General features: G+C 45.3%; 2 protein-coding genes across 17 annotated transcripts; one reads left to right on the plus strand and one right to left on the minus strand.

Moving 5' to 3' along the window:
• The first annotated feature begins 16,632 nt into the window (after window positions 1–16,632).
• On the plus strand, window positions 16,633–36,964 carry CCDC83 (coiled-coil domain containing 83). Of its 2 annotated transcripts, none has more exons than XM_072134037.1 (11): window positions 16,633–16,731; window positions 23,277–23,395; window positions 23,687–23,771; window positions 25,003–25,174; window positions 26,067–26,234; window positions 28,638–28,729; window positions 29,422–29,490; window positions 29,938–30,059; window positions 34,337–34,431; window positions 34,677–34,777; window positions 35,808–36,964. In XM_072134037.1, exons 2-11 carry the CDS (start codon window positions 23,289–23,291, stop codon window positions 35,967–35,969), a joined length of 1,173 nt encoding a protein of 390 aa, XP_071990138.1. In that variant the 5' UTR covers window positions 16,633–16,731; window positions 23,277–23,288; the 3' UTR covers window positions 35,970–36,964. The 2 variants fall into 2 exon arrangements, with proteins under 2 accessions (XP_071990138.1, XP_071990139.1); XM_072134038.1 differs by having other exon boundaries at window positions 25,003–25,171; window positions 35,808–36,500.
• A 3,283-nt stretch (window positions 36,965–40,247) lies between these two features.
• PICALM (phosphatidylinositol binding clathrin assembly protein) lies at window positions 40,248–100,291 on the minus strand. Of its 15 annotated transcripts, none has more exons than XM_072134040.1 (24): window positions 99,864–100,291; window positions 83,799–83,941; window positions 75,670–75,745; window positions 75,475–75,577; window positions 73,352–73,445; window positions 70,364–70,475; window positions 70,034–70,140; window positions 65,236–65,277; window positions 62,525–62,610; window positions 60,327–60,450; window positions 60,000–60,136; window positions 56,995–57,092; window positions 55,890–56,036; window positions 55,637–55,708; window positions 54,086–54,166; window positions 51,672–51,782; window positions 50,592–50,723; window positions 50,475–50,505; window positions 50,288–50,387; window positions 49,435–49,458; window positions 47,514–47,573; window positions 44,906–45,010; window positions 43,082–43,184; window positions 40,248–40,391 (listed from the first exon to the last, which is right to left on the minus strand). In XM_072134040.1, exons 1-23 carry the CDS (start codon window positions 99,991–99,993, stop codon window positions 43,092–43,094), a joined length of 2,208 nt encoding a protein of 735 aa, XP_071990141.1. In that variant the 5' UTR covers window positions 99,994–100,291; the 3' UTR covers window positions 40,248–40,391; window positions 43,082–43,091. The 15 variants fall into 15 exon arrangements, with proteins under 15 accessions (XP_071990141.1, XP_071990142.1, XP_071990140.1 ...); XM_072134041.1 differs by having other exon boundaries at window positions 56,995–57,095; window positions 60,000–60,130; window positions 99,864–100,289; XM_072134039.1 differs by having other exon boundaries at window positions 56,995–57,095; window positions 99,864–100,289.
• Between the last annotated feature and the right edge of the window lie 43,888 nt (window positions 100,292–144,179).

Here is a 144,179-nt window from a genome sequence, read left to right on the forward strand (position 1 = left end):
AGCAGGAGGAGGGGATTGTTGGGAGAAGCGGTTCAGGATGACAGGTTTCAGGAGGGAGACATGGAAGGAGTTCGGTATGCGCATAGAAGGAGGGAGGCGGAGTTTGTAGACCACTTGATTGATGCGCTTGATTACCTCGAAAGGACCAAGGAACCGGGGACCGAGCTTGTAGCTAGGTATCTTGAGTCGGACGTATCTGGAAGATAACCATACTTTTTCACCAGGAGAAAAGACGGGAGGAGCCCGACGCCTCTTATCAGCCTGGGTCTTGATACAGTCTGTAGCTCGCAGAAGAGACTGGCGGGTCTGGTCCCAAATAGAGTTGAGGTCCAACAGCAGATCCTCAACCGCAGGGACATCAGAGGGAGTAGACAGCGGAAGAGGAGGGCGAGGAATACGTCCATAGACCACGAAGAATGGAGACAAGCCAGTAGACCCAGAGTCCAGGGAATTATATGAGAACTCAGCCCAGGGTAGGAGGTCAGCCCAGTTGTCCTGACGGGCTGAGACGAAGTGACGGAGATAGCAGCCCAAAGTCTGGTTCACCCTCTCCACTTGACCATTAGACTGAGGGTGGTAGGCAGAAGAAAAGTCAAGGTTGACCTGCAGTTGGTTACACAAGGAACGCCAGAATTTTGACACAAACTGGACTCCACGATCGGACACGATGTGCAGCGGAAGACCATGCAGCCGGAAGATATGTCTGAAGAAAAGGCTGGCAAGCTGTGGAGAAGACGGAAGACCTGGAAGAGGAACAAAATGTGACATCTTCGAAAACCGGTCCGTCACCACCCAGATGACAGTACAGCCCGAGGAGACAGGCAGATCAGTGACAAAATCCATTGCCACGTGGGACCACGGGCGACTGGGTATCGGTAACGGTAATAACAGTCCAGCTGGCTTGAGACGAGAGGCTTTGTTGCGGGCACAGGAGGAGCAGGATCCCACAAACTCCCGAACATCTTTGACCAGGTCAGGCCACCAGTAGTAGCGGGAGATGAGGGCCACGGTGCATTGCACCCCAGGGTGCCCAGCCACACGTGTCCCCAAGACAAAATCCTCTTCCGAAGAGCAGGTCTAACATATGTCTTGCCAGGAGGTAGCTGCCGAAGATCAACAGGAGCTGCAACAACAAGCTGGTCCGGAGAAATTATATGCCGAGGAGCTCGTTCCTCTCCAATCACATCAGAGGCACGGGATAGAGCATCAGCCTTGACGTTCTTGTCAGCCGGACGAAAATGGATTAGCAGGTTGAAACGGGAAAAGAACAATGACCACCGGGCTTGCCTGGGATTCAGGCGCTGGGCTGACTGGAGGTATGACAAGTTCTTGTGGTCAGTGTACACACATACAGGATGAAGAGCACCCTCCAGAAGATACCGCCATTCCTCCAGAGCAAGTTTAATGGCCAAGAGCTCTCGGTCACCAATCGAATAATTTCTTTCAGCTGGGGAAAATGTTTTTGAAAAGAAGCCGCAAGTGGAAGTTCGGCCCCTGGGCCCTTTTTGGGTGAGGACCGCTCCAGCTCCCACGGAGGACGCATCCACCTCAAGAAAGAAAGGTTTATCGGTATCAGGCCTAGAGAGTACTGGAGCTGAGGCAAAAGCAGACTTTAACTTGGAGAAGGCCTCTTCAGCTGTAGGAGACCAGGAACGTGGATTGGCACCCTTCTTAGTGAGGGCCACGATGGGAGACACCACAGTGGAAAAATGGGGAATGAGGTTCCTGGGGTTGATAATAATTTGCAAACCCCAGGAACCTCTGCATGGCTCGGAGGCCCTCTGGGCGAGGCCACTGAAGAACTGCAGACAGTTTTGCGGGATCCATCTGGAGGCCTTTGTCGGAAATTATATAACCAAGAAATGGAAGACTGTGCTGGTGAAACTGGCATTTCTCCAGTTTGGCGTAGAGATGGTTGGCACGAAGTCGATCAAGAACTTGGCGTACGTGTCTCTGGTGGGATTCAAGGTCCGGAGAGTACACCAGGATGTCATCCAGGTAGACCACGACACATGTATAGAGGAGGTCCCGGAAAATGTCATTAACAAATCCTTGAAAGACAGCAGGGGAATTACACAGTCCAAAGGGCATTACTAAATATTCAAAATGCCCATTCCGGGTATTAAACGCCGTCTTCCACTCGTCACCTTTGCGGATCCGGATGAGATTGTAAGCACCCCGAAGATCCAGTTTGGAGAACACCTTGGCGCCGCGCAGGCGATCAAAGAGTTCCGTGATCAACGGCAAGGGGTATCGGTTTTTAACCGTGATCTTATTCAGCCCACGATAGTCTATACAGGGACGTAAGGAGCCGTCTTTCTTGGTGACAAAGAAGAATCCTGCACCAGCCGGAGAGGAGGACTTGCGTATGAAACCCCTCTTAAGATTCTCCTTGATGTATTCAGACATAGCAGCCATCTCAGGAACAGAAAGCGGATAGACCCTATCTCTGGGGAGAGTGGCACCCGGAAGGAGATCCACAGGGCAATGATAGGAAAGATGTGGAGGTAGTGTCTCAGCTTGTCTCTTGGAAAACACATCTGCGAAGTCCATATACGGATCGGGAAGTCTCTGCAGGGATTTGTGAGACAACGTAGAAGTCCTGACAGGCAGTGGATGAAGGACCCGCATGCAATGTGAGGAACAATCCGGACCCCAACGGAGAATCTCTCCAGAAGACCAGTCCAGAACAGGGGCATGAAGCTGCAGCCAGGGGAGACCCAGCAGTAGAGCAGATGTGCTTTGGGGCAGCACAAAAAAAGAAAGTCTCTCTTGATGTAGGGCACCAACTTGCAGAAGCAGGGGTTCCGTGCGAAACCAGATGGGCACGGAGAAAATCTGACCATTGACCGAGGCAATGGACAATGGCTTCTCGAGACGAACCACCGGGAAGTGATGCTGAGAGACCAAGGCTGCATCCACAAAGTTCGCTGTAGAGCCTGAATCCAGGAAGGCAGAAACCTGGATCTGGGTACCGGTGCCAGCGCTGAGGAGCACGGGAAGAGTCAGACGTGGAGAAACTGTACTTACACCTAGGGATGCCTCTCCCAAGAAGCCTAGGTGCTGGCGTTTCCCGGACGTTGAGGACGGACAGGACAGGAACTGATGAAGTGCTCTGGGCTGGCACAGTACAGACAGAGGTTCTCCTGTCGTCGTCTTGAACGCTCCTGTAGGGAGAGCCGAATTCTGTCCACCTGCATAGGTTCCTCAGCAGACAATTCAGGCGAAGGCTGAAGAGGCCTTTGAAAGGCAGGAGCAAGGCGAGGAAAACTTTTTACCCGGGCTTGAGGGTGCTCGGTGCGGAGTTCCTCGGCGCGTTCCTTGAACCGAACATCAATCCGAGTGGCCAGAGTGATAAGACCACTCAGAGTTGACGGCAGGTCCCGAGCAGCCAGAGCGTCCTTAACCTGCGCAGAGAGTCCCTTCTTAAAGGTAGCGATGAGGGCTGCATCGTTCCAGGCAAGTTCAGAGGCCAGGGTGCGGAACTGAACCACATACTCTCCCACAGACGAGCTGCCTTGGTGCAAGTTCAGTAAAGCAGTCTCGGCATAAGTGGCCCGTGCAGGTTCCTCAAATACGGCCCGGAACTCTGCCAGAAAAGCCGTGAGAGTAGTCGTGACTGGGTCGCCTCTATCCCAAAGAGGGGTAGCCCAGGCCAGAGCTTTCCCGGAGAGGAGACTGACGAAGAATGCCACCTTAGACCGCTCCGAGACAAATTGCGAAGGCATGAGCTCTATTTGCAGAGAGCACTGAGTTATAAAGCCCCGGCAATCCTTGGGGTCTCCGTCAAACTTGCGGGGCATAGACAGCCGAAGTCGGGGTTCAGCGGCAGGAGGACAGACCGGAACGGCAGGGGTCGCTGGAGCGGGCACAGGATCCTGTTGCTGTTGCTGGGTGGCTAGCAGCTGTTGCAGCATGGTGGTGACTTGATCCAGCTGTTCACGCTGAGCGGCAATCTCCCGGGATTGCTGGACCACAATGGCGGCAAAGTTGGGACGAGTAGGAAGCGGAACCTCGGCGGGATCCATGGCCGGATCTTACTGTCAGGATCAGTGGATCCTCTGGACCACCGCGGGAGATGTAACTAGCCAACACCCGCAACCGGAGCCTAGCGGCACCTGGTATTCACCAGAGCCCGCCGCAAAGCGGGTTGGACTTGCTGCGGCAGGATACCACTAGGTCGTTCCCAGGTGTGACTAGCCCACGGTGGCAGCCGAGGTCGAGGTACCTTAGCGGATGACAATCTCGTAGACAGGTCCAGGCACAGGGTCAGGGCAGGCGGCAGAGATGCAACGTCAGGTCCAAGTCCGGGGTCAGCAACAGGAGGTCCAGGCAGAAGGGGACGGGAACACAGGCACAGGAACACAGCAACACGGAGGAACACGGGAAACACAGGACTTGGGAGCGGAGACACACAGGAACGCAGGAATACACAGGAACGCAGGAATACACAGGAACGCAGGAATACACAGGAACGCAGGAAAACTCGCTTGGAAGCTTTCTCTAAGGCTATGAGGCACAAAGATCCGGCAAGGGTCACAGGAAGGGGAAGAAACTTATAGCGGGCCAGCGCCAATTATTGGCGTGCTGGCCCTTTAAATCTAAGAGTGACGGTGTGCGCCGAGCTGCGGGAGCCAGGGAGGACATCGCGGGAGCCAGGGAAGGTGAGCGGGACCCGGGACCGGGGGCAGCAGCAGGAACACGGGTGCGCCCGCGATCCGAGACAGCGATCGCGGGAGCACCCGTGACAGTAGGACACAGTGACTTGCTACTGTGAGGGTATATATGACTATTGGCTACTGTTGAGGGCTCTGTGACTTGGATATTATGGGGGACACTGTGACTTGCTACTGTGAGGGTGAATATGACTATAGGCTACTGTGGAGGGCTCTGTGATTTGGATATTATAGAGGACACTGACTTGTTACTTTGAGGGAATATGTGACTATTGGCTACTCTGGGGGGCTGTTACTTGGATAGTATTCGTGACTTGCTACAGTGAGGGAAAATGTGACTATAGGCTACTGTGGAGGATTCTGGGACTTGGGTACTATGAGGGACACTGTGACTTGCTACTGTGAGGGGAAATGTGATTATTGGCTACTGTGGAGGGCTCTGTGACCTGGATACTATGGGGGACACTGTGACTTGCTACTGTTAGGGGAAATGTGACTATTGGCTACTGTGGGGGCCTTGTGACTTGGATACTTTTGGGGACACTGTGACCTGTAATTGTTAGGGGAAATGTGACTATTGGCTACTGTGGGGGGCTCTGTGACTTGGCTATGTACCAACAATGTTACACTGAACACCGTTACTATACTGGCTACTGTATCAGTATCCACATTTGACACTACTACATCACGTGGCAAACATAAGATGGGAAACTAATCTGCAGTGTGAAGTGGGGGAGGACACAAAATTTGACAGTCAGGGGCCTTGAAATTCCTAGTGGCGGCCCTGCAGGGCAGATGAGGTTTATTATTGAGTAGAAGTAAGGTAACGCCCAGTTGTCAATATTTTCAGAAGGATGGAACAAGACAGGGTTATTAATACAAGTATTTACCGTATTTTTCGGCCTATAAGGCGCACCAGAGTATAAGGCGCACCTCCAATAAATGCCTGCTAAGACATCTAGGTTCATATATAAGGCGCACTGGAGTATAAGGCGCAGGATCAAATGCAGTACCTAAAAATGACCAGCAGATGGCAGACCTGTGCACAGTTCAAGCCAGCTACACTTCCCGGGAAACTTGTCTTCAGCGTGTCAGAGAGCTCCGATCTCAGAGGTATGGCTGCTGGGGGTTAATGCAGGGTGATGCAGCAGGGGTTAAGCGGTCTCCCTCTGCTCCTTCTCCTTCCCTCCTCAGCCAGGGTGTTATTCCTGTGGGGTTCCCTGTGGCTCCTTCTTGTTTACTGATGATTGCCTCGTGGTCGGCACTATGGCAGCTCCGATCTCTCCATGCTAGGGGAGGGCAGGATGGGCACAATGTTAGTTGTGGTGCCAGGGCACTTCAGGAGCTAGGGACCCTGTATACTGTGTGGGAAGGTGCAGGACATTTCTGGGGATGGAGCTATTAAACACTGGTAAAGTACAGTACATCTTGTCTGTAGTACATTTCTGTATAAGTTCATATATAAGGCGCACCTATGATTTTTGAGAAAATTAAAGAATTTTTGGTGCGCCTTATAGGCCGAAAAATACGGTACTATAATAGGCAGGACAGGTACCAGATCTTCTTTAAAGGCGGCGTGTCCCTTTAAACGTCCCGTCTCCTGCAGCTACAGGTTGATAAACACACTAGCGCTAGATTTGCAGCAGGGTGGGGCCACCTGGAAGGAATGTCACCTTTTACATATTCTACATTTGTAGGTTAGAAAAGGAATGAGACAATATTGTAGGTAACAACAGTGTCCTGATTACAGGTGAGTTATGGCTGAGCCGCCATTAACCAAGTTCTTAGAAATCCTGTGCTGGAAGGTGATGGATGAGGAGAGCGTCACGCCTGAGAGTCACCGAGGTGTAGACACTAAGGGCGAGGAGAAGGGATCTCCTGACAAGTGGACTGTACTAGAGGATTAAAGGGGTTTACCCCTGAAAGAAAATTCGCAAAATTCAACCCCCTAGTGATGTTTACTCAATAAAGATCATTTTTAACCCCTTACTTTACAATTTTACTCAGTTTTATTGCTGTTTTATCTCCTGAGTGATGGTCAGTGTAAGATTCCAGTGTAGACGGGGACTTTCTAAGCAGACACTTCATGATTCCAATGTTCTGTGAGATGCTGTGCGCTGACAATGTGCTTAGATTATGAGGGTGCAGGGTTTATATACACTTTCATTTACCTTCTGAACATTCTATAGTATCTGACACATAAGAAAGAGAGATGAGACAGATCAGAGTCATGAGATGGATATAAAACACTATGGTGGCAGGGATAGGACCACTGGTTTAATGAAAGGAAAGATGAATGTGGCCAAGTACACTTTGTCCTTTTGGAGTTTTCTCTGTAGTGCCTGAGTGCACAATGATTGCTGTTGGGATGCTGATGCAACAGAGCCGATGCGGCTCCATAGGAGACTCCTCCCAGCAAAGCTGACCACTGGTCCACACTGACGTTCCTGCAAACAGCTGGCACTCACTATCACATCAGCTAATCTACAGCCCGGCTAGCCTCAAAATGAAGGAATTTTGCTGCCGTTCTAAGTCTGCCAATAAAAGAATCTAAGAATCTCCACTTCTCTCTGTGCGTCCTCGCCTGCCACTAACATCACGGGCCTCCCACATAAAATCTGCCAATGAGATAAACACCTATACTGGGAAAAAACCCTCTGTACATATAGCCTCCACTCATAGCCGACCACTCCAGGTTCTAGTTCCTGCTGCCCCCGCATGCTGTCGGCCACGGTGGGAATGTTGCACTAATAACAACACACACTAAGGTCTGATTCCACAGAACTCCAGGGATAATACTTATATACGGAATATACACATTCATGTATTTCCTCCTCTTTGTCTGCAGACCCTCTTCTCTCTTACCCTCCATGAGGTCCGTGGCCTCATATCTCTGCTCTGCCACAAACCACTGATCGGTGACCGGCCTCTAGTTTTTCAAGGACAGGTTCAGGTTGTGCTACACTGTACAGGTACAATAGGAAGGTACCCGCAAGGGGGAACCTGCATTTTGCTCAAAAACTGGTTAATCGCCCTGTGAAACTAACATCAGAAGAGCGCCCGGGGCCTCGCCAGGGGAAAGAAGGGAGTCTGCCCGAAAAACTGGTTTATAGTTTACGAAGAGAAAAATCTCAACCAGTGACCTGGAAGTCAATGAATTACATAAACTTATCAAGAACATGGCTGACTTTACACTGAATATTGGTACCGCTACCCAACTTTTCTTAAAATACACAAATTCTGTGGGCTGGGCATATCCCCTCACACTGCTGTGCTCTTAGCTCTCTGCATTGAACAGTTTTTATTCCTTCTCCCCCTCTAGCCAAACATATCTGAGTACAGTTCTACCAGTTTCTGGACAAACATTAGAACTAGCATTACACTGACTATTGGTATTGCTACACAACCTGTGGACTTTCCATGTGTCCTCACACTGCTGTGCTCTTAGCTCTCTGCATTGAACTGTTTTACCAGTAATATCAGTATTATCAGTTTCTGGACAAACATTATAACTACAATTAAACTGACTAATAGTATTACTGCACAACCTTTCTTAAATTGAGCTGTAGCTTCTGTAGACTGGACATGTGCCCTCACACTGCTGTGCTCTTAGCTCTCTGCATTGAAGTGCTGAATTGACACACACTGCTACCCAAACACATGTGTGCAGCTGAGAATAAGCTGATTATAGTATGTATAGGTCATTTATGTTGCAACCCAGCATAGAATAAAAAAGAGCTTTAGCTTCTATTGTAGCTTCAGCAGGGGGTTATGTACTCACACAGCTGTGCTCTAAGCTCTGTGCACTGAGCTGCAATACAGTCCCTCCCCTCTGGGTTCATAATAAAAAGCAGTAGCAGGCTTCTGGTTGGATACTAAAGCAGTGACACAGAGGGGAGGGGCTGCGGAGCTCTTCAGCTCAACTCAAAGGGGACAGCAGTGTGAGGAATCGCCATCAGAGAACTTAATAGACTAATCTGAGCTCATTATAATGGATATATACTAATGGCTCATGTGCCATTCAAGGTCGTGGTAAAGCTGTGTGATCATTCCAGAAGTGGCCGAAAATATTTATTTTCATATTGAGAAATTTGGAAATGGCTTCTAATTCTTAAATCTAAGTTTCAACCCAAATAATTTCTCGGTACAATAAGACACAAATCTGTGCATAGTATTCCAGGAGTTTTCTGTGTGTACATATGTATTTTTCCACACATCACATGATTCTGTTTGCCTTGGCAGCAGCCGCCTGGCACTGGTTACTACCATCCACTTCACAGTCTAATACTAACCCAAGTGTATCTCTATAATCTGCAGGGAGCAACTTCTGTAATAAGGGTAGTCACACAAGCCAAGGATCAGTAACAGGCGATGTAGCAGAGCTGGGTATGTGATATGGTAGGGTTAGGTAGTCTACAATCTGAGGTTAATGAAGGTTCATGTAGCAGAGACAGATATGTGATACAGAAGTAAAGGTTGCGTACAAGCCAAAGTTTTAGTAAAGGTGAAATAACAAAGTTGTATATGTTGTACAGGAGCATAGTCAGATAACCAGCGATGAGCTGTCTATGTGGTATAGTAGTGGGTACGTTTAGGAAGGTAGTCTACAAGTTGAGATTTATGTAGCAGAAGTAAATGTTTCAGGATGGTGGTTGTACAAGCCAAGATTTAGTTATGGTGATGTAGAAAAATACCTGTATATGTTTTTTCAGGAGCGTAGTCAGGTAAACCAAGATCTGGTAGCAGCGATGAGCAGGGTATGTGGTCTAGTATAAGGTATGTTTAGGAAGGTAGTCTACAAGTTTCAAAAGTAAATGTTTCAGGACGGTGGTTGTACGAACCAAGATTTAGTTATGGTGATGTAGTAACGAACTGTATATGCTATTCAGGAGCGCAGTCAGGTAAACCAAGATCTGCTAGCAGCGATGAGCTGGGTATGTGGTCTAGTATTAGATATGTTTAGGAAGGTAGTCTACAAGTTGAGATTTATGTAGCAGAAGTAAATGTTTTAGGACGTTGGTTGTACAAGCCAAGATTTAGTTATGGTGATGTAGAAAAATACCTGTATATGTTTTTCAGGAGCGTAGTCAGGTAAACCAAGATCTGGTAGCAGCGATAAGCTGGGTATGTGGTCTAGTATTAGATATGTTTAGGAAGGTAGTCTACGAGTTGAGATTTATGTAGCAGAAGTAAATGTTTCAGGATGGTGGTTATACAAGCAAAGGTTTAGTAATGGTGATGCAGCAAAGAACATGTATATGTTTTTCAGGAGCGTAGTCACATAAACCAAGATCTGGTAGCTGTAATACAGCTGACTTTGTAGTACAGTAGTGGATAGTTTAGGAAGTAAGTAGTTGGTACCAGAATACCTGGCACCGGCTCAATCATCTTTGCTTGGATGAAAGGCTGTAGAGAGGGCGCAGTATCTCAGGTGTAGGTGGTTTTCCTTGGCAACGCTCATCATACAAGAAGTGATCTCATGTTATTCTCTGACACATGGTTAATCCTATCAGTGTCCACGCTCACACACCTGCTTAGTACATACATCCAATGATAAGACATTCCTGGCTCCGCTGGTGGGACCTGTTACTAGGCTGAATACTTAGGAGCACGGTCACTGGGACCTCAGTGTCAGGAGGAGGCCTACAGCTCAACAATAGGGTAGATTTTTACTAATCGGTAAATATGGCACTTTAAAGATCAGAGGGAGGGATAGCACATGGCTGTGTTATCTTATACATCACATCTAGAATATATTTATATACAGCTACATGATAAGCGCTCAGTACTAGGATCTCCTTAGCGAGGCTCCACATCATCAATAATATCTGGCACTGAATTTCTTCCTACACTGCATCAATGTCCATTATGTATAAAGGAGAATCAAGTAGTGTCTGCAGGGGTGAGCCAATAGAGGTGATCTATAAAAAGATGCCCCCTCACCTCAAAGCCAGTCCCCAGTTCATCTTTGTACCCCCTTTCCTCAGTCAGTCCCCCCTCACCTTACAGTTTCCATAGGCTGGACACGTTTGTGTGCAGATCAGATCCAATGGACTAAGCACAATGCACAGGATGGGAGTCCATGCATCATTGTGATATATGATGCAGCACTGACACTTTAACTGTTGTTACATCATACTTCTCCATGATGCAAGGACTCCCGTCCTGTGAACTGTGCATAGTCCATGGGATCTGACCTGCACACAGGTCCGTTACCTGTGCAGGAGAGCTTCCTCCCTACATATTTGACCCCTCTTCTCCATACACCACCCCCTTCATATTTGCCACCTGGACAATGCATCATCCCTACAGATCATGTGCTCATGACTTCATCACAGCCAGGTCCTTGAGAATGTAGCAAATGTATGAACGATTCCAGGTCCTGCTGTGAGCTTCCTACACACATTTTTCATTGAACTGACACCAAACCCCAAAATGCCGACCCACTGTCATCTAGCAGGGGGCACCGCCCGAGGCACAGGTGTCTTAATTAGCCTCATGACAGATGCACCTTACCGTGACATCAGCAGAATAGTTTGTGTCGCATAGAGACCAGCGCAGCTGCGCCACAAAAGGGTCGTGTGTGACACAATTGAAGCGCAGACGGTTCTTAAATACCTGTACAAGCCGCTTCAGCCATCAAAAACTTACACAGTCCGACTAAAGTGCAGCATGCAACCCATAGTAAATGTGCTCCAGTGACTGCACCAGCAGCAGAATAGTGAGTGCAGCTCTGGGGTATAATACAGAATGTAACTCAGGATCAGTACAGGATAAGTAATGTCATGTATGTACACAGTGACTGCACCAGCAGCAGAATAGTGAGTGCAGCTCTGGGGTATAATACAGGATGTAACTCAGGATCAGTAAAGGATAAGTAATATCATGTATGTACACAGTGACTGCACCAGCAGCAGAATAGTGAGTGCAGCTCTGGAGTATAATACAGGATGTAACTCAGGATCAGTACAGGATAAGTAATGTCATGTATGTACACAGTGACTGCACCAGCAGCAGAATAGTGAGTGCAGCTCTGGAGTATAATACAGGATGTAACTCAGGATCAGTACAGGATAAGTAATGTCATGTATGTACACAGTGACTGCACCAGCAGCAGAATAGTGAGTGCAGCTCTGGTGTATAATACAGGATGTAACTCAGGATCAGTACAGGATAAGTAATGTCATGTATGTACACAGTGACTGCACCAGCAGCAGAATAGTGAGTGCAGCTCTGGAGTATAATACAGGATGTAACTCAGGATCAGTACAGGATAAGTAATGTCATGTATGTACACAGTGACTGCACCAGCAGCAGAATTGTGAGTGCAGCTCTGGAGCATAAGATGACTTTGCATTGTACGTAGATTATTTCTACATTATTAGACATTTTAGGTAACTGAAATACAAAGTATTCTATGAAGTTGTAGAACTTCTTTCATCATCCTGATTATGTTTATCGACAGACGTACTGACAGCAGATTATTCTTCTATTACTAGAAACTACTTTGTGAAACATTCAACAAAGAAACACGAGACCCGTTCTCTCTCTCTCTCTCTCTCGTCTTTTCGTAAAAATCCACAGTTTAATCCCAACCACTGAGTGTAATGGAAATGATACAAGTTACATTCTCATAACGGCCCCAAAGGGATTTACTTCCTTTAAAGGGCTTAGAGGAATTCTCCACATTCTTTACATCTCTGGACCATGGACTTTTTGTCTGCTTGAAGGTTTCCTGGGATTCATTATTGACCTGGGAGGTGACATTTGGTGACACAGATAGTTCTATGGATGTAATAGAGAATGAAGCTGATGATGTGGATGGTCATGGGGACTAAATTCACCCTATAAAAAATGATATACATTAGGGTTTATGGAAACTATCAATCCCAAATATATCTCCACCCAGAAGAGCTACACATAGATAAGAAAACAGCGCCACCATCGCCCAGTGCTGGAGTCTGGTATTACAAATCAGCCCTATTCTGATACTAAGCTGCAGTACTCTACTCAGCCCAGGGACATGGGTGGCGCTGTTTGATTAAAGGTAATCTGACATCTTTTTCCTATCTCAGTATACTTAAGTGAAATGGGAAGTTTAAAGAAAAACTTAAAATAACATATATTTTGTTTTGGCATTTTAACCAAAAAATGATTCCTGGGCATAAATCTCGCTATGTCATTATATCACCAGTTGCTCTTCAGGTTCGGAGGCTGAACTATTGGATAATTAGAGTTGGAAGCTAAACCACTAGACTGGTAATCTAGAGGCTAAGATAGTGGTTTGCAAGGGTTGATGGGTAAACTCCTACATCACCAGGATTGGAGGCTAAACCATTGGGTAACCAGAGTCGATGGCAAAATTATTGGATCAACAGGGATAAAGTCTAAACTGCTGGGTCACTATGGTTGGAGGCGAAGCCATTGTGTCAACAGGGTTGGAGGCTAAACCACAAGACTGGTAATCTAAAGCCTAAGATAGGGGTTTGCCAGGTTTGATGGGTAAACTCTTATATCACCAGGGTTGAAGGCTATACTAATGGATCAACAGGGCTGAAGTCTAAACTATTGGGTCACTAGAGTTGGAGGCTAAATGATTGGGCCACTAGGGTTGGAGGCTAAAAAACTAGACTGGTAATCTAGAGGCTAATCTAGTGGTTTACCAGGGTTGGAGGCTAATTTAGTGGATCAACAGAGTTGAAGTCTTGAACTATTGGGTCACTAGGGTTGGAGGCTAAACTGTTGGGTCACTAGGGTTGGAGGCTAAGCCATTGTGTCACCAGGGTTGGAGGCTAAACTATTGGGTCACCAGGCTTAGAGGCTAAGCCATTGTGTCACCAGGGTTGGTGGTTAAACTATTGTGTTACCAGGGTTGGAGGTTGTAGGCTAAGATTCTAGATCACCAGGTTTGGAGTCTAAATGTTTGGGTCACCAGGGCTGGAGGATACATTTTTGGTTCACTAGGGTCTGAGGTGATGATTGGGCCACTAGGGTTGGAGGCTTAACTATTGGGTCAGCAGAGTTGGAGGCTATAAATCTAGACTGGTAATCTAGAGGCTAAACTAGTGGTTTACCAGGGTTGGAGGCTAAACTATTGGGTCACTACAATGGAAGGCTAACCATCTAGATCACCATGCTTGGAGTGTAAACTTTTGGGTCACCAGGGCTGGAGGCTAAACTATTGGGTCACTAGGGTTGGAGGCTAAACTATTGGTTCGGCAGGGTTGGAGGTTAAACTATTGGGTCTCCAGGATTGGAGGCCAAACTATTGGGTCACTAGGGTTGGAGGCTAACCTTCTAGATCACCAGGCTTGGACGCTAAACTTTTGGGTCACCAGGGCTGGAGGCTAAACTATTGGGTCACTATGGTTGGAGGCTAAACTATTGGGCCCCCAGGGTTGGAGGTTAAACTATTGGGTCACCAGGGTTGGAGGCTAAACTATTGGGTCTGCAGGGTTGGAGGCTAAACTATTGGGTCCCCAGGGTTGGAGGTTAAACTTTTGGGTCACCAGGGCTGGAGGCCAAACTATTGGGTCACTAGTGTTGGAGGCTACATCACTAAATTACAAGGGCTGGAGGTTGCTGTAGAGATGGGAAGTCTGGCTCTTCTTAGTAAGCTGACTCATTAGGCTTCACTCACTAAGAAGAGCCAGCTCTTCTGGCTCCTGAATGGCTCTCTATTACCTATATAATGGAGAGGTTTAGTCCAATCACTCCACACCACTCCACTTTTAACCCGATTTTATCAGGTTAAAGGGGGCGTGGTGAGCCATTTAGGGGTGGGGTTTAGTGATCCATTGGCTCACTGAGGGGAGCCGATTCTCGTCGTTCACGCGAATCGGCTCTTTGTGCCAGCTCATTCACGAACAATCCATCACTAGGTTGCTGAGATTTACAAGTTTTTCAAGTAATTAATAAGGCAATGGACTTATCGGACAGCAATGGCTGCGCAGTAGAATGTGCATAGCGCCCCCTGTGTGTGGGTCGGTCTGATGACGTCCATGTAATTGTCCCGGTGGGGCACAGGGCTTGTATAGCGCTGGGTGATGCCAGTGCCATGTAGATAACGGGCAGTATAATATTACATGACATACATGTTATTACAATGCCGCTGTTTATTGTATTATATTACAATGTATTTGCTTTTCCCACCGGACTGTGACTCAGTCGTGTGAATTGTGGAATCAAGTTTTTTCTGAAGATTTTAATGTCAAACCCGTTTGTGAGATATCAACCATGACAAGTATTTGGCTTGGGAAAGTTCTTACCATACCTGAGCAGTTACTAAGAAGACGCCAAAGGATTTGTACAGCTCCTGGTATCTGCTGCAGGAGGGAAGGCACAGGGTACAACAGGGCCCCCCGCTGGTCACTGCGAGTAGGACACCTCGGACCAGTCATTAGTACAGCTCTAGACTACTAGACGGGGTTATAACTCGAGTCCTGGTGCTACAGGAGTCCTAAGGGCTCAGACTGCCTTAATAATGACAAAACTATGAAGAGAAGTAAGAACCAGAAAACCAGCACACGCCTGATATCACAATGTACCAGCCATAGATTTCATCTATCAGTAATAGTAATATAACATTACATGGAATGTAACAGAGAATATCCCCAGCCCATCTGTGCCCCCCACATTGTATACTTACCCTCCCTTTTTGTTGCCCCTCATGGTATCGGGCCTTTCAATGCCCAACCCCAAACTTGAATGAAACACCTTCTTGAGGTCAACCACATAGAACTGTCCCTCCAATGTGGCCCTCAACTCATACTACCCCATCTGTTACAGAACTTGATGATGCCCCCAAATGTCTTCAGCTCCTCATCTCCACACTCAGCCTCTTACAATATTGGGGCACATTTACTTACCCATCCCTGTGCGATCCCCGAGGAGAACGCACAGCTGCCGCGATTCACTTACAGCGTGTGCCTGACGGAAATGCGGTCTGTGGACCCTTAGTAAACTATGACCCCCACTGCGCTCCTTAAAGTGAATCTACCATCAAAATCCATCCTGATAAACCAGGGACACTTACTCATAGATCCAAGCACTATGACTGTGGTCATCTTCTTATATTCCCTTCCTTCTAATATCAACTTTTATAATTATGCTAATGAGCCAGAAGGGGTCTGGGGGGCGTTAGCAGAGCCCCTCCTTGCTGTAGCTTCACAGGCTTTTACACTGTCTCCCCTTCCCGTCTTCTTTCTCAGCACTTCCCCCTCCCTTTGCCTAATGTAATCTCATACAAAAAAAGGAAGAAGTGCTCCTAGATAGTGTAACAGCCTGTGAAGCTACAGCATGGAGGAGCTATGGAAACATCCCTAGTCTTGAAGCTCATTAGCATCATTCTATAACTTTCCTGGATCTTTGAGTAAGTATTCCTGGTTTATCATGCTTGACCTTGATCGTAGATTTCATTTAACATTATAAACCCCTCATAACACAACAATGTCATTCCCATATATATCATACGTCTCCTACATATATCATGTATACCCCTCACACCCCAACTGACCCCATCTTTTTAAGGAAAATACACTGCAACCCCATCAATGTATTATGATGTATAATAAGCTCATGATAAATACTAAACTATATATATATAATTATAATACATACGGGGCCACAATGATCATCAATTTTTGCTGGTTTTAGGTGCTGGTTTAGAGGCTGCCATCTGTGAGGGTGACTGCCACGTGTAGAGTTTCGGACACCCCCTGCAGATCCAATCTTCCATTAGTATCCAGATCTTTACGACGCAGATACAACACATTTTCCATCTCCCACTTTTGCCATTTTTTCTGGCCACATCAAGTACTTTGCCCAGCAGGTGCAGGAGGGTAAAGGAACCTCTGTGGCTCTTATATCAGTGTCACAGGGATGGCAAAGTGCAGATCTATTTGCTGTGTCCAGCAGATGTCGCTATTGCACTACAGGCAGCACAGATACAATGTAACCAGCTGTTGCTATGGTAACAGAATGTTGTGGAGGGAAGTGCTGCTGCTACATGGAGTTATAAGATACAGGAAAATTCCTTCTCATCTACAGGGAACAGGTGGGTGACCGGACCCCGTAATATCATATACAACACAAGAGCTGACACTCAGTGTGACGCTTCTGCTGATTACAGTATTATATTACCCAGCACATTTCTATATACTGTATATGTTCTGCATTCAAGCACAGTTTTTAGAGGTAGCAAAATCCATGGCCTTAGGGACCCAACTTGTGTTATATTATGCAACAACTATATGATGGTATTATTTAGTTTTTTTTAAAGATTATTAATCTGATTTTGCTTATTTGGACATAATAATGTGGTGTTGTAGTAGTCTTACATGTAAAGCTTTTTGCCCAGAGACCCTTTTTTAGTAAGAGCAGTAGTATGAACCTGTGCAGCTTCTGATCTTTGTAGATAGATGTTACATCTACAGTATATACTATACTAAAATATGTATTTTAGAGCACCAGCACTTGAGAAGACAGGTAAACAATAATATAACTACTATAATACTGCCCCCTATGTACAGGAATATAACTACTATAATACTGCCCCCTATGTACAAGAATATAACTACTATAATACTGCCCCTTATGTACAAGAATATAACTACTATAATACTGCCCCCTATGTACAAGAATATAACTACTATAATACTGCCCCTTATGTACAAGAATATAACTACTATAACACTGCCCCTATGTACAAGAATATAACTACTATAATACTGCCCCCTATGTACAAGAATATAACTACTATAATACTGCCCCTTATGTACAAGAATATAACTACTATAACACTGCCCCTATGTACAAGAATATAACTACTATAATACTGCCCCCTATGTACAAGAATATAACTACTATAATACTGCCCCCTATGTACAAGAATATAACTACTATAATACTGCCCCCTATGTACAAGAATATAACTACTATAATACTGCCCCTATGTACAAGAATATAACTACTATAATACTGTCCCCTATGTACAAGAATATAACTACTATAATACTGCCCCTTTGTACAAGAATATAACTACTATAATACTGTCCCCTATGTACAAGAATATAACTACTATAATACTGCCCCCTATGTACAAGAATATAACTACTATAATACTGTCCCCTATGTACAAGAATATAACTACTATAATACTGTCCCCTATGTACAAGAATATAACTACTATAATACTGCCCCTATGTACAACAATATAACTACTATAATACTGCCCCCTATGTACAAGAATATAACTACTATAATACTGCTCCCTATATAGAAGAATATAACTACTGTAATACCGCCCCCTATGTACAAGAATATAATTACTATAATACCGCCCCCTATGTTCAAGAATATAACTAGTATAATACTGTTCCCTATGTACAAGAATATAATTAATATAATACTGCCCCCTATGTACAAGAATATAACTACTATAATACTGCCCCTATGTACAAGAATATAACTACTATAATACTGCCTCCTATGTACAAGAATATAACTACTATAATACTGCCCCCTATGTACAAGAATATAACTACTATAATACTGCCCCCTATGTACAAGAATATAACTACTATAATACTGCCCCCTATGTACAAGAATATAACTACTATAATACTGCCCCCTATGTACAAGAATATAACTACTATAATACTGCCCCCTATGTACAAGAATATAACTACTATAATACTGCCCCTATGTACAAGAATATAACTACTATAATACTGTCCCCTATGTACAAGAATATAACTACTATAATACTGCCCCTTTGTACAAGAATATAACTACTATAATACTGTCCCCTATGTACAAGAATATAACTACTATAATACTGCCCCTATGTACAAGAATATAACTACTATAACACTGCCCCTATGTACAAGAATATAACTACTATAATACTGCCCCCTATGTACAAGAATATAACTACTATAATACTGCCCCCTATGTACAAGAATATAACTACTATAATACTGCCCCCTATGTACAAGAATATAACTACTATAATACTGCCCCTATGTACAAGAATATAACTACTATAATACTGTCCCCTATGTACAAGAATATAACTACTATAATACTGCCCCTTTGTACAAGAATATAACTACTATAATACTGTCCCCTATGTACAAGAATATAACTACTATAATACTGCCCCCTATGTACAAGAATATAACTACTATAATACTGTCCCCTATGTACAAGAATATAACTACTATAATACTGTCCCCTATGTACAAGAATATAACTACTATAATACTGCCCCTATGTACAACAATATAACTACTATAATACTGCCCCCTATGTACAAGAATATAACTACTATAATACTGCTCCCTATATAGAAGAATATAACTACTGTAATACTGCCCCCTATGTACAAGAATATAATTACTATAATACCGCCCCCTATGTTCAAGAATATAACTAGTATAATACTGTTCCCTATGTACAAGAATATAATTAATATAATACTGCCCCCTATGTACAAGAATATAACTACTATAATACTGCCCCTATGTACAAGAATATAACTACTATAATACTGCCCCCTATGTACAAGAATATAACTACTATAATACTGCCCCCTATGTACAAGAATATAACTACTATAATACTGCCTCCTATGTACAAGAATATAACTACTATAATACTGCCCGCTATGTACAAGACTATAATTACTATAATACTGTCCCCTATGTACAAGAATATAACTACTATAATACTGCCCCCTATGTACAAGAATATAACTACTATAATACTGCCCCCTATGTACAAGAATATAACTACTATAATACTGCCCCCTATGTACAGGAATATAACTACTATAATACTACTCCTATGTACAAGAATATACCTACTATAATGCTGCCCCCTATGTACAAGAATATAACTACTATAATACTGCTTCCTATGTACAAGAATGTAACTACTATAATACTGCCCCCTATGTACAAGAATATAACTACTATAATACTGCCCCCTATGTACAAGAATATAACTACTATAATACTGCCCCCTATGTACAAGAATATAACTACTATAATACTGCCCCTTAGGTACAAGAATATAACTACTATAATACTGCCCCTATGTACAAGAATATAACTACTATAATACTGCCCCCTATGTACAAGAATATAACTACTATAATACTGCTCCCTATGTACAGGAATATAACTACTATAATACTGCCTCCTATGTACAAGAATATAACTACTATAATACTGCCCCCTATGTACAAGAATGTAACTACTATAATACTGCTCCCTGTGTACAAGAATATAACTACTATAATACTGCGCCCTATATACAGGAATATAACTACTATAATACTACCCCCTATGTACAAGAATATAACTACTATAATACTGCCCCCTATGTACAGGAATATAACTACTATAATACTGCCCCGTATGTACAAGGATATAACTACTATAATACTGTCCCCTATGTACAAGAGTATAACTACTATAATGCTGCCCCCTATGTACAAGAATATAACTACTATAATACTGCCCCCTATGTACAGGAATATAACTACTATAATACTGCCCCCTATGTACAAGAATATAACTACTATAATACTGATCCCTATGTACAAGAATATAACTACTATAATACTGCCCCCTATGTACAGGAATATAACTACTATAATACTGCCCCCTATGTACAAGAATATAACTACTATAATACTGCCCCCTATGTACAAGAATATAACTACTATAATACTGCCCCCTATGTACAGGAATATAACTACTATAATACTGCCCCCTATGTACAAGAATATAACTACTATAATACTGCCCCCTATGTACAAGAATATAACTACTATAATACTGATCCCTATGTACAAGAATATAACTACTATAATACTGCCCCCTATGTACAGGAATATAACTACTATAATACTGCCCCCTATGTACAAGAATATAACTACTATAATACTGCCCCCCATGTACAAGAATATAACTACTATAATACTGCCCCCTATGTACAAGAATATAACTACTATAATACTGCCCCTATGTACAGGAATATAACTACTATAATACTGCCCCCTATGTACAGGAATATAACTACTATAATACTGCCCCCTATGTACAAGAATATAACTACTATAATACTGCCCCCTATGTACAAGAATATAACTACTATAATGCTGTCCCCTATGTACAGGAATATAACTACTGTAATACTGCCCCCTATGTACAAGAATATAACTACTATAATCACACCCCTGTACATAGGATATGTATGTACGCTGGATGTGATGATGTATGTATGCTCAAGGCGGTGGAGTACACATGTGCGGTATATAATTTTGCAGGTGATTATACATCTCCGCTCAGTTGATGGATGTCGCAGTGAGTTGCACTTTCTTCCTTTCATCCTATGAATGAGGCCGTTTGATGGGGAGTTTCCCGTATAACATATTATAGGCGCAGTATTTCGGGGGAGGGTTACAAGGCTTCGCTTTCAGGACGAGTCTGAGGATAATGAATTATTTTTGGCTTGGATCTTCCCTTCCTGTCGACTCAGCTGTTCCTCATCCTGAACAGGAATCGGAACACAGAGCCCGGTCCTATCCCAGCTCATAAATGAGGCGATTCTTCCCCGGATTACCACACATTTTCCTCCGGGGCCGGGAGCCAGGAGAACCTGTCCCTCCTGTCATCCCTACATCAAGACCCACATCCCGCTCCTTACTGTATCTGTAGTCCCGGCCAAGACACCGAATTCTGGAATTTTATTTTTTTTTACCTTTCTTGTTGTTACATTATATAATTTACATCCATATTATTTCGATTATTAATATCCGATGCAGCAGGTAAACTTTGGCTGATTTCAGGTGCTGATCACTCATACAGCCATACAAGTATGTCATGGCAATCCCACTACAGTCCTGGGGGTGGCGCCACTGTCCACAGTGGTTACTGCCTGTAAATCCACTGTATCTACGCTATTTTGTTATTAAATGGTTAACAAAACTTTTGTATATGTTAGTAGCAGCAGGACTGTGAAATATGGATCAATATTCCTGGTTTGTAGCTTCTCCAAATGCATTGGGGACATGTCCTCACACTGCTGTGCTCTTTGCAGCCAGTATTAGGTATTGTCGCTGGAGAAATCTGTATACATACTTTTGCGTGCTTTGTTAGTAGCAGCAGGACTGTGAAATATGTATTTATATTTCAAGGTTGTCGCTCCACCAAGTGCATAGGGGATTAAATGGTTAACAAAACCTTTGTGTATGTTGTTAGTAGCAGCAGGACTGTGAAATATGGATCAATATTCCAGGATTGTAGCTTCTCCAAGTCTATTAGGGGCATGTTCTCACACTGCTATGCTCCCTGCAGCCAGTGTTAAGTATTGTCCCTGGAGAGATGTGTACACATACCTATGTGTATGTTGTTAGTAGCAGCAGGACTGTAAAATATGGATTTATATTACAGGAGGATTGTAGATTATCCAAGTGCTTGGGGGTCCTAATGACGCTGTGCTCCTTCCTCTCTGTATTGAATTTTTCCAAAGCCCCTTTGCTTTTTAAGAAACCATTTGATTTCATGCATTACGAACCAAACATACCTTGCTGTAGCTACACTGATGCAGAGTTGAGTGGTTTTGTTGAAAAAACAATTATAAAATTCAGGACCTTTGGAAAGCTGGGTGCGGACTGGCTGAGTACATAAACACATTACACAGAGCTTTCTGAACTGAGCAGACAGGACTAATCAACCTGAGCTGGATGACTCATGCACAGCAGCTGGGGGATGGTGCAGCAATTGATTATTCTGCCTGGCAGCTACAACACAGTGATTACATCATTCTCTGGTGCAGTGCATAACTAATGTACAACGAAATGGGCGGAGCCTAGGCAAGTGAGGAGTGACAGAGCTTCATTATCATAATTTTATAATAGTTTTTTTTTAGCAAAACCACTCAGCTCAGGGAATAAACAAGATATGTTTCTGCATCAGTGTAGCTACAGCATTCTCAATGTATTTTTACTTCAAATCAATTGTTAATGACTTATGTAGTAGTTACCTTGAAGCCTGCTACAGCTTTGACTCGAGGCAGATGGATGGAGCTGTAAAGTGGCTTGCTGCACAGAACTAAGAGAACAGCAGTGTGATGACATGCCCCCAGTGCTGTTACTAAAAAACATACACAAAAGGTCTGATAACACATCTGGCCAGGAACAATACCTAACACAGCCTGCAGAAAGCACAGAGCACAGCAGTGTGAGGACATGTTCCCGCGGACTTTGAGTGTGTTGTTTGCAACAGCAGGAATGTAAAATATGGATTTATGTTCAGGATTGTAGCTTCTCTAAGTTATGTTAACACTTCTAACCAGGGACAATACCTGAGAGCACAGCAGTGTGAGGACATAGTGTGAGCACTACAATACTGGAATATTAATCCATATAGCACAGTCCTGCTGCTACTAACAACATAAACAAAGATCTGATTACACATCCCCCTGGGGGCAATAACTAACACTAGCATATGTTTACATTATACTTACATTATATTTTTACATGATGAGATTGTGTATTCCATTATTTCTTTTTTCTATATCACTTTCCAGTTATTTGCCAACATGGGGAAGGGTGAGAAGAAGGGAAAGAAAGGAACCAAGAAAAAGAAGGAAAGTAAAAAGTCTCAGGAGGATAAGATGACGTTCGCAGAGGCTCTTCTAGCTTATCAGTATGTAACTCCTAAAACTAAAAATCCCATTGATCTCCATGGTAAAATGTGTAATACTTCATTTCTCCTTTGGGGGAGCTGCAGGGATTTGGAGCAGCTGCTCAGATCATACTTATTGTACATTATTACTAAAATATCTTTTATATGATTGAAATGAGTCACAAAAAGGAGCGTCCAATGGAGTAGGCTACTGATTGGCACCGTAAGGGGCAGCTAAGTTGGCACAGTCAAAATCCCCTACCCTATTGGCCACAATGTTTCATCTAAATGTACAATATTTCCAAATTCCAGAATTCAGATGAAGGAGAGTCAGATTGAAGAACTAATGTCTGAGCTCAAACAAGTTGAAGAGAAGAATGTGAGATACAAAGACAGGGTAAGTTCACTTGCCCCTAAAAGTCGCCCCACCCCCACCCCACCCACCTAGGGTAACAGTGGCTCCTGCACAATTGGGCTAAACCAGGACCAATTTAAGTGATTTAAAAGGATTTAAATTCTGATAATGTAATGGATGCCATAATGTGATGGTATTGCTATCAACTTATGGGAGAAGCATTGAATCCTTAGTCACATGACTAATTTTAATTTTACAATAGTACAAAATTAATTTCTAGGGCATGAGCAAGGGTTTGAGGAAATTCTAAAATGCAAAAATCTAGAGCAAACTTTGGCAATTAATATTAAAATTCTCCTGTTTTTTGTGTCTTTAGTTCCTATTCAAACCTATTTTTCTCCATAGTAACAGACTACAAACAAGCTCTATGTAGTCTGTTCCTCCCTATCAGTCGTATTCTTGGTAATACAAATTGGGTAGATTAGGCCCTCATTGAATATCATGTAACCAGTTACATTGTGTCCTGCCAGGAAGAAGCGGCTAAAAGCTGAGCAGTCGGTGCACATCAAGGAGCTGCTGAGCTGTTGAATCCTGGTCACATTACTAATCAATTATACAATATTACAATATTAATTTCTAGTGCATGAACCTGTAACATCTTTTCTAAGAGATTATGAGCTTCTAAAACCGAAACTTCTTGAGCAAATTTTGGCAATGACCATTAAAATTATCCTGTTATTTTGTGTCTTTAGCTGCTATTTAAACCTAATTTTCTCCATAGTAACAGACTACAAACAAGCTCTATGTAGTCTGTTTCTCCCTATCTTCTTAGTTCAAATTGGGCAGATGAGGCCCTCATTGAATATCATGTAACCAGTTACATTGTGTTCTGCCAGGAAGGAGCGGCTAAAAGCTGAGCAGTTAATGCACATCAAGGAGCTGCTGAGCTGTTGAATCCTGGTCACATTACTAATCAATTATACAATATTACAATATTAATTTCTAGTGCATTTAGCTGTAACATATTTTCTAAGAGATTATGAGCTTCTAAAACCGAAACTTCTTGAGCAAACTTTGGCAATGACCATTAAAATTCTCCTGTTATTTTGTGTCTTTCGCTCCTATTCAAACCTAATTTTCTCCATAGTAACAGACTACAAACAAGCTCTATGTAGTCTGTTCCTCCCCTCAGTCTTCTTCATAGTAATACAAATTGGGTAGATTAGTCTCCTCATTGAATATTATGTAACCAGTTACATTGTTCCCTGCCTAGAACGAGCGCCTAAAAGCCGAGCAGTCGGTGCACATCAAGGAGCTGCTGAGCGAGGCGAAGGCCCAGGAGAAAGAAGTGGAAAAGAAAGAAGTCGTCAACAGAGAACAAGTGGATGAGGCGATAAAAGAGAAGTGGGAGTATATCCGCCAGAAGGAGATTCTGTTAGAAGGTGGTATGACGTTGATATAATATGATATTTAGGTGGATTTGTGTCCTGCCTCTAGCACCACCTCCAAACCTTATGAGATTACCCTAGAACAGCCTAACTTAAAGGGATTGTTCCTAAAAAAAATTAGGAAGTTTTGAACAAGTTTCAAGATCTTGAACCTAACGTCTGTTCTAGATTCCGATATTTTCCCTTGTATATTTCCAGCTGAGTTCTCCCAGGGATGAGGCTATTTTTAAATTTCTGCTCAGAGTTACAGCAATACTTAACATTTATCTCCCCAGAGCCTAAATCTTCTACCCCCACCCCCTCCTCCATCACCGCAAGACTATTAGTTTAAGAGCAATTAAGTATCACGGGCCGCCTTAAAGTGGAGCTCAAAAGCCAAAGTCTAATGAGAGGAGAATAAGGGAATTCAACGAATAACAAGGAGCTTATATAAGAGGCTGAAGATTCCTCGTGAGAATCCTCCACGGGGATGTTCTTGCTCCGAACAACCTTGTAACTAGAGAGGCAAATCAAAAAATTTCTCTTCCAATATTTGCAGTAATGGAAATCTACCATCAAAATCAAGCATGCTAAACCAGGGGCACTTACTCATAGATCCAGTACAGCTACAGAATGGAAGGGCTCTAGAAACACCCCCAGGAGCCCTTCATTTTAGGATCAGACTACACAAGGTTTATGTAGTCTGCTCAAATGTAAGAATTTTTGGAAAGTCTCAACATCTTTCGAAATGTCCGAATAGATACTTCGCCACCTTCTGTAGAAGTTCCATGTCTTTACAGTTGTCTTGTGGTATTGACCATACTTGGTGAGAACGTTACCACCGGCACGTGTCTACATGGAAAAAGGGAAAACACAGCAGCGTCTTTCATTCCTGACTTTTTGTTTTTAGAGCTTGGCGGTGAGATAAATGGTCTGGAGCAGCAGATGATGTTAGCAGAAGCTGAGAAGGATTACTGGCTGCAGTATAAGAATGTGGGAAGCTGGGACCACGCCAAGCAGATCCATCACTTACAGGAAGAAGTCAGCGACATTAAGCAGAACTTCATTGAACTAGACGGTCAGTTCAGCAGGAATTAGTGCAGCAGTAGATGGCGCACGCTCCACCGCTCACTGTTTGGTGTACTTTTCTAGAAATACTTGGTTTAAAAAGTTCTGCTATGAGAAGAGAGGTGGTCCCTTGGGAAACATATGAACTTTTCAAATATATGAATAACTCCCCACACTCGGGATTGGCTGTAGAGGAGAGGGGGGCGTCGCTAAGCCAAGTGATGGGTGTTTTCATATATTCGAAAAGGTCACATGGAGAAGCTGTTTCCCAAGGGTGGGGGGGAACTGCTCCTTTCCAGCCCCTCCCAATAGGCAACTGCCTAGTTACACAGCAGATGCTAATGAAAGGTACAATATAACATATCTTTTTTTCTGTAAAACCAATTTTTTATACAAAAACACTTTGGCAGCGTATGTACTATGCTCTGTGGGGACTGGGGGAGTGCTAAAAATGGGTCTCCTGGTGACAGGTTCCCTTTAAGACGTAGAAGTTACTCTTCAGGTTTTACCATGGACATTGGAGGAATGAACACCACATCATTTATGATGGCCATGATTGATGTTCTTCTAGATACTGCTTGGTGTCCATTAGTCACTAGTCTCAATAAGCCATGATTGGTTTTTGTAGGAGGCACTTTTTTTTTAGAAAAATTATAAAACCCAGGGCTTTGGTCTATAGCACTTTGGCCCTTCTGATTGTCCATAGTATCTAATGGCTTGCTGCGCCATACTTCCTGTTGTAGAATGGTGGTTGTAGAATGGTGGTTGTAGAATGGTGGTTGTAGAATGGTGGTTGTAGAATGGTGGTTGTAGAATGGTGTCGCGACAGTCCATGACTTGCATGTTTGGTATTATAGACAACCCATGATGTCCATTACTCTGATGTACCTAATAGTCCTTTCTGCTCAATAGTGAAGACAACCCATAGTGTCCAATAGTTTGGTGCTTTAGAGGCCAGAAGAAGTATTTCGATATTTGAAATACTAGGTGACAACTCTTGATGTGTTATAGTTTGATGCTTGAGAGTTCCTTTGTCTCTGGTAGTTGGATGCCTCATGCAGTCCTTGGTCTCCAGAAATTTCACTTCCGACACACTCCTTGGTCTTCAGTTGAGGTGGATAGGCAGTTTTCACCTGGTTATTTTATAGTTTAGTGCCTAGGCCAACTCTTTTGTATTGATGTGGTTATTGTATTGGTTACCACTAGTGGTGGACTCTAGTAGCGGTGCTTCATGGAGTCCAGGCGGTTTCAGTAGTAGTTTGGTGGTTCACAAAGTCTATTCTTGGTTACTTAGTAGTTTTGCGCTTTAGAAAGTCCTTGATTTTCACTGGTCACGTTTCAGGCAGTTTGGTGTTTTTGGCAAATCCTTGGCATAAAGTAGTCTGTTTCACCAGTAAGTCCTTGGTCTTCATTAGTGGTGTTTCAGAAAGTTCATGATTGGTTCTGTTATAGTTTAGTGCTTTGTGCCTTACCTGGTATCTAGTAATCTTGTATCAGGCAGTCCTTGGTTGTTTTTTTAGTGGATAGGTGTTTCAGGAATACCTTGGTTTTCAGTCATGGTACTTTAGGCAGTTCTTGGATAGATCCAAAGTATGGTGCCTCATACAGCCCTTAATTTCGAGGAGTGTTGTTTTCAGTAGTCCTTGGTTGATTCTCTAGCAGTTTGGCGTTTAGTACATTCCCTGGTGTTCAGTAGGGGTTCAGTCCTTGGTCTCCAGTAAAGGTGTTTTAGGCATTTCTAGGACGATTCTCTAGTAATTTACTGACTCATACAGCGCTTGATCTCAAGTAGTAATGTTTTTGGTAAACCTAGTTTGGTTCTCTAGTTGTTGGGTGATTTTGGCAGTCTGTGGTCTCCAGTAATGGTGGTTCTGGCAGTCCTTGGTCCTCACAAGTGTGTTTCATGGAGTCCTTGGTTTGTTATTCCGTAGTTCGATGCCTCATGGACTTCTTGGTCTTCAGTAGTGGTGCATCTGGAAGTCCATGGTCTCCAGTAGTATTGTTTCTGGCAGTTCACGGTTGGGTTCCTATTAGTTTGGTGCATCTGGTCTTCCCTTTTGATCCTTCAGACAGTCTTTGGTTCATTCCCTGGTAGTTTTGTGCCTCATACAGTCCTTGGTTCTCCAGTAGGTGATGCAATCATTGATCCTTGATGTCCAGTGATTGTCTACACTGTTGATTTCTTTACCCTTGTCCTCATATAACTTCCCATCACTGCAGGAATCTAAATGACATAAAGTGTCTTCTTCTTCCCAGTCCAGTTCTCTATGAGATCCATGAGCTCAAAAGATCTCCATCTGGTGACTCCCCCACCCCCTGATTAATGAACCCCCCTCAGTGATGAAACTTTCATTGTTCTGATATCTCATTGGTGGAGTTCTCCTTTAATTTCTTTATATTTTTCATCTCAAAGAATATTTTAAAAGAAGCCTGGAGAAGACAAGACATGAGATAGACAAAGAAACGGAGAAGAAAATCGATCAAACCAGAGAGATGGCAACACAGGTAACATATATAAAACAATACATTGGAATATTCCTAGAACCTGAACTCTCTGCCGCCTGAGGAGAGCTATAAAGCGGCGCCCCCTCTGCTCCATCCAGTAGTAATATATCAGGTTATTTTTTTTTAATAAGTGGGTTCTCCATGCAGGGTCTTACACCCGTGATGACATCATGTGTGAAGAGACACTATTTCTAAGTGGCAGGTCCTGCTTTGTAGTAGGTGACCGTTCTCCTGAAGCTGCCTCCCATCTTGCTTCAGGTGGCGCCGCCTGAGGCAAGAGGCTCAACTCGCCTCATGGCTGGTGCACCCCTGCACCTGATTATCCACTATTCATAGGTTTCAAAAAGGACTTCAAGGACAAGAAAAATGATCAGAGAGAGACACCTCTTCTTAAAGGGGTTGTCCAGGACAAACATTGTTGTTATCTTCCAGAAACAGCGCCACATCTGTCTTCAGGTTATATGCAGTATTGCAAATTATCACCACTCATTTCAGTCCGGCCCAAAATGTAGATCCAGACAGAAACTGTGGGCCATGGTGCTGCTATTTTTTGGAAGGAAAAAACCCATATCTTTCCAATCTTGTATAACTCCTTAGAAAAAAAAAATCTGCAGATTATTATCTCTACCTTATTGAAGAGGAATTTTTGTTGACAATGATTTGTAAATATATATATTTTTTTAAATTTTTAGTTCGCAGTGATGAACATAGATGATGAGAGTCGGAGGGAGATGAAAGAAAACGAATGGTTAAAACGCGAGGTAATCCTGATAAGGATAGCATTAGTTTTATGACTATGCAGGGGATATGGGGCTCTGTATTAGATATACTAAGACTTAAAGGGGTTATCCAAGACTAGTAATTAAATTATTTACATTCACCTCCTGCCAAACACAGCGCCGTTCACAGTATAGTGGCTATGCTTGGCATTGCAGCTAAACGCCAATCCCTTGAGTAGGACTGTGATGTACAACCCCTTTAATACGGTAGCACAGAGAGTTAGGCCTGTGAGTAAAGTAGGAGGCTTCTGATTACAGATTAGTTGACCTGAAGGTCGGGTTCAGCTGCCTGACCCCAATATATTGCCTCGGAGTTCCCCTGGTTAATCATAGCCATGGCTAGTCGCTAGGGGTGCCAATATGCTGGATCGGCCGACCCGAACCATTGGGTCCGCTCAGATCCCATTACCCATCTCTCATCCTCTGCAGGTCGAAATCTACAGGAAAGACGTTCATCGTCTGGAGGTGTCTGTCTGTAGAATTGAGCAAGAAAATTTGCAATTAATAAATCATCTTTTTGATTGCCGACTCCAAGATCTAAAAATATCGAGGTAATAATTACAGCAGTAACCGGTGTCGCAGCGATTATCCTCTGCGGGGGCGGGCGGTGTGCGGAACATTGCACCAAAACTGAGGCTGTATGATGTTTTCTCAGAGATTTTGTGTTTCCTTTCATTAAAGGGCTTGTCGGAATACCAAAACCTGGAACTTTTTCTCCAAAACCAGCACCACTGCTGTCCACAGATTGTTTCTGGTGCTGTAGCTTTACCCTATTTCCTTCAATAAAGTTGCGCTGCATTACCAGACATAACCCATGGACAGGTGTGGCTCTGGTTCTGAAAGGAAATACTTAAGTCTCTATGGTTCTAAACAATTCCTTTAAGCAGTTTTCCATGATTTGAAAAAGATGCGCCACGTCTCTATGTTCAGGTTATGTGCGATATTACAACTGTAACCCATTTCCTTCAGCAAAGTTGCGCTGAGTAAGCCATGGACAGATATGGCTCCATTTTTGAAGTAAAGAGCAATGGTTTTTTGGTTCTCAATTATTCCTTAAAGGGGTTGTCCAACATTTTAAATACACGGCTGTTTTCTTCCAAATATAGCGCCATACATGTCTATCTGTGGTATTGCAACTGAGCCTCTTTCACTTCAATGGAGCCAAATTGCTGTATCACACACGTACACAGGCAGACGTTGTATTGTCTTTCCCGATCTGTGTTTTCCTTTAAAACGATCTGATCACTGGGACCTTCACAGTCACGAGAACTTTGATGGTGGGGCAGGTTGAGCGTTTGTACTGCCACTTCTGAGAGATTGAATGGAGTGACAGTACACACACTCGACTTGGCGCACCATCCCTGCAGAAACAATTCTTGTGATCCCAATGGTTCATAAGGGAAAAAAATTTTTTATACTTGGAACTAAACTGCAGTACCACACACAGCCTGTTGACTATGTGTGGCACAGTTTTTTTTAATTTTTTCCTAATTCTGGACAGCCCCTTTAAGGTTTTTTTTTTGTATCTTGACTCTAAGAGTTGAGATCTATGTGCGGTAATAATTTATAGGGAACATTGTGTGGCAGTGCATGACCCTGCAGAGACATCCATTATAATACGATGATTAGATTAATATTATTGTTAATATTCTGATCCCGGATTACATCTCCAGCCCACGCGGCAATGAGTGACTCACAGGACTGTATGAACTTTTACTCCCTGGGTGACTCTGTATAGATGTGTGATCGCTGCTGGTTATCTGGTAACATCTTCACCCCACAAGATGGGTGGAAAGGAGAATATTTTAGCCACTAGGATCACAAAAATAATAAATATGACAGCAGCGGAGGAGGAGTGTGCGGATTTTGTGGGGAGCAGTGACCTGTCTTCTTATATTTACAGCGTATAACTAGAACAGGGTCATGGCAAGAGGAGATAGATGCAAAAGGACAAGCGATAGGAGCTGGATGTTCCCAGCAACAGAGAGTATCTCAGAAGTCAAACGTGAATGGGAGTCCTTGCATCATAGAGCAATATGCCAGCTGGCCCTCAGCCGCAACCGTGTTGGCTGGCAAACAGGGAGTCCTTGTATCATATTTGTCCATTATACAAGGACTCCCCATCCACTGCACTGTGCTCAGTCTGCAGGACAGGACCAAGAAGGGTCTATTTTAGAACATTGTTATATTCCGGGAGGCAAGGATCCAGAGGTGTAACCGAGAAAGATTGGGGCCCATAGCAGCTTTCTTCATTGCTTCTTCCCCTCCAGTAGGGAGTAGCATATAGCACATCTTCCTGCACTCCTCCCCCTCCCTCCATCCAGTCTAAGCAGCATTAGGCACAGAGTAGGGAGAAGTATAGAGCACATCTTCCTGCACTCCTTCCCCTCCCTCCATACAGTGTAAGCAGCAGGAGGCACACAGTAGGGAGAAGTATAGAGCACATCTTCCTGCACTCCTCCCCCTCCCTCCATCCAGTCTAAGCAGCATTAGGCACACAGTAGGGAGAAGTATAGAGCACATCTTCCTGCACTCCTCCCCCTCCCTCCATCCAGTCTAAGCAGCATTAGGCACAGAGTAGGGAGAAGTATAGAGCACATCTTCCTGCACTCCTTCCCCTCCCTCCATACAGTGTAAGCAGCAGGAGGGAGAAGTATAGAGCACATCTTCCTGCACTCCTTCCCCTCCCTCCATACAGTGTAAGCAGCATTAGGCACACAGTAGGGAGAAGTATAGAGCACATCTTCCTGCACTCCTCCCCCTCCCTCCATCCAGTCTAAGCAGCATTAGGCACAGAGTAGGGAGAAGTATAGAGCATATCTTCCTGCACTCCTTCCCCTCCCTCCATACAGTGTAAGCAGCAGGAGGCACACAGTAGGGAGAAGTATAGAGCACATCTTCCAGCACTCCTTCCCCTCCCTCCATACAGTGTAAGCAGCAGGAGGGAGAAGTATAGAGCACATCTTCCTGCACTCCTTCCCCTCCCTCCATACAGTGTAAGCAGCAGGAGGCACACAGTAGGGAGAAGTATAGAGCACATCTTCCAGCACTCCTTCCCCTCCCTCCATACAGTGTAAGCAGCAGGAGGCACACAGTAGGGAGAAGTATAGAGCACATCTTCCTGCACTCCTCCCCCTCCCTCCATCCAGTCTAAGCAGCATTAGGCACAGAGTAGGGAGAAGTATAGAGCATATCTTCCTGCACTCCTTCCCCTCCCTCCATACAGTGTAAGCAGCAGGAGGCACGCAGTAGGGAGAAGTATAGAGCACACCTTCCTGCACTCCTCCCCTTCCCTCCATCCAGTGTAAGCAGCAGGAGGCACAGAGTAGGGAGAAGTATAGAGCACATCTTCCTGCACTCCTTCCCCTCCCTCCATACAGTGTAAGCAGCAGGAGGCACGCAGTAGGGAGAAGTATAGAGCACATCTTCCTGCACTCCTCCCCTCCCTCCATACAGTGTAAGCAGCAGGAGGCACACAGTAGGGAGAAGTATAGAGCACACCTTCCTGCACTCCTCCCCTTCCTCCATACAGTGTAAGCAGCAGGAGGGAGAAGTATAGAGCACATCTTCCTGCACTCCTCCCCCTCCCTCCATACAGTGTAAGCAGCAGGAGGCACAGAGTAGGGAGAAGTATAGAGCACATCTTCCTGCACTCCTCCTCCCCTTCCCTCCATACAGTGTAAGCAGCAGGTGGCACACAGTAGGGAGAAGTATAGAGCACATCTTCCTGCACTCCTCCCCCTCCCTCCATACAGTGTAAGCAGCAGGAGGGAGAAGTATAGAGCACATCTTCCTGCACTCCTCCCCCTCCCTCCATACAGTGTAAGCAGCATTAGACACACAGTAGGGAGAAGTATAGAGCACATCTTCCTGCACTCCTCCCCCTCCCTCCATCCAGTCTAAGCAGCAGGAGGCACACAGTAGGGAGAAGTATAGAGCACATCTTCCTGCACTCCTCCCCCTCCCTCCATACAGTCTAAGCAGCAGGAGGCACACAGTAGGGAGAAGTATAGAGCACATCTTCCTGCACTCCTCCCCCTCCCTCCATCCAGTCTAAGCAGCAGGAGGCACACAGTAGGGAGAAGTATAGAGCACATCTTCCTGCACTCCTCCCCCTCCCTCCATACAGTGTAAGCAGCAGGAGGCACACAGTAGGGAGAAGTATAGAGCACATCTTCCTGCACTCCTCCCCCTCCCTCCATACAGTCTAAGCAGCAGGAGGCACACAGTAGGGAGAAGTATAGAGCACATCTTCCTGCACTCCTCCCCCTCCCTCCATCCAGTCTAAGCAGCAGGAGGCACACAGTAGGGAGAAGTATAGAGCACATCTTCCTGCACTCCTCCCCCTCCCTCCATACAGTCTAAGCAGCAGGAGGCACACAGTAGGGAGAAGTATAGAGCACATCTTCCTGCACTCCTCCCCCTCACTTTCATCTATCAGTCATTTACTTGTGGAGGAACTTAAGGGCACATTCACATGGCCGTCTGCGGGGCCGCATGTATGTCCCCATAGACGGCAATAGCGCCGCAGCGCAGATACCGTGCCACACGTGTGTGGCACCGATCCGGGTTGCACACCGCAAAAAGATAGAGCATGCTCGGCGCTATTCTCTATGGAGGGAGGAGGGGTCACCTCCTCCTCCTCTCCAGCACACGGTGGTATGCCCGCACGGCAGGCATACCACGTGTGAATGGCCCCTAGGTAGTGAATAGAGTGTGAGGTTAGAGACAGAATTTGGATGGGTTCTGGACCCCCGGCAGCACAGGTACTAGAGCTCCTACCAGAGAGATGAAGGTAAATTCTCCCGTGTTGTATCTTCCATCACAGGAACACGTTCCTGACGCAGGTTTCCAGCCTGGACCTCCCCGCAGATGGATTACTGGGAGAAGACTTGGCCAATCTCCACCTGGACATCACCGCAGGTCCTATCTCCTAATCTACCTTGTGATACTCCACCTCCAGTACTGAGGCCCAGCTCTATATACACCCTGCAGGGGCTCAGGAAACCCCTCGGAATGTTGTAGATGTTATTCATGTCTGGATGTAAAGATCAGACCTTGACAGACCCCTGTTCATAGCCAACACCTCCTATATAGTATATAGTGAAGCCATCTCATGGTGACCCTTCTATAAGGACAGAGGATGAATGTCGTATGTTTATCTTTAGGTGAAGATCAAGGACTTATGAGCGAGACCCTCACAGCTGAGGGAGGTAACAGGACCCTCACACTGGACAATCTACTACATGAGGAGGAGAAGGAAGCCAAGGTGAGGGAACCGGGACAATGTATACAGATCATATACGAGGGTTATATACTTCACCACCTACAAGGGCACGTCCCCCAGTCACACACGTCCCCCTCAGTCACACACGTCCCCCTCAGTCACACACGTCCCCCTCAGTCACACACGTCCCCCTCAGTCACACACGTCCCCCTCAGTCACACAGATATCACGCTTGCTCTGGGGTTGCCAATGAAACATCTGCATCATGTGACCTCAAGTCATAACACAGTCCCAAGAGAAGACATCACATGACCATTTGATGAGTTGATACATTGTCTGTTGTTATGGCAACCCCAGAGCAAGCACAATACTGACATTGTTTGGCTGTTTTTTAAGAAATAAAGCCTGCACTTGTGGTCCAGCCTAAAATTTTAGAGGGGATCCTATAAGTTGGAGCTAGAAAATTATACTATGAAGGACATATAGGACAATGTTCTTTATTTCTATTCACTTCAGTTTTTTTTTTAATGCCGTTTTTAAAGCAGTAAACAAGAACCTTAAAAAACCCTAAAAAAAGAGGATGCAACTGTAGCAAAACTGCATCAGTGAAAAGCTATTTTAGAAGTACAACTTAACAGACCCCCCTTATAATCCATTAAGGTTCACCAGGCACTGGTGTTATCAGTCAGGTGATGTCAACACAGTCTTGGATCTGAAAGGGTTCTTCGCATGGTGTCATTCACTGACAGCAAACAGATATTGAATTGTTGAGAACGGGGGGGGGATGGGACATTTCCAAATTTCCATTTTGAATTTAGAGCTTTTAATCAAATGTGTCATTAACTAATCCTTAGTGGGATTCATTGATCTTAAGATCTCTGCTTGCTGTCACAAAGAGGAAGCTTAATCATTATGTTCCTGTCTAACAATCACATGACCAGTCCTCTGCGTGTAGCAAACAAACACCAGCTCCATTCAGTGACTGCTAGCAGAGATCCTGAAAAAGGAATGAATACATTTAGATGTACTAATTAGAATAATAATCGGAATATTCTGTGTGACTTCTTTACAGGAATATTTACAGCTCGGTCCCCTGGAACTGAAACTGTTAAGTGTTATGGGACAACCCAAACCCATCCACAAGCAGAGCGAGGACACAAAGCATCCAGAGCGCTCAGACAGCAGAGTTAGGTGGCCGGTGACTCCGCGGATGATTAAGTCTGCATTCCCATAATCAGCCAGACACACAGCGACGACAAGAAGCACTTATAGAAATCAATGTACCACATATAACCTGGTGATACTGGACAGCCCCTTGGAGGGTTAGGGTGACTAGAGTGCAAATGGCGCCACCCCCGATAACAGGTTGTGTCTGGTACTGCGGCTCAGCTTCATCAAAATAAAAAAGCTGCAATACCGCACACTTCCTGTAGACATGTGTGGCGCTGTTTTTGAAGAAATCAGCAGTGCTCTTCAGTACACGCCTCAGACATCCCATTAAATATTTTTCTCCCCCATGTTGACGACTTACCCGACATCCAAGTAGGGACATAAAAATAACGAAAGTGGAATCGGATATTATCAAAATGGATTCAAATATAATCATATTTTTGTCTTCTGGATTATCACAACTTTCCAAACACTGAACTCCATTGTGAATTTCTTGTGACTATTGCCTCTAGAATCATTGACCCCAATGTTTCATGTCAAGTAGTAGCACTTTCCTCTGGTCCATGTCGCCGCCAGTAACACATTGGGAGGGGGGAGGGGAGGGGAATTTATAAAAGCACTTGTGCCAAAATTCTGGTGGTTTTGCGCCAAAAACTGTCTACAACGCCTTGCACCACAGCTATCAAGGCCTTTAGACTTTTTTGGCACTTTCTCGACTTGGCTGATTAAAGGGCCGTGGCCTATGGATAAAGGGGCGTGACTTATGGGAAATCCTACGTGCGCCCAAAATTCTGGTGCACAGTTTAGACCAACTAAAAGGAGGTCTGAAGAAGGAACCGACAGTCTTATACTGCACCAGAATTCATCATCATATAAAATAAATCTGGCGCAGTGTTTTCCAGCTAGAGACTGGCAGAACCTGAGACACGTTGGCAAATCACCCATATTGGATCTGTCAGCTCCCCCCTCCTCCCCGTTCCTGCAGCTCCCCTTCTCCTCCGCCTCGTCCCCATTCCTGCAGCTCCCTCTCACCGCCTTCGTCCCCTTTCCATGCAGCTCCCTCTCGCCACCTCGTCCCCTTTCCTGCAGCGCCCTCTCGCCGCCTCGTCCCCTTTCCTTGCAGCTCCCTCTCGCCGCCTCGTCCCCTTTCCTTGCAGCTCCCTCTCGCCGCCTCGTCCCCTTTCCTTGCAGCTCCCTCTCGCCGCCTCGTCCCCTTCTTTTAGCTCCCTCTCGCCGCCTCGTCCCCTTTCCTTGCAGCTCCCTCTCGCCGCCTCGTCCCCTTCTTTTAGCTCCCTCTCGCCGGCTCGTCCCCTTTCCTGCAGCGCCCTCTCGCCGCCTCGTCCCCTTTCCTTGCAGCTCCCTCTCGCCGCCTCGTCCCCTTTCCTTGCAGCTCCCTCTCGCCGCCTCGTCCCCTTTCCTTGCAGCTCCCTCTCGCCGCCTCGTCCCCTTTCCTTGCAGCTCCCTCTCGCCGCCTCGTCCCCTTTCCTTGCAGCTCCCTCTCGCCACCTCGTCCCCTTTCCTTGCAGCTCCCTCTCGCCGCCTCGTCCCCTTTCCTTGCAGCTCCCTCTCGCCGCCTCGTCCCCTTTCCTTGCAGCTCCCTCTCGCCGCCTCGTCCCCTTTCCTTGCAGCTCCCTCTCGCCGCCTCGTCCCCTTTCCTTGCAGCTCCCTCTCGCCGCCTCGTCCCCTTCTTTTAGCTCCCTCTCGCCGCCTCGTCCCCTTTCCTTGCAGCTCCCTCTCGCCGCCTCGTCCCCTTCTTTTAGCTCCCTCTCGCCGGCTCGTCCCCTTTCCTGCAGCGCCCTCTCGCCGCCTCGTCCCCTTTCCTTGCAGCTCCCTCTCGCCGCCTCGTCCCCTTTCCTTGCAGCTCCCTCTCGCCGCCTCGTCCCCTTTCCTTGCAGCTCCCTCTCGCCGCCTCGTCCCCTTTCCTTGCAGCTCCCTCTCGCCGCCTCGTCCCCTTTCCTTGCAGCTCCCTCTCGCCGCCTCGTCCCCTTTCCTTGCAGCTCCCTCTCGCCGCCTCGTCCCCTTTCCTTGCAGCTCCCTCTCGCCGCCTCGTCCCCTTTCCTTGCAGCTCCCTCTCGCCGCCTCGTCCCCTTTCCTTGCAGCTCCCTCTCGCCGCCTCGTCCCCTTTCCTTGCAGCTCCCTCTCGCCGCCTCGTCCCCTTTCCTGCAGCTCCCTCTCGCCGCCTCCTTCCCTTTCCTGCAGCTCCCTCTCGCCGCCTCCTTCCCTTTCCTGCAGCTCCCTCTCGCCGCCTCCTTCCCTTTCCTGCAGCTCCCTCTCGCCGCCTCCTTCCCTTTCCTGCAGCTCCCTCTCGCCGCCTCCTTCCCTTTCCTGCAGCTCCCTCTCGCCGCCTCCTTCCGTTACAGTTGGGAGTCAAACAGCGGTCACCTAGACAAATCTTGTACAATGGTAAATGGGATATTCTCCACTTTAAATTGACACCTGAGTTTATGTGCCACCGTTTGTAACTAGGTCTTATTTTCAGGCTAGGTATTATTACATAGTAGATAAAAACGTGTACCATTTTTATCTAATTCTTATACATTTCCCAAGGGGCACATGGTATAAGCAGAGCACACTTCCCACTAGGGGTTTGTCCAATAGGTTGTGAGTGCGGTCCAGAGATTCATTACATTATTACATAGTAGTTTATTGCAGTGGTCTGGTAAAGTTACGCCCATCGGTCCCATTTAAGTGCATGCGACTGAGCTGCAATACTTAGCATGGCCACTGTACAATAGCCGGTGCTGTGCTTTGTGGCTGTATACAAGCCAGGGGGCTCTAGTCAGAGTTGACAAATGACGTGATTGACAGTTTGTCCACCATCAATCTGATACTGATCACTTAGACATAACAAAACCTGGAATATCCCTTTAAGAACATGTAACACATTAACCCCTTTTCTAAAAGCCAGAACAGATTGGGGCTCTGTGCCAGTTCCAGCAGCATAGGGGCCGTCATAATAACACACATCAGCTTAATGCCATCCTCCTGCAGGGGGCGCCAGGATCGGCATGTGTCGAGGAGTCTCAGTCTAAGTGACCAATTTCCTCTGATTTCACAATAAACCATCAAAAACACCGCAAGAAAACCTGTTGAAGCTGAATTTTATTTGAAAATCCACCAATTTCCTGACCACATACAATTTTTTATATTTTCAACAAAAATAGAATCTGCAGAGACAATGCAGCAGGTGCGTTCCATGTACAGAATTGCTTTCATGCCGAGAATTTCCCTTTTCCTTACTTTCCCTTCCAGCGTTTCTTTTTTTTAAAGATTTATTTACATGACGAGCGCTGATCAACAGCGCCGGGGGGAAGGGGTGTGTTCCCCTTTAAAACAGAATGGGTGCAGGGTGGGTGGGTGGATGTGCGGCTGCAAGGCACTGCATGACAAGGGTCGGACACGGCGCCCTCCGGTGGGGAGTAACTCAAGGGGGGTCGTCACCTGTATCAGCAATGAGTCACAGCGGGAAGAGTCCAGGGGGCGGTAACAGGGACTTAACCCCTCATCCCCCAAATCAGAATATGGGAAAAACGTGTTATGGCACTTAAAGTGACAGTTTAAAAAAAAATCCCCTCCGCCCTCCCACCAAACCTTAAAGGGGATGTTAAAGGAAACCATACGATGAAAGCAATTCCTCACATTCATATCATTTTTTTTTCCTATTTTTCTTCTTAAAAGGCATCACCAATGTCCAATGTAAAACATCTGCCAAGCACAAAGCTATATCCCCCCACCCCAACACCCCCCCCCCCAAATAAAATCAGATGTAAAATGTAGTGCTCTTTCCTAACACCCCCCCCCCCCCCCCCCCCCAGGCACATCTCCCACTATTGGAATTAAAGCAGCTCGATAGGACCCCTGGTCAAGTACCCTCCCCCCTGTTTAGCAGTATACGGACTTAAAATATTTAGTGCTCGGTATGGAATTACTTTCATAAAAAAATTTTTGTTTTAAAAAAAATCCCCAAAAAATTAAAAAAAACAAAACCCCAACCTGTATACATCCGTACATATGGCATAAGGTGATACATAATCATAAATAAATACAAATAATACATAAGGAATGTCTACTGCAAACTGAATATATATATATATATATATTTATAGATCTCAGGGGGGGTGGGGCAGGGGCGTGACCCTGGTGTCATGTGACACGTCGCACTTCTCGTCTCTCCTCGCCTTCACTTCACACAGTATAAGGCCGAAAATACATGACACTCCCAGAAAATAAAAGGAAAATCTACTGTATCCCCACAGTTAGTGGGAGCGCGGTGTGGCCGAAAGGAGCGCAGTGTGGCTGGAGAGATTGTAGCTCCGCCCCCCTGTTCTGTGCAGCTGGCAGCCCGTTCTGGTACCATTCATGAGGAACTGGAGAGAGAACTTCTTATCAGCAGCTTGGATTTGACTGGAAGTAGGGATTTTATTTTTAATTTTTTTTTTCCATCTTCTATGGGTGCTCCCGTCCAGCTGGGTTACATGAACTGCATCTGGAAGAGAGGAGACATGTACGTGAAGGAGGGGAAGCAGAGGATGAGGCTGGACCTGCGGCTAGAGGAGGCCAGAACATGATACAACACGTTTCTAGATGGCATTAAAGGGGTGTTCCAAAAAGTTTTTTTGACAGTTAATCTTCAAGCTAGTTCTGGAGTCTCTTTAATAGTCATCATGAAGAGGGCAGCTGAATGAGACCGAGCAGGACACAACCCATGACAGTGATGAAGCCCCAGAAACCAGCGTGTTGTATCATGGACCAAGCTAGGAGAACAGATAAAATAATCCACACCAGTGACAATCCAAACCTTCAAGAACAAGTGGGGGGGAAACTAAAATACAAGTGTAAATAATCTGGAGGTATTGCATGCAAGAAACGGCTCAAACGGCCTGTGGACATCAGGCCTAAAATAAACTGAAAATTATTGAGTGACCCACAAAAACATAAAACTCAAGAGGAGGTAAAGGAAGTGGCGGTGGGGGGGGGGGGGGGGGGCGGGGGCGGTGGAGAGAAGCGCCAAGAGGAAGTGGCGGTGGGGTGGGAAAGCGGCAAGAGGAAGTGGCGGTGGGGTGGGAAAGCGGCAAGAGGAAGAGGCGGGGGGAGGAAGAGGGGGGGGGGAAGCGGCAAGAGGAAGTGGCGGTGGGGGGAAAAGCGGCAAGAGGAAGTGGCGGTGGGGGGAAAAGCGCCAAGAGGAAGAGGCGTGAGGGGGAAAAGCGCCAAGAGGAAGAGGCGTGAGGGGGAAAAGCGCCAAGAGGAAGAGGCGTGAGGGGGAAAAGCGCCAAGAGGAAGAGGCGTGAGGGGGAAAAGCGCCAAGAGGAAGAGGCGTGAGGGGGAAAAGCGCCAAGAGGAAGAGGCGTGAGGGGGAAAAGCGCCAAGAGGAAGAGGCGTGAGGGGGAAAAGCGCCAAGAGGAAGAGGCGTGAGGGGGAAAAGCGCCAAGAGGAAGAGGCGTGAGGGGGAAAAGCGCCAAGAGGAAGAGGCGTGAGGGGGAAAAGCGCCAAGAGGAAGAGGCGTGAGGGGGGAAAGCGCCAAGAGGAAGAGGCGTGAGGGGGAAAAGCGCCAAGAGGAAGAGGCGTGAGGGGGAAAAGCGCCAAGAGGAAGAGGCGTGAGGGGGAAAAGCGCCAAGAGGAAGAGGCGTGAGGGGGAAAAGCGCCAAGAGGAAGAGGCGTGAGGGGGAAAAGCGCCAAGAGGAAGAGGCGTGAGGGGGAAAAGCGCCAAGAGGAAGAGGCGTGAGGGGGAAAAGCGCCAAGAGGAAGAGGCGTGAGGGGGAAAAGCGCCAAGAGGAAGAGGCGTGAGGGGGAAAAGCGCCAAGAGGAAGAGGCGTGAGGGGGAAAAGCGCCAAGAGGAAGAGGCGTGAGGGGGAAAAGCGCCAAGAGGAAGAGGCGTGAGGGGGAAAAGCGCCAAGAGGAAGAGGCGTGAGGGGGAAAAGCGCCAAGAGGAAGAGGCGTGAGGGGGAAAAGCGCCAAGAGGAAGAGGCGTGAGGGGAAAAGCGCCAAGAGGAAGAGGCGTGAGGGGGAAAAGCGCCAAGAGGAAGAGGCGTGAGGGGGAAAAGCGCCAAGAGGAAGAGGCGTGAGGGGGAAAAGCGCCAAGAGGAAGAGGCGTGAGGGGGAAAAGTGCCAAGAGGAAGAGGCGTGAGGGGGAAAAGTGCCAAGAGGAAGAGGCGTGAGGGGGAAAAGCGCCAAGAGGAAGAGGCGTGAGGGGGAAAAGCGCCAAGAGGAAGAGGCGTGAGGGGGAAAAGCGCCAAGAGGAAGAGGCGGGGGGAAAGCGGCAAGAGGAAGAGGCGGGGGGAAAGCGGCAAGAGGAAGAGGCGGGGGAAGTATCAGAAAAAGGTGAAGGAAAAGGAGAAGGATCAGGATCAGGTGATCTGCAGGGAAGAAGAGGCAAAGGGACAGCAGCAACACAAAGGGTGGCGGTGCATGTCCTGGTACTGAAAGATCATTGTGAGGAAAGTCTCCAAAACTGCCTAGATTTCTAGTGAGACCAGGGATATCTCACAGCCCCCCCCCCCCACTTGCAATATGCCCATTTGGAGGAGGAGCCATCCATGGAGGTGGGTCCATGGCATCTATGATCAAAGTTAATTTATCTGGTCAAAAAGCTGCAGTACCTTGGCATGGCCACAACAAAGTGGCCGTTTGACCCCCACTAATCTGAAACTGGTGACTTATCCTCTAACAATGTACATCCTAAGGCAGACATTTTGGAAGAGGATCCTAATCTACAGAGACTATTGCAGGATTAAGAGGAAGCTCCAATACTTTGCTGGGCATCATATGGTTGCCCCAGTACCACCCAGTGCTCGGTTGTATCATACCAGACGATACAACTCCAGGCCCTGCCGGCTTATTATTTAAAACCATGGAGGGGGGTGAGTTATATCAAAATCTACGTCCCCCTATGAAAGTCATTGCCCATTTACATTTAGCTTTTATATTATTCTGGAGTTCGCTCTAAATTCTGATGGTTGTTATTGGAAACTGTCTACAAGTTGGTTGTCATCCCCTCCCCCCCCCCCCCCCAACTTAGCCAAACTATTCTGCATGTGAGGGCGGTGGACGGAGCAGTGAGTGCAGGGTCAAACCAGGTAAGTGCAGAAAGAAGGGGGTAAAACTGAAAATAAAAAACGGTGACAAAGCCCCAGGAGGAGGAGTCTGAGAAGAAGCCAGTGGGGGGCGCTCTTCCTATACCTATATGGTCCTACAAGAAATCCTGTAAAGAGAGCTGTGGATAGGGCTCCTTCCCGGGCGCTGAGTGAGGACTCTGACTGGAAGGGCTGGAGGCTGCAGACAACTGGGCGAGAGGAGAGGCACAAAGGGCATGAAAAACAAAGACCCCCGGACAGCAACCGAGAACACAGAAGTACAGACAAGCAAAGAAAAATCATCCTCATCCCACCCGCATACACAGAGGACCCAGTGTCAGCGCCCCCCTCAGGCACAGCCCGGTGTAATGAGACAGGGATCACGTCCAAGGGGGCGAGCCCAGACCACAGAGCTTTCTCCATTTATAATGATGGAGGATTAGAAGGGATGAGCCGGGAGGGGGAGGGCGGCGCATGTCATTGTATGACCTCCCAACTAATGAAATAAAAGATTAGAAAAAAAAAAAGGCAAAACCAATTTCGGATAAAGCGAGGATTAAACGCTTGTGTAGGACGGAGAGGAATATAGATACATTCATACATAAGGGTGTAATGACCGCAAGAGGGGGGGAAAGAGACCGCACCATTATTGCAAAAAATATTATATGCCTATGAAGCCTTAAAGGGGGTGTCCCCAGCCTAGAAGTTATCCAAGGTGATTAGTGAGGGTCCCGCTGCTGAGACCCCCCCAACATCCGGAGATCCAATTACCACTAATGGATGGAGCCAGCTATCTCGGGCACTCTCATTGAAAAGAATGGAGCTGTAGGGTGTATGCCGACTCCTGCAGTTCCACCCGTCCCCCGGATAGCCGAAGTCCATTCTTGTGATCGCTCAGGATCACAGTAGGCCTGACCTGTTTATTTCTAAAATTGGGACAACCCCTTTAATTGAAAATTCCCCTACTGTTTTAGGTCTATGGTTCCTATGCATGCCTATGTTTCTCCATGGTAACAGACTACAGTCTAGGCCACTGTAGTCTGATGCTGCAGTAATACTCCCCTTCTACCCCCTATTCACATTTGGTCATATACAGGGGCTATGGAAGCCCCTCAGAGGGGGAATAAATAGCCCCTCAGGGGTAATAGCCCCTGGGGTATTATACTTAATTTCTTCTGAGGCCTTATCTGCCACAGGACAGGAGAATCCGGGTCACTGTGCCGGCTTCCATTTTTAAAGGGATTTCTTCATGACACAATCCCTTTATATGAAATCTACTGTCAGAACCAAACATGATAAACCAGGGACACTTACTCAGATACAGGTTATCCATGGCCTTCCATCTAGAAATCAACATTTACAATTATGCTAATAAGCCAGAAGGACTCTAAGAGGCATTTCCAGAGTCTCTTCATGCTGCAGCCTCAAGAGCTGTTACACTGTGCAGAGCACTTCCCCCTCCCACTGTGCTAGAATAGAGCAGGCAGGTTGATGGGCAAAGTGCCAAGTTAAAAGAGTGAGGCGTAGACCGTGTAATAGACCTTGAAGCTGCAGAAAGGAGGGGCTCTTGTAACGCCTCCAAGAGCACATTGTGCTCATCAGCATAATTTGAAAAGTTGATTTTAGAAGGAAGATACATAAGAAGTATAAGAAGATGACCACAGTCACGCTGCCTGGATCTATCGGTAAGTGTCCCTGGTTTATCAGGATGGATTGTGATGGTAGGTTTCCTTTAACATTATACTGTGAAGACGTAATTTTTGGGAGGACAAATTGCAACAAAGACGAGGCGAGCACCCCAAGGTCCGTAAAATCCAAGAAATATTTACTGTGCAGAACATATCTGACAAAAAACATCTCCCCATCCACAGTGGGGAAACCCTCTACCGGAGCCCCCGCTAGTCGCCGCTTACTACATGGCAGAACCTACCTGTGCTCCTGATACAGGGCCAAAGGGATTAGGTGGTCTCATAACAGGCTGGTTATATATCAACGCTTGCTGTGGTATTACAGGTACAGCTCCCATCTGTGGAGGCTGCAAGACAAATAACATGTACATGAGGATCAGACCCCCAAATCAGAGCAAGATCACAAGCCCAGGGGTGTCACTACAGGGGCAGCAGCCATTGCAGCTACCGGGCCCAGGACGCCAGACCCGACCCTACAGAAAGGAGGATATGCACCGTCATATACATATTATACTGCACAGTGTACAGCATAGTATATAACACTGCACATCCTCCACAGTACACAGCAGAGCCCAGATAAGTAATATCAGGAGAGGGGACAGCAGGACGGCAGAGCTAGGATCTCATCTCCACCTCCTCTAGGTCAGTATATATTGTGTGCATGGAGTGTATAAGTATATAATGTATACATACGCACTACACGTGTCTTATTTGACATGATTGTGGGGTTGATAAATCACTGCTTCTATGCCAGGTGACTGGAGTAGAATCAGTGGAATATTCGCATATTCTTGTGCAATGTAAGAAATCACAAATATACCACCACCACACCATAGAAGGCGTAGAGGGGATGGGTATGGTCACTGGTTGTTTTCGCAAAACTTCGCCAGTTCCGACCTGGTGTAGTTCTGCTTGCTGTCCGCTGTCAAGAGGCCTAAGCCTAAGCCTCGTCATGTATCTGGTGCGATACACATTCAATGGGTTCACTGACCATCACTGATCCAATGTGCACAGGGCCCAATGTCACATAGTGGGAAACACAACCCCAAGTTCTCAAGAGGTAAATCCTCGCATTACAGGGGGTCCCGCCCCCCCCCCATATACATTACAGGGGGTCCCCCCCCATACACATTACAGGGGGTCCCCCCCCCATACACATTACAGGGGGTCCCCCCCCCATACACATTACAGGGGGTCCCCCCCCCATACACATTACAGGGGGTCCCCCCCCCATACACATTACAGGGGGTCCCCCCCCCCATACACATTACAGGGGGTCCCCCCCCCCCCATACACATTACAGGGGGTCCCCCCCCCCCCATACACATTACAGGGGGTCCCCCCCCCCCATACACATTACAGGGGGTCCCCCCCCCCCATACACATTACAGGGGGTCCCCCCCCCCATACACATTACAGGGGGTCCCCCCCCCCCATACATTACAGGGGGTCCCCCCCCCCCCATACATTACAGGGGGTCCCCCCCCCCATACATTACAGGGGGTCCCCCCCCCCCCATACATTACAGGGGGTCCCCCCCCCCCCATACATTACAGGGGGTCCCCCCCCCCATACATTACAGGGGGTCCCCCCCCCCCATACATTACAGGGGGTCCCCCCCCCATACATTACAGGGGGTCCCCCCCCCATACATTACAGGGGGTCCCCCCCCCCATACATTCCAGGGGGTCCCCCCCCCCCATACATTCCAGGGGGTCCCCCCCCCCATACATTCCAGGGGGTCCCCCCCCCCATACATTCCAGGGGGTCCCCCCCCCCATACATTCCAGGGGGTCCCCCCCCCCCATACATTCCAGGGGGTCCCCCCCCCATACATTCCAGGGGGTCCCCCCCCCATACATTCCAGGGGGTCCCCCCCCCCATACATTACAGGGGGTCCCCCCCCCATACATTACAGGGGGTCCCCCCCCCATACATTACAGGGGGTCCCCCCCCCATACATTACAGGGGGTCCCCCCCCCATACATTACAGGGGGTCCCCCCCCCATACATTACAGGGGGTCCCCCCCCCATACATTACAGGGGGTCCCCCCCCATACATTACAGGGGGTCCCCCCCCATACATTACAGGGGGTCCCCCCCCCATACATTACAGGGGGTCCCCCCCCCCCATACATTACAGGGGGTCCCCCCCCCCCATACATTACAGGGGGTCCCCCCCCCATACATTACAGGGCCCCCCCCCCATACATTACAGGGGCCCCCCCCATACATTACAGGGGTCCCCCCCCCATACATTACAGGGGTCCCCCCCCCCATACATTACAGGGGTCCCCCCCCCATACATTACAGGGGGTCCCCCCCCCCCCATACATTACAGGGCCCCCCCCCCCCATACATTACAGGGGGTCCCCCCCCCCCCCATACATTACAGGGGGTCCCCCCCCCCATACATTACAGGGGGTCCCCCCCCCCATACATTACAGGGGGTCCCCCCCCCCCCCATACATTACAGGGGGTCCCCCCCCCCATACATTAGGGGGTCCCTCCCCCCCATACATTACAAGGGGTCCCTCCCCCCCATACATTACAAGGGGTCCCTCCCCCCCATACATTACAGGGGGTCCCTCCCCCCCATACATTACAGGGGGTCCCTCCCCCCCATACATTACAGGGGGTCCCTCCCCCCCATACATTACAGGGGGTCCCTCCCCCCCATACATTACAGGGGGTCCCTCCCCCCCATACATTACAGGGGGTCCCTCCCCCCCATACATTACAGGGGGTCCCTCCCCCCCATACATTACAGGGGGTCCCTCCCCCCCATACATTACAGGGCCCCCCCCCCCCCCATACATTACACATGCCGCTGGACACATGGACACTTACCATTCCAAACGCTGTGACCCCTGTGGGTGTCGTGGCTGGATACGCCATTATTGGTGGAGCCTGGAGTAATAAAAACAGATGATATGATACAAATCTATGACCTTCCGGACGAGCGGTGTGACCGGCAGCCATGCAGTGCTGGTGACCCAAAGCAAGAAGTCATGTGCTGCACGGATGGCCGGGCATCTGTGCTCAAAACGTGAATCACAAGCCAAAAAAAAATAAAAAAATCACAAAAAGTTTATCAAGCAGGAGGCCGAATCCACACACCCAGAGACGCCACACACGATTATTAGAGGAAGACGCCACATCCCGCAAGTGATTAGTTATGAATAGACGTCTTGTGTCAGGACTGGACAGCCGGGGAAGGATAACAAGTTATGTCACAGACACAGCGTTACAGCCTACGTGAAAAATACTCTTGTAAGATGTAATATCAGGCACTAGGTAGTGACACTGGGTGCACCAGACCACATGACCACGCCCATTGTGCACCAAATCCTCATCCGTATACCTTTGGTCTAGGACACTTCATTTACAAGGACAGGTTTAGTTAATATGTGACCCCGGGAGCCAACACAGTTGCTTTACCAACACTGAATACAGGAAGCTCCCCCTGCTGGTGGCTGCAGGCAGTGGAAATCTTCTCTTTACAATCTATATCTACGCTTGTTTTCCCCCAATTTTACTGTGGTCATGCGACTGCCAACACATCACCAGCAGCGCTTTGGTATAACTTACAGAAAGATCTCAACTTCCTATGGGTTTGATTTCGGCAACCCCCGGTAATCATGAGAATGTGGACACACATGTTCAGATGCTGGAGCGCTGCTCCATTCACTTCTACAAGGATGGCTTTGTCTCCCATCTACTGTGGTCAAAGATACTGAACAGGGGACCCCCCCTATATGGGCTACATTAGGCGGACCCACCCTAAGCTCTTGTACTGCTGATCTAGCAGCCAGGCTCAATGCATAAAATACAGTGTCCATACACCTCCCATGTTCTCCTTGTCCTCAGACACCATCATGTTACACTCCTTGAAGGGACTTCCATTAGTAAATCCTGGTAAGGTGCTAAAGGGCATCTACCACCAGGATGAATGACTGTATGCAAATTAGCCTGAGGGGCTCCAGGCTCTATAGGTGTCAATGGAGCCTGGAGCCCCTCAGTCTCATATGCATACAGTCTTTCATCCCGGTAGATGTGGAAGACCCTTCAAGGATTTAACATTATGGTTAAAGGAGAACATAGGAGGTGTATGGACACGAAAGGATACATGAGGAATGTAGAAAACCAAAAACCTACCAAAGCTCATTGGGTGAGTGATTCCTTAATTTCACATCTATGAAAGTCACTTCCAGAACATGAAAGTTTTGCTTGAGGTGTACAGAGGTGTACTCTCAAAAACCTCCAGCCTAGACAAGTTATACAAACAATATTCCATCTGCCTTCAGTCGCCACTAGAGGGAGCCGAATGCACACTACAAACCGATCTCTGTACCACCACAGTATGCAGTCAGCCCCCTCTAGTGGCAGTAAAAGGCGCATAGAATTTAATCACTTGAACCTGTAGAATGTGAATGTAAAGTGAACAGGAGGGGAATCCTTAAGATTGTCTGCACAGTCGGATCATTCTGATGATTACAATAACCAGGGAAGTGAGGAAGGGACATGCAAAAACTGTCATCACTGCAGCAGAGGATAGCCCGTCTCCCATAGCTCTGAGGTTTGTCCGCGCCCCAAGCTAGAAGCATGGCAGCTCTCCATGCCATTAGTGGTAGGATGCAGCACGAAAAGATTTAGGACCCCAAACCACACAATCAAACCGTGATTAGTGTGAGGCACCGGCGAGATAGAGGTTAATCACGACTGCATGCCAGAGGAAAGCAGAGAGGCCGTTTTCTTTGGTTTCACTTACGTATGGTGGGAAATGCATGCCATTCTGTTTTATGGGTCATCGAGCCGAACAGTTATACAATGCAATAACACAGGATTAGAAGAGACACTTACACAACACAATACAGACATTACACTGCTAGAGGGGCAATACCAGGACTGATAGATGCCACCCCCTACTAGAGGGGCTTTATGGAAGGGGGCAATTCTAATAGCTGATGCATGCTATACACATCTGGGAATCCCATCCTCCCCAAGGACCAACCAAAGGGCAATTGTAGAGACCGCGGGTGGCCGCACGGCAGAGCGAGAGGTCTGACTCATAGGAGTGGATGCAAGATGTGAGAAACCTTTCCTGGCCAGATTGCAAGGAAACTTAATGTCCGGCACTAGGCAGTGCAATGGACAATAGAGGGTGCTCCGGTCCACATGGCCACTCCCATGGTGCACCAAAATGCTCATCGTTATGCCCATGTTCTAGGACACCTAATTCACAACGAAGGTTTATTGAATAAGTGACCCCAGAACCAACACAGTTGCTTTACCAACACTGCATACAGGAAGCTCCCCCTGCTGGTGGCTGCAGACAGTGAAAATATTCTCTTTTCATTCTGTACCTCTGCAGGTGACTTGGTGCTTAGTATTATGAATAAATAATAATAATAATAATAATAATAATAATTCCGTTACACTGTGCCAACCGATTCCACAGCGCTGCACAAAGCAAATCATCTCCAATCATTATATAGATGCGTTAATTATTGGAGCTTAATTTAGGTCAAAAAAGCAAAATATTTAGGTGAATAGAAGTTCACCTACATCCTCCAATGTAAATGTAATATTTGCGTCGCTGTGTTACAGCTATGGCTCCTCACCAGAGTCGCTGGATTCCAGGTTGTTGTTGGGGCCACTTTTGGCTGCCAATTGGTCCCTCCTGTCAGTCTCTTCTCTCCTGGCTGACTCCAGTGAACATCACTGCAAGGATAGGATATTAAGTAAATGCGTTACTCTAAAAATAAATGTTCTGGATTCCCATCCTCTTCCCACATTCCTCTCACTTACTTTTTTGCTGTCCCGTTCCCGATGCCCAGATCTAAGAGAGAAACAGAACTGATGATAAGATGCCGTCTAATGGTTGACATGGGTCGGAATGAGCATTATTGCGGTATCCATACTCACTTCCCACCAGGTTGGCCAGAGAGGAGTCCAGGTCGTCAGACACCAGCTTGCCGGGAGGGATTTTGGATGGGGGCATGCTCTGATTTTGAGACGCTACGGTCGGCTTCAGCAGCCCTCCCATGTCGTCAAAGCCTGAGGAAAAAGCCAACTATTAGAATTATAATAATTCTTTATTTATATAGCGCACACAGATTACGCAGCGCTGTACAGAACTTTGCCAAATCAGTCCCTGTCCCCAATAGGGCTCACAATCTAATCAACCTACCAGTATGTTTTGGAGTGTGGGAGGAAACCGGAGGACTCAGAGGAAACCCAATCACAGAGAGAACATACAAACTCTTTGCAGATGTTGACCTGGGAGGGACTGCAATGGCTGCAATGCTAACCACTGAGCCACCGTGCTGCCCTAAAACATAACAGACTGACATATAGATCTAAAGAATATTCTCTACACAAAGGAACGTTCTGTATCTTCCCAAGATTAGATTTGGAAGATTTGTGTTTGCCTTTAGAAGCGAACAACATGTCATGCATTCATCTTGTTGTAGTGGAGAAAAATGTAATCTATGACCTCTGACCCCACAAAGGGCGAAGGTCCTGCTAGAAGACAGTCCCTATAGCAAGAATGGAGCAGTCTACTAACACTACTAGAAGACAGGATCTGTAGGGAGACCAGAGATCGGACCCCATCTTATAGGTCATGACATATACTAGAAGATGGGAATAATAATAATAATAATAATAATAATATTTATTTATATAGCGCCATCATATTCCGTAGCGCTTTACAAATCATAGGGGACATATACAAATAAAATAAAACATTCATATAGAACAAAAACAATAACAATGTAAAGCTTCACTTCCCTGTGATGGGTCAGTGGGTATTCAATTCTCCCCAAACATTACAATAGATAACTGGGGGTGCTGGTGTTGGGCCTCCCAGTGATCATTGCAATTTTGGAAACTCTACAATCAGCCGCTGATATCAATCAAGACGTTGATTCCGCACAGATGATCTTTGGTGGGGCGACACCATAATATGAAATAAACTTTGACCCCCGTGTTTGCAGCTCTTACCGGTGGGGTCTACATTGATGTTAGTGGGAGACTTGTTGCCGAAAACCGAATCGAAATCGACGTTAAGGCCACCGGAGGTCTGTGGTTGAACGGCTAGAGATGGTGTGAACCCTGCAAGACACAATGACGGATCATGAGACAAGACCCCTACATACTCCGAGGACACATGGCTGCTATTATAGTAAGGATATAAGAGGTTATCGCCCGGTTTTCCGGGATTCTGAAGTCCTTACAAGGCATTAACTTAAAGTAAAAACACAATTTTACATAAAACAGACATATTCCAGGACAGGCCATAGCGATGTGTGAGCTGCTATGCAAAAGAAGGTCAAATCTAGATCAGCAATGACCTACAAGGCTGGTTGTAGATTCATCTGCTTAAAGGGAACCTGTCACCAGCTTTTACCCCACTAAGCTACCAGCCCCCTTCAGGTAAGGGATGAAATGTCCTTTCTAGAATTCCCTATTATGTAAACTCTCACCGGTTTACCCATTTAGAAAAAAAATCTCCAAATTCAGACAAATATGATTCAACTCATTCCATTTTCACATGAGATGAGTCAAGTTTAGTTGTTGCCTTGGTTATTGTCAATTCAGAAGGCTCTAAATTCTGTTCTATAGGACCTAGAAACATGCCGTATGTCATATTAAAGATATGGATCTCATCTTTCAGATCACACTAAGCTTACGGCGCTCATCTACAGAACTGGACACACAGGCAGTAACAAAAATAGGCTGGAACTGGATCTTCATCTGCAGAATTTCCAACTATGTATTTAGCTGCCTGTGTGTCCAGTTCTGTAGCTCACAGAACAACATGTCCAATGTCATCTGAAAGATGAGATTCTTATCTTTAAAGAGAACTCGTCATGCAAAATAACCCCCCTAAACTAAATATATTTTCATAAACTGCCATTAGAGAGCATTGCCTCTATTCCTTCATTGTCCATCTACATGCCTGTAAACCTAAGCAATGAGGTCCTAAAGCTGTATGCAAATGACCTGTGAAATGTCCAATAGCATATTCAAGCTGCCCAGCTTATTCATGAGTGGGAGGCACAGCCACACCCCCAGTGCATGACTGACAGCTGCTCCATGTGCTTGCTGGTGGTCACGCCTCCTGCAGCGTGTGTGTGCGTGTGTGCGTGCGTGTGTGTAAGATACAACAGCTCCAGGATGCAGCCATGTTATAGCAGCACAGGTCAGGTACATGTGTAGCTGATGTCTGTGTCTCTCACATGTGTATAGCAGAACATGTCAGGTACATGTGTAGCCGATGTCTGTGTCTCTGTGTATTAGGAGGATGCAGCATGTCAGCAGATACAGCACACACACTAGCAATGCTTTACTATACAATACACACAGACATGAGCAGGGGGAGGAGAGGGGAGGGGTAACAGGGGTGACATCACTGTCTCTGACCATGTGACCAGCCTCATTTACATAATAAAGAATAGATGATTTTACAATGATTAATGTATGAAATAACTAGATAAAGGCTGGGATGGGATCCTTGTGAGCTGCTCCAACAGGTAGTGGTGACAGGACAAGTGACACAGACCTGATGACAGGCGTCCTTTAATATGACACAAAGCATGGTTCTAGTTGCTATAGAACAAGACATAAAAGGTTTCTGAAGTGACACAAACCCCGCAACCTCTAAACTTGACTCATCTCATGTGAAAATTGGATGAGGAGTCATATGTGCTTGAATTGGGGAAGATGTTACTTTATAGGTAAACGGGTGAGATTTCACATAAAGGAGGGAATTCTAGAAAATTACATTTCATCCCTGACCTAAGCGGCCTGGTAGTTTAAAGTTGATGAAAGGCTTTATGCAAATGAGCCTGAGGGGTTCAAGGCTTCATTAACACCTATGGAGCCTGGAGACCTCTCAGGCTCATTTGCATACAGTTCTTCATCCTGTTGGTAGATGCCCTTTAAGTCATTAACAGCGCAACACCAGTCTACGTGGTTGCACGTGGAACTGAAGTTCGGTTGCACTAAAGTGGAGGAGGCTGAGCTGCAATACCACACATGTCCTATGGACAGGGGTGGCGCTGCCCCCGTCTGCACCTGTAATAGATATAGAAGCAGTGTATGTGTTGTGTGTTTTCTTCGCTCACACATGGGTAGGATGCTGCATTTAGCATGGCTGAATGTCTGCCAAGCCTCACTCACATGCAGACTACTTGCTGGGCATCTTTCTTTGTGCATTGCGATGGCAGGAGAAGCTGCCAACAAGCGAGCATTCAACCAGCAGAGAAGTCTGAATGACCAGAGACCCCCCATTATACGCAGCACAGAGCAATGTTCTGTAATGTATCCATGGTCTGTACCTTGTATCAGGACACATGTAAGATACAAGATATCACTACCCAAACACTCAGCTGGATGAGCCTCAGGTCACCTACCTCCATATAGGCCAGCTACTGTAGAGGGTTCAGTATGGAAATGGGAAGCGTTAGGATAGACTTGAGGCCCGCGGAAAGAATCTGTTAATTAAGGTGAGAGAATAGAAAGGGTTAATAGGTGCAGACATGTATCAGGACACATGTATGGCGAGACGGGTGCTATACCCTAGGAACACCATCATATACACACAACATACTAATCTACACTGGGCTACAAAGCCTCTGCTTTCTGTCAGTGAGTGGGAGAAATCAGAAACCAAAATATACTGAATAACATAAGGATGGTTTAGACTTGTTACATCTGCAACAAACCCTCAGCTGTGGGAAATATTAGGCAAGTACATCCACAGAATCACAGACAGCAAGCAGAGATCTTATGAAAGAGTGAGAAGTATGTTACAATTGTTTAAAATACATGACATTACTTATCCTGTACTGATCCTGAGTTACATCCTGTATTATACCCCAGAGCTGTACTCACTATTCTGCTGGTGCAGTCACTGTGTACATACATGACAGCAGAATAGTGAGTGCAGCTTTGGAGTATAATAGAGAATAAAAGTCAGGATCAGTACAGGATAAGTAATGTCATGTATGTACACAGTGACTGCACCAGCAGCAGAATAGTGAGTGCAGCTCTGGAGTATAATACAGGATGTAACTCAGGATCAGTACAGGATAAGTAATGTCATGTATGTACACAGTGACTGCAGCAGCAGAATAGTGAGTGCAGCTCTGGGGTATAATACAGGATGTAACTCAGGATCAGTACAGGATAAGTAATGTCATGTATGTACACAGTGACTGCACCAGCAGCACAATAGTGAGTGCAGCTCTGGAGTATAATACAGGATGTAACTCAGGATCAGTACAGGATAAGTAATGTCATGTATGTACACAGTGACTGCACCAGCAGCAGAATAGTGAGTGCAGCTCTGGAGTATAATACAGGATGTAACTCAGGATCAGTACAGGATAAGTAATGTCATGTATGTACACAGTGACTGCACCACTAGCAGAATAGTGAGTGCAGCTCTGGGGTATAATACAGGATGTAACTCAGGATCAGTACAGGATAAGTAATGTCATGTATGTACACAGTGACTGCACCAGCAGCAGAATAGTGAGTGCAGCTCTGGGGTATAATACAGGCACAGGATGACCACTAACACAAGACATATGGTAAAGATGTGAGCGAGACAGGAGTAGAGATAAGAGAACCAGATGAGTGATTTGCCAGCCTACAGAATGAGGTAAAAGTTGATGATGATGACTTAATAGATAAAATGCTTACAAATTGCAGTTTTCCACAAACCAGCATCACTGGATTTATTCATAATGAATATAAGGTCATTGCACTAGGTGACTACTACTCCCAGCTGTGCTGCTAGGTACAGGGATGGGGCCTCCACTACATACACATACTTTAAAGGCCTTGTGCAAGATCAGGAAAACATGGCTTTGGGGTGTTGCTGCTCTGTTTTTTAATCCTCCAAAAACTAACAACATAAGCCACAAATCTAGTCTACAGCATATAGGTCTTTTATATACCTGCACATAACCGACCAGTGCCACAACCATACAGGTGCGACTTGAGCGGTTCAGAGAACGGATTGGTATGATCTGCAGAACCAAAGAAAATTCAAGACATTTGAGACAGTCGCCGACGGCGCTCCTAAAACTAGGGCGACGGCGCTCCTAAAACTATGGCAGCTCAATGGGCAAGACCTAAGGGGGAAAAAATCCATACACAGTCAAAACTGGAGCCAATATTCAGAAGGATAGAGAGTGAAGGGTACTTTACCAATGAATATGTCATGGTTAGGAGTCTTAGCAGTGAAACTGGCTGTGTCAGTAGTTTTAACAGGAAGATGGGCGCCATCGCTAGGTTTATTGAGGAAAGGATTAAGATTGGAGACCGACTCATCGACGGCTTCGGAATTGAAAGGATCTGCCGCCCCCATTCACAGACCGGACAGGATAGAAGAAAAAGCAGAGAGAAAAGTGGAAAGGTTAGAGGAAAGAGGCGATTACACAGCTGGTTAGTAAGAGAGAAAGCCAACCACACAGTATGGAGCTGTTCACACACGGCAGATTTGTCGCAGATATTTCTAGTAGTGTGAATTGTGTGTAACATGGGTGTAGATGGCACATTTGTTGCAGAACTGCTAAGTGGGAACTCATCCGTATAATATTCATTCTATCCAGATAGAAGCCCCCCCCCCACACCCCTCCTCAGCAGCCTCCATGAAGGATGGGGAAAAGTAGAAGACGATGGAGGCTGCTGTGATTTCATGTGATCAGATATACACATGGTGTACAGTTTGCTAATGTTAGGAGGCTAAAAGGACCTGGTCACATATTAAAAAGAGGCATGGGAAATGGGAGGAGTAGATGGGAGGGGCCGGCTGAGCCAGAGACACCTTCCCTTTTGCCAGGGAATATAACAAAGTGGATTTAAAGGACATCTACTAGTAGGATGAAATACTCTATGCAAATTAGCCTGGAGCTCATACACAAGAATGACTGCACATCTCTCCAGGGACAATACCTTAACGCAAGCTGCAGAGAGCACAGAAGTGTAAGGACATGCCTCTGAGTACATTTAAAGAAACTACAGTTCGGAAAAATAAATCCATATTTCACAGTCCTGCTGCTACTAACATCAACAAAGGTATGATTACACAGTGTTGTAGGATGACAACACTGCAGTCAGGATGGTCACACCTGGTTCCCTTAAAATATTGCTCCTACAGAAAAAGCTCAGCTCTGCTTCATCAGTTCAGAGTGTCCTCATTTCCCCCACACACACACACGTTACAATACATTCAGCCTGTTACTACTGAAAATCCTACATGGTGCCCGGGGGCTTGTGAGGATTGAGCAGCACATTTGGGCACGTTCCTTACCTCCCCATGTACTCCCTCCTGGTGGCACGGCGCTCAGCGGATGAACAGCTGGCTGGAAACTTGGCTGCATGTCAAGCAAGTCATTTGGCAGCTTGGAACTGCTGAGAGGAGAAAGTACAAGCTCTGTTATGTCTGTGCCATTACACGCAGCCCACACAAATATCTGCACCGCCGCTCCACCGCTTCCAGGCATCAATGATATATCGGAGAATCACAACAAAATTATCCCATCAATGTCAGCGTGGAGATCCCCCTTCTAGGACATACGGACCATTATATAACACGTAGCCGAGAGCTGGAACACATCTATCACAATGCACTGAGCAGAGACTGGTCCCTTCTGTCCAGACAAGCTGCAGTCCATCTGCCTGGACAGTAGTCACACAATGCTCAATGAAGGCCGTGGATATGGACTGTGTGATCAAAAGGGGTTTATTTCAACACCAAACACTGTGCAGGGACCCAGACATCCAGCTTTAAATTTATCCATGATGCTCGGAGTCCCTGGGTTATGATTGTCCATTTAGAAGTTGTACAGGGACTCCAAATTGCCATGATGGTAGGAGTCTCTGGGTTACAATAATGCCTTCAGTAGTGGTCCTATATAGAGGCAGGGACTCCCAGCATCAAAAAGCACTAAAGATGTCATTGATGCCAAGAGTCCCTGGGTTACAATCTTGCATTCAGTAGTTCTCCTGTATGGAGGTAGGGACTCCGAGCATCATAGATAAGTATAGTTGACAATGATGCTAGGAGCCCTTGGTTATAATAATTCACCAAAGGGTTCTGAATGGTGGCAGGGACTCCATGCTAAAGATGACCATGATGCTAGGAGTCCCTAGGTTATAACTGCATTGAGAAATGGTTCTGTATGGAGACAGGGATCCATGCATCATAGAAGGCTACAGATGACTAGGAGGCTGGGACTCCAAGTCTATACAAAGTAATCAGTCAAAGATTCAAAGAAGTGGTCCTTATTTCATGGACAAAACCCAGACATGTAGAAGTCCAAAGGTATTGTGTGGTCCACAACTGGATAAGAGACATCACAGTGATTCTGTATACAGGTGCTCAGTAATAGGACAGATTCACAGCATTCACATATATCTATATAGGAAGACAATGAAATGCACAACCTGTATAGATAGACGTGGAAGCTATATATACACAAGACAACGTTACAATAGTCGTACATAACCAAGTACAATAGTCCTTTATTCCCATCAGTGGACTTTAGCATGAAGAGGAAGCCACAGGGCAAATAACTGATAAGCAATGAATGCGATGTAGATATAGAAGAGACCAGATAGAAGGAGATGACACATCGGGACGACTTCTAGTCCGATAGCGATGTTATGCAAAACTTTATCTGATACTCTATACGTTGAGGGATTGGCCAAACTATAAATAATGGTCTATGCATAGGGATGGGACATCACTCAGATCTACTGCGTCAGCAGCGAAGTCACTTAAATGTTAATCTATAACCCTGAGCTATAAATGGATCATACTGATAGATACTGAGCAGATACAAAGTATCCCAGTAACAATGATCCTCCTCTGTGTGATCACATGATCTATGCGCAGGTCTATGGAGAGGGTGAATAAGCATTCATGCATCACACTGACAGAGTCACCTAAACCACGCACGTCCGTATCAATAGGCCAGAAGACTATATCCTACGGCTACTGGAGCTAAGCAAGTACCAGTACCAGAGGATGAGGAGCATGGACACCTACCGATATCCCACTGCAGTGCATTTTATATCTCTTTATCACCCTGCTGCAGGATGATAAAGAGTCTGAGTTATCCAAGGGGACAGGCACCCACTGTAGGGGACGCTTTCACCATGTTTTATATACATGTACTCAGGGGCCTAAATCTCCCCCCACGCACATGTATATTAAACATAGTGAAGGCGGTGTAACTTGTCCCAGGAGGTAGGCAGAAAATTCAGGGATTCAGTGACTGTAAGCAGAAAGTTAAAGGGAACCCGTCACCAGATTTTACCCCATAATCCCACCAGTCCCCTCAGGTAGGAGACGAAATGTCCCTTCTAAAATTCCATTTTGATTGTGAAATCTCATTCTTTACCTATGAAAAAAAAATCTGCTCCAAAGTCATGTGAAAATGAGCAAAGAAGAATAATATTTTGCATGAGAAGAGTCAAGTCTAGAGGCGGCAGGGTAAAAGTCCATTCAGATGTCCTTATATTCAGTTCTATACAATATAGAAACATGGGCGTCATATTAAAAATAAGAATCTCATCATGTTTTGGTTCTGTGATCTACAGAACCGGGGATACAAAGACAGGAGCTGGATCTTCATCTGCAGCTTGCATCCCCAACCACATGTTTACCCGTCTGTATCTCTGGTTCAGTACCCCAGAGAACCACAAGCCTGATGTCACCTGAAAGATAAGATTCTGATCTTTAAAATGACACATGGATGTTTCAAAATACTATAGAACTGAAAAAAGTGACTCTTCCCCCTGCTGCCTTAAAAATGCACTCATCTAAGGTAAAATATGACTCTTCTCTGTTCATTGTTATAAGACTTTGGGGGAGATTTTTTTTTTTATAGGTATAAGGATGAGATTTCACATAAAGATGGAATTCTACAAAGGACATTTCATACTCAGATCGCTAGTAGTTTATTAGTCAAATGTGGTGACAGGTTCCCCTTTAACCCCTTTTGGAAACCCGTATCCCCTGCTAGGGGGCACAAACTTATTAATAGGTAACTTTTCTTTCACATATCTGCTATCCTGTGTTGAGCCATCGTGCCTCTAAGTGTGTGGACAACTTACAGGCTAATGGTTCTGGATTACTGAACAGTCAGGAAAACTTCTTCAAAATTAACTCATAAAGGGAAGAAACATTTCGAGGAACTCTCCAGAAGACAGGTTGTAGATGATCAGGGATTTCTGAGCTTCTGGATGTCAGAGTGAGCGCTTTGGAGACTTCCCTGACTGACGTTATATGGTGACTGCACATGAGCGTACCTGTGTAATGAAGACGGGGTGGAGAACAGGTCAATGGCTGCCGTCGTGTTTATACTGCCCGCCGAGGACGACACAGGGGACGAGGCTGTGGTGGAAGCATTTTGAGGCTTTTTGGAGAGCTCCTTAAGACGCTGTTCCTTGAGGAATCAAAAAAATGCATCAAGAGAATGCAAACCAGATTCTAATAAAGTTTAGCTATTGACCTAATACGCAAATCCTTTCTATAGGATAGGGAATAATTGGAGGGGGATCAGAGCAGCGGGTCCCCCATGATCAGGACTACAAGGCTCAGGTCCCATCAGGTGTGTGTTGCCAGCTCTACGTTACCTTTAATGCCTTTAGCCGGGCCTGCTCCTCTTCCAGCGCCGCTTGCTTTTCCCTTTCATCTACTCTGGTGAGGGACAGGCCGGTGCTTGCCAGGGATGAAACGGCGTTGGAGAGTGTTGTCGCTCTGCAAGAAGAGGAAGAGACACTCTCAGAACTGCAATGTCTACAGATTTAAGGGGTCACAGACTGGGCAGAGCCTAGGAAGATCCTAGACCCGGCTCATAGAGTGAGTTACACATTGCCCACTCCTGGAGAATAAATCCCTGCAGCATCTAACCCAGGAGGATGAAAACACATCAGCGGGAACACACTCCATATGCAGAGGATAATACATTTATGGCTTCCAGATAACCAGCCATTCACAAACACAAAACATAATACATCCATATTGATTGCCGTCTCCTGGGCCAAATGAAGCATCGAGCTGGAAGGCAGCCATGCGAGAGCCGTCTGCTGCCTGGAGGTTTATATCAACATCTGAGAGAGCGAACAGCTTAACCAAACAATTACTGGGGCTCCCCAGGACCTACTGCTACAACAGAGGCCAAACACGATTCATGAGGAAAGGGTCTAACTTTACAACACCTGCGCAACAGGGTACGAGGTGCAGCAACCGTCGAGGTGTGTACTATGATGACCCGCAGCAGGCGAGGTGTGTACTATGATGACCCGCAGCAGGCGAGGTGTGTACTATGATGACCTGCAGCAACTGTCGAGGTGTGTACTATGATGACCTGCAGCAACTGTCGAGGTGTGTACTATGATGACCTGCAGCAACTGTCGAGGTGTGTACTATGATGACCTGCAGCAACTGTCGAGGTGTGTACTATGATGACCTGCAGCAACTGTCGAGGTGTGTACTATGATGACCTGCAGCAACTGTCGAGGTGTGTACTATGATGACCTGCAGCAACTGTCGAGGTGTGTACTATGATGACCTGCAGCAACTGTCGAGGTGTGTACTATGATGACCTGCAGCAACTGTCGAGGTGTGTACTATGATGACCTGCAGCAACTGTCGAGGTGTGTACTATGATGACCTGCAGCAACTGTCGAGGTGTGTACTATGATGACCTGCAGCAACTGTCGAGGTGTGTACTATGATGACCTGCAGCAACTGTCGAGGTGTGTACTATGATGACCTGCAGCAACTGTCGAGGTGTGTACTATGATGACCTGCAGCAACTGTCGAGGTGTGTACTATGATGACCTGCAGCAACTGTCGAGGTGTGTACTATGATGACCTGCAGCAACTGTCGAGGTGTGTACTATGATGACCTGCAGCAGGCGAGGTGTGTACTAGGATGACCTGCAGCAGGCGAGGTGTGTACTAGGATGACCTGCAGCAGACGAGGTGTGTACTAGGATGACCTGCAGCAGACGAGGTGTGTACTAGGATGACCTGCAGCAGACGAGGTGTGTACTAGGATGACCTGCAGCAGACGAGGTGTGTACTAGGATGACCTGCAGCAGACGAGGTGTGTACTAGGATGACCTGCAGCAGACGAGGTGTGTACTAGGATGACCTGCAGCAGACGAGGTGTGTACTAGGATGACCTGCAGCAGACGAGGTGTGTACTAGGATGACCTGCAGCAGACGAGGTGTGTACTAGGATGACCTGCAGCAGACGAGGTGTGTACTAGGATGACCTGCAGCAGACGAGGTGTGTACTAGGATGACCTGCAGCAGACGAGGTGTGTACTAGGATGACCTGCAGCAGACGAGGTGTGTACTATGATGACCTGAAGCAGACGAGGTGTGTACTATGATGACCTGCAGCAGACGAGGTGTGTACTATGATGACCTGCAGCAGACGAGGTATGTACTATGATGATCTGCAGCAGACGAGGTATGTACAATGATGTTCTGCAGCAGCAGCCAAGGCATGTACTATGATGTTCTGCAGCAGCTGAGGTGCGCATTATAATGCAATTACAATGCAACCACCTATATAGTGTAGTAGCACTACCCAGCGATATGTTTCTGCAGCAGAGACATGTGATGCCTCTGCGGCCTCTTTGTATAATCCTCAGGTTATAAGAGGAGATTGTGCCGTTCTATAACATGTGAATACACACACAATGTAATGCTACCTAATAGTGCAGAGAGTCAATAACCCGACGATCACACATCAGGGTGACTCATGTACTAGATGAGGACCCCCTCGAGGGTACTTGACTCTAGGACTGCAATCTACCTGCTCGCTGCCGTGGAGTCTTTGATTTTCTTCCCTTCCAGAGAGGCTAAGTGTTGTTCCAGGGCATCGAGTAGACTGCTAGGAGCCTGCGAAGATAAAACATCCAAGCCATATGAGCATCCGGATGAGACGTATTCCCATTTATTCAGCAATATTAAAATACCGGTGGTTGGCACGAGAAAACCGCTAAGGCGGAAGGTAGGGAGCTGCCAATGCTGACGGGTGATGATGGGGTGACGGTGGCAGCTATGGGCAGAGAAGATGCCAAGAGAGGCCGGAAACCTGAGCTGCTAACAAACAATGAAGTCATCCCTGGCCAGAGGTGGAGAGACGCAGGAAGAGGAAATGAAATGAGGTTTTAGGTTATGAACATGAAAAGTGGATTTATGTGCCGATATATCAAAATGTACAGGCCCAAATGAGCCCATTGTGAACAGGGGGCTCAGGGGATGAGCTGTTCATGTGGCTGGTTCTGCCCGACTCCACAAAAGGATCATGGATATATGGATTTTGTGTACTAACACCATAGAAGAACCATATAGTCTATAACAGTGATGGCAAACCTTTTAGAGACCGAGTGCCCAAACTACAACCAAAATCCACTTATTTACCAGGAAGTGCCAACATGGCATTTCAAGCAGTAACTGCTAACCAGTAACATTGCTACCAGTTCTTCTACATCATTCAATTGTATTGGCTCTCCTAAGGCCACCAATACAGTTGAAAAAGGGTGGGCAAATAAAATCAGACCATCATTGTAGCTTCTCTCCAGGAAGAATGGTGGGTCAGCAGGATGACCTCTGCAGTTCTGTCAATACCTTCTCACTTTTCCCACTGTTTCAAACAGCCAATAAATTGTAGGATTTAAAATCGCGCTGACAGCAGCATCCCTTAGATTGCTTGGGACTGCATGAAGATTTGGTGGATTTGGTCCTGTTTGGTGAAATTGGAGCGATTGCCTTGAGTGCCCACAGAAAGGGCTCTGAGTGCCACCTCTGGCACCCGTGCCATAGGTTCGCCACCACTGGTCTATAAGAACAATCACTGCATAATAAACCCTTATCTGCTATCCACAGTATAAGGGATAACTGACTGATTGTGGTGGATTCAAACTCTGGGATACTTAAATATGGGGTACCTTGAGGGGTTTCATATGAATTGGAGCTCAGGCTGCGCCTATTAACTATTATGGGGTTTCCATGTTGGATTATGTATCGGACAACTGTCCTGAGAGTTCTAAAGAAGTGAATGTACTGCGTGGTTTAGCTCTATTCCATATGGGTTACTTGAGTGGGGTAAGGGGGGGGCAGGGGCTTTTGCTTGGGGGTCCCAGGGAGGAGAGTAACAATATTTAGAGAGGGAATAAGAGTATATTGTAACAAAGGTACAATGAGAACATTCATTTACATTTTAAGGGATATTCCAATAGTACAAAGTGATGACATCATATCAGTATATCATCACTCTGATCGCTGGTGGTCTGCACCCCCTGCACACTGCCCGCCCAATTCCTCCACATGTAAGTGAACCATTCAAAACTAATTTTTATCTAACTTTACTGACAATTACATTTTCTAAGAATATAGAATTTTGGACCAATTAAAAATGATGAAATTCCATCTGCCCCAAGCCACCACTAGAGGGAGCAGAAGATCCAATGAACCAATATGGTGATATATATTTATGTGAGGAGGCCAGACACACCTCAGGGAAATACAACTTATTGTTGAGTTCTGTGTAAAGGAGTTCGATATGGACTGATATCTATATGTGAATCTTCATATAATACTAGTCTTCAGGTTAAGATTCTCCAACTCGGACACAAAATCCATAGCAAAACTACAGAAGAATAACTATATGCTGCAAACCTGTGTCCCACATGGAGACATTCTGCTGACTTGTTGGTGAGAAACTTACTGTGATCTGCAGCGGATATTATGCACGTGATAACAGAACGGACAATGTGCGCTATATGTGGTCAGACCACCGGATGGGTGCATAGATCTGGGTGTCCTGCACATGTTGCGGCTGCCTGCAGCAGCCATTGATTATAGCAGCAGGATCAATTTATGATGTGAGATACAGGATTCACGCGCCAGTAGACGGCTGCGTTATAGAGGAAATCTCGGCACCATATATGAGCAGCTGGAGCCCAGACATCTGCACGGAGCGGAGCAGGGAAATTCTTCAGGGAATGTGCAACTAAACGTCAAAGGAAAAATTCCCCGGACACATTCCTCTGGCTGCGAGTCCTGAGTCAGTGGCTCCTCTGTGATCTGTGCAAGTTCACTCTCCCATGAACGTGGCTGCGTCCCGCCCGCGCCATTACTAACAAGAGACATCACATGTGATAAACTGGCAGCAACCTGAACGTCAACGGGGAGTTCCCCGATATCCTCCAGGGATTAAGGTGAATAACGGAGCGCCGTAGCTAGAAGTTACTGATCCAAAGCCATGGAGGCAGTGAGGCGCACTCTTACCTCTGGGACAAAATACAATGAGGTTTCTTCAATTTATAATCTAATGTGAACCAGTGCATGCTCATCTGAGCCAAGTGTGCATGTGTGCAAGTCAGCCAGGCATGGAAATACTCCCTTTTAGCACTAAGATTACAGGTTATGGCACAATTATACATCAGGCGGGGCCAGAGGGGTAGAGACTTCATCGTACCCCGGCCCACACCCCAGCAGTCTCCTAACACGTCCTCTTACCTGAGATAGATCGGGTATGTCTCCCCTGTCAATCCCAACTTGCTGCAAAGAAGAAAAAAAGAAAACACAATAAGCTGAAAGGTCAAATAAATTTCAGTTTAGAAAACCTGATATTGACCAATTAATACTGGAGTTCTTACAAAGGGGGATAAGGGTAAAGCTATGAAACAAGGGTTCGTAACCGCAGCTAGTGCAATTGCCTTATAGACTTACTGACCGAGACCCTTTTACACCTCCCCGTAGACAGCTATGGAGCTTGGTAGAGTGAGCACACAGGTGTCACCATACCGTCACTGGTTAAGAGAGCCTCCACCCCCCATCATTAATAAGATACACATACCTCTGTCCCCAGCCACCACTAGAGGGAGCTTACTGTATACACAAACCTCTGTCCCCAGCCACCACTAGAGGGAGCTTACTGTATACACAGACCTCTGTCCCCAGCCACCACTAGAGGGAGCTTACTGTATACACAAACCTCTGTCCACAGCCACCACTAGAGGGAGCTTACTGTATACACAAACCTCTGTCCCCAGCCACCACTAGGGGGAGCTTACTGTATACACAAACCTCTGTCCACAGCCACCACTAGAGGGAGCTTACTGTATACACAAACCTCTGTCCCCAGCCACCACTAGAGGGAGCTTACTGTATACACAGACCTCTGTCCCCAGCCACCACTAGAGGGAGCTTACTGTATACACAGACCTCTGTCCCCAGCCACCACTAGAGGGAGCTTACTTTATACACAAACCTCTGTCCCCAGCCACCACTAGAGGGAGCTTACTGTATACACAGACCTCTGTCCCCAGCCACCACTAGAGGGAGCTTACTGTATACACAAACCTCTGTCCCCAGCCACCACTAGAGGGAGCTTACTGTATACACAGACCTCTGTCCCCAGCCACCACTAGAGGGAGCTTACTGTATACACAAACCTCTGTCCCCAGCTACCACTAGAGGGAGCTTACTGTATACACAAACCTCTGTCCCCAGCCACCACTAGAGGGAGCTTACTTTATACACAAACCTCTGTCCACAGCCACCACTAGAGGGAGCTTACTGTATACACAAACCTCTGTCCACAGCCACCACTAGAGGGAGCTTACTGTATACACAAACCTCTGTCCACAGCCACCACTAGAGGGAGCTTACTGTATACACAAACCTCTGTCCACAGCCACCACTAGAGGGAGCTTACTGTATACACAGACCTCTGTCCCCAGCCACCACTAGAGGGAGCTTACTGTATACACAGACCTCTGTCCCCAGCCACCACTAGAGGGAGCTTACTATATACACAAACCTCTGTCCCCAGCTACCACTAGAGGGAGCTTACTGTATACACAGACCTCTGTCCCCAGCCACCACTAGAGGGAGCTTACTTTATACACAAACCTCTGTCCCCAGCCACCACTAGAGGGAGCTTACTGTATACACAAACCTCTGTCCCCAGCCACCACTAGAGGGAGCTTACTGTATACACAAACCTCTGTCCCCAGCCACCACTAGAGGGAGCTTACTGTATACACAAACCTCTGTCCCCAGCCACCACTAGAGGGAGCTTACTGTATACACAAACCTCTGTCCCCAGCTACCACTAGAGGGAGCTTACTGTATACACAAACCTCTGTCCCCAGCCACCACTAGAGGGAGCTTACTGTATACACAAACCTCTGTCCCCAGCTACCACTAGAGGGAGCTTACTGTATACACAAACCTCTGTCCCCAGCCACCACTAGAGGGAGCTTACTGTATACACAGACCTCTGTCCCCAGCCACCACTAGAGGGAGCTTACTTTATACACAAACCTCTGTCCCCAGCCACCACTAGAGGGAGCTTACTGTATACACAAACCTCTGTCCCCAGCCACGACTAGAGGGAGCTTACTGTATACACAAACCTCTGTCCCCAGCCACCACTAGAGGGAGCTTACTGTATACACAAACCTCTGTCCCCAGCCACCACTAGAGGGAGCTTACTGTATACACAAACCTCTGTCCCCAGCCACCACTAGAGGGAGCTTACTGTATACACAAACCTCTGTCCCCAGCCACCACTAGAGGGAGCTTACTGTATACACAGACCTCTGTCCCCAGCCACCACTAGAGGGAGCTTACTGTATACACAGACCTCTGTCCCCAGCCACCACTAGAGGGAGCTTACTGTATACACAAACCTCTGTCCACAGCCACCACTAGAGGGAGCTTACTGTATACACAAACCTCTGTCCCCAGCCACCACTAGGGGGAGCTTACTGTATACACAAACCTCTGTCCACAGCCACCACTAGAGGGAGCTTACTGTATACACAGACCTCTGTCCCCAGCCACCACTAGAGGGAGCTTACTGTATACACAGACCTCTGTCCCCAGCCACCACTAGAGGGAGCTTACTGTATACACAGACCTCTGTCCCCAGCCACCACTAGAGGGAGCTTACTTTATACACAAACCTCTGTCCCCAGCCACCACTAGAGGGAGCTTACTGTATACACAAACCTCTGTCCACAGCCACCACTAGAGGGAGCTTACTGTATACACAGACCTCTGTCCCCAGCCACCACTAGAGGGAGCTTACTGTATACACAGACCTCTGTCCCCAGCCACCACTAGAGGGAGCTTACTGTATACACAAACCTCTGTCCCCAGCCACCACTAGAGGGAGCTTACTGTATACACAGACCTCTGTCCCCAGCCACCACTAGAGGGAGCTTACTTTATACACAAACCTCTGTCCCCAGCCACCACTAGAGGGAGCTTACTGTATACACAAACCTCTGTCCCCAGCCACCACTAGAGGGAGCTTACTGTATACACAAACCTCTGTCCCCAGCCACCACTAGAGGGAGCTTACTGTATACACAAACCTCTGTCCCCAGCTACCACTAGAGGGAGCTTACTGTATACACAAACCTCTGTCCCCAGCCACCACTAGAGGGAGCTTACTGTATACACAAACCTCTGTCCCCAGCTACCACTAGAGGGAGCTTACTGTATACACAAACCTCTGTCCCCAGCCACCACTAGAGGGAGCTTACTGTATACACAGACCTCTGTCCCCAGCCACCACTAGAGGGAGCTTACTTTATACACAAACCTCTGTCCCCAGCCACCACTAGAGGGAGCTTACTGTATACACAAACCTCTGTCCCCAGCCACGACTAGAGGGAGCTTACTGTATACACAAACCTCTGTCCCCAGCCACCACTAGAGGGAGCTTACTGTATACACAAACCTCTGTCCCCAGCCACCACTAGAGGGAGCTTACTGTATACACAAACCTCTGTCCCCAGCTACCACTAGAGGGAGCTTACTGTATACACAAACCTCTGTCCCCAGCTACCACTAGAGGGAGCTTACTGTATACACAAACCTCTGTCCCCAGCCACCACTAGAGGGAGCTTACTGTATACACAGACCTCTGTCCACAGCCACCACTAGAGGGAGCTTACTGTATACACAAACCTCTGTCCCCAGCCACCACTAGAGGGAGCTTACTGTTTACACAAACCTCTGTCCCCAGCCACCACTAGAGGGAGCTTACTGTATACACAGACCTCTGTCCCCAGCCACCACTAGAGGGAGCTTACTGTATACACAAACCTCTGTCCCCAGCCACCACTAGAGGGAGCTTACTGTATACACAGACCTCTGTCCCCAGCCACCACTAGAGGGAGCTTACTGTATACACAAACCTCTGTCCCCAGCCACCACTAGAGGGAGCCTACTGTATACACAAACCTCTGTCCCCAGCCACCACTAGAGGGAGCTTACTGTATACACAGACCTCTGTCCCCAGCCAACACTAGAGGGAGCTTACTGTATACACAGACCTCTGTCCCCAGCCACCACTAGAGGGAGCTTACTGTATACACAGACCTCTGTCCCCAGCCACCACTAGAGGGAGCTTACTGTATGCACAGACCTCTGTCCCCAGCCACCACTAGAGGGAGCTTACTGTATACACAAACCTCTGTCCCCAGCCACCACTAGAGGGAGCTTACTGTATGCACAGACCTCTGTCCCCAGCCACCACTAGAGGGAGCTTACTGTATACACAAACCTCTGTCCACAGCCACCACTAGAGGGAGCTTACTGTATACACAAACCTCTGTCCACAGCCACCACTAGGGGGAGCTTACTGTATACACAGACCTCTGTCCCCAGCTACCACTAGAGGGAGCTTACTGTATACACAAACCTCTGTCCCCAGCCACCACTAGAGGGAGCTTACTGTATACACAAACCTCTGTCCCCAGCCACCACTAGAGGGAGCCTACTGTATACACAGACCTCTGTCCCCAGCTACCACTAGAGGGAGCTTACTGTATACACAAACCTCTGTCCCCAGCTACCACTAGAGGGAGCCTACTGTATACACAGACCTCTGTCCCCAGCTACCACTAGAGGGAGCTTGCTGTATACACAAACCTCTGTCCCCAGCCACCACTAGAGGGAGCTTACTGTATACACAGACCTATGTCCCCAGCTACCACTAGAGGGAGCTTACTGTATACACAAACCTCTGTCCCTAGCTACCACTAGAGGGAGCTTACTGTATACACAAACCTCTGTCCCCAGCCACCACTAGAGGGAGCTTACTGTATACACAAACCTCTGTCCCCAGCTACCACTAGAGGGAGCTTACTGTATACACAAACCTCTGTCCCCAGCCACCACTAGAGGGAGCTTACTGTATACACAGACCTCAGCAGCCCTGGATGAAAGGGTCCTGTGGTGTAGATTTCCTTGCAATCGGAGACATGATTGGGTGCGGGGTGTCAGCGCTCCTTACCTCTGCTACTTTCAAGAACTCCGAGATTCGAGTCATTCTAGTGAGAAACTTCTTATAAATGTCCAGTCCGTCCTTACACTGTGTCTTTTTCATGTCAAAATATTTTTCTGGAGGGATAAGGAAACGAATAAATTATTTTTAATCAAAATGAAAAACTAACAAGACTATTCTCAATTCTCAAATAAAAGAGCAAAACGTTAATACGAGTGAAATCGTCCCTCCCCGGTCTGTGCGGCGCATGTGCGTCCGGGCCCCCTCGCACCTGCTGATGATATATAAATAGAGATGCAGATCAGCGCCCGCTGTATAGGGCAAAGCGCAGATATTTACCTAGAAGATTAATTATCCCTTCGTTGTAAGCAGCGAACAGTCTGATGGCGTCTTTGAAGAGCAGCATGAACGCGGCGTTAATGACGCCATTTGTCAGCTCGTTGGCATTTACCTGGGGGTAGAGGAGAGCAGAAAAGATCAGAAAAAGCCTGTAATCTACTGAGCCATCCAGCGCCCCATGCTGCACAATCACAGAGCAATAAACAGGGAGTGATGAGCACCCGGGCACCAAGCGCTATACTTATAAGTGCCACCACACAATCCTGGTTTCCATTATAGAATATACTGTATTATATATTTAGTAAAATAGCTGTAACCTGGCAATTATTAGGCCAAATGGGCTGTAAATCCAAGATGTGATAACTCAGCATTAAAAGGGAATCTCCAGCCGCATACATGTTAGGAGGCAACTTGCTCATTGGAGGTCTGGTGGGGGTCTCAGATTAAGAGACCGGGGTCCGGCTGTCCACGGGGCAAAGAGAGACGCTGGTCACGCTTGCGCCGGGTGATTTATTCATCTCTATTACGGAGTGTGACGAGTAGGGTGCTCAGCAATCTCCGTCAGTGATGACTGGCGCAGACGACTCTTGCGTGATCAGCGGTTTACTTCACCTTGGGGTACAACGGACCCTCATTCTTGTGATCCATGAGGTCCCAAAACCAAGAGAGCAAGCGATCATTAACCGGTTAAGGACCGGGCCTTTTCCTGTTTTTTCATGTCCATTTTTCACTCCCCACCTTCAAAAATCTATAACTTTTTTATTTTTACACGTAAAGAGCTGTGTGACGGCTTGTTTTCTGCGTAACAAATTGCACTTCATAATGATGGTATTAAATATTCCATGCCATGTACTCTGAAGCGGGAAAAAAATTCCAAATGCAATGAAAATGGTGAAAAAACGCATTTGCGCCATTTTCTTGTGGGCTTGGATATTACGTCTTTCACTGAGCGCCCCAAATGACATGTCTACTTTATTCTTTGGGTCGGTACGATTACGGGGATACCAAATTTGTATAGGTTTTATAATGTTTTCATACATTTACAAAAATTAAAACCTCCTGTACAAAAATAATTTTTTTGATTTTGCCAACTTCTGGCGCTAATAACTTTTTTATACTTTGGTGTACGGAGCTGTGGGTGGTGTCATTTTTTGCGAAATTTGATAATATTTTCAATGATATCATTTTTAGGACTGTACGACCTTTTGATCACTTTTTATAGATTTTTTTAGATTTTTCAAAATGGCAAAAAAGTGCCATTTTCGACTTTGGGCGCTATTTTCCGTTACGGGGTTAAACACATTGAAAAACCGTTATCATATTTTGATAGATCGGGCATTTTCGGACGCGTCGATACCTGATGTGTTTATGATTTTTACTGTTTATTTATATTTATGTCAGTTCTAGGGAAAGGGGGGTGATTTGAAATTTTAGGTTTTTTTATTATAATTTTTTTTTTTTAAACTTTTTTTAATTTTTATTTATACTATTTTTCAGACTCCCTAGGGTACTTTAACCCTAGGTTGTCTGATCGATCCTATCATATACTGCCATACTACAGTATGGCAGTATATGGGGATTTTCTAACTCATTCATTACAATGTGCTATCAGCACATTGTAATGAAGGGGTTAAAACGAAATAGCCTCGGGTCTTCGGAAGACCCGAGGCTACCATGGAGACGGATCGCCGCCCCCCGATGACGTCACGGGGAGCGGCGATCCCAGGTAAGATGGCGGCGCCCATGCGCCGCTATCTGTTTGAGGCTGCCGGCAGCTTTGCCGGCAGCCTACGCTGTAAAAACACCCGCGATCGGTGCTAGCACCGATCGCGGATGTTACCGGTAAGCCTTTGCTGCAATATGCAGCAAAGACTTACCGGCTATGGAGAGGGCTCGGCCCGTGAGCCCTCTCCATGCAGCGCGACGCGACCGCCGCCGTGAATACACGGCGGGCGGTCGCGAACCGGTTAAGTTAACCCCTATCCACAGGATAGGACTAACTAGTAAGCGGATGGAGAACCCCTCTAAGAGACTTGTCACAAGACAAGAAAATTATCCGCCGTCATCTAGTATTGGGTCGATTGAGTTCTGGAAACCCAATTGTTTACAGGAGCAGGAACCTTTCACCCTATGATCGAATGTGATATATACAAGGGACTGATTGAAATTGGGGTTCCCAGTAGTGGTTGTTATCTGATCATTAAAAAGGGGGTCTGTCATAGCCCAGAATAGATAGAATAGCTGGGCACACCTACTAGTACAGACATAGCCAAGTACAGTACTACCATTTGAATCAGTAGCAGGTAATGGACCCCAATTCCTTTATCTTTGGGGGTCCCAATGCAGAGTTCCCCACAGATCAACAAGTTATCACATCTTAGGGGTTTACGTGTTGTGACTGAACAACCCTAAGAGCATCATCAGGGGCATGTAAAATATTCAAAGGGGCAAATCTTATATACAGTGGGGTCCCCTAGTCCCTTTGATGAAGAATGGGGTCATATATTACACACCAGTACAGTAAACTATATCATACATTTCACCACCGTTGGGGAGACCCCATCCACCCCAACAATAGGGACCCAAATGTTTATCATGTGACCGATTTCTTTCTGTTCCTATATAACCTGTATTAATGGTGGGGAGGGGGGTGTAGGACACAGGCTTTATACAGAGGACACAATCCCTATGTGAAGGTATCGATCACATCATGTACAGCCGCCCAAGTCCACGCTAGAAAAAGTTACTGATTTACAGGGTCAAAGTTCTGAATAATCGATAGCAATGGCTATGAGTAATGTGATTTCGTAGAATAGGGTGGATTTTACTGCAAAGCTCAAAAGTCCAAAAGAACTTGGTGACGGAAATATGAGAGATGATCAAAACAGCCTGGGATAGGGAGCAGTGATCCCTACACCAGTAAGATGCTAGATCTGGCTTCCTCGAGGATGATAAACAGATGTTGTGACACGGCGCCATTCTACTTACATTGAAATCGAGCAGGGCATCCATTTGGTTCTGTATGATGGGCATGGTTTTTAATAATTTCTCAGTGTTCATTGTTCTCATCACCCCATCAGCCCTAAAAAACAAACAAACACAAGGTTCATTCATTAGGAGACGCCAAGACATTGCTCAACACAAGGAAGAGGCTCCTGGCAGCTAATAAAGGCCCATTATTACATCAGCAGCTACTCACAGACACATCCACGTGTACTGGGAAGGCAGCCGAGACCATATAGCACAGACTATAGGTCACCTCCTATATACAGAGCATGTACAGCCCTGTACATGGCCCAATCACCTATGCACATACATCTCTCTTGCATGGAGTAGCTCCAAATACAAACCTACCCCCGTATGGCTTATAGCTATGCTTATATCCACATCCACCCAGCTCTCTCTTCTCCTCTCACTAATAAATATATATAAATAATTAATAAGTTAACACTTCTGCACAGGAAAAAGAACAGTGGGGGTCCGACTGCCAGGGATCTAACTGATAAATCATAGGGACCCCCATATGATGCATAGAACGGAATGGCAAGTCAACTTGTTTTGCTGCTCCATTCAATTGTATGGGAATGACAGAAATAGCTGAGCATAGCGCTCTGTTTACTCCGAATGGAGCGGCAAGGTGCATGCTTGTCCTGCCGATCCATCACTTAGGGAAAACAGGATCTCTACACGGTCAGAACCCCCACCTATCCGGTATCCTGTGAATAGGGATAACTTTTTAACCAATATGTACTGTGCATATACCTGTCTGGCTTTTCAGGCAAAGGCATATAGCCATAAGTCCAGCACAAAAAGGTGGAGAGGTAAAAGGATATTCTTTATTGTTCAAGGATAAAAGCCTCCATACAGGACATCACAGGCGGCGTCACAGACCGACGCGTTTCGACACAACAGTGTCTTTATCAAGGTCTAAAACAAACACATATGGACTTACTATTTAAGGAGACCGTGTCCAAGAAGCTCCGCCCCGCGCCGCTGAGAAGCTGGTCACGTGACCGGAGCCGATTGGACCGGAGTCAAAATAGATATAATAAAACATCACATTATGATAAAAAACATCAGCATATTTGGTGAGATAACCACACGGAGAAGGATACAGATTTCGTATGTGATAAGGCAAAATATTGCTTAAAGCGTCTAAAACAAAGCATTAGATATATCTTAATCAAGAGGATTGAAAGAGTATTACAGATCGACATGGATAACCAAAACGTGGAATGAACTGATATGTAGGTATGGACTGACATTTTGTCAACATTTGCTAACATTTATCAACATTTATCAACATTTGTTAACATTTGTCAACATTTGTTGTTAACATTTGTCAACATTTGTTAACATTTGTCAACATTTGTTAACAGCTGTCAAATGTTAACAAATGTTGACAAATGTTAACAACAAATGTTGATAAATGTTGATAAATGTTAGCAAATGTTGACAAAATGTCAGTCCATACCTACACATCAGTTCATTCCACGTTTTGGTTATCCATGTCGATCTGTAATACTCTTTCAATCCTCTTGATTAAGATATATCTAATGCTTTGTTTTAGACGCTTTAAGCAATATTTTGCCTTATCACATACGAAATCTGTATCCTTCTCCGTGTGGTTATCTCACCAAATATGCTGATGTTTTTTATCATAATGTGATGTTTTATTATATCTATTTCGACTCCGGTCCAATCGGCTCCGGTCACGTGACCAGCTTCTCAGCGGCGCGGGGCGGAGCTTCTTGGACACGGTCTCCTTAAATAGTAAGTCCATATGTGTTTGTGTTAGACCTTGATAAAGACACTGTTGTGTCGAAACGCGTCGGTCTGTGACGCCGCCTGTGATGTCCTGTATGGAGGCTTTTATCCTTGAACAATAAAGAATATCCTTTTACCTCTCCACCTTTTTGTGCTGGACTTATGGCTATATGCCTTTGCCTGCTGTGTCTACGGTCATGCTCCTGACCGGTCCGTGCACATTAGGACAAGAGGGGTCGTCCTCATTTGTGGTGTGAGCCGGGGCTGGAGGTACTTGTTACCGACTGCATACTTTTTCATTGTCTGGCTTTTCCCTCCAAGCACTTAACCCTTACAAGACTTACCCTCTTTTTACTTTGGTGAAGTCAAAAGCGACCTGTCTGTAAGACACGGCCTTTTCGTTCAGGTAGCGGCTGTATCGGCGTATAAACGTAGACATGTCATAACCTAGAGAAGAATAGGGAGAGTACATCTCATCACGTGCACACATTACTAGAAGATGGACCACAGCGCTCGTCTGCAGGGGACAAACAACTTACCTTGAAGTCCACTTTTGTCCAAAAAATTGCTCAAATTGAACAACGTGTTGCGTGATGCCAGATACTGGATAAAGCGCTACAAAAAAAAGGAGAAAGACTCAATAAGTTTTTCCATCTCACATGAAAACACTGAAATGTTACCATTTCAAAATACAACTTATCCTGCAAAAAAACAAGCCCTCTTATGGTTATATTGATGGGGGAAAAAAAATTAAAAAGGCGAGAAAGAAAAACAAAAAAGTGTAAAAAGTATTGCATTGAATTCGCCCAGAAGAACAAAGCAGATGACTGGACATCCCCTGTAAGTGACTACTACAATTACTATTGTGTCTGCTATTATCCTACCTATAATACCTGACCTGGGGAGAGCACAGGTGATACACAATACTGAGGGGTGCTGGGCCAGGCCTGGACTCATCGCGTCGGGGGGGCAGGAGTATGGAGGCCTCATCAGAAGTTAACATAGAAAATCCTTATCCAGAAACCAGAAAGTTAAAGATCAAAGCCAATGACCTCAACCTGGACTCTTCACAGTGATAACAGCTACACGCTGCCTGCAGAGGAGGCCGCACTATGGGGTGCACAGCGCTGGGGACCAGACCAGGACAGGCACCGGAAAGTAACATCCAATTATTGTGCAGAGAGCAGCCAGAAATACTCCACAGCTCAGGTGGATGAGGGTTCAGTTTTATTGAGGCGTCTGGCTTCAGGTGTAAAGATGACAAGGGGGAGGGGCAGGATGAGGAAGGGGCCGGGGGAGGGGCAGGATGAGGAAGGGGCCGGGGGAGGGGCAGGATGAGGAAGGGGCCGGGGGAGGGGCAGGATGAGGAAGGGGCCGGGGGAGGGGCAGGATGAGGAAGGGGCCGGGGGAGGGGCAGGAAGGGGCAGGATGAGGAAGGGGCCGGGGGAGGGGCAGGAAGGGGCAGGATGAGGAAGGGGCCGGGGGAGGGGCAGGAAGGGGCAGGATGAGGAAGGGGCCGGGGGAGGGGCAGGAAGGGGCAGGATGAGGAAGGGGCCGGGGGAGGGGCAGGAAGGGGCAGGATGAGGAAGGGGCCAGGGGAGGGGCAGGAAGGGGCAGGATGAGGAAGGGGCCAGGGGAGGGGCAGGAAGGGGCAGGATGAGGAAGGGGCCAGGGGAGGGGCAGGAAGGGGCAGGATGAGGAAGGGGCCAGGGGAGGGGCAGGAAGGGGCAGGATGAGGAAGGGGCCAGGGGAGGGGCAGGATGAGGAAGGGGCCGGGGGAGGGGCAGGATGAGGAAGGGGCCGGGGGAGGGGCAGGATGAGGAAGGGGCCGGGGGAGGGGCAGGATGAGGAAGGGGCCGGGGGAGGGGCAGGAAGGGGCAGGATGAGGAAGGGGCCAGGGGAGGGGCAGGAAGGGGCAGGATGAGGAAGGGGCCAGGGGAGGGGCAGGAAGGGGCAGGATGAGGAAGGGGCCAGGGGAGGGGCAGGATGAGGAAGGGGCCAGGGGAGGGGCAGGAAGGGGCAGGATGAGGAAGGGGCCAGGGGAGGGGCAGGAAGGGGCCGGATGAGGAAGGGGCCAGGGGAGGGGCAGGAAGGGGCCGGATGAGGAAGGGGCCAGGGGAGGGGCAGGAAGGGGCCGGATGAGGAAGGGGCCAGGGGAGGGGCAGGAAGGGGCCGGATGAGGAAGGGGCCAGGGGAGGGGCAGGAAGGGGCCGGATGAGGAAGGGGCCAGGGGAGGGGCAGGAAGGGGCCGGATGAGGAAGGGGCCAGGGGAGGGGCAGGAAGGGGCCGGATGAGGAAGGGGCCAGGGGAGGGGCAGGAAGGGGCCGGATGAGGAAGGGGCCAGGGGAGGGGCAGGAAGGGGCCGGATGAGGAAGGGGCCAGGGGAGGGGCAGGAAGGGGCCGGATGAGGAAGGGGCCAGGGGAGGGGCAGGAAGGGGCCGGATGAGGAAGGGGCCAGGGGAGGGGCAGGAAGGGGCCGGATGAGGAAGGGGCCAGGGGAGGGGCAGGAAGGGGCCGGATGAGGAAGGGGCCAGGGGAGGGGCAGGAAGGGGCCGGATGAGGAAGGGGCCAGGGGAGGGGCAGGAAGGGGCCGGATGAGGGGCAGGAAGGGGCCAGGGGAGGGGCAGGAAGGGGCCAGGGGAGGGGCAGGAAGGGGCCAGGGGAGGGGCAGGAAGGGGCCAGGGGAGGGGCAGGAAGGGGCCAGGGGAGGGGCAGGAAGGGGCCAGGGGAGGGGCAGGAAGGGGCCAGGGGAGGGGCAGGAAGGGGCCAGGGGAGGGGCAGGAAGGGGCCAGGGGAGGGGCAGGAAGGGGCAGGAAGGGGCCAGGGGAGGGGCAGGAAGGGGCCAGGGGAGGGGCAGGAAGGGGCCAGGGGAGGGGCAGGAAGGGGCCAGGGGAGGGGCAGGAAGGGGCCAGGGGAGGGGCAGGAAGGGGCCAGGGGAGGGGCAGGAAGGGGCCGGATGAGGGGCAGGAAGGGGCCGGATGAGGGGCAGGAAGGGGCCGGATGAGGAAGGGGCCGGATGAGGAAGGGGCCGGATGAGGAAGGGGCCGGATGAGGAAGGGGCCGGATGAGGAAGGGGCCGGATGAGGAAGGGGCCGGATGAGGAAGGAGCCGGATGAGGAAGGGGCCGGATGAGGAAGGAGCCGGATGAGGAAGGAGCCGGATGAGGAAGGAGCCGGGGGAGGGGCAGGATGAGGAAGGAGCCGGGGGAGGGGCAGGATGAGGAAGGAGCCGGGGGAGGATGAGGAAGGAGCCGGGGGAGGATGAGGAAGGAGCCGGGGGAGGGGCAGGATGAGGAAGGCGCCGCGGAGGGCAGGATGAGGAAGGCGCCGCGGAGGGCAGGACGAGGAAGGCGCCGCGGAGGGCAGGACGAGGAAGGAGCGAGGCGAGTTGTTGCCTTTCTTTAAAAATAAATATTTGGCCTGAATAACTACTACACATTTACATTTTTTTTATGCCAGTGCACCAGACCTTGTGGCCACACCCATGGTGCACTTAACAGCTCATTTGCATAATGAAGATTTCTCATATTTTCTTTAGTCCAGTGTGGAGCTTATCCTGCCCTCCGTGGCTGCACACCTGTCACCTTCATGGTTCCTTTTTTTCTTTTCAAGTCATAGGGAACGTTAAAAATTACCAACTACTGTATAGAATAACCGGAGCAGGCAGCGGCGTCACCCGCAGGACACATTCCTCCTCACGTCTCACATTGTTATCTGTCCTCCCTGGCTTCTTACAGACTGTACAGGAGGAAGAGAAAGAGCTGCAGCGAGGTGTGTCTGGACAAAGCGGCATGAAGGCGCAGTGACTGTCAGGTGACTAATGAGCGGAGTCCTGACCTGGAGCAGCAGATGTGCACCGATCACATTTCACTCCTCACCTCATAATGAAGCAGGAGGAGACTCCAGGGGAAATGCACCGACACACTGAAACGCTGCAGCGCTAGAAATAAGGAGTCCTGTATATAGAGGAGCCATTGCCCATCTATCAATGGTCATACACACACAACCCCAGATCTATGGAGAGACACCCCTGGGGGATACAAGGATCAGACAAGCCGGAGTCACTTCCTATTCGGTCATGTCATCAACACTTCCTGTACTGTGGAGATCACATCAGTGCAGTCATCCCCTCATCACAGGCAGCAAAACATTTAAAGGGAATATATACGTTAATCACAGTGTATGAGGTTAATAGCAGCAGGACTGCAAAATATGAATTTATCTTTTAGGATTGAGCACTAAGGGAGAGTCCTCACACTGCTGTGCTCTTGGCTCTCTGCAGCAGGTGTAAGGTATTGTACTTTGAGAGATGAGTAATCCTTCCTCTGTGTATATTAGTATAAGAAGGAATATGAAATATCTATGCATCTTGCAGGATTGTACAAAGGGGAAGGGGATGTGGGCGTGTCCTCACACTGCTGTGCTCTTGGCACTCTAAAATGAACTTTTTTTTTTTTTTTTTACAGCCCCTCCCCTCTGTGAATCCTGTAGCATCACACCAGATGAAAGTTACAAATCTTACTCATTTGAGAGTGTGTGTAAAAGCTCAGTCGCAAACAGCTAAGAGCACAGCAGTGTGAGGACAGTTCCCCGCAAGCTACAATACTGGTATATAAATCTATATTTCACAATCCAGCTGCTACCAACACACACAAAAGTGAGATCTTGGAGGACAATACCCAACACTGCAGAGAGCACAGCAGTGTTAGGACACATGCCAGAAGCCACAATCCTGGAATATACATCCATATTTAACAGTCCTGCTACTACTAACACACACGAAAGGTATTATTACACATCTCTCCAGGAACAATAGCCAACAGTGTCTGCAGAGAACTCAGCAAAGGAGAGGGGAATGTGTCCTCACACTGCTGTGCTCTTGGCACTCTAAAATAAACTTTTTTAGCATCACACTAGTTGAAAGCTCCAAATTTCAGTCAGTGGGGAGGGGCCATGGAAAAGCTTAACAACAACCCATGTATTTTTCGCAAAGTACCAATGCCACAATTTAAGCAGTAACTTATTACTCCCTGCTCTTTCGCAGGTTTGAATTGTATAGGCACCTGAGGACACCAATACAGTAACAAGAAGGAGAAGTTTGGATTATCATTGTAGCTTCCTTCCAGGGTCTTGGGCTGCAAGAGGCCTTAAGTCCTGTCTGACGAACACTGCCCTGGGGTGATGGCAAGGGTGCCCATAGAGATGCCATAGGTTCGCCACCAATGCCCTACACTGTCTGCAGAGAGCACAGCAGTGTGAGGACACACGCCAGAAGCCACAATCCTGGAATATAAATCCATAGTTCACAAAAGTTGGCCTTAAAAGTCCTGAACCAGAAGATAAAGTTTGCAGATTTGGTAAGAGTAATATATTGATCTGCAATTACCGCCCCATCAGGAGTAGCAGAGCCGCACAGCAATGACACCACTACATCGCGGAGGAGGCTGCAGCCTATGAGCCGCTTACCGCAATCTCCTCTCTTCGAAGGGAAAAGCCTAATGGAAGAGGCTACCGGTAAGTGGTCAATGTTATATATAGACGCTTCCCTCTCGCCTGGCGTCAGCAGATCCACTGTAACGGAGCAGCTGCGGATCTCGCTCTCTCCTGCATCGTCTATAGACTCATCACAGTGTATGGCACCATATGGTGTCACCCACTTCCATTGTAGCCACTTTCCTAGAGATACCCTTTTTCATTAATTTTTTTAATCTATGGGACGCCATAGCGCACACACATTAGGCAGAGCTGCACAGAGCCTTCCTGTGCCCAATGGGGCTCACAATCTAATCAACCTACCAGTATGTTTTGGAGTGTAGGAGTGAAAACCAGGGCCCAAACGCTGCAAGGCTGTAGTGCTAACCACTGAGCCACCATGCTGCCCCTTGTTCTGACGCCAATATAACTTTTGCATACTTATGTGTATGGAGCAATGTGGGGAGTCATTTTTTGCAGGAGGAGCTGAGGTTTTAAATGTTACCGAATTGTACAATCTTTTATATTCCAATTTTTGTGTGTTATGAAATGAGTGGGGGGGGGGGGGGGGGGGAGTAGTGATTCAGACATTTGGAACTTATTTTGCGCTACAGGGTGCACCGCTGGTAATAAGAGGTTTTTACAATTTTGATTGCAAAATGTCTGATCTAACAGGTTTATGTCTTAACGACTTGTGGTATAAAAAGTCACAAGTTTGTTAAGGGACTATGGCGAGGGCTCAGGGCAAAGCCCTCTCCACACAAACCGGGTGTTTGCTGCATATTACTGGGTGTTAACCCTTTGACTGTCACTGGCACAGCTGCTGGTGGTAGTCATAAGATTTAAGTACATGGGCGCCACCATATAGGCTGTGATCGTCATTCCCCGAGACGTCATCAAGGAGCGACGATAAGTTGCCATGACAGCTGGGAGTCTTTATAAGACAGCAGGACTGGTCATTGCTGCAGATCTGTCACAGTGTGCCAGTGCCACCCATCAACAGATCCATAGCAAATTCTCCATATACTGCAATACTGAAGTATAGCAGTATATGGTTGGAGCAATCAGACTTCCTAGGGTTAAAATACCATAAGGGGTCTAAAAATAGTAAAACAAATAAATATTTTTTTTTTAAAAGTTAAAAAAAAAAAGTGGTTAATAATTTTAATAAAAACCAAACACTGTGCAGCACTGTGGAATCTGCAGGCACTATATAAATAAAGGAATTATTATTATTATTATGGTAAAGATGGTGCTTTAAAACCAAGTTTTTTTTACTTTGATTTTTTTTTTGTTTTAATATACTGTACAGACTTTTTTTTACTCCTATATTGCATTCTTTGTCCAACCACAGGAGGTAAAGAACAGGTTCACCCATAACAGGTGCGGGGATAGTAACACCATCACTTTTGGGTCAACAGAACTAAAAGCAGCGGAGACCAAACCACCACGAGGGTCCTCCGTGGCTTATACACAACCTGCCGTCTGTGGGGCTTCTCCGTTCTTAGCACAGCCGAGGAGGGGGGCGCAGAGGGAGGGGGGGGGGTGGTAGCCATCTTTGATCAGATCTGTTTACATTCCCTAATCAAGCTAAACTATTCCGCGGACTTCCCAGAGGATGAGGAGCTGCGCCGCACAATAACACAACAACTTCCTTTGTCTGCTTCAGTAACTTCGCCCTTGTGTGCTTTTAATTTAAGGACAACCGATCCCCGAACATCAAAGCGACAGGGGGTGGGGGGGCTATAAAAAGTGCGGGGGGGGGGGGGGGGGACGGAGCAGAAGCCTGGATTTGATATCAGGAAGCAGACGCCAGTAATTAAAGGCAGGGAAAAGCTGGAGAGACTTCATGGAAGTGAACAACATAAACTTCATCAAATAACAAGACGTGTGCGGCCAAATGCTTAAAGGGGTATCCTGATAATAAGAAGGCATACTCTATCCACTGAAGGATATAACTGGTGGTGGTCCTACACTGATCCAATGTCGCTTCAATTAAAAAGGTTGTTCGGAGGATGAAAAAACCATGTCCGTTTCTCACCAAAACAGCGCCACACCTGACAATGGTTTGAGCTGGTATTGCAACTATATTCCATTCATCCCTATCCAGCTGAGCTGTAATACCGGCACCAACCATGGTCAAGTGTGGCGCTGTTTATGGGAGCAGCCATATTTTTCCACCCATCAGACAACCCCTTAAATTATTGACACAGCAAGTGCCATGGAAATGTATACAGCAGCACCGTGCATGCAAAACTGAAGCGTCAGCCAAGGGCATGCCTTGCAGCACACCAATGCTGGGAGTTGTAGTCCTGCAGCATTAGGAGCTATTCTCTTGGGCACGACTGTAAAGACTGATCAATGAGGTCCTACGGGTCACCCCTAAGGGCACGTTATCAACATCTCCATACATAAAAACCCCATTGGAAAAGGCACTTAAAGAGAACCTACCACCACGAATCTACCTATAAAGGTAGATCGGGTGGTAGGTGGATGTAAGGGACGTGAGGAGAGCTCTTTTTAGAGCTAATCCTCACGTTCCCGCTAACTTTTGGGAAACTTTATTAACCTAATATGTAAATTTCGTTATGCGGCTACTGGGGCGTGGAGTAGCCGGCACGAGGCTACACAGCGCGGCTACTCCATGCCCCAGTAGCCACATTACTCCTCCTACCCTGTTGTGTGCGGCGCGCAGCTCCTCGTAGCTGCGCGCCCTCGTCCGATATGATGGCGTTCTGCGCATGCGCAGAACGCCGGCTGAGCAGTCCCAGCTCCGAGGCCGGAGCTACTGCGCATGCGCAGTAGCCGGCTTTTCAGACAACAGGGTAGGAGGCGTAATGTGGCTACTGGGGCGTGGAGTAGCCGTGCTGTGTAGCCTCGTGCCGGCTACTCCACGCCCCAGTAGCCGCATAACTAAATTTACATATTAGGTTAATAAAGTTTCCCAAAAGTTAGCGGGGACGTGAGGATTAGCTCTAAAAAGAGCTCTCCTCACGTCCCTTACATCCACCTACCACCCGATCTACCTTTATAGGTAGATTCGTGGTGGTAGGTTCCCTTTAAGGAAATCCGACCATAAAAATGTCTAAAAAACGGTCGCCCGCCCCCCATCCCCTAGACCGACTGAGCAGGCCAATTGGGACACTATCACCAGTAATCTGGTAGATGCAATATATAACTGAACCACAGTAACTTACCTCATTGCCGTACACCATAAGGTGGTGGGTGGTGATGAGGGACTTGAAGACCACCACCCAGCTACTGTTGGTCGTTCTTTCGAATAAGGTGTCCGCCAGTTGCGGGATGTTCACGTTCATCTCGTTCGTGCACTGGATCAAATCTGAAAAATTCACAAAAACGTGTTTTAGAATCCAAAACGCAGAAAGGTGAAACAATAACGTAATATAAAGAGGAAGATACTTTTGGATTTATAGGAATGTGACCACCAGGGACATACATGGCATCTGCACAGGACATGGATGGATCATCTCATCAATGGGGGCTCACACCACGTACTCGCTTAGTGTCAATGAATAGAAATACTCAATATATACCCACTATCACAGATTAGTGACTGATAGCCTCATACCGAGATAATGTTATCTACTAAAAATTCTATACGGTCCACCCTGGCTACATCTTTTGCTACAATGTATCCGTGTAATGTGGACACTGACTGCTGAAAAGTTCCTCTACAATGGATACAACTGTAGCAGGTTATTTTTTTTTTTTTTAATTAAAAGGTCTGTGCAGCTATGAAGCCATTCATCATCAGCAAGCAGAGGTCCTGGTGTGGCCCCGCTTTTAAACTTTGTATAGCAGATGCCACTCAGGTCCTACAACATATTGAATTCCTAGAGTGCAGGGATGATCTTACTGCTATATCCTAAGCAAACCGTAGTACAATATACTGTATATAGCCACATTCCCCCTCATCCTCATCCTTATAGACTGTAAGCTCTTGTGTCACCCCCTCATCCTCATAGACTGTAAGCTCTTGTGTCACCCCCTCATCCTCAGACTGTAAGCTCTTGTGTCACCCATCATCCTCATAGACTGTAAGCTCTTGTGTCCTCCCCCTCATCCTCATAGACTGTAACCTCTTGTGTCACCCCTCATCCTCATAGACTGTAAGCTCTTGTGTCACCCCCTCATCCTCATAGACTGTAAGATCTTGTGTCACTCCCTCATCCTCATAGACTGTAAGCTCTTGTGTTACCCCCTCATCCTCATAGACTGTAAGCTCTTGTGTCACCCCCTCATCCTCATAGACTGTAAGCTCTTGTGTCCTCCCCCTCATCCTCATAGACTGTAAGCTCTTGTGTCACCCCCTCATCCTCATAGACTGTAAGCTCTTGTGTCACCCCCTCATCCTCATAGACTGTAAGCTCTTGTGTCACCCCCTCATCCTCATAGACTGTAAGCTCTTGTGTCACCCCCTCATCCTCATAGACTGTAAGCTCTTGTGTCACCCCCCTCATCCTCATAGACTGAAAGCTCTTGTGTCACCCCCTCATCCTCATAGACTGAAAGCTCGTGTCACCCCCTCATCCTCATAGACTGTAAGCTCTTGTGTCACCCCCTCATCCTCATAGACTGTAAGCTCTTGTGTCACCCCCCTCATCCTCATAGACTGAAAGCTCTTGTGTCACCCCCTCATCCTCATAGACTGAAAGCTCGTGTCACCCCCTCATCCTCCTAGACTGTAAGCTCTTGTGTCACCTCCTCATCCTCATAGACTGTAAGCTCTTGTGTCACCCCCTCATCCTCATAGACTGTAAGCTCTTGTGTCACCCCTCATCCTCATAGACTGTAAGCTCTTGTGTTACCCCCTCATCCTCATAGACTGTAAGCTCTTGTGTCACCTCCTCATCCTCACCCCCTCATCCTCATAGACTGTAAGCTCTTGTGTCACCCCTCAGCCTCATAGACTGTAAGCTCTTGTGTCACCCCCTCATCCTCATAGACTGTAAGCTCTTGTGTCACCCCCTCCTCCTCATAGACTGTAAGCTCTTGTGTCACCCCCTCATAGACTGTAAGCTCCTGTGTCACCCCCTCAGCCTCATAGACTGTAAGCTCTTGTGTCACCCCCTCAGCCTCATAGACTGTAAGCTCTTGTGTCACCCCTCATCCTCATAGACTGTAAGCCCTTGTGTAACCCCCTCATCCTCATAGACTGTAAGCTCTTGTGTCACCCCTCACCCTCAGACTGTAAGCTCTTGTGTCACCCCCTCAGCCTCATAGACTGTAAGCTCTTGTGTCACCCCCTCAGCCTCATAGACTGTAAGCTCTTGTGTCACCCCCTCAGCCTCATAGACTGTAAGCTCTTGTGTCACCCCCTCAGCCTCATAGACTGTAAGCTCCTGTGTCACCCCCTCAGCCTCATAGACTGTAAGCTCTTGTGTCACCCCCTCAGCCTCATAGACTGTAAGCTCCTGTGTCACCCCTCATCCTCATAGACTGTAAGCTCTTGTGTCACGCCCTCATCCTCATAGACTGTAAGCTCTTGTGTCACCCCCTCATCCTCATAGACTGTAAGCTCTTGTGTCACCCCTCATCCTCATAGACTGTAAGCTCTTGTGTCACCCCCTCACCCTCATAGACTGTAAGCTCTTCGTAATGTCTTATAATGTCTGTAATGTTCCCCAGCATTTGTAAATCGCTATGGAATATGATGGCGCTATATAAATAAAGATGATTATCAGACAGACCTCGGCGGGGGCCATCGGGAGTTTACTTTTTTTTTTTTTTTTTTTTAAATAAAAATTCCATTCCAAGCTCAATTCCAAGGTTTTTTTGGTACTCTCGGACAACCCCTTTAACCCCTTGATAATATATAAATAACCTATTTTGATGCATTTCAAGCGCGGCAAGTGAACGCGTCCTGACTGCTCAACACCCATACATAGGAAGACAATTCAGCAGACCCCCACGCACACCAAAAAAAGGGTCGTACAAATAACTCATCTCAGCCCAATAAAAAAAAAACAAAAAAAACTTTACACTATAAATATTGCCAAAAAATGTTCAAAGATGATTGTACATGTGGGAGACACATGGTCCGTCTCGTGAGGTCTGTAAAGAGACGCGGGGCCACCAGCAGAGCCATCGGTGATGTGAACCCGTATGAACCCGCTGCAGCAGAGACTTCCCCGCAGCAGAAAGGAAACCACAAGAATAACATTTCATCAGCGCCGGGTGCTCAGAGCTCATGTGCTGAGCCTTGTACCTCTCCGCTGCTATCGCAGCCCCACGCTCTCTGGCCCATACCCAAATATCCGAGCCCGGAGACACGAAATTCCACAGAAGTTACCAGCGATGTATCACCCGGGGACTGGGACGTATCCAAGTCTGACACGTCACCGATGTATCCACAGTGTAATCAGACTTACAGGATGGCGAGTGCATGAGGTCTGGAGAGGAAACCCCCAACAGAAAGTGGTGATCCCTTCACACCATGCAAAAGGAGAGACCTAAATACAGGAGAGTAGGTGGGTGCCATTGCTGAGTTACTGATCCCCCCACACCTAATACTAAGGCAGTATTAATGAAAACTGATCAAAATGAATCAAGCAGCTCTTTCTGCCCCCCTCTCCCAGCAGGAAGTCTCAGCACAATTGAAAAGCACCACATCAGCATCCCAAAAAGAAAAATTCACATTTTAATTTTTTTTATTATCGGCATCCAAACTTGCAAAAATCGGGGGTTGGTTAAGCACAGCTCACCAAACCAGTGATCGCGGGTCTAATGTCTTGTCCTTGCAGAGTCATTTGGGTCTGGGACAGCACACCCAGGATCAGAACATTACCTTGAGCTGCCCATACACTACCACTATCAGCTATTCCTCCCAACCACCCCGCACACATGCACACAGGGCACAGCTGATCGTGTATGAATCATATGTATATGGTCAGCATATAGCAGGGTCAACTGGCAGCCTTGTGGATCAGAGCTGAAAGCAAACAGCTCCATCCACTCTATAGTGTCTGTGTAGGGTTACTGCAGGCTTAACGGCCATTCACTTCCATTAGAGCAGAGTGTGCACAGCTGCTACACCATAGGTGGCACAGTGAGTAGCACTTCTGCCTTGCAGCACTGGGGTCCTGGGTTCGAATCCCACCCAGGTCAACATCAGCAAAGAGTTTGTATGTTCTCTCCATGTTTGCGTGGGTTTCCTCCAGTTTCCTCCCACACTCCAAAACATACTGGTAGGTTGATTCGGCTGTGAGCCCCATAGGGGACAAGGACCAATTTGACATGCTTTGCGCGCTATATAAATAGAGAATTATTATATTATATGGCATATGTTAATGTAACAGGTGCTGCCAAAATCTGATCGCAGAGTAGTTGCACATCAACCCTATGCATAGGCCATATAGGTTTCCTGGAAAACCCCTTTAAAGAGAACCCGTCATGCAAAATAACCCCCCTAAACTAAATATATTTTCATAAACTGCCATTAGAGAGCATTGCCTCTATCCCTTCATTGTCCCTCTACATGCCTGTAAACCTAAGCAATGAGGTCCTAAAGCTGTATGCAAATGACCTGTGAAATGTCCAATGAGTCATTAGCATATTCAACATCTTATTCATGAGTGGGAGGCACAGCCACACCCCGAGTGCTTGACTGACAGCCTGTATAATGATGTGAGGCTGTATAATGATGTGCCTCCTGATGCTGGCCACGCCCCCTGCAGCCTGTGTGTGCATGTGTGTGTGTATAGGAGAGATACAGCAGCTCCAGGCTGCAGCCATGTTACAGCAGAACATGTCAGATTCATGTGTAGCTGATGTCTGTATCTCTCACCTGTATATTAGGAGGATGCAGCATGTCAGCAGATGCAGCACAGACACTAGCAATGCTTTACTATACATTACATACAGACATGAGCAGGGGGAGGAGAGGGGAGGGGTAACAGGGGTGACATCACTGCCTCTGACCATGTGACCGGCCTCATTTACATAATAAAGAATAGATGATTTTACAATGATTAATGTATGAAATGACTAGATAAAGGCTGGGATGGGATCCTTGTGAGCTGCTCCAACAGCTAGAGGTGACAGGACTAGTGGCAGAGACCTGATGACAGGCGTCCTTTAAGCCACTTAGAAGGGGGATCTATGGACACACATAGAAACTTTTCCTCCTGATGGACTGCCGGCAGCTCCCAGAGCAGAGCAAAAAACTAAAAAAATCAGTATGACAAACTAAGCATCCAGCCGGCGTATGGCATTCACTGACAGCAAGCGAGATTCGGAGATTTTTCTCAAGCAGTGCTATTCTCAGCTCTCATATCTGGAAAGCCCAATATTAGGAGATCTGGAAAACGTGCTGTTCCGAGGATCAGGAGACCTTATAAATCAGTAACACACAGGGGTCCTCTGATCTGTAATACCAGGCACAGCCACTGATCAGAGTATAGAGCTGTGACTCAAGGAGTTCATGGGGTTATTCTGAAACACAACACTCATAACCCTAATATATGGATAGACAATCAATATTACACTAGTGGTGACCAGGCTTCGCCTTTAAAGGGAACGTGTCACATGGTTTTATCTCAGCTACTCGCAGTGCCACCAGGTAGGGCATGAAATATACGTTATAGAATTCCCTCTTATGTGAAATCTCCCACAGTCAGGCAAATATGACTCTTTTCACCCCATTTTCACAAGAGACCCGTCACTTTTAGTGGTTGCAGGGTTAGTATCACTTCGGGAGCCCCTTTTGCTGGTTCTATAGCACCTAGAAACCAGTTACTGGTGTCATAATAAAGACGAGAATCTTATCTTTCAGATCCCCTTTTATGGTTCTGTCAGCTACAGAACTGAACACACATGCAGTTAAAACATAGATAGTGGGAAATGCTGGCTAAGGATAAAGATCCAGTTCTATGTCTTTAGCTGCCTGTATCTCTGCTTCTGTAGCTCAACATACTAATATAGATCTTATCTTTCAAATGACCACAGGCTTAAGGTTTTGTGAACTACAGAAACCAAGATACAGGCAGCTAAAGACATAGGGGGGTCATTCACTAAGGGCCCGATTCGCGGTTTCCCGACGTGTTACCCGAATATTTCCGATTTGCGCCGATTGTACCTGAATTGCCCCGGGATTTTGGCGCAAGGAATCAGATTGTGGCGAATCGGCACCGGCATGCACGCGACGGAAATCGGGGGGCGTGGCCGAACGAAAACCCGACGGATTCGGAAAAACCGCCGCATTTAAAAAAGGAAATTGTGTCGCAGAGCTTGCACTCACCTTCATCCAGGATAGGATCGTGAACTTCAGTGCATTTCAGGGAACTTCAGCGCAGCAGCGCCACCTGGTGGCCGTCGGAGGAACTGCCTTGATGAATCCCGGCCGGACCCGAATCCAGCGCAGAGAACGCGCCGCTGGATCGCGAATGGACCGGGTAAGTAAATCTGCCCCATAGTTGGGAACGTGAACTACACATAAAGTTCCGGTTCTCATCTATTTTTTTAAGCCGCCTGTGCTCCCGATTCTCCGATCAAAGAACCGTAAGCCTGATGGGATCTTTTAGGATGAGATTCATATTTTTTTTTTTTTATCAATTGTATTTTTATTGAAAGTTTTTCCAAAATTATACAAAAACACAGTAATACACTAATTAGATAGCAGAGATGGACATTCGAAAAAGACCGACATGAAACATATTGAGATTCTTATTTTAATAATAATTCCTTTATGTATATAGCGCACACAGATTACGCAGCGCTGCACAGAGTTTACCAAATAAGTCTCTGTCCCCCATGGGGCTCACAATCTAATCAACCTACCAGTATGTAATGGAGTGTGGGAGGAAAAAGGAGGACCCGGAGGAAACCCCACAAACAAGGAACTAGAACCCAGGTCCCCAGCGCTGTAACGCTAACCACTGAGCCACAGTGCTGCAATATCTTACCAAATATCAAAACATGCCAAATTCTAGGTGCTATAAAACAGAAGTTAGAGACTTCTGAAGTCACACTCCCCCCTGCATTCACTAAATGTGACTAATCTCAAGTGATGGTGGAATGAGAAGAGTCATATTTGCCTGTCTTTTCTAAATGGGTGAGATTTCACATACAAGAGGGGATTCTACAAAGGTAAATCCTGGTGACAGATTCTCTTTAAAGGGGTTATCCTGAAACACAACGTGGATGAGCAATCACTATTACACTGAAGGTGACCGGGGACCTCTTAAAGATCACATTGTTGGATAGTTAAAGGTAACTTCAAGGCTCCCAGACTTTACTCGTTCATTTTGCTCCTTTTCCCACTTGTTTCGGTAAACATGGGTGACGTTTGCCAAGGAGCAGCCCAGGTCCTCTACAGCGGAAGCGTCGGCTGCCAAGTCTCGGCTTCAAACCATCTGCTGCGGGAGAAATATTCACATACACGTGAGCCGCTAATGGAAGCTTTCTAGCTGGAGACAGGAGAGCGAGCGCAGGATCCGAGGAGAGGCGGCCGCCATCATCATCATCATGCAGGAGAGAGGTAGTCCCATAGTCACCCCACATACATACATGATAGCCATGTTATCACACACACAAAACACACACAACACACACACACAACACACACACAACACACACACAACACACACACAACACACACACAACACACACAAAACACACACACAACACACACACAACACACACACAACACACACACAACACACACACAACACACACACAACACACACACAACACACACACAACACACACACAACACACACACAACACACACACAACACACACACAACACACACACAAAACACACACAACACACACACAAAACACACACAAAACACACACAAAACACACACAAAACACACACAAAACACACACAAAACACACACAAAACACACACAAAACACACACAAAACACACACAAAACACACACAAAACACACACAAAACACACACAAAACACACACAAAACACACACAAAACACACACAAAACACACACAAAACACACACAAAACACACACAAAACACACACAAAACACACACAAAACACACACAAAACACACACAAAACACACACAAAACACACACAAAACACACACACAAAACACACAAAACACACAAAACACACACACAAAACACACACACAAAACACACACACAAAACACACACACAACACGCATCCCTCTGCCATTACCGCAACCACAATCCCATGGTCCCCATCATATGCTTTCTGCATTGATGATGTCATACTGATGATGTCATGGAAGAGACACATACAAACAATCACAAGCAGGGATAACAGCAGAAGGGAATTACCCAGAGGGCGTGCACCCCAATACATCATCATTACTTACACCTATAGCAGTGAGCACGGATATCAGGACTGTGCACTGCAGGTGTGTGGCCTCACACTGCTGTGCCCTTAGTTCTCTGCAATGTACTACTTCAAAGCAGCTCCTCTCTACTTCTGTAGCATTGCTCACCGTAGATATGGGTGCACAAGGCATCCTAACAACAACATTCACAATAACCAACACTGCCTGCTCAGAGCACAGCAGGGTGAGGAAATGATCACAGTGCTACAATCCAGGAAAAGTCATCCAGATTTCACAGTCCTGCTGCTACTAACAACATACACAAAGTTATGATTACACATCTCTCCAGGGACAATACTGTATCGCCTTTAGGTGGCAATAGTAACACGTACAGTATTGTATCTATGGGAGGAGGGAGCAATGTCCACACCACACACAGGACAACAGGGGACATTGATCTGGATGTGAAAGGTAAAAGGAGAAGTTCAAGCAACAAGGTAAATAAGGCAAGATATAAGCGCGGGCGATGGTGACAGAAGTGCTGACATCATGGGAACCGCACGGACAGAACTGCTGAACATACAAGGTGTGAGCCGATCCATCCAGGAGGAGACTGGGGGCAGATAAGGAGATAAGAAATCACTTCAATGTAGTGGAAGAGGAGGCTGCTATTATAATAATAGAGATGTGATCAGTACAGGATAAGTAATGTCATGTATGTACACAGTGACTGCACCAGCAGCAGAATAGTGAGTGCAGCTATGGAATATAATACAGGATGTAACTCAGGATCAGTACAGGGTAAGTAATGTCATGTATGTACAGTGACTGCACCAGCAGCAGAATAGTGAGTGCAGCTCTGGGGTATAATACAGGATGTAACTCGGGATCAGTACAGGATAAGTAATGTCATGTATGTACACAGTGACTGCACCAGCAGCAGAATAGTGAGTGCAGCTCTGGAGTATAATACAGGATGTAACTCAGGATCAGTACAGGATAAGTAATGTCATGTATGTACACAGTGACTGCACCAGCAGCAGAATAGTGAGTGCAGCTCTGGAGTATAATACAGGATGTAACTCAGGATCAGTACAGGATAAGTAATGTCATGTATGTACACAGTGACTGCACCAGCAGCAGAATAGTGAGTGCAGCTCTGGAGTATAATACAGGATGTAACTCAGGATCAGTACAGGATAAGTAATGTCATGTATATACACAGTGACTGCACCAGCAGCAGAATAGTGAGTGCAGCTCTGGAGTATAATACAGGATGTAACTCAGGATCAGTACAGGATAAGTAATGTCATGTATGTACACAGTGACTGCACCAGCAGCAGAATAGTGAGTGCAGCTCTGGAGTATAATACAGGATGTAACTCAGGATCAGTACAGGATAAGTAATGTTATGTATGTACACAGTGACTGCACCAGCAGCAGAATAGTGAGTGCAGCTCTGGAGTATAATACAGGATGTAACTCAGGATCAGTACAGGATAAGTAATGTCATGTATGTACACAGTGACTGCACCAGCAGCAGAATAGTGAGTGCAGCTCTGGAGTATAATACAGGATGTAACTCAGGATCAGTACAGGATAAGTAATGTCATGTATGTACACAGTGACTGCACCAGCAGCAGAATAGTGAGTGCAGCTCTGGAGTATAATACAGGATGTAACTCAGGATCAGTACAGGATAAGTAATGTCATGTATGTACAGTGACTGCACCAGCAGCAGAATAGTGAGTGCAGCTCTGGAGTATAATACAGGATATAACTCAGGATCAGTACAGGATAAGTAATGTCATGTATGTACACAGTGACTGCACCAGCAGCAGAATAGTGAGTGCAGCTCTGGAGTATAATACAGGATGTAACTCAGGATCAGTACAGGATAAGTAATGTCATGTATGTACACAGTGACTGCACCAGCAGCAGAATAGTGAGTGCAGCTATGGAATATAATACAGGATGTAACTCAGGATCAGTACAGGGTAAGTAATGTCATGTATGTACAGTGACTGCACCAGCAGCAGAATAGTGAGTGCAGCTCTGGGGTATAATACAGGATGTAACTCGGGATCAGTACAGGATAAGTAATGTCATGTATGTACACAGTGACTGCACCAGCAGCAGAATAGTGAGTGCAGCTCTGGGGTATAATACAGGATGTAACTCAGGATCAGTACAGGATAAGTAATGTCATGTATGTACACAGTGACTGCACCAGCAGCAGAATAGTGAGTGCAGCTCTGGAGTATAATACAGGATGTAACTCAGGATCAGTACAGGATAAGTAATGTCATGTATGTACACAGTGACTGCACCAGCAGCAGAATAGTGAGTGCAGCTCTGGAGTATAATACAGGATGTAACTCAGGATCAGTACAGGATAAGTAATGTCATGTATATACACAGTGACTGCACCAGCAGCAGAATAGTGAGTGCAGCTCTGGAGTATAATACAGGATGTAACTCAGGATCAGTACAGGATAAGTAATGTCATGTATGTACACAGTGACTGCACCAGCAGCAGAATAGTGAGTGCAGCTCTGGAGTATAATACAGGATGTAACTCAGGATCAGTACAGGATAAGTAATGTCATGTATGTACACAGTGACTGCACCAGCAGCAGAATAGTGAGTGCAGCTCTGGAGTATAATACAGGATGTAACTCAGGATCAGTACAGGATAAGTAATGTCATGTATGTACACAGTGACTGCACCAGCAGCAGAATAGTGAGTGCAGCTCTGGAGTATAATACAGGATGTAACTCAGGATCAGTACAGGATAAGTAATGTCATGTATGTACAGTGACTGCACCAGCAGCAGAATAGTGAGTGCAGCTCTGGAGTATAATACAGGATATAACTCAGGATCAGTACAGGATAAGTAATGTCATGTATGTACACAGTGACTGCACCAGCAGCAGAATAGTGAGTGCAGCTCTGGAGTATAATACAGGATGTAACTCAGGATCAGTACAGGATAAGTAATGTCATGTATGTACACAGTGACTGCACCAGCAGCAGAATAGTGAGTGCAGCTCTGGGGTATAATACAGGATGTAACTCAGGATCAGTACAGGATAAGTAATGACATGTTTGTACACAGTGACGGCACCAGCAGCAGAATAGTGAGTGCAGCTCTGGAGTATAATACAGGATGTAACTCAGGATCAGTACAGGATAAGTAATGTCATGTATGTACAGTGACTGCACCAGCAGCAGAATAGTGAGTGCAGCTCTGGAGTATAATACAGGATATAACTCAGGATCAGTACAGGATAAGTAATGTCATGTATGTACACAGTGACTGCACCAGCAGCAGAATAGTGAGTGTAGCTCTGGGGTATAATACAGGATGTAACTCAGGATCAGTACAGGATAAGTAATGTCATGTATGTACAGTGACTGCACCAGCAGCAGAATAGTGAGTGTAGCTCTGGGGTATAATACAGGATGTAACTCAGGATCAGTACAGGGTAAGTAATGTCATGTATGTACACAGTGACTGCACCGCCAGCAGAATAGTGAGTGCAGCTCTGGAGTATAATACAGGATGTAACTCAGGATCAGTACAGGATAAGTAATGTCATGTATGTACACAGTGACTGCACCAGCAGCAGGATAGTGAGTGCAGCTCTGGAGTATAATACAGGATGTAACTCAGGATCAGTACAGGATAAGTAATGTCATGTATGTACACAGTGACTGCACCACCAGCAGAATAGTGAGTGCAGGATGTAACTCAGGATCAGTACAGGATAAGTAATGTCATGTATGTACACAGTGACTGCTCCAGCAGCAGAATAGTGAGTGCAGCTCTGGGGTATAATACAGGATGTAACTCAGGATCAGTACAGGATAAGTAATGTCATGTATGTACACAGTGACTGCACCAGCAGCAGAATAGTGAGTGCAGCTCTGGGGTATAATACAGGATGTAACTCAGGATCAGTACAGGATAAGTAATGTCATGTATGTACACAGTGACTGCACCACCAGCAGAATAGTGAGTGCAGCTCTGGAGTATAATAGAGGATGTAACTCAGCCACTGATCATTGCCTAATAGCTCAATGTTGTACCTACTCAGAAATCTTTGGTAATTTAGTGGGGTTTTCCAGTGATGCCCAGTAGTGACATCACCTCTGGTGACTATGGATTAGCCGCAGTGGCCCCCTATATCACACGCTGCACAGGGATCCAGGAGTCCACGTGTCTGGACAGACATCAGAGTTATATTCCTTCCGGGCCGCACACACGATCCTCCACAGATTGTATAACGGTTACATCTAAGAGATTTGGAGTTTGGCCGAGATTTTTTTTTTCTCAAAACGACATGAAAAAGACAAATGTGTATTAGCAGAAGTGTAATGTACAAATAAATCTAATGCCTCCTGGTAATGAGCGGCGTCTTAACACACAAGAAGAAGAGAAGCCACAAAGTCATTTGTTCCAGTCGTACAGGACAATTAGATTTAATAAGAGCAGAAAACGGTCGGAACGATTCGCAGATGAAGAAAACAACAAGAACAGGACAGGCAGGGCTCGGCCCATGGATGTAGGCGGCTGGGGCTCTGGACGTAGGACGTCCCCATGGCAGGGCTCGGGACGTCGGTGGCCACGCCGTCCCCGTGGCAGGGCTCGGGATGTCGGTGGCCACGCCGTCCCCATGGCAGGGCTCGGGATGTCGGTGGCCACGCCGTCCCCATGGCAGGGCTCGGGATGTCGGTGGCCACGCCGTCCCCATGGCAGGGCTCGGGATGTCGGTGGCCACGCCGTCCCCATGGCAGGGCTCGGGATGTCGGTGGCCACGCCGTCCCCATGGCAGGGCTCGGGATGTCGGTGGCCACGCCGTCCCCATGGCAGGGCTCGGGATGTCGGTGGCCACGCCGTCCCCATGGCAGGGCTCGGGATGTCGGTGGCCACGCCGTCCCCATGGCAGGGCTCGGGATGTCGGTGGCCACGCCGTTCCCCCGGCAGGGCTCGGGATGTCGGTGGCCACGCCGTTCCCCCGGCAGGGCTCGGGACGTCGGTGGCTACGCTGCCCCCTGGCAGGGCTCGGGATGTCGGTGGCTACGCCGTCCCCATGGCAGGGCTCGGGATGTGGGAGACCACGCCGTCCCCATGGCAGGGCTCGGGATGTCGGTGGCCACGCCGTCCCCATGGCAGGGCTCGGGATGTCGGTGGCCACGCCGTCCCCATGGCAGGGCTCGGGATGTGGGAGACCACGCCGTCCCCTGTTATCTAATATCTATCACCCAACGCTAGGTAAGAATATACTTAAAATCCGGGCCGCCACCATTAGTGTATGAATCAATCTCACCCGCATTACAACTCTGCGTTCACAGGAACAGACTACAACAGTGAATAATTTAGAGGCCTACACACAGCTCCAGCACGTGACATCTCCTCATCCTACAGAGGACCCCAGACACAAGGTTTGTATCATCTCTGTAACAGCGCCACTCCTGTCACTAGGCCGTGCCTGGTACTGCTGCATTACAGTACTCCACTCACTCGAAGCGAGACGAGCCGTCATACCGGACACAACCTACGCACTGGTGTGGCGCTGTTTTGAGGAGAGTGTAGCTTTGTTTCCATCCATGTGATGGGTTATGAGACCCCTTCATGCGACCGGACCCCCAACTATCATTTCCGCTTCATGTTCTTTACCAGATTTCGTTTTATTCCAAAATAAAGGTAAATCTGCCACCGAAAAATAGTCCCCAGTGGCCGGACAACCAGGAGCAGTCACACACACACAGCGCCCCGTTCTGCTATTAGTCATCCTACTCCCCAATCACATCAAATCAAGACCCCCGCCACCCCATGACAGCGGAGAGACCCCCACCTGCAAAACAAACCAGGTCACACGGGGAACCCCTAAACCTCTCCAAACAGGCCACGTTACAACAGCGATACCCCCTACCCCTCCCCAATCAGACCAGGTCACAGCGGAGAGCCCCCCACCCGCAAAACAAACCAGGTTACAGCAGCAAGACCCTCCCCAATCAGACCAGGTCATAGCCGGTTGTTGAGGAGACCACCTCAGCTACAGACAGGGAGGACACCATGTGACACCGCTCCGCACTTCTGATTGGCCAGACATACACAATATACACAGTATCAGACGACAGCCGCCCATCAATGGAAATGTTACTTCTCTACACAATAACGAAAAGTATCCAGAGCATCGGAACAGCCAATCCAGACCGGAGAAAGAAACCGAGGATTGTCCACACTGGATGCAACTGTAACAAAGCTGCAGCTGTCACAAGTCTAAGAGCTCCCCTGAATGACAGATTGGAGAGCTCAGAACGGATGGGTACAGGGTCTTGGGTTTATTCCTCCAAACTAATCACTTGATTTATAAAGCGCTACGGCATAGGATGGCGCTATACAAAGATTATTAATAATAATATTAGTGCACAACCAAAAACAGAGGCACAACATGACCCCCACAGGAACATCGGGCAAGAGGGGGGCACCAGCCACAAGGAGCACCATGCACCCCCCACGGGAGAATAGCAGGACCCTACAGTAACGTCAGATACACTGCCCCCCTCAGGCATCAGATACGGGGGGGGGGGGGGGGGGGGTCTCCCCCATACACTGCCCCCCTCAGCACCACATAGGGGGGGGGGGTCTCCCCCATACACTGCCCCCCTCAGCACCACATAGGGGGGGGGGGGTCTCCCCCATACACTGCCCCCCTCAGCACCACATAGGGGGGGGGGTCTCCCCCATACACTGCCCCCCTCAGCACCACATAGGGGGGGGGGGGTCTCCCCCATACACTGCCCCCCTCAGCACCACATAGGGGGGGGGGTCTCCCCCATACACTGCCCCCCTCAGCACCACATAGGGGGGGGGGGTCTCCCCCATACACTGCCCCCCTCAGCACCACATAGGGGGGGGGGGGTCTCCCCCATACACTGCCCCCCTCAGCACCACATAGGGGGGGGGGTCTCCCCCATACACTGCCCCCCTCAGCACCACATAGGGGGGGGGGTCTCCCCCATACACTGCCCCCCTCAGCACCACATAGGGGGGGGGGTCTCCCCCATACACTGCCCCCCTCAGCACCACATAGGGGGGGGGGGTCTCCCCCATACACTGCCCCCCTCAGCACCACATAGGGGGGGGGGGTCTCCCCCATACACTGCCCCCCTCAGCACCACATAGGGGGGGGGGGGGTCTCCCCCATACACTGCCCCCCTCAGCACCACATAGGGGGGGTCTCCCCCATACACTGCCCCCCTCAGCACCACATAGGGGGGGGGGGTCTCCCCCATACACTGCCCCCCTCAGCACCACATAGGGGGGGGGGGTCTCCCCCATACACTGCCCCCCTCAGCACCACATAGGGGGGGGGGTCTCCCCCATACACTGCCCCCCTCAGCACCACATAGGGGGGGGGGGTCTCCCCCATACACTGCCCCCCTCAGCACCACATAGGGGGGGGGGGTCTCCCCCATACACTGCCCCCCTCAGCACCACATAGGGGGTCTCCCCCATACACTGCCCCCCTCAGCACCACATAGGGGGGGGTCTCCCCCATACACTGCCCCCCTCAGCACCACATAGGGGGGGGGGTCTCCCCCATACACTGCCCCCCTCAGCACCACATAGGGGGGGGGGTCTCCCCCATACACTGCCCCCCTCAGCACCACATAGGGGGGGGGGTCTCCCCCATACACTGCCCCCCTCAGCACCACATAGGGGGGGGGGTCTCCCCCATACACTGCCCCCCTCAGCACCACATAGGGGGGGTCTCCCCCATACACTGCCCCCCTCAGCACCACATAGGGGGGGGGGGGGTCTCCCCCATACACTGCCCCCCTCAGCACCACATAGGGGGGGGGGGGTCTCCCCCATACACTGCCCCCCTCAGCACCAGATAGGGGGGGTCTCCCCCATACACTGCCCCCCTCAGCACCACATAGGGGGTCTCCAGTACTCACAGTCCAGGTGCTTCTTCTTGGGGCCCATGATCTCGTGGGTGGTGGCCTTGCACACGGTCTTGGACACGGCGGATCCGGTGACGCTGTGCTGGGCCGCTGTGATGCGGTCGGTGATGCTCTGTCCGGACATGGCAGCGTCTTGTATAACGCACAGATCAGGGGGACGAGGCCCGGGACGTGGGATCCGGTGTGAGCAGCCCGGCCGCAGCGCTGCTCATGGAGAGGGGAGCCCGCCCTCACACGCACGCACGGACACGCTGTGGAGCAGGCCGGGAGCCGCCGGGACTGGCCGCCGTACGGAGAACGGGAGCAGAGGGGAAAATGGCGGCGCTGCTCCACCTCACAGCCTGAGAGAGGGGGACAGCCCGGTAGCGTCACGTGACCGGGGGGCGGTGCCCCGCCAGACAGTCTGTTCCCCCGGGGGCGGGGCGCTCCAGAGAGATCCACTGTGTGGGAGGAGACTTCCCGCAGGAGCCAAATGGGGAGGAGCCACTACGTGGGACTCCTGTTATGTGGGTGGAGCTTATATCCGGGCACGCCCTATTGTCACCAGTCCATATACACCAGTAATCCCAGTGTCATCCACCTATTATCTATCTATCTATCTCATATCTATCTATCTATCTATCTATCTATCTATCTATCTCTCTATCTATCTATCTATCGATCTATCTATCTCATATCTATCTATCTCATATCTATCTATCTATCTATCTATCTCATATCTATCTATCTATCTATCTATCTATCTATCTATCTCTCTATCTATCTCATATCTATCTCATATCTATCTATCTCAAATCTCTCTATCTATCTCATATCTCTCTATCTATCTCATATCTATCTATCTATCTATCTATCTATCTATCTATCTATCTATCTCATATCTCTCTATCAATCTATCTCTATCAATCTATCTCTCTATCAATCTATCTCTCTATCTCATATCTATTTCCTATCACCTATCTATCAATTCAATTCAAAGAAGCTTTATTGGCAAGACCAAATACAAGTTTAGCATTGAAATAAAGAAAAAATAAAAAGTTCAGCTCACCACTTTTGTGCAGCCATCTTGCTTCTTCGTGCCGATGCACGGACGTGCTGTGCGGGGACCAGAAATGATTTATAACAAGTACAAAAGGTTTTAGTCCAGCATCGGAGTTGAAGAAAAATTCACCATTCTTCCAAAGTATAAAATTCCACTTTATTCGAAATACTTTAAAAACAGATAAGACGTCCTATGGCAGCGGTGGCGAACCTATGGCACGCGTGCCAGAGAGGGCACGCAGAGCCCTCACTGCTGGCACGCGCCCCATCCTCCCAACCACTGCCAGGTGCGGACAACCACTGTCCACACCTGGTTGTCATGGCTGCTAGCAGTATCGGAGCTGCGCTCCGATACTGCTAACAGCCATGACAGTGCAGGGCGCCGACACTGCCTCCTCTGTCACTCCGATCACAGCAGCGCACAGGACGGTAAGCGTCCCAGCGCTGGCAGCGAAATGATGTCATTACGCTGCCAGCGCTGGGGAACCTTACTCCGTGTGTGCTGCAGTGATCAGCCGGAGGAACGCCGAGTCTCAGGTGAGTGTATTTTTTTTTTTTTTTTTTACTTCGGCGCTTCCACAGATAGATAGGAAGGCTGATTTCCTGCCCGCTCCCGCACCTCCCATAAAACTCCGCCCGCAACCGGGCCGAAAGTCAGTGCACAAACTGCGCCACAAGCACTACCACAAGCACACCCCCCCCCGCCCCCGCGCCCGAACCCCAGCCTGTTCTGCCCGCTATCGCAATTCAACCCCCCCCCCGCAAGAACTCCGGTCACTGCCCCCCCCCCCCCGCAAGAACTCCGGCCGCTCTCACTACCGCCCCCCCCCCCCCCCGCTCGACTCCGGTCACTGCCCCCCCCCCCCGCAAGAACTCCGGCCGCTCTCACTAGCGCCCCCCCCCCGCTCAACTCCGGTCACTGCCCCCCCCCCCCCCATCACCCTCTCCCCTGGAACTCATGCCTCATAACCAAACTGCCCAGAACTCCAGATGCTGCATCCCCCCCCCTGGAACAACAGACACCTGAGCAAGAGTAAGTAACATATGTATTTCTATGTATGTATTTATGTATATGCATATTATATTATAAATTTATATGTGCATTTATATATACCTGTGTGAGGGCTTATATTTTGCGTAACATATTTTACTTGTCATTTATTATTCCATGTCGTGTACTAGGAAGCTGTAGATTTTAATACTTTTGCTGCTCCAAATCATTTGTCTCCTTTATTCTTTGGTTCGGTCCTATCACAGTGATTTTTGTAGGTTTTATTGTGTTTTAATGCTTTTTCTATAATTAAAACAGTGTACGAAAAAGAAAATAGTTTCGCCATCTTGTGGCGCTAATAACTTTAGTGCACGGAGCTGGGGAGGTGTGAGTTTTTTGCTTAATGAGCCGTTGTTTTCATTGCTACCATTTTTAGGACTGCGTGACCTTTTGATAACTTTTTATTACTCTTTTATGTGATGTAAAATGGTGTAAAAGTGGCGTTTCATTGTGTATAGGACTGCTGGAATCTGAGCTCAGGCAGTCCTGTGTAAATTGATTCTAAACTAAACCGTCAGTTTTCAGGTTAAATTGCCGTACTGGCACTTTGCGATAAGTCATTAGGTTTTGGGTTGCAGTTTGGGCACTCGGTCTCTAAAAGGTTCGCCATCACTGTCCTATGGCATAGCAAGTCTGACGCGTTTGGGACCTTGTTCGGTCCTTAGTCGTAGCAAGTTTAGCATTGCCAAAGCATTTATAAAATATTGGATTGTGGGGAATAATGTGGGGTAGAGGGTCATGAGGTTTAGGATATAGGGACATGGGGTTCGGGGGGTTATTATAGTCCCTGGTATATCACGTCTGTCAGTATATGGCCGGCAGTGACATATTGGCACCACGTCAGTGGCGCACAGGCCCTGAAATAATCGCAAATGCTAGCCTATTGATAGCACTTGCGACTATTAAGCCCTCTTTGCCACCTTCATGCCAGTGGGGTGTGAGGGGGGTGCGGCCGGCCGAGCGGAGGGAGCAGCCGGCTGAGAGTTTGCCAGAACGGGACGTTACTGTCCCCCGCCGGCAAACCCAATACATCAAAATGCTTCCGCCTCTTGATGTATTCCGCTGCGATTATGCAGTGGCGGGGCAATCGCACGAGCGCAAGCGTATGATAAATGTCCCCCATTGTGTGGCCATTGTGGTCTCCTCTTCCCCCATCTGGATGGATCTTCTCTCCCTCCTCCATCTGAGAATCACCTGAAGTGAGTGTCCCTCACTGCTGAGTATTTGGAGCAGTGTAGCAGGAGGTGGACCTCAGGCTTCCTGGTCCTGGCACTGTGGGCACAGTCTGCTCTCCCTGGGCACGTACGTCTGTCTGTGCCGCCCGGACTCCATGGCCAGGAGGTTGTGGGCGCTCAGTCTGTAGCGGCTCAGGATCCGGCGGTCTCTGGGGTCCGGTAGGTTCTCCAGGTATAGGGCCAGTTTGTAGTCTCTCTGTAGACCCTGGTAGATGGTCAGCTTCTGGGATGACTCCATGGTGGTCTCCAGTCACTGACATGTTCCTCCTGGGCATAGTTTATCAGTGCAGTGATATTGGCTTTGGTCAGCTGTGATTGGTCCATGTTTGTGTCTCGCTGGGTTTGGGTTCCCCGGTTGGCAGGGACCCCCTGCTGCTACCAGGCTTTATGGTGGAAAGAGCCATACTGCTGTTCTGTAGGTGAGCCAGGAATGATAGCGCCCTCTACTGGACTGTAATATGTAAGGGAGATCTGCCAAGTTCTCCTCTACAGCCGCTATTTGAGGAGCTCCGATGGACCTGGAGAACTTGGGCACTTGTGTAAGCTACAATACTGTAATATAAATCCATATACCACAGTCCTGCTGCAACTAACAACATACACATGATTACACATATCCCAAGGGACAATATCTAATACTGGCAAGAAAGAGATAAGAGCACAGCAGTGTGAGGACATACTTCACCAGGAGAAGTTACAATCCTGGAATACAAATCAATATTGCACAGTCCTGCTGCTACTAACAACATACAGAAAGGTCTGATTACACATCTCTCCAGGGACAATACCTAACACTGGCTGCAGTCTACAAGGCCACACCTGCTGACAGGTTCCCTTTAAACATAAGCTACAATTCAATTAATCACAAGGGGGCACATACTTTTCCTGGCTGGGTTACAAAATACATGGTTGTCGGGGTTATATAAAGTGTAAATTCCAGCTATGGACAAACTAATTTGGGACGACATGTTTGGGTCATTAACCTCACAAAATATGTTACAAACAGGAAATGCCAGCGTTTCCCATGAGCCACGGCGAGAGCAAACAGCTCCCTCATCCTTGCAGATTTTACAGATAAATTAACCAAAATAATATATAAATTTGGGTGTCCGTCTCATCTGTAGAGATCTGTAGCTGTAGCTGGACCTTTTGGGTGCATTTGGGTATTTTTGCGCAATTTTTTGCACCATAGCTGATAATTTATCAGGGATCCTGGTTTGTGCCTAATTTGTCTTTGTATTTGTCCCACTTCCCGATGTTTGTGCTTTATTAAGCATCGATTTGTGCCTAAAATGCACCAAATAATTGTGCAAATACATGCAAGTCCGGATCATACGTGCGAAAAGCTGTGTTAATGACCTAAAGAACCTAAACTACAAAGACAAATGAGGTGCAAAAAATAGACTCACAAAAGCTACAGAAAATCTCAGGGAAGGGAGGAATAAGATAAATGACCCCCATAGTATACATAATGCCACAGTATATACAGAAACACAGTATATAGAGGAACGCAGTATACACAGTATATAGAGGAACACAGTATATACTCCCTCCTATTGTCCCGTATGACTGTTATTACACGGTAATGTAATATTATATTTGTATATGTTCCCTATGTTATGTGAAAGCGCTGCGGAATTTGAATTAATTATTATACAGAAACACAGTATACACAGGAACATAGTACATACAGGAACACAGTATATACTGTATATAGAGGAACACGGTATATACAGTATATAGAGGAACACAGTATACACAGGAACATAGTACATACAGGAACACAGTATATACTGTATATAGAGGAACACGGTATATACAGTATATAGAGGAACACAGTATACACAGGAACATAGTACATACAGGAACACAGTGTACACAGTATATAGAGGAACACAGTATATACTGTATATAGAGGAACACAGTATACACAGGAACATAGTACATACAGGAACACAGTGTACACAGTATATAGAGGAACACAGTATATACTGTATATAGAGGAACACGGTATATACAGTATATAGAGGAACACAGTATACACAGGAACATAGTACATACAGGAACACAGTGTACACAGTATATAGAGGAACACAGTATATACAGTATATAGAGGAACACGGTATATACAGTATATAGAGGAACACAGTATACACAGGAACATAGTACATACAGGAACACAGTGTACACAGTATATAGAGGAACACGGTATATACAGTATATAGAGGAACACAGTATACACAGGAACATAGTACATACAGGAACACAGTGTACACAGTATATAGAGGAACACGGTATATACAGTATATAGAGGAACACAGTATACACAGGAACATAGTACATACAGGAACACAGTGTACACAGTATATAGAGGAACACAGTATATACAGTATATAGAGGAACACGGTATATACAGTATATAGAGGAACACAGTATACACAGGAACATAGTACATACAGGAACACAGTGTACACAGTATATAGAGGAACACAGTATATACAGTATATAGAGGAACACGGTATATACAGTATATAGAGGAACACAGTATACACAGTATATAGAGGAACACAGTATACACAGTATATAGAGGAACACGGTATATACAGTATATAGAGGAACACAGTATATACAGTATATAGAGGAACACGGTATATACAGTATATAGAGGAACACAGTATACACAGGAACATAGTACATACAGGAACACAGTGTACACAGTATATAGAGGAACACGGTATATACAGTATATAGAGGAACACAGTATACACAGGAACATAGTACATACAGGAACACAGTGTACACAGTATATAGAGGAACACAGTATATACAGTATATAGAGGAACATGGTATATACAGTATATAGAGGAACACAGTATACACAGGAACATAGTACATACAGGAACACAGTGTACACAGTATATAGAGGAACACAGTATATACAGTATATAGAGGAACACAGTATACACAGGAACATAGTACATACAGGAACACAGTATACACAGTATATAGAGGAACACAGTATACACAGTATATAGAGGAACACGGTATATACAGTATATAGAGGAACACAGTATACACAGGAACATAGTACATACAGGAACACAGTGTACACAGTATATAGAGGAACACAGTATATACAGTATATAGAGGAACACAGTATATACAGTATATAGAGGAACACAGTATACACAGGAACATAGTACATACAGGAACACAGTATATAGAGGAACACAGTATACACAGCATATAGAGGAACACAGTATATACAGTATATAGAGGAACACGGTATATACAGTATATAGAGGAACACAATATACTCAAGAACACAGTATATACAGTATATAGAGGAACACAGTATATAGAGAAACACGGTATATACAGTATATAGAGGAACACGGTACATACAGTATATAGAGGAACACGGTATATACAGTATATAGGGGAACACAGTATACACAGGAACACAGTATATACAGTATATAGAGGAACACAATATATACAGGAACACAGTATACACAGGAACACAGTATACACAGTATATAGAGGAACACAGTATACACAGTATATAGAGGAACACAGTATACACAGTATATAGAGGAACACAATATACACAAGAACACAGTATATACAGTATATACAGGAACACAGTATGCACAGTATATACATGAACACAGTATATAGAGGAGCACAGTATACAAAGGAACACAGTATATACAGGGACACGCTATGCACAGTATATACAGTATATAGAGGACCAAGAACCACCAGCACACATGCAGTATCCATGGGCGACATCCCATGGCGTATACCCCCTCTAATGGGGGATTTGTAATACTGCAGGCTCCATGGTCTTGGAGCTGACCCCTAATTTTTTATAGTCAGCAAAAGTCGTCACAATTGATGGATTCCCTGAAATCAGCCGGTCACTCACACAGTGATAGCTATCTTATACGTCTATACATCCAGTTACAATGTCTATATACAGCGCCATCCATTCCCAGCAAGAAGAGTGGGTATATAGTGTGCCCACTAAGTATAATGCCCCTCTTAGTGGATCCCATGGAATAGAATGCCCCCTTTCCATTGGCCTTGACTTATAAAGCCCCTTTTCAGTAACCCCCACACATTATGCCTCCCTTTATGTAGCCCTAGGGTTGGCTCCAGGTATCAGTGGGCCCCTGGGTGACAGAGCCTCAGTGGGCCCCTTTGCAGTCAACTTACTGCATATGAACCTGTAGTTGGTTAGGGTCCCAAATCGGCATGACAGGTCCTCTTTAAGACCAATAACTTAGCTGGAGGTGATGATGTCATCACACGAACCTGATGACATCATTGCAGTTAATGTTTTATCAGTATGAAAATATAAGATGCGGATCCTTTGTATTTTGCTGATCATTGTATCCACTCTTCATTTCTATGTAATGAGCTCACACTCAACCCAAAATCTTGAGTAACGATCTGGTACGGGACATGTGCATTGTTCCTATTATTTCTACATGGGACAGGACGGGCCATGAGGGGTATAGCATCCAGAGTATACATGGAGGTAATGACGTCCCTTGTGTAGAGCTAGTCAGGATCGGACTGACCAACCAATGGTCTCTGTATGAGGAGCACAAGGCAGAGTAGTCTAACGCTTCATAGGAAGAGCCAGTCAGCGGGTTACTGACAGGCCTCCCAGGGCAATAACAGCGCAAGGTGATATATATATATATTTTTTTTTTTAAATCAGGTAATTTTTATTGAAAAGTTTTTTAACACCCCCCCCCCCCCCCTTTTCTCCCCAACAGGTACAAACATTACATAAAATAAAGACTGAAGGGTGATATTTCTTAATTGGACACCAATAAATATTATCACAGGTGAGCCCTAGACATTAAGTATGGAGGAGGACCAGGGTTCTGCCGTGCATGGGACTACTGTGCTAGTGTTCTATGACCGGAGGTGTCCTATGCGAGTGTTCTATGTAATTGTTCTATGTAATTGTTCTACGGGAGTGATCAATGCAATTATTCTATGCTATTGTTCTATGCAAGTGTTCTATGTGAGTGTTCTATGTGAGTGTTCTATGTGATTTTCTATGTGATTGTTCTATGTAAATGTTCTATGTGATTTTCTATGTGATTATTTTATGGGAGTGTTCCATGTGAGTGTTCTATTTTATTGTTCTATGTGATTGTTTTATGTTAGTGTTCTATGCGAGTGTTTTATGTGATTGTTCTATGTGATTGTTCTATGCGAGTGTTATTTGACCAAAGGTGTTCTATGCAATTATTCTCTGCGAGTGTTCTATGCGATTGTTTTATGCGAGTGTTCTATGTGATTGTTCTATGTTATTGTTCTATATGATTGTTCTATGTTATTGTTCTATGTGATTGTTCTATGCGAGTGTTCTATGTGAGTGTTCTATGTGAGTGTTCCATGTGAGTGTTCTATGTGAGTGTTCTATGTTATTGTTCTATGTTATTGTTCTATGCGAGTGTTCTATGTTATTATTCTATGTGAGTGTTCTATGTGAGTGTTCTATGTGATTGTTCTATGTGATTGTTCTATGTGAGTGTTCTATGTGATTGTTCTATGTGATTGTTCTATGTGATTGTTCTATGTGAGTGTTCTATGTGAGTGTTCTATGTGAGTGTTCTATGTGATTGTTCTATGTGATTGTTCTATGTGAGAGTTCTATGTGAGTGTTCTATGTGAGTGTTCTGTGTGATTGTTCTATGTGAGTGTCCTATGTGATTGTGAGTGTTTTATTTGAGTGTTCTATGAGAGTGTTCTATGCGAGTGTTCTATGTGAGTGTTCTATGTGATTGTTCTATGCGAGTGTTCTATGTGATTGTTCTATGTGATTGTTCTATATTATTGTTCTATGTGAGTGTTCTATGTGATTGTTCTATGCGAGTGTTCTATGTGATTGTTCCATGCGAGTGTTCTATATGATTGTTCTATGTGATTGTTCTATGCGAGTGTTCTATGTGATTGTTCTATGTGATTGTTCTATATTATTGTTCTATGTGAGTGTTCTATGTGATTGTTCTATGCGAGTGTTCTATGTGATTGTTCCATGCGAGTGTTCTATATGATTGTTCCATGTGAGTGTTCTATGTTATTGTTCTATGCGAGTGTTCTATGACCAAGGTTGTTCTATTCAAGTATTCTATGTGAGTTTTCTATGTGATTGTTCTATGTGATTGTTCTATGTAATTGTTCTATGTGATTATTTTATGCAAGTGTTCTATGTGATGGTTCTATGTGATTGTTCTATGTGAGAGTTCTATGTGAGTGTTCTATGTGAGTGTTCTGTGTGATTGTTCTATGTGAGTGTCCTATGTGATTGTGAGTGTTTTATTTGAGTGTTCTATGAGAGTGTTCTATGCGAGTGTTCTATGTGAGTGTTCTATGTGATTGTTCTATGCGAGTGTTCCATGTGAGTGTTCTATATGATTGTTCTATGTGATTGTTCTATGCGAGTGTTCTATGTGATTGTTCTATGTGATTGTTCTATATTATTGTTCTATGTGAGTGTTCTATGTGATTGTTCTATGCGAGTGTTCTATGTGATTGTTCCATGCGAGTGTTCTATATGATTGTTCCATGTGAGTGTTCTATGTTATTGTTCTATGCGAGTGTTCTATGACCAAGGTTGTTCTATTCAAGTATTCTATGTGAGTTTTCTATGTGATTGTTCTATGTGATTGTTCTATGTAATTGTTCTATGTGATTATTTTATGCAAGTGTTCTATGTGATGGTTCTATGTGATTGTTCTATGCGAGTGTTCTATGACCAAAGGTGTTCTATGCAAGTATTTTATGCAAGTGTTTTAAGTGATTGTTCTATGACCGGAGGTGTTCTATGGGAGAGTTCTATGCGAGTGTTCTATGTGATTGTTCTATTTTATTGTTCTATGTGATTGTTGTGTTCAATGTGAGTGTTCCATGCGAGTGCTCTATGTGAGTGTTCTATGTGAGTGTTCTATGTGATTGTTCTATGCGAGTGTTCTATGTTATTGTTCTATGTGATTGTCCTATGACCAAAGGTGTTCTATGCGAGTGTTCTGTGACTGGAGGTGTTCAATGCGAATGCACTATGTGATTGTTTTACGCAAATGTTCTATGACCAAAGGTGTTCTATGCGATTGTTCTACGTGATTGTTCTATGTGATTGTTTTATGCAAGTGTTCTATGACTGGAGGTGTTCTATGCGATTGTTCTATGTGATTGTTCTATGGGAGTGTTCTATGCGATTGTTCTATGCGATTGTTCTATGCGAGTGTTCTATGTGATCGTTCTATGTGATCGTTCTATGTGATCGTTCTATGCGAGTGTTCTATGCGAGTGTTCTATGCAAGTGTTCTATGCGAGTGTTCCATGCGAGTGTTCCACGCGATTGTTCTATGCGAGTTTTCTATGCCATTGTTCTATGCGAGTGTTCCATGCGAGTGTTCTATGTTATTGTTCTATGTTATTGTTCTATGTGATTGTTCTATACAAGGGTTCTATGTAATTGTTCTATGTTATTGTTCTATGTTATTGTTCTATGCGAGTGTTCTATGACCAAAGGTGTTCTATTCAAGTATTCTATGTGAGTGTTCTATGTGATTGTTATATTTGAGTGTTCTATGTGATTGTTCTATGCGAGTGTTCTATGACCAAAGGTGTTCTATGTGATTGTTGTGTTCAATGCGAGTGTTCCATGCGAGTGTTCCATGCGAATGTTCTATGTGAGTGTTCTATGTGATTGTTCTATGTGAGTGTTCTATGTGATTGTTCTATGTGAGTGTTCTATGTGATTGTTCTATGTGATTGTTCTATGTGAGTGTTCTATGTGATTGTTCTATGTGAGTGTTCTATGTGATTGTTCTATGTGAGTGTTCTATGTGATTGTTCTATGTGATTGTTCTATGTGATTGTTCTATGTGATTGTTCTATGTGAGTGTTCTGTGTGATTGTTCTATGTGAGTGTCCTATGTGATTGTTCTATGTGAGTGTTCTATGTGAGTGTTCTATGTGAGTGTTCTATGTGATTGTTCTATGTGATTGTTCTATGTGAGTGTTCTATGTGAGTGTTCTATGTGAGTGTTCTGTGTGATTGTTCTATGTGAGTGTCCTATGTGATTGTGAGTGTTTTATTTGAGTGTTCTATGAGAGTGTTCTATGCGAGTGTTCTATGTGAGTGTTCTATGTGATTGTTCTATGAGAGGGTTCCATGTGAGTGTTCTATGTGATTGTTCTATGTGATTGTTGTGTTCAATGCGAGTGTTCCATGCGAGTGTTCTATCTGATTGTTCTATGCGATTGTTCTATGTGAGTGTTCTATGACCAAAGGTGTTATATGCAAGTATTCTGTGCGAGTGTTCTGTGACTGGAGGTGTTCTATGCGAGTGTTCTATATGATTGTTCTATGCGAGTGTTCTATGCGAGTGTTCCATGGGAGTATTCTATGCGAGTGTTCCATGCGAGTGTTCTATGTGAGTGTTCTATGCGATTGTTCTATGCGATTGTTCTATGTGATTGTTCTATGACCAAAGGTGTTCTATGCAAGTATTCTGTGCGAGTGTTCTGTGACTGGAGGTGTTCTATGCGAGTGTTCTATATGATTGTTCTATGCGAGTGTTCTATGCGAGTGTTCTATGCGATTGTTCTATGTGATTGTTCTATGTGAGTGTTCTATGTTAATGTTCTATGTGAGTGTTCTGTGTGATTGTTCTATGTGAGTGTCCTATGTGATTGTGAGTGTTTTATTTGAGTGTTCTATGTGAGTGTTCTATGTGATTGTTCTATGAGAGTGTTCCATGTGAGTGTTCTATATGATTGTTCTATGTGATTGTTCTATATGATTGTTCTATGTGAGTGTTCTATGTGATTGTTCTATGCGAGTGTTCTATGTGATTGTTCTATGTGATTGTTCTATATGATTGTTCTATGTGAGTGTTCTATGTGATTGTTCTATGCGAGTGTTCTATGTGATTGTTCTATGCGAGTGTTCCATGTGAGTGTTCTATATGAATGTTCCATGTGAGTGTTCTATGTTATTGTTCTATGTGAGTGTTCTATGACCAAGGTTGTTCTATTCAAGTATTCTATGTGAGTTTTCTATGTGATTGTTCTATGCGAGTGTTCTATGACCAAAGGTGTTCTATGCAAGTATTTTATGCGAGTGTTTTAAGTGATTGTTCTATGACCGGAGGTGTTCTATGGGAGAGTTCTATGAGAGTGTTCTATGTGATTGTTCTATGTTATTGTTCTATGTGATTGTTGTGTTCAATGCGAGTGTTCCATGCAAGTATTCTATGTGAGTGTTCTATGCGAGTGTTCTATGCGAGTGTTCTATGCGAGTGTTCTATGCGAGTGTTCCATGCGAGTGTTCTATGCGAGTGTTCTATGCGAGTGTTCTATGCGAGTGTTCCATGCGATTGTTCTATGCGAGTGTTCTATGACCAAAGGTGTTATATGCGATTGTTCCATGTGAGTGTTCTATGACCAAAGGTGGTCTATGTGATTGTTCTATGTGATTGTTGTGTTCAATGCGAGTGTTCCATGCGAGTGTTCCATGCAAATGTTCTATGTGAGTGTTCTATCTGATTGTTCTATGCGATTGTTCTATGTGAGTGTTCTATGACCAAAGGTGTTATATGCAAGTATTCTGTGCGAGTGTTCTATGCGAGTGCTCTATGTGATTGTTCTATGTGATTGTTCTATGCGAGTGTTCTATGCGATTGTTCTATGGGAATATTCTATGCGAGTGTTCTATGCGAGTGTTCTATGTGAGTGTTCTGTGCGAGTGTTCTATGACCAAAGGTGTTCTATGCGATTGTTCTATGCGATTGTTGTGTTCCATGCTAGTGTTCTATGTTATTGTTCTATGTGATTGTTCTATGTGAGTGTTCTATGACCAAAGGTGTTCCATGCAAGTATTCTATGCGTGTTTTCTATGTGAGTGTTCTATGTGATTGTTCTATGTGATTGTTTCATGGGAGTGTTCTATGCCATTGTTCTATCCGAGTGTTCTCTGTGAGTGTTCTATAATATTGTTTTATGTTATTGTTCTATGCCATTGTTCTATGCAAGTGTTCTATGCCATTGTTCAATACGAGGGTTCCATGCGAGTGTTCTATGTTATTGTTCTATGTGATTGTTCTATGTGATTGTTCTATGCGAGTGTTCTATGCGACTGTGCTATGTGATTGTTTTATGTTAGTGTTCTATGTGATTGTTTTATGTGATTGTTCTATTTGATTGTTCTATGTGAGTGTTCTATGACCGGAGGTGTTCAATGCGACAGTTCTATGCAATTATTCTCTGCGAGTGTTCTATGCGATTGTTTTATGCAAATGTTCTATGTGATTGTTCTATGTGAGTGCTCAATGCGAGTGTTCTATAATATTGTTTTATGTTATTGTTCTATGTGATTGTTCTATGCGAGTGTTCTATGACCAAAGGTGTTCTATGCAAGTATACTATGCGATTGTTCTATGTGATTGTTCTATGCGAGTGTTCTTTGTGATTGTTCTATGCGAGTGTTCTATGCGAGTGTTCTATGTTATTGTTCTATGTTATTGTTCTATGCGACTCTTCTATGTGATTGTTCTATGTGATTGTTCTATGCGAGTGTTCTATAATATTGTTTTATGTTATTGTTCTATGTGAGTGTTCTATGTGATTGTTCTATTTGAGTGTTCTATGCGAGTGTTCTATGCGATTGTTTTATGGGAGTGTTCTATGCGAATGTTCTATTTGAGTGTCCTATGCGAGTGTTCTATGTGATTGTTCTATGTGATTGTTTTATGGGAGTGTTCTATGATCGGAGGTGTTCTATGGGATTGTTCTATACGAGTGTTCTATGTGATTGTTCTTTGTGATTGTTCTATGTGATTGTTCTATGTGATTGTTGTGTTCCAAGATTTCCATGTGAGAGTTCCATGCGAGTGTTCTATGTTATTTTTCTATGTTATTGTTCAATGCGAGTGTTCTATGTGAGTGTTCTATGTGATTGTTCTATGCAAGTGTTCTATGTGATTGTTCTATGCAAGTGTTCTATGTGATTGTTCTATGCGAGTGTTCTATGTGAGTGTTCTATGTGATTGTTCTATGCAAGTGTTCTATGTGATTGTTCTATGCAAGTGTTCTATGTGATTGTTCTATGCGAGTGTTCAATGCGAGTGTTCAATGCGAGTGTTCTATGCGAGTGTTCTATATGATTGTTCTATGCAAGTATTCTATGCGTGTGTTCTATGTGAGCATTCTATGCGAGTGTTCTATGTGAGTGTTCTATGTGATTGTTCTATGTGAGTGTTCTATGTGATTGTTCTATGTGAGTGTTCTATGTGATTGTTTTATGCAAGTGTTCTATGACTGGAGGTGTTCTATGCGATTGTTCTATGTAATTGTTCTATGGGAGTGTTCTATGCGATTGTTCTATGCGATTTTTCTATGCGAGTGTTCTATGTGATTGTTCTATGTGATTGTTCTATGCGAGTGTTCTATGCGAGTGTTCTATGCGAGTGTTCTATGCGAGTGTTCTATGCGAGTGTTCCATGCGAGTGTTCCACGCAATTGTTCTATGCGAGTTTTCTATGCCATTGTTCTATGCGAGTGTTCTATGTGAGTGTTCCATGCGAGTGTTCCATGCGAGTGTTCTATGTTATTGTTCTATGTTATTGTTCTATGTGATTGTTCTATACAAGGGTTCTATGTAATTGTTCTATGTTATTGTTCTATGTTATTGTTCTATGCGAGTGTTCTATGTTATTGTTCTATGTTATTGTTCTATGCGAGTGTTCTATGACCAAAGGTGTTCTATTCAAGTATTCTATGTGAGTGTTCTATGTGATTGTTATATTTGAGTGTTCTATGTGATTGTTCTATGCGAGTGTTCTATGACCAAAGGTGTTATATGCGATTGTTCCATGTGAGTGTTCTATGCGAGTGTTCTATGTGATTGTTCTATGTGATTGTTGTGTTCCAAGATTTCCATGTGAGAGTTCCATGCGAGTGTTCTATGTTATTTTTCTATGTTATTGTTCTATGTGATTGTTCTAAGCGAGTGTTCTATGTGAGTGTTCTATGCGAGTGTTCTATGCCATTGCTCAATACGAGTGTTCTATGTTATTGTTCTATGTGATTGTTCTATGCGTGTGTTCTATGCGAGTATTCTATGCGATTGTTCTATGTAATTGTTCCATGCGAGTGTTCTATGACCGGAGGTCTTTAATGCGAGTGTTCTATGTGATTGTTCTATATGATTGTTCTATGTGAGTGTTCTATGTGATTGTTTTATGGGAGTGTTCTATGTGATTGTTTTATGGGAGTGTTCTATGTGATTGTTTTATGGGAGTGTTCTATGTTATTGTTCTATGTCATTGTTCTATGCAAATGTTCTATGACCAAAGGTGTTCCATGCAAGTATTCTATGCGTGTTTTCTATGTGAGTGTTCTATGTGATTGTTCTATGTGATTGTTCTATGCAATTACTCTCTGCGAGTGTTCTATGCGATTGTTTTATGCGAGTGTTCTATGTGATTGTTTCATGGGAGTGTTCTATGCCATTGTTCTATCCGAGTGTTCTCTGTGAGTGTTCTATAATATTGTTTTATGTTATTGTTCTATGCGAGTGTTCTATGCAAGTGTTCTATGCAAGTGTTCTATGCGAGTGTTCAATACGAGGGTTCCATGCGAGTGTTCTATGTGATTATTCTATGCGACTGTGCTATGTGATTGTTTTATGTTAGTGTTCTATGTGATTGTTTTATGTGATTGTTCTATTTGATTGTTCTGTGCAAGTGTTCTATGACCAAAGGTGTTCTATGCAAGTATTCTATGCGTGTGTTCTATGTGAGTGTTTTATGTTATTGTTCTATGTGATTGTTCTATGTGAGTGTTCTATAATATTGTTTTATGTTATTGTTCTATGTGAGTGTTCTATGCGATTGTTCTATGTGATTGTTCTATGCGAATGTTCTATGTGAGTGTTCTATGACCGGAGGTGTTCAATGCGACAGTTCTATGCAATTATTCTCTGCGAGTGTTCTATGCGATTGTTTTATGCAAATGTTCTATGTGATTGTTCTATGTGAGTGTTCAATGCGAGTGTTCTATAATATTGTTTTATGTTATTGTTCTATGTGATTGTTCTATGTGATTGTTCTATGCGAGTGTTCTTTGTGATTGTTCTATGCGAGTGTTCTTTGCGAGTGTTCTATGTTATTGTTCTATGCGACTGTTCTATGCGACTGTTCTATGCGACTGTTCTATGTGATTGTTTTATGTGAGTGTTCTATGTGATTATTCTATAAGAGTGTTCTATGTGATTGTTTTATGTGAATGTTCTATGTGAGTGTTCTATGTGATTGTTCTATTTGAGTGTTCTATGCGAGTGTTCTATGCGAGTGTTCTATGCGATTGTTTTATGGGAGTGTTCTATGATCGGAGGTGTTCTATGTGATTGTTCTTTGTGATTGTTCTATGCAAGTGTTGTATGTGATTGTTCTATGCGAGTGTTCTATGTGATTGTTCTATGCGAGTGTTCTATGTGATTGTTCTATGTGATTGTTGTGTTCCAAGATTTCCATGTGAGAGTTCCATGCGAGTGTTCTATGTTATTTTTCTATGTTATTGTTCTATGTGATTGTTCTATGCGAGTGTTCCATGCGAGTGTTCTATATGATTGTTCTATGCAAGTATTCTATGCGTGTGTTCTATGTGAGCATTCTATGCGAGTGTTCTATGTGATTGTTCTATGTGAGTGTTCTATGTGAGTGTTCTATGTCAGTATTCTATGTGAGTGTTCTATATGATTGTTCTATGCGAGTGTTCTATAACCAAAGGTGTTCTATGCGAGTGTTTAAAGTGATTGTTCTATGTGATTGTTCTATGCAAGTATTCTATGCGAGTGTCCTATGTGAGCGTTCTATGTGAGTGTTCTATGTGAGTGTTCTATGTGATTGTTCTATGTGATTGTTCTATGTGAGTGTTCTATGTGAGTGTTCTATGTGAGTGTTCTATAACCAAAGGTGTTCTATGCGAGTGTTTAAAGTGATTGTTCTATGTGATTGTTGTATGACCGGAGGTGTTCAATGCGAGTGTTCTAAGTGATTGTTCTATGTGATTATCTATGCAAGTATTCTATGCGAGTGTTCTATGTGAATGTTCTATGTGATTGTTTCATGCGAGTGTTCTATGACCGGAGGTGTTCTATGCTAGTGTTCAATGCGAGTGTTCTAGGTAATTGTTCAATGCGAGTGTTCTATGTAATTGTTCTATGTGATTGTTCTATGTGATTATTGTGTTCCATGCGAGTGTTCTATGTGACAGTTCTATGTTATTGTTCTATGTGATTGTTCTATGTGATTGCTCTATCTGATTGTTCTATGTGATTGCTCTATCTGATTGTTCTATGCGAGTGTTCTATGACCGGAGGTGTTCTATGACTTGAGGTGTTCTATGACTTGAGGTGTTCTATGACTTTAGGTGTTCTGTGTGATAGTTCTATGTGATTGTTCAATGTGAGTGTTCAATTTGATTGTTTTATGGGAGTGTTCTATGCAAGTGTTCTATGTGAGTGTTCCATGTGAGTGTTCTATGTGATTGTTCTATGTTATTGTTCTATGCGAGTGTTTTATGCAAGTGTTCTATTTGAATTTTTTATGCGAGTGTTTTATGCAAGTGTTCTATTTGAATGTTCTATGCGAGTGTTCTAAGTGATTGTTCTATGACCGCAGTTGTTCAATTCGAGTATCTTATGCAAGTGTTCTATGTGATTGTTTTATGCAAATGTTCTATGACTGGAGGTGTTCATTGCGAGTGTTCTATGTTATTGTTCTATGCGAGTGTTCTATGCGAGTGTTCTATGCGAGTGTTCTATGCGAGTGTTCTATATGAGTGTTTTTTGCGAGTGTTCTATGTTATTGTTCTATGTGATTGTTCTATGCGAGTGTTCTATATGAGTGTTCTTTGCGAGTGTTCTATGTTATTGTTCTATGTTATTGTTCTATGTGATTGTTCTATGTTATTGTTCTATCCGAGTGTTCTATATGAGTGTTCTATGCGAGTGTTCTATGTGATTGTTCTATGCAAGTATTCTATGTGATTGTTCTATGTGAGTATTCTATGCGAGTGTTCTGTGTGATTGTTCAATGTGATTGTTCTATGCAAGTATTCTATGTGATTGTTCTATGTGATTGTTCTATGACCAAAGGTGTTCTATGCAAATGTTTTATGCAAGTGTTTTAAGTGATTGTTCTATGACCGGAGGTGTTCAATGCGAGTGTTCTATGTGATTGTTCTATGTGATTGTTGTGTTCCATGCGAGTGTTTCATGCGATTGTTCTTTGTGAGTGTTCTATGTGAGTGTTTTATGCGAGTGTTCTATGTAATTGTTTTATGGCAGTGTTCTATGACCGCAGGTGTTCTATGCTAGTGTTCTATGTTATTGTTCTATGTTATTGTTCTATGCAAGTGTTCTATGACCAAAGGTGTTCCATGCAATTATTCTATGCATGTGTTCTATGTGATTGTTCTATGCGAGTGTTCTGTGTGATTGTTCTATGCGAGTGTTCTATGTGATTCTTTTATGTGAGTGTTCTATGGGATTGTTCTATGCGAGTGTTCTATGTGAGTGTTCTATGTGAGTGTTCTATGCAAGTGTTTTATGCGAGTGTTCGATGTGAATGTTCTATGCGAGTGTTCTATGCGAGTGTTCTAAGTGATAGTTCTATGTGATTGTTCTTTGACCGGAGGTGTTCTATGACCGAAGGTGTTCAATACGAGTATCTTATGCGAGTGTTCTATGTTATTGTTCCATGTTATTTTTCTATGCGATTGTTCTATGCGTGTGTTCTATGCGAGTGTTCTATGTGATTGTTATATGCGAGTGTTATATCCGAGTGTTCTATGCTAGTGTTCTATGTGATTGTTATATGCGAGTGTTATATCCGAGTGTTCTATGCTAGTGTTCTATGTGAGAGTTTTATGGGAGTGTTCTATGTTATTGTTCTATGCAAGTGTTCTATTTGAATGTTCTATGCGAGTGTTCTAAGTGATTGTTCTATGACCGGAGTTGTTCAATTCGAGTATCTTATGCAAGTGTTCTATGTGATTGTTTTATGCGAATGTTCTATGACTGGAGGTGTTCATTGCGAGTGTTCTATGTGAGTGTTCTTTGCGAGTGTTCTATGTTATTGTTCTTTGTGATTGTTCTATGCGAGTGTTCTATGCGAGTGTTCTATGTTATTGTTCTTTGCGAGTGTTCTATGTTATTGTTCTTTGTGATTGTTCTATGCGAGTGTTCTATATGAGTGTTCTTTGCGAGTGTTTTATGTTATTGTTCTATGTGATTGTTCTATGCGAGTGTTCTATATGAGTGTTCTTTGCGAGTGTTCTATGTTATTGTTCTATGTTATTGTTCTATGTGATTGTTCTATGCGAGTGTTCTATGTTATTGTTCTATCCGAGTGTTCTATATGAGTGTTCTATGCGAGTGTTCTATGTGATTGTTCTATGCAAGTATTCTATGTGATTGTTCTAAGTGAGTGTTCTGTGTGATTGTTCTATGTGATTGTTCTATGCAAGTATTCTATGTGATTGTTCTATGTGATTGTTCTATGTGAGTGTTCTATGCGAGTGTTCTATGTGATTGTTCTATGACCAAAGGTGTTCTATGAAAATATTCTATGCGAGTGTTCTATGCAAATGTTTTATGCAAGTGTTTTAAGTGATTGTTCTATGACCGGAGGTGTTCAATGCGAGTGTTCTATGTGATTGTTCTATGTGATTGTTCTATGTGATTGTTCTATGACCGGAGGTGTTCCATGCGAGTGTTCCATGCGATTGTTCTTTGTGAGTGTTCTATGTGAGTGTTCTATACGAGTGTTTTATGCGAGTGTTCTATATAATTGTTTTATGGCAGTGTTCTATGACCGCAGGTGTTCTATGCTAGTGTTCTATGTTATTGTTCTATGTTATTGTTCTATGCAAGTGTTCTATGACCAAAGGTGTTCCATGCAATTATTCTATGCATGTGTTCTATGTGATTGTTCTATGTGATTGTTCTGTGTGATTGTTCTATGCGAGTGTTCTATGTGATTGTTCTATGTGATTGTTCTGTGTGATTCTTTTATGTGAGTGTTCTATGGGATTGTTTTATGGGAGTGTTCGATGTGAATGTTCTATGCGAGTGTTCTAAGTGATAGTTCTATGTGATTGTTCTTTGACCGGAGGTGTTCAATACGAGTATCTTATGCGAGTGTTCTATGTTATTGTTCCATGTTATTTTTCTATGCGATTGTTCTATGCGTGTGTTCTATGCGAGTGTTCTATGTGATTGTTATATGCGAGTCTTCTATGTGAGTGTTCTATGAAGGTGTTCTATGTGATTGTTATATGTGAGTGTTATATCCGAGTGTTCTATGCTAGTGTTCTATGTGAGAGTTTTATGTTATTGTTCTATGTTATTGTTCTATGTGATTGTTTTTTGTGAGTGTTCTCTGCGAGTTTTCTATGCGAGTGTTCTATGTGATTGTTCTATGTGATTGTTTTATGGGAGTGTTCTATGACCGAAGGTGTTCTATGTTATTGTTCTATGTGATTGTTCTATGTGATTGTTCTATGTGATTGTTCTATGCGAGTGTTCTATGCGAGTATTCTATGCGAATGTTCTATGCGAGTGTCCTATGTGATTGTTCTATGTGATTGTTCTATGTGATTGTTCTATGCGAGTGTTCTATGCGAGTATTCTATGCGAATGTTCTATGCGAGTATTCTATTCGAGTGTTCTACTCAAGTGTTCTATTCGAGTATTCTATGCAAGTATTCTATGTGATTGTTCTATGTGATTGTTCTATGCAAGTGTTCTATGTTATTGTTATATTCCATGTTTTCCATGCAAGTGTTCCATGCGAGTGTTCTATGCACGTGTTCTATGTTATTGTTCTATGCTATTGTTCTATGCGAGTGTTCCATGCGAGTGTTCCATGCGAGTGTTCCATGCGAGTGTTCCATGCGAGTGTTCTATATGATTGTTCTGTGCAATTATTCAATGCGAGTGTTCTATGTGAGTGTTTTATGCAACTGTTTTATGTTATTGTGTTATGGGAGTGTTCTATGCCAATGTTCTATCCGAGTGTTCTATATGAGTGTTCCATGCGAGTGTTCTATGTTATTGTTCTATGTGAGTGTTCTATGTGAGTGTTCTATGTGATTGTTCTATGTGATTGTTCTATGTGAGTGTTCTATGTGAGTGTTCTATGTGAGTGTTCTATAACCAAAGGTGTTCTATGCGAGTGTTTAAAGTGATTGTTCTATGTGATTGTTGTATGACCGGAGGTGTTCAATGCGAGTGTTCTAAGTGATTGTTCTATGTGATTATCTATGCAAGTATTCTATGCGAGTGTTCTATGTGAATGTTCTATGTGATTGTTTCATGCGAGTGTTCTATGACCGGAGGTGTTCTATGCTAGTGTTCAATGCGAGTGTTCTAGGTAATTGTTCAATGCGAGTGTTCTATGTAATTGTTCTATGTGATTGTTCTATGTGATTATTGTGTTCCATGCGAGTGTTCTATGTGACAGTTCTATGTTATTGTTCTATGTGATTGTTCTATGTGATTGCTCTATCTGATTGTTCTATGTGATTGCTCTATCTGATTGTTCTATGCGAGTGTTCTATGACCGGAGGTGTTCTATGACTTGAGGTGTTCTATGACTTGAGGTGTTCTATGACTTTAGGTGTTCTGTGTGATAGTTCTATGTGATTGTTCAATGTGAGTGTTCAATTTGATTGTTTTATGGGAGTGTTCTATGCAAGTGTTCTATGTGAGTGTTCCATGTGAGTGTTCTATGTGATTGTTCTATGTTATTGTTCTATGCGAGTGTTTTATGCAAGTGTTCTATTTGAATTTTTTATGCGAGTGTTTTATGCAAGTGTTCTATTTGAATGTTCTATGCGAGTGTTCTAAGTGATTGTTCTATGACCGCAGTTGTTCAATTCGAGTATCTTATGCAAGTGTTCTATGTGATTGTTTTATGCAAATGTTCTATGACTGGAGGTGTTCATTGCGAGTGTTCTATGTTATTGTTCTATGCGAGTGTTCTATGTTATTGTTCTATGCGAGTGTTCTATGCGAGTGTTCTATGCGAGTGTTCTATATGAGTGTTCTTTGCGAGTGTTCTATGTTATTGTTCTATGTTATTGTTCTATGTGATTGTTCTATGTTATTGTTCTATCCGAGTGTTCTATATGAGTGTTCTATGCGAGTGTTCTATGTGATTGTTCTATGCAAGTATTCTATGTGATTGTTCTATGTTATTGTTCTATCCGAGTGTTCTATATGAGTGTTCTATGCGAGTGTTCTATGTGATTGTTCTATGCAAGTATTCTATGTGATTGTTCTATGTGAGTATTCTATGCGAGTGTTCTGTGTGATTGTTCAATGTGATTGTTCTATGCAAGTATTCTATGTGATTGTTCTATGTGATTGTTCTATGACCAAAGGTGTTCTATGCAAATGTTTTATGCAAGTGTTTTAAGTGATTGTTCTATGACCGGAGGTGTTCAATGCGAGTGTTCTATGTGATTGTTCTATGTGATTGTTGTGTTCCATGCGAGTGTTTCATGCGATTGTTCTTTGTGAGTGTTCTATGTGAGTGTTTTATGCGAGTGTTCTATGTAATTGTTTTATGGCAGTGTTCTATGACCGCAGGTGTTCTATGTTATTGTTCTATGTTATTGTTCTATGCAAGTGTTCTATGACCAAAGGTGTTCCATGCAATTATTCTATGCATGTGTTCTATGTGATTGTTCTATGCGAGTGTTCTATGTGATTGTTCTGTGTGATTGTTCTATGCGAGTGTTCTATGTGATTCTTTTATGTGAGTGTTCTATGGGATTGTTTTAAAGGAGTGTTCTATGGGATTGTTCTATGCGAGTGTTCTATGTGAGTGTTCTATGCAAGTGTTCTATGCGAGTGTTCTAAGTGATAGTTCTATGTGATTGTTCTTTGACCGGAGTTGTTCTATGACCGAAGGTGTTCAATACGAGTATCTTATGCGAGTGTTCTATGTTATTGTTCCATGTTATTTTTCTATGCGATTGTTCTATGCGTGTGTTCTATGTGATTGTTATATGCGAGTGTTATATCCGAGTGTTCTATGCTAGTGTTCTATGTGAGAGTTTTATGGGAGTGTTCTATGTTATTGTTCTATGCAAGTGTTCTATTTGAATGTTCTATGCGAGTGTTCTAAGTGATTGTTCTATGACCGGAGTTGTTCAATTCGAGTATCTTATGCAAGTGTTCTATGTGATTGTTTTATGCGAATGTTCTATGACTGGAGGTGTTCATTGCGAGTGTTCTATGTGAGTGTTCTTTGCGAGTGTTCTATGTTATTGTTCTTTGTGATTGTTCTATGCGAGTGTTCTATGCGAGTGTTCTTTGCGAGTGTTTTATGTTATTGTTCTATGTGATTGTTCTATGCGAGTGTTCTATATGAGTGTTCTATATGAGTGTTCTTTGCGAGTGTTCTTTGCGAGTGTTTTATGTTATTGTTCTATGTGATTGTTCTATGCGAGTGTTCTATATGAGTGTTCTTTGCGAGTGTTCTATGTTATTGTTCTATGTTATTGTTCTATGTGATTGTTCTATGCGAGTGTTCTATGACCAAAGGTGTTCTATGCGATTGTTTTATGGGAGTGTTCTATGTTATTGTTCTATCCGAGTGTTCTATATGAGTGTTCTATGCGAGTGTTCTATGTGATTGTTCTATGCAAGTATTCTATGTGATTGTTCTAAGTGAGTGTTCTGTGTGATTGTTCTATGTGATTGTTCTATGCAAGTATTCTATGTGATTGTTCTATGTGATTGTTCTATGTGAGTGTTCTATGCGAGTGTTCTATGTGATTGTTCTATGACCAAAGGTGTTCTATGAAAATATTCTATGCGAGTGTTCTATGCAAATGTTTTATGCAAGTGTTTTAAGTGATTGTTCTATGACCGGAGGTGTTCCATGCGAGTGTTCCATGCGATTGTTCTTTGTGAGTGTTCTATGTGATTGTTCTATGTGATTGTTCTATGTGATTGTTCTATGACCGGAGGTGTTCCATGCGAGTGTTCCATGCGATTGTTCTTTGTGAGTGTTCTATGTGAGTGTTCTATACGAGTGTTTTATGCGAGTGTTCTATGTAATTGTTTTATGGCAGTGTTCTATGACCGCAGGTGTTCTATGCTAGTGTTCTATGTTATTGTTCTATGTTATTGTTCTATGCAAGTGTTCTATGACCAAAGGTGTTCCATGCAATTATTCTATGCATGTGTTCTATGTGATTGTTCTATGTGATTGTTCTGTGTGATTGTTCTATGCGAGTGTTCTATGTGATTCTTTTATGTGAGTGTTCTATGGGATTGTTTTATGGGAGTGTTCGATGTGAATGTTCTATGCGAGTGTTCTAAGTGATAGTTCTATGTGATTGTTCTTTGACCGGAGGTGTTCAATACGAGTATCTTATGCGAGTGTTCTATGTTATTGTTCCATGTTATTTTTCTATGCGATTGTTCTATGCGTGTGTTCTATGCGAGTGTTCTATGTGATTGTTATATGCGAGTCTTCTATGTGAGTGTTCTATGAAGGTGTTCTATGTGATTGTTATATGTGAGTGTTATATCCGAGTGTTCTATGCTAGTGTTCTATGTGAGAGTTTTATGTTATTGTTCTATGTTATTGTTCTATGTGATTGTTTTATGTGAGTGTTCTATGCGAGTTTTCTATGCGAGTGTTCTATGTGATTGTTCTATGTGATTGTTTTATGGGAGTGTTCTATGACCGAAGGTGTTCTATGTTATTGTTCTATGTTATTGTTCTATGTGATTGTTCTATGTGATTGTTCTATGCGAGTGTTCTATGCGAGTATTCTATGCGAATGTTCTATGCGAGTGTCCTATGTGATTGTTCTATGTGATTGTTCTATGTGATTGTTCTATGCGAGTGTTCTATGCGAGTATTCTATGCGAATGTTCTATGCGAGTATTCTATTCGAGTGTTCTACTCAAGTGTTCTATTCGAGTATTCTATGCAAGTATTCTATGTGATTGTTCTATGCAAGTGTTCTATGTTATTGTTATATTCCATGTTTTCCATGCAAGTGTTCCATGCGAGTGTTCTATGCACGTGTTCTATGTTATTGTTCTATGCTATTGTTCTATGCGAGTGTTCCATGCGAGTGTTCCATGCGAGTGTTCCATGCGAGTGTTCCATGCGAGTGTTCTATATGATTGTTCTGTGCAATTATTGTATGCGAGTGTTCTATGTGAGTGTTTTATGCAACTGTTTTATGTTATTGTGTTATGGGAGTGTTCTATGCCAATGTTCTATCCGAGTGTTCTATATGAGTGTTCCATGCGAGTGTTCTATGTTATTGTTCTATTTGATTGTTCTATGTGATTGTTCTATGCGAGTGTTCTATGACCAAAGGTGTTCTATGCGTGTGTTCTATGTGATTGTTTTATGCGAGTGTTCTATGTGATTGTTCTATGTGATTGTTCTATGACAGTTTTCTATGCGATTGTTCTATGCGAGAGTTCTATGACTGGAGGTGTTCTATGCGAGTGTTTCACGCAAGTGTTCTATGTGATTGTTCTATGCAAATGTTCTTTTCGAGTGTTCTATGCGAGTGTTCTATGTGATAGTTCTATGCGAGTGTTCTATGACCAAAGGTGTTCTTTACAAGTATTCTATGCGTGTGTTCTATGTGATTGTTCTTTGTGATTGTTCTATGCGATTGTTCTATGTGATTGTCCTATGTAAATGTTCTATGCAAGTGTTCCATGTGTTAGATCCATGTGATTGTTCCATGCGAGTGTTCATTGTGATTGTTCTATGTGATTTTTCTATACAAGTGTTCTATGCAAGTATTCTATGCGATTGTTCTATGACCGGAGGTTTTCTAGGCGATTGTTCTATACAAGTGTTCTATGACCGGAGGTTTTCTAGGCGATTGTTCTATACAAGTGTTCTATGCTAGTGCTCTATAACCGGAGATGTTTTATGCAAGTCTTCTATGAACGGAGGTGTTCTATGCGATTGTTCTATGCAAGTATTCTATGCAAGTGTACTATGCCATTGTTCTATGCGAGTGTTCTATGCGAGTGTTCTATGCGAGTGTTCTATGCGAGTGTTCTATGCGAGTGCTCTATGCGAGTGTTCTATGCGAGTGTTCTATGCGAGTGTTCTATGCGAGTATTCTATGCGAGTGTTCTATGCGAGTGTTCTATGCGAGTGTTCTATGCGAGTGCTCTATGCGAGTGTTCTATGCGAGTGTTCTATGCGAGTGTTCTATGCGAGTATTCTATGCGAGTGTTCTATGCGAGTGTTCTATGCGAGTGTTCTATGCGAGTGCTCTATGCGAGTGTTCTATGCGAGTGTTCTATGCGAGTGTTCTATGACCAGATGTATTCTATGCGAGTGTTCTATGACCAGATGTATTCTATGCGAGTGCTCTATGATCCTGTATGACAGGATTTGTTCTATGCGAGTATTCTATGCGAGTGTTCTATGCGAGTGTTCTATGCGAGTGTTCTATGACCAGATGTATTCTATGCGAGTGCTCTATGACCTGAAGTGTTGTATGACAGGATTTGTTCTATGCGAGTGTTCTATGACCGGAGCTGTTCAATGCAAGTTTTCTTTGCGAGAGTTCTATGACTGGAGATGTTCTATGCGAGTGTTCTGTAACCAGAGGTGTTCCATGCAATGTTCTATGATTGCATAGAACACCTCTGGTGATAGAACACTCGCATAGAACACTTCCATAGAATATTTGCATAGAACAATAGCATAGAATACTCGCATTGATCACTCGTGTAGAACAATTACATAGAACACTCGCATAGGACACCTCCGGTCATAGAACACTAGCACAGTAGTCCCATGCACGGCATGCGAGTGTTCTATGACCAAAGGTGTTCTTTACAAGTATTCTATGCGTGTGTTCTATGTGATTGTTCTTTGTGATTGTTCTATGCGATTGTTCTATGTGATTGTCCTATGTAAATGTTCTATGCAAGTGTTCCATGTGTTAGTTCCATGTGATTGTTCCATGCGAGTGTTCATTGTGATTGTTCTATGTGATTTTTCTATACAAGTGTTCTATGCAAGTATTCTATGCGATTGTTCTATGACCGGAGGTTTTCTAGGCGATTGTTCTATACAAGTGTTCTATGACCGGAGGTTTTCTAGGCGATTGTTCTATACAAGTGTTCTATGCTAGTGCTCTATAACCGGAGATGTTTTATGCAAGTCTTCTATGAACGGAGGTGTTCTATGCGATTGTTCTATGCAAGTATTCTATGCAAGTGTACTATGCCATTGTTCTATGCGAGTGTTCTATGCGAGTGTTCTATGCGAGTGTTCTATGCGAGTGTTCTATGCGAGTGCTCTATGCGAGTGTTCTATGCGAGTGTTCTATGCGAGTGTTCTATGCGAGTGTTCTATGCGAGTGTTCTATGCGAGTGTTCTATGCGAGTGTTCTATGACCAGATGTATTCTATGCGAGTGTTCTATGACCAGATGTATTCTATGCGAGTGCTCTATGACCTGAAGTGTTGTATGACAGGATTTGTTCTATGCGAGTATTCTATGCGAGTGTTCTATGCGAGTGTTCTATGCGAGTGTTCTATGCGAGTGTTCTATGCGAGTGTTCTATGACCAGATGTATTCTATGCGAGTGTTCTATGACCAGATGTATTCTATGCGAGTGCTCTATGACCTGAAGTGTTGTATGACAGGATTTGTTCTATGCGAGTGTTCTATGACCGGAGCTGTTCAATGCAAGTTTTCTTTGCGAGAGTTCTATGACTGGAGATGTTCTATGCGAGTGTTCTGTAACCAGAGGTGTTCCATGCAATGTTCTATGATTGCATAGAACACCTCTGGTGATAGAACACTCGCATAGAACACTTCCATAGAATATTTGCATAGAACAATAGCATAGAATACTCGCATTGATCACTCGTGTAGAACAATTACATAGAACACTCGCATAGGACACCTCCGGTCATAGAACACTAGCACAGTAGTCCCATGCACGGCAGAACCCTGGTCCTCCTCCATACTTAATGTCTAGGGCTCACCTGTGATAATATTTATTGGTGTCCAATTAAGAAATATCACCCTTCAGTCTTTAAATATGCTTTATTTTATGTAATGTTTGTACCTGTTGGGGAGAAAAGGGGGGGTTAAAAAACTTTTCAATAAATATTACCTGATTTAAAAAAAAAAAAAGAAATATGACCTTGCTCTGTTATTGCCCTGGGAGGCCTGTCAGTAACCCGCTGACTGGCTCTTCCTATGAAGCGTTAGACTACTCTGCCTTGTGCTCCTCATACAGAGACCATTGGTTGGTCAGTCCGATCCTGACTAGCTCTACACAAGGGACATCATTACCTCCATCTAGGGTCTGTAGGTTTGTGCTTAAGTTGAATTTGTATGAAAGTCGGAACTGTATATTTTATCATTGTAATCCCAACCAGAACTTTTTTGGTCTCTGTGACAATTGGATTTTAAAAATGTTGGGTTGTCATCAGAACCAGGATTAACAATATAGATAACTGTTATAGATGATTATTGTAGTCTAAGGCTAAAGTACAGCAAATTACCAACATCCAGAGGTCCGTTTGTAACTAGGGGCCGTATGTAAGTCGAGTGTTCTTAAGTAGAGGACTGCCTGTAATAGTAAAACTGCAAACATCTCAATTTTAAAAACCAAAAACATCCACATCCAGATCGTTACTCAAGATTTTGGGTTGAGTGTGAACTTAGAAATGAAGAGTGGATACAATGATCAGCAAAATACAAAGGATCCGCATCTTATATTTTTATACTGATAAAACATTAACTGCAATGATGTCATCAAGTTTGTGTGATGACATCATCACCTCCAGCTAAGCTAGTTGTTCTATGACCGGAGGTGTTCTATGGGAGTGTTTTATTACCGGAGGTGTTCTATGACCAGAAGTGTTCTATGTGATTGTTCTATGACCTGAGGTGTTCTATGACCTGAGGTGTTCTATGCGAGTGTTTTATGATCGGAAGTGTTCTATATGAATGTTCTATGACCGGAGGTGTTCTATGCAAGTGTTCTATGCAAATGTTCTATGCGAGTGTTCCATGACCTGATGTCCTCTATGATCGGAGGTGTTCTATGCGAGTGTTCTATGACAGGAGGTGTTCTATGCGAGTGTTTTATGATCGGAAGTGTTCTATGCGAGTGTTCTATAACCGGAGGTGTTCTATGTGAATGTTCTATGACAGGAGGTGTTCTATGCGAGTGTTCTATGACCTGATGTCCTCTATGACCGGAGGTGTTCTATGCGAGTGTTCTATGACAGGAGGTGTTCTATGCGAGTGTTTTATGATCGGAAGTGTTCTATGCGAGTGTTCTATAACCGGAGGTGTTCTATGTGAATGTTCTATGACAGGAGGTGTTCTATGCGAGTGTTCTATGACCTGATGTCCTCTATGACCGGAGGTGTTCTATGCGAGTGTTCTATGACCTGATGTCCTCTATGACCGGAGGTGTTCTATGCGAGTGTTCTATGACCTGATGTCCTCTATGACCGGAGGTGTTCTATGCGAGTGTTCTATGACCCGAGGTGTTCTATGACAGGAGGTGTTCTATGCGAGTGTTCTATGACCTGATGTCCTCTATGACCGGAGGTGTTCTATGCGAGTGTTCTATGACCTGATGTCCTCTATGACCGGAGGTGTTCTATGCGAGTGTTCTATGACCTGATGTCCTCTATGACCGGAGGTGTTCTATGCGAGTGTTCTATGACCCGAGGTGTTCTATGACAGGAGGTGTTCTATGCGAGTGTTCTATGACCGGAGGTGTTCTATGTGAATGTTCTATGACCGAAGGTGTTCTATGCGAGTGTTCTATGACCGGAGGTGTTCTATGCGAGTGTTCTATGACCGGAGGTGTTCTATGACCGGAGGTGTTCTATGTGAATGTTCTATGACCGGAGGTGTTCTATGCGAGTGTTCTATGACCTGATGTGTTCTATGACCGGAGGTGTTCTATATGAGTGTTCTATGAGCGGAGGGGAACCTACGTAGGGTACTGTCACACCGTGCGTTCTTGGACCACACTTGTTGCACTTTTAAAAGTACTGAAAACGCATGTGTTTTTGTACTTTTACCGTGCGATTGACTGGTTTGAATCCATTTCACAGCTGCCTAAACTTCCAGAAATAAAGCAAAAACGATTCAAACCAGCCAAACGCATGGTAAACATACAAAATCACACTTAAAAACCCAGTGATGAAAAGCAAAATGAAGGAAAGTTAACGAAAAATCTGAAAATGAGCACAGAGAAGGCGCCATAAATCCCCCGCAGTGATGTCGCCTGTGGAAATTGGCCGCCTGCCCTTGTGAATTCCATCGTCATGTGAGACATTTCCACGTGTTTGATAGCGTTCGGCTTGTCCACACATTTCAAGCTTCTTATGTGACCTTCACGGGTCGCGCAGTGACCAGACATGACCCATCAGTAGCCGTATAACACAAGTGTGCTACCTTTTTATTACCGCCTGAGGGGTGCATGAGGTCAGGGGGGGAGACATAAACGCTACAGGGTCTACAGACATAATCCTGCTATACAGCAGTCTGCGGGAAAAGCTCTGAGCCCAGACACAAAGCCACCAGCAACAGTACTGACCCAGGGACAACACCCGCACAGAACAGGGATCATACACACAGTGATGTCACAGTACAGGGATAATACACACAGTGATGTCACAGTACAGGGATAATACACACAGTGATGTCACAGTACAGGGATAATACACACAGTGATGTCACAGTACAGGGATAATACACACAGTGATGTCACAGTACAGGGATAATATACACAGTGATGTCACAGTACAGGGATAGTACACACAGTGATGTCACAGTACAGGGATAATACACACAGTGATGTCACAGTACAGGGATAATACACACAGTGATGTCACAGTACAGGGATAATACACACAGTGATGTCACGGTACAGGGATAATACACACAGTGATGTCACAGTACAGGATAATACACACAGTGATGTCACAGTACAGGGATAATACACACAGTGATGTCACAGTACAAGGATAATACACACAGTGATGTCACAGTACAGGGATCATACACACAGTGATGTCACAGTACAGGGATAATACAAAAGGGATTTCACAGTACAGGGATAATACACACTGTGATGTCACAGTGCAGGGATAATACACACAGTGATGTCACAGTACAGGAATATTATACACAGTGAAGTCACAGTACAGGGATAACACACACAGTGATGTCGCAGTACAGGGATAATACACAGTGATGTCACAGTACAGGGATAATACACACAGTGATGTCACAGTACAGGGATAATACACACAGTGATGTCACAGTACAGGAATATTATACACAGTGATGTCACAGTACAGGGATAATACACACAGTGATGTCACAGTACAGGATAATACACAGTGATGTCACAGTACAGGGATAATACACACAGTGATGTCACAGTACAGGGATAATACACACAGTGATGTCACAGTACAGGATAATACACAGTGATGTCACAGCACAGGGATAATACACACAGTGATGTCACAGTACAGGGATAATACACAGTGATGTCACAGCACAGGGATAATACACACAGGGGCTCATTTACTAAGGGTCTGAATCGTGCACTTTTGTCGGGTTTCCCGAATATTTCCGATTTGCTCCGAATTGCTCTGGGATTTTGGCGCACGCCATCGGATTGTGGCGCATCGGTGCAAGATTTCACGCGACAGAAATTGGGGGGCCTGGCTGTCGGACAACCCGACGGATTCGCAAAAACTGCGGAATTTAAAATTTGTGTCGCACCAGGAAGAAGAAGGTGAACTCCGGCAGACCTCGGCTCAGCAGCGACACCTAGTGGATATCGGCACACGGACAGTAGTGAACCCCGGCAGACCCGGATCCTCATCGGAGAACGCGCCACTGGATCGAGACTGGACCGGGTATGTAAATGCGCCCCAATGTCTTCGTGGTCCACTCAGGAATAGCCGTACAGGCTTAGCTGTCTATTGCACTCTGGTATACAGAACGCCGCTCACTAGATTAGTGCCAATGGGACCCCCATTCTTGTGATCAGTGGGCATCCCAGCGGTTGGACCCACATCATATAACTATCCCTTATCTGATGGATGACTATGAAACCTGAAACAACCTCTATTATCGTTTGTGTGGAATTCAACCCTGACCCCAACCTCTGCTGCTGCAAAAATCTCCAAAAAAAAAAAAATCTGTCCTTGATATAAAGTCATCCATGTGAGCATCAAGTAATTAAAGGGTTATCCTGAACTTTCAAATGTAATTTAAGTAATCTGCAATATAGATACATTTCTCCAATTGCATGTCATTAAAAAGGATACAAGTGTATATAAGTGTTGCCATGGTGTCGATTAGAACCAGTTGTTCTTGGATACGACCACCCTGCACTCTGGCTTTAGTTACCAGACATGCACTATTGAGCCCTGCCTGACCACCTGGATTCAGCGGTCATTACCTCAGGTCGGCTGTGGGACATGCAGTAACTCCCAGACATTTCATACGCTGAAATTCTTTTGCGGTTACTCTTGCAGAGGTGGTCGTATCCAAGGACAACAATCTAATCTTGCCAAGGGACAACATGAAAACATGGGAAATTATCTTCTTACACATAAATATTGTATTGATATTTATATATTTATATGGCAGATGAATTCAAGTGTCCAGATAAATATATCCCTTTAAGCTGTGCACAGCATGGATCATCAGCCTCCATGTTACTTTCTGACCTTGAACCAGAGCCCCGTGCACTGGCACAATACACATTAATAAAAAATTGGGGAATGATCTTGCATACTAAACACAGAAATTATTCCAGAGCGAGAGCACAACCAGTGCCAAGTGCTGGGTTATGTGTAATGCAGGAGCATGTGTGATCCCTGGTGGTAGGAGGGAAGCTGGTACACCGGTGCTGAGAATAAATAAGCTTTACCAATTAGTCAAGATGATTATAACATTTGTGCAGAAACAAAGACACATCTTAAAATAAAATTTGTTACCGGTCTACACAGATCCTATACAGAGCAATACATCTCCATGGTTACAGACGACGAGCACACGCTTTGTAGTCTGATCTGGCAAGCATGTGTTCTATTCCTCTCTTTGCCCATTAAAGAGAACCTGTCACCACATTTTTCACAGATACAGCTAGTGACAGGTTCCTTTAGAGCCCCAATAACTATCTGACCCCCTTCTTTTAGCTAAAAAATGTTTCCCTCACATCCCCATACAATCAGAGTTATAAACTTGCCTGGTATCTAGGAATCTATACAGGAAGTTGAGGGCATGGCCTAATCTAATGTGACCAGGGTGATATCGCCACAGGTGCTTTAGTCTCTTAACATTACCAAACTGTACCCCATGCACATATTTGACCAAAAATCACAGCAGCCTACATGGACTTCTACTCCTCTCCATGTAGACCGTTGTGACTTAATGTGACATGATATGTTGTGATTTTCATGAGATATATCCTTGGTGTACAATTTTCTAATGTTATGAGGCTAAAGGACCTGCAATGATGTCACCCTGGTCACCTGACATTACTGCTGCATGCAGAGGAGCTGGTGGATTCAGCCTGAGGAGGCCACACCCACCTCAACTCACAATAGGCTTCTTTGGATACCAGGTAAAATTATAAAGTTAAATATATGGGATTCTGAGGGGAACCATTTTTAGCTAAAAGATAAGGGTCAGTTAGTTACTAGGGCTCTAAGGGAACCTGTCACTAGCTGTTTTTGTGAAAAATGTGGTGACGGGTTCCCTTTAAATAATTATATTTGCTTGAGGGATCTCTATATTATCCATAGGCGGCCTATACTAACATGCATCCTATACAACGGTGTCCGGCCCGGATTAGGTTGGGCGCAAGTTGACCAGACCTGTCAGTTCAGGAAAACCAGGGTGGAGCGGGATGAAAACCCCACACCTTCCTTGTCCGCTGATTGGTGTGACATGGCGCCAATATCATCCCCTTCTCGGCGCCAGGCAGCAAGGAGCCAAGTTTAAAATTAGGGGCTTCCCAAGGACATATCTCTGCTTATGGCCCCCAAAATGCCTAGTCCATCCCCTATAACAAAGTGGTGCTGCATGTATCTGGCATCCATTGATCTTCCCTAGCCTATATGACCGTGCTTATGGCACTGTCCGGGCGCTGGCGTCTCCCTCAGTCTCCCTATAGGTTTGGCGCCTTTGTTCCCGAATTGCACAATAGTAAGACAAGGCAAACAGCCAGTAACAAGAAAACAATGGAACCAGGAAGGACCTCAATAGCCACAAGTTTATTCTTCCTATTAAGTACAGGAGGTTCTGCATTTAGTTTTATGACACATTTTATATTTGCATAAGTTATTTCTTCCTCTCTCTGGCTGAAGCAGGTCCTAAACATGTGATCTACCCCCGGTATTACCTGATTAAAGGGATCTGTCCGCAAAGAGGACCATTCAGATTGGAGCCTGTGTTACCTATTGTCCCTGAAGAGATGTGTAATTATACCTTTCTTTAGTTTGTTAGTAGGAGCAGGACTGTTAAAAAAAGGATTTATATTCCAGAATTGTAGCACTGGGGTTGCTTAATCACACTGCTGTGCTCTGTGATCTCTGCAGCCAGTGTTAGGTACTGTCCTCAAAGAAATATGTAATCATACCTCTGTGTAGGTTAATAGTAGAAGCAGGACTGTGAAAAAAAAACTTTATATTTCAGGATAAGGGGTTGTCCTCACACTGCTTTGTTCTGTGATCTCTGCAGCCAGTGTTAGGTATTGTACCCAAAGAAATATGTAATCATAAATTTGTGTAGGTTAATAGTAGAAGCAGGACTTTGAAAAAACATTTATATTTCAGGATCAAGGGTTGTCCTCACACTGCTGCACGCTGTAGTTTCTGCAGCTAGTGATGTGTTAGGTATTCTCCCTGGAGAGATGTGTAATCATACCTTTGTGTAGGTTTTTAGTAGAAGCAGGACTGTGAAATAAACATTTATATTTCAGGATCAGGGGTTGTCCTCACACTGCTGCGCGCTGTAGTTTCTGCAGCTAGTGTTGTCTTAGGTATTGTCCCTGGAGAGATGTGTACTCATACCTTTGTTTATGTTGTTAGCAGCAGCAGGACTGTTCTAGATTTATACTCTAGATTTGTAGTTGGATTGTGCTTCCTCACACTGCTGAGCTCTCTGCATTCAGTATTATGTATTGTCCACGGAGAGATGGGTAATCGTACCTTTGTGTATATTGTTAGTAGCAGCAGAACTGTGAAATATGGATTTATGGTGCAGGATTGGAGCTTCTCCAAGTTCTTCTGCTCTGAATTTCTGATGTAGTTTTCAACCAGGATCATGCTCAAGCTTTAATGACGGTGACGAGCTGTGACGCAGTTCAATGCAGAGAGCTAAGAGCACAGCAGTGTGAGGACACCCCCCTAGTACACTCAGTATGATACAAGGAACATCACACAAGATTAATTGTCACTCTCTACATTGGCAAATACATGAAGAATTTTTCATAGTTTTAGCGAGATTTGGTGTCTCCACCACTGATAGGATGTAGAAGTTTCTCCTTCCTTTTTCTCATTAGGTCACTTCTTGCTTTTTTTTTCTCACATACCTGTCTGCTATAATATTATGACTAATCTGGGAAAATTTACAGAACTAAAACCTACATAAATGTCATAGGTTTTTAAATCAAAATATATACCCTTAAAGTGCTATTAAGATACTTAAATGTTCTCAGGATAACAGAATAACACATTCTCCAATTCACTGTTATTAACAAAGATACAGCATTTCACAGATACAATTCCAACCTGTCTATCAGTCCTGGTGTATACAATTTCAGTTGCCCCAGGATCAGACCATAAATCAGAAGTCTAGGGTCGGGCAGGACAGATTGTTCTCCTGTCTGACGCTGCACTGACCTCCTCTCTGCATCGATCTCTCCCCTGCATTCCAAGATGAGCTCACGCACACACAGACACTTCCTGCCAGCGAGCAGCAGCGTGAGGAGACTTAGGCCCGTTCCACACTTGCGAGTGTGATGCGATGAACTTGCATCACATTCGCAACGCATGCTGCCGGGAACGCACGGCCCGAACGCTGCACCGCGGGAGTGAACTAAGCATGTCAGTTAAGTCCCGTGGTGCAGCGTTCGGGCCGTGCGTTCACGGCAGCAAGCGTTGCGAGTGTGATGCGAGTTCATCGCATCACACTCGCAAGTGTGGAACGGGCCTTACTCTACAAGCTACAGGCAGATAAAGTCTTTATCCAGGGGAGAGAGGCACAGCAGTGCTGACTGTGTGTGTTATAGCTCAGTTGTAGCAGAGCTGAGAATGTAATTGTGTGTTATATCCGTCTCCTGAATCTCATTATCTCTGATCTGTCTCATCTCTCTCTTTCTATGTGTCAGATACTACAATGTTTAGAGTCTAAATGAAAGTGTATATAAACCCTGTACCCTGATCATCTAAGCACATTGTCAGCACACAACATCTCATTGCACTAGAAGTATAAAGTGTCTGCTCATGTAGTGCCTGGGATCTTACACTGACCATCACTGAGTTATAGGACCTAAAACAGCTTACATGACCTCCGGTTCTCTGAACTTCGCTACGGCAAATCAAAGGATACATCCATAGGTAGATTTTCCATGAATTTCATATGGAATGCAACTTCAATTCACTACAAATCTCTAGTCATAACTATCTCCTTCAGATCTGGTAACTGGGGGAATAAGGACAAGTCTGGTCTATAACATCCTACAGTTGGCCAATATGGCACCTCCAGCCAAAATCCAAGAGTTTTTCATTGCAATTCCCAGTTTTTTGGGAGTTAATGTCCACACCTGTCACTCTTGGGGCTGTTGTGTATATCACATACGTGAAACTTCTAATAGCATCAATCATGGCGGTTCCTGACGTTGTCCTTGGCAGCGATCCCGGATCAGTCCACCAAATATTTCCTGCAATACCAGAGCGATCATCAAAGTCAGAGTCTCGTCTAATCTCCAACCCAAACATTCCACATCAGAGGCTCCTCCGGCTATTTATAAGACATAATCTGGGGAATGTAAAGTGTAAGTGAAGACATACAACATGACAACACTAGGGACGGACGAAATGTAATCAGCGAGGGCCACGTTATCACGATTAAAGGGATTTCTTCTAAGTTGTTTAAGGTGATAAGGAGGTGACATGTCAAGTTAGGGTCAAGATTATATTAGTGGATGAATCTTAACCCCTTACCGACATGTGACGTAATACTACGTCACATACCGGGTCCCGGCGCATGGAGAGGGCTTACGGGCTGAGCCCTCTCCATAGCCAGCAAGTCTTTGCTGCATATTGCAGCAAACACTTACCGGTAACACCCACGATCGGTGCCAGCACCAATTGCGGGTGTTTTCCCGCTGATTGCTGCCGGGCGCCACCATCTTTCCGAGGATCATCGCTCCCTGTGACGTCATCGGGGAGCGGCGATCCGTCACCATGGTAGCCTCGGGTCTTAACCTATTCATTACAATGTGCTATCAGCACATTGTAATGAATGAGGAGTAAAATCTCCATATACTGCCATACTGTAGTATGGCAGTATATGGTAGGATCATACAGACAACCTAGAGTTAAAGTACCCTTTCAGGGAGTCTAAAAAAATAGTAAAAATTAGAAAAAAGTTTTTTTTAAAAATTATAATAAAAAAACCTAAAAACTCAAATCACCCCCCTAGAACGTGTCATCACGAGAAAGGGGCGTGGCACAACCAGCCTGGCCGAACCTAAGAAACATTGTTAAATCCCCCCCTTTCTCCAAGTTTTCTCCGCAATGCAACCAAGCAACAGATTAATTTTTGTCCATCTTTTTGAGAAAATAAAACAGTTCTTAAAGGGATTTTTTGCAGATGATTAATACTAAATCGGAACTTTAATACTAAAAAAAACAAACTTTAAATTAAAAATATTCAACCAAATTTCCCCCTTGGTAACAGCATACAGGCAGTCCCCGGGTTACATACAAGACAAGGTTCTGCAGATTTGTTCTTAAGTTGAATTTGTATGTAAGTCGGAACTATTTTATAATTGTAACCCCAGCCAAAAATTCTTTTGGTCTCTGTGATAATTGGATTTTAAAAATGTTGGGTTGTCATAAGAACCAGGATTAGTAATAAAGCTTCATTACAGACACCGGTGATAACTGTTATAGCTGATTATTGTAGCCTAGGACTAAAGTACAGTAAATTACCAACAACCAGAGGTCCGTTTGCAACTAGGGGTCGTCTGTAAGTCAGGTGTTCTTAAGTAGGGGACCACCTGTACTTACCTACTGACATTTCCAAACCCATTTTTGGTATTTTTTTCCAGTAACCTACAAATTAAGGCAGGGCACCCACATTTATGCAAATGAGTATAAGCCCCACACATTTTGTCATCAAAAATGCCCCAAAAAAAAAAAAAAAAAAGTAAGTTTATAATACAGGATAGTCAGATGAGCTATAGTGATGTAGTAGAGCTGGCTATGCAATATGGTAGGGGTTAGCTCATTGCAGTAGTGAGACAAGCCAAGGGTCAGCTGTTGTGATGTAGCAGTGCTGAGTTTGTAGTCAATGGGGACAAAGCATGAAAGGAGTCAAAAAAGCAGTGTCAAATAAGAATTACAACACCCAGAGGTAAGTACTGTATCAGATAAGTCTGGGATAAGTAATAGAGATGTAGCAGGGCTAGGAGTGTCTAGTCCATGAAAGTACTGTATTAAGACAAGTCAGTGATGAAGCAGAACTGGGTTTGTGGACGATGAGGACAAATCATAGGCAAGCAAAGTCAATTAGGAGATGAACTACAAAGGTAAGTACATGGTATGTGACTGAGATAGTATAGGAGGGTAGTCAGGTGAGCCATGGTACAGAAGAGCTGACTATATAATATAGTAATGGCACTTTCAATGGAGTAGTGTGACAAGCTAGGGATTTGTTTAATGATGTAGCAGTGCTGGGTATATAATACGGAGTAGTCACACAAGCTATTGTTCAGAAATAGTGAAGTAGCAAAGCTGGGTATGCAAAAAAAAAGTAGTGTTTAGTTCATCAGAGTAGCGAGACGTGCCAAGGTTTAGCAAAAGTGATGTAGCAGTGCTGAGGTTGTGCATAAAACAGAGTCAACAAGCGGGGCCAAATGTAGTCATGTGGTCAGGTGGGTCAAGGTTCGGTTATAGTGATGTAGCAGAGCTGGGTTTGCAGTACAGTTGTGGCTCATTCAGATGGAAAGTGAGAAATGCCAATGATTTATAAAAGTGATGTAGCAGAGCTGAGTATGCGCTTAAAGGAAATCTACCACCAGGATGAAGGATTGTAAGCCAAGCACACTGACATACTGGTGTGTGCTCCCCCTGGCAGGATCTGCTCTTATTTTAGCTTCTTATGCCCTTGTATTTACAAAAAAGGGCTTTACAAATGATGCAGATGAGCCTCAGGGGCTCCGTGCTAAATTAACACCTGGAGCCCCTCAGTCTTAATTGCATAATTTGCAAAGCCTTTTAAGTACAATCCAGGGAATAAGAGAAGAGCGGATCCTGCCAGAGGGGGCACACACCAGTATGTCAGTGTGCTGAGTTTACAATCCTTCATCCTGGTGGTAGATGTCCTTTAAGAAAAGCAAAGCAGAAGGGTCAAACAGGAGTCAAATTCTCCATATGGACACGTATATGACAACCAAAATTTCTTCCTGGGGTGATTCTAAGCTAATGAGGGACCCCATGAGGATGAAAAGCCCTTTCACAGCGGGGTTATTTTAGGATGACCGAGCTGTTACATAAGATCAATGTTCTCAGCAAGAAATTGGAGATGGAAAATGAATCCACGGTGGGGAGGAGAAGACACCAATCTCCTGAAACAATAAGAACCACTTTTAGAAACATAACATCTCTCCGTCCGCCGCTGAGTTATCAAGAATCCCTTCCGAATCAATGGCTGGCTCCTAATTTCATCCGTCTTTTTTGGAACTTGCGGGAGGTAATTGTGTTATAATGGCGGAGTAAGCAGCCGCCGCAGGAAGGCGCCCCCATCGCTTGCCAAGCTGCAATCCTAGGAGCTCGGATTATGTATTCATGAACCATCACAATGGGGTTTTCATTGGAGTCGGAGAATGTGCCCTTTCAACAATGGATATGGATGTCACGAAAGGGTTAAACTAGTGGATGGCAAGTGCTCCCCCTATATAGATCAGGACTCACGGAAAGGCTGATCTGGTGAGAGTAATGGAATATGTAGGGATTCCACCCAAAACACTGCCCACTCCCCCCCGGAAATCCCCTTTAAGTGATCAGGTGGATATCCCTTCCATATGAAAGTATAGAAGGAAATATATAGCACCCAGAGATTTAACTCTAATTCACTTAGAGTACAGGGATAATACACACAGTGATGTCACAGTACAGGGATAATACACACAGTGATGTCACAGTACAGGGATAATACACACAGTGATGTCACAGTACAGGGATAATACACACAGTGATGTCACAGTACAGAGATAATACACACAGTGATGTCACAGTACAGGGATAATACACGTAGTGATGTCACAGTACAGAGATAATACACGCAGTGATGTCACAGTACAGGAATAATACACACAGTGATGTCACAGTACAGGGATAATACACACAGAGATGTCACAGTACAGGGATAATACACACAGTGATGTCACAGTACAGAGATAATACACGCAGTGATGTCACAGTACAGGAATAATACACACAGTGATGTCACAGTACAGGGATAATACACACAGTGATGTCACAGTACAGGGATACTACACACAGTGATGTCACAGTACAGGGATAATACACACAGTGATGTCACAGTACAGGGATAATACACACAGTGATGTCACAGTACAGGGATAATACACACAGTGATGTCACAGTACAGGGATAATACACACAGCGATGTCACAGTACAGGTAATATACACCGTGATGTCACAGTACAGGGATAATACACACAGGGATGTCACAGTACAGGGATAATACACACAGTGATGTCACAGTACAGGGATAATACACACATTAGTGATGTCACAGTACAGAGATAATACACACAGTGATATCACAGTACAGGGATAATACACACAGTGATGTCACAGTACAGAGATAATACACACAGTGATGTCACAGTACACAGATAATACACACAGTGATTTCACAGTACAGGGATAATACACACAGTGATGTCACAGTACAGGGATAATACACACAGTGATGTCACAGTACAGGGATAATACACACAGTGATGTCACAGTACAGGGATAATACACACAGTGATGTCACAGTACAGGGATAATACACACAGCGATGTCACAGTACAGAGATAATACACACAGTGATGTCACAGTACAGGGATAATACACACAGTGATGTCACAGTACAGGGATAATACAGTGATGTCACAGTACAGGGACAATACACACAGTGATGTCACAGTACAGGGATAATACACACAGTGATCTCACAGTACAGGGATAATACACACAGTGATGTCACAGTACAGGAATAATACACACAGTGATGTCACAGTACAGAGATAATACACAGTGATGTCACAGTACAGGGATAATACACACAGTGATGTCACAGTACAGGGATAATACACACAGTGATGTCACAGTACAGGGATAATACACACAGTGATGTCACAGTACAGGGATAATACACACAGTGATGTCACAGTACAGGGATAGTACACACAGTGATGTGATGATTGCGGTGCTCCCTCCTCCCTGTGTATTATATCACTCATTAGATACCTTTTTCCAATCTTTTGGGATGGAGCTGGCGGAACGGGTGTCCATGGGTGACAGCTCCAGTTTGGTATATTTACGGGTGACATTTCGCCAGCACTAATCTCACTTCTCTAACACTTTGTGAAAGCAGAAAGTCCCAGTGACCAGCGTTGCTATATATAACCTGTATGTCAGTCAGTGACTAATAAGTAACAGGTAGCTGCTGCCGCGCCAAACCACAGGAAGCGCTCAGGACCTGGAACTCCATCGCTTTGCGGAAACGTTCATGTTGGACTGAGATTCCTGGCAAAGGGGAACTTTACATATTCGGCAGAAATATTCAATAAACCGTCGTGTTATTGGGACTGCTCCTGAGATTGACTTGGCTGATGTGATTGAAGGAGAAGTCCACTACACAATTTGGACTTAGGGCGGATGTGAGAATGTTACCTCCCCTATAGAATGTGGGGCCTAGATACAAATTAGTAAACCATAAGGGTGTAGTAGGGTATCTTCAGTATGTAACTAGGTATTAGTTATTATGTGTCCATGACTAACACTGAGCAGGTCAAAACGCGTTGGTCTATCAGATCCTCCTGTAATTACATGTGTGATGAGACAACAATAAAAAGTGAAAAACAAAAACACCGGAGTCCTGGATGGAACCTTTTTTCTTTTGAGGTACTATTTGTATTATGCAGATTCATTTGCCGTAATTTAGTCATAAGTTTTATTTTATATGTCTGATTGTGGAACTGCAAGTTCAGAGCTCAGCAAATGTGTCCTATGAAGCATATGGGGGCTTATATACTAAGGGTCGCGAATTGCACTTTCGTCGGACTGTTCACGGTTTTTGGGATTTGTGCAGCTTTGACAGGTATTTCACAGGGGCGCATATGCGCTGCCTTTCATGGCTTCCATGACGATCCGACTGATTCGGACTGAGCGCGGGATTTAACTTTACAATTGTGTCGCAAGACAATGAGCTTACATGCACCAGGAAGAAGAAGGTGAACTCCGGTGGGCCTGAGAGGGGAAGCGACACATGCAGGATATCGGGCGCACGATCTTAGTGAATCATCGGACAATGCACTTTCGTGAACTCCGTGGGACCGGGTAAGTAAATGTGCCCCATTTTACCAGCAAGTTTACCAGCAGGAAGTTAGAGATCATGGGGCACATTGACTTCCCTGTCCGAGGAGTTCACAGAAAGTGCTTTGCCCGGCGATTGTGTGTCCAATATCTGGCAAGCCAGTGCAGCCGCGTCACAATCCGATGGCGTGCGACACAATCCCCACGCAAACTCCTATTAAATACCTGCCATATCTGTGCAAGTCCCGAGAATGGTGAACAGTCCGATGAAAGTGCGATCCGCGACCCTTAGTAAATAAGCCCCAATGTTCCAAAAAATGTTTCTAAGCTCTCTGGGCAGTAGTCAGTGTAACGGTTACTAGAGTGATCATTTCTGAAATTCATCTTCTACATGAATTCAGCTTGTTTCTTGACCTGCTGTCCCTGACATCTTATCTGCGCTTCCTGCATCTAATTATCGATTAGATTAAACTGCACCTTGACCCCGGCTTGTACCCTGACCTTTACTTTGTCTTACACCTGATGTTTCAAACCTAGGTGTCTCTCAGCCTTGGGCCAGATGTTGTCAACACCAGGCTCACTTCAAGAGGTAGCAACATGGCAATTTCTCTGCAGTCCAGATCCCTTTATAGGGATTAAAGTGATATTACTTATTCAGATGGTCCCATGTCAAATAAGATAGGTGATCAAGTGTGCCCACAACACACTACCACTAACAAAAGACACATTTCAGATTTGCGTTTATGGGAACATCATGGGACTCACCTCAGAGCCAGATTATAGGGAGGGCTCCTGAGGCGTGCACCCCAGGGCCACCACCAGCTGTGATAAATCTCTGGGAGCCATGCACAGTGGCAGTGCCACCCCGTCATACGTGCTTCCACCTCCCTTCCTCCAAGTTACATCACTGGATCTGTCAGGGAGAGTGTCCTCTCAGTCTTCCAGTACCTAATCACCTTCGCATGCATCCAGAGATACCACTGACGCCCCTTAGTACCTAACACTGGTTGGC

This window comes from Engystomops pustulosus, chromosome 2 (assembly GCF_040894005.1).
Source record: "Engystomops pustulosus chromosome 2, aEngPut4.maternal, whole genome shotgun sequence".
NCBI classification, from domain to species: Eukaryota; Metazoa; Chordata; class Amphibia; order Anura; family Leptodactylidae; genus Engystomops; species Engystomops pustulosus.

Bases quoted from the DNA above. Each gene is read 5' to 3' on its own strand.
- CCDC83 (XM_072134037.1), top strand. From the start codon at position 23,289: ATGGGGAAGGGTGAGAAGAAGGGAAAGAAAGGAACCAAGAAAAAGAAG. The intron at 29,491-29,937 runs GTAATCCTGATA...CATCCTCTGCAG, and splicing joins ACGAATGGTTAAAACGCGAG to GTCGAAATCTACAGGAAAGA. The intron at 34,432-34,676 runs GTCCTATCTCCT...GTTTATCTTTAG, and splicing joins CCACCTGGACATCACCGCAG to GTGAAGATCAAGGACTTATG.
- PICALM (XM_072134039.1), bottom strand. From the start codon at position 99,993: ATGTCCGGACAGAGCATCACCGACCGCATCACAGCGGCCCAGCACAGC. The intron at 55,709-55,889 runs GTAAAGTACCCT...TTGGTTCTGCAG, and splicing joins TAACCATGACATATTCATTG to ATCATACCAATCCGTTCTCT. The intron at 50,506-50,591 runs GTGAGTATGGAT...TTTCTCTCTTAG, and splicing joins TCTGGCCAACCTGGTGGGAA to ATCTGGGCATCGGGAACGGG.